The 144,179-nt window shown below is 40.0% G+C and overlaps 3 protein-coding genes across 3 annotated transcripts; 2 read left to right on the forward strand and 1 right to left on the reverse strand.

Annotated features, from left to right (window-relative positions):
- Positions 1-7,912: 7,912 nt before the first annotated feature.
- Positions 7,913-30,775, forward strand: LOC117497912 (protein-glutamine gamma-glutamyltransferase 5-like). Its single transcript, XM_034149945.1, has 15 exons — positions 7,913-8,005; positions 9,961-10,131; positions 13,721-13,969; positions 19,568-19,686; positions 20,045-20,173; positions 20,362-20,539; positions 21,311-21,446; positions 22,080-22,189; positions 24,807-24,922; positions 25,546-25,672; positions 26,259-26,548; positions 28,352-28,526; positions 29,505-29,668; positions 30,074-30,210; positions 30,363-30,775. The coding sequence occupies exons 1-15, from the start codon at positions 7,987-7,989 to the stop codon at positions 30,517-30,519; spliced, it is 2,277 nt and encodes a 758-aa protein (XP_034005836.1). The 5' UTR covers positions 7,913-7,986; the 3' UTR covers positions 30,520-30,775.
- Positions 30,776-37,577: 6,802 nt separating this feature from the next.
- tomm34 (translocase of outer mitochondrial membrane 34) lies at positions 37,578-56,586 on the forward strand. The gene is made up of 8 exons (XM_034149910.1): positions 37,578-37,858; positions 40,796-40,944; positions 41,300-41,399; positions 43,350-43,502; positions 45,489-45,661; positions 51,002-51,149; positions 53,466-53,592; positions 54,855-56,586. The coding sequence occupies exons 2-8, from the start codon at positions 40,815-40,817 to the stop codon at positions 54,951-54,953; spliced, it is 930 nt and encodes a 309-aa protein (XP_034005801.1). The 5' UTR covers positions 37,578-37,858; positions 40,796-40,814; the 3' UTR covers positions 54,954-56,586.
- Positions 56,587-68,247: 11,661 nt separating this feature from the next.
- Positions 68,248-88,087, reverse strand: ywhaba (tyrosine 3-monooxygenase/tryptophan 5-monooxygenase activation protein, beta polypeptide a). The gene is made up of 7 exons (XM_034149911.1): positions 87,933-88,087; positions 80,819-80,979; positions 79,053-79,193; positions 74,798-74,921; positions 73,333-73,496; positions 72,475-72,570; positions 68,248-71,194 (listed from the first exon to the last, which is right to left on the reverse strand). The coding sequence occupies exons 2-7, from the start codon at positions 80,969-80,971 to the stop codon at positions 71,138-71,140; spliced, it is 735 nt and encodes a 244-aa protein (XP_034005802.1). The 5' UTR covers positions 80,972-80,979; positions 87,933-88,087; the 3' UTR covers positions 68,248-71,137.
- Positions 88,088-144,179: the final 56,092 nt, after the last annotated feature.

The raw sequence follows: 144,179 nt of genomic DNA on the forward strand, positions 1-144,179 counted from the left end.
AGAGGTTGGATGGCACATGCAGGTAGACCAGCCAGGAGGGAGTTGCAGTAGTCTAGGCGTGAGATGACGAGAGCCTGGGCCAGAACCTGCATCCCCTTACGCAAAGAAAATATATTTCCCCATATATTAACTGTCAATATATTGCATTATTTTGTTTTCTGATTTACTGGTTAATTGAAAAGATTTAATAAAGGAAATCTTGCTGTTGGCTACACCAAGTGATACTGATTAATAATCAACATGAAAAACATATTTATTCATATCTACAAAATATATTGAAAATATATTGAAGATATATAGAATAATATATTGTGTTAATATATTACAATATATATATATTGAATAATATATTGTGATAATATATTGTAATATATGGGATAATACATCAGTAATTGCCGCTTTCCATATATTGAGTAATATATGTAAATATATATAATATATTGGTTGTGTATATATGTGAACATACATTTACTATATATTAACATTTATATGGGGACATGTACTATATATATTCACAAATATATGGGGACATGTATGTACTATATATTCAGTTTTATATGGGGACATGTATGTAGAATATATTCACAATTATATGGGGACATGTACTATATATATGCACAAATATATGGGGATATGTATGTACTATATATTCAGATTTATATGGGGACATGTATGTAGAATATATTCACAATTATATGGGGACATGTACTATATATATTCACAAATATATGGGGACATGTATGCGCTATATATATTCAGATTTATATGGGGACATGTATGCAGAATATATTCACAATTATATGGGGACATGTATGCAGAATATATTCACAATTATATGGGGACATGTATGCGCTATATATTCACAATTATATGGGGACATGTATGCACTATATATATATTCAGATTTATAAAAGACCATGTACGTACCATATATTCTGAACATGAGTGCAATATATGTTCACAATGAGGAGAAATGCATGTTCTGATAAAAAAAATCTTTCATTTAATTTCAAACCTTTATTTATGCAGGTGAATCCCATTGAGATCATTGATCTCTTTTTCAAGGGTGACCTGCTGCAAGTAGGTTCCACATGAATACATATAAACATAACAGAAAAACAAAAAAGGACATCATACAGCATATTTACAGTGACTACAGTTTACATAGCTAGTAACATTTACAGGTTCCAACAGTTTCCGATTGGATAGCATCTATCCTTGCTTTAAAAACATTTAGTGGAACCAAATTGCTCAGACTGTTCCAAGTTAGCGGAGCTGCGCATCTAAATGCTATCTTCCCTAAGACAGTCCTAGCAGTTGGCACATTTAATAAAACCACAGCATTCGATCTCAGGCAGTAGCCACTTACAATTCGCCGTGAGATCAGGGAGCAGATGTAGGAAGGAAGTTTCCCTAACATGGCTTTGTATATAAAAATGTACCAGTGACTGAGCCTCCGTACAGTTAGTGAAGGCAAACCTGCCCTTGCATACAGGGTACAGTGATGGGTTAATACTTTACAGTTTGTCACAAATCTCAGTGCACTGTGATAGGCGGCATCTAACTTGACCAGGCAATTGGCAGGTGCATTCATATAGATCAGATCACCATAGTCCAGCACAGGTCAAAAGGTCACAGTGACTAGCCTTTTTCTGGCCTCAAGTGAGAAACAGGACTTGTTCCTGGAAAAGAAACCTAGTCTAACCCTCAGTTTTTTAAGCAGGTTATTGACATGAAGTTTAAAAGTGAGACAATCATCAAGCCAGATACCAAGGTATTTGTAACAGGCAACCACTTCAAGTTTTATTCCTTGTGTAATTAAAATATCTAAAACAGGCTCTGGTGTCTTTTTTAGTTTTTGAAAAGAGCATTACCTTGGTTTTATCAACATTTAAAAGAAGCTTAAGCGCTGAGAGCTGAGTCTGAATAATGAGAAGCTTAATTTGTTTTTTTCTATCAATGTGTAACAGTTATCAAAATACTCATTAAAAGAAGGACAAGGAAAGAATAAAAGAAAAGGCCTAAACAACACATTATGTAATGACTCAAGAACATTTTTATGTAATTATGTAATAAAACCCACATTTTGTAATAATCTGCTGCATTCTGTAACAGCCTGAACGCAATATAAAATAAATGTCCCTGCATTTTGTAATAAATTATTACATTTTGCAATGGTTATTACAAAATGCGTGAGTTGCCCTTTTAAAAAACTGTAATATTCATTATGTAACCATAACCAAACTGTAAATATATCCCAAAATTGATGTTGATATACATGTTGGCTAATGAATATGGTAACACTTGATCTAGTTTTGGCCAATGAAAGATATTCTACTGAAATATTTTTAAATTATGATTAAGGATGATTCATGGTTGAATAAATAAATAAACAGTTGTAATGTTATTGTTTGCAACTCATTTTGTAATAACCACAGCAATATGTAATAATATATTTCAAAATGTGGCGACATGTATTACATATTTGCATTGAACTCGTTTACTACATAATGGGCAAATTATTACAAAAGGAGGTGTTATTACATAATGAAGGGAAAATGTATTACATTTTGTATAGGTATAGTTAATAAATGATGCATTGTTATTTCATACAGGGCCAAAAAGAGCAGTCTGTTATCCTATTTAACAATCTTGTTTTTTGTTTCACCTGGTGACAACTTTAAACATGAGCTGATCACTCATTAAAACAAGGTCCGGAACAGGGCCAAAAAAACAGTCTTGTACCCTATTTAATCGTCCATCTTGTTTTTTTCGTGCCTTTACTCACAAATTCTTGTGTTAATGGATGTTCTTATATCTGATGTCTTGGTCCCTGGATGGTGGTTTACTACAGCATCTGTGGAACAGAACAATTACAAATAATTAGAAGTTCACAAAAGACAGCAGGAATTATAACAATATCCATAATATCTATATTAAAGCATGGGCTGGCTTGGTGAATAATGTGGGAATACAAATAGTGGAAGAATAGGCTTTGTACATTTTTGTCTGAGTGTGGCGCTACTGGTTGGTATATTTTATGGAATTTGGACCAAGCATCTGCATCTGTGACAGTTCTGTTTAAAACTTTTTTAAATGTAATTGCATTCATCTTTAAAGGTGGGGTAGGTAAGTTTGAGAAACCGGCTCGAGATACACTTTTTGTTATATTCCATGGAATGCTCTTAACATCCTGATAGCAATGAATATCTGAAGTGCTTTGACAAAAAATCCATAAAAAAATATCATCTGTGGAAGCCGTGGTACTGTAAAAAGCACAACCAATCATTTTAGCCGGCCCGGTTGAAATGACTGGATGGCTTACCTGCCTGTCAGCCTTCCATCTGTGCACAAACTTATCTCGTGCCCTCATTGGTCATGTGCGCGTTCATGTGTGTTGGAGGAGGGGCTCTGTAAGGAAGTGGCACATTTTTTCCGGCTGTGTATTTTCAAATTCTAGCGATCTCGAGCTGGTTTCTCCAAAATTACCTACCCCACCTTTAAAAGACTACTTTTATTGAATGAGAGTTTTACCTAGCACAATGAGCCTGGGGTGGTGGGAAGGGAGAACTGGGCCTCGGCAGGAGTGGTAGTCGCCTATGAGTATTAGAATTTAGATGAACAAAGGCATAGAAAAACCCTGAAATATGTACTGACACAAAGCTACAACCCTTGATTTTGTAAGTAGTAGTAGTAAATACATACGTATATACAATATACAACAATACGCATAATGCAATTAGCAGTACCAGTAATAAAATAACTGAATAAATAGTAGTAGAACCTTTATTTAGCCAGGAAAATCAATTAAGAACAAATTCTTATTACAATGATGACCTGACAGGAGGCAAAAGGCATCCTGAGGGGATGGGGTTTGGGAGGAAAAAAATAAAAAGACAGACTCCAGGCACTACAGAACCCAGGAGACAACACAATGACACAGAGCAGAGATGACAGGCATAGCAGTTAAACATATAAAATCTCTAAAACAATATTGCTGTGGTTCAATCTGTCATTAAAATAATATAGAACATTCATCCATTCAATCCTTCATGGCAAGGATAACTAAGCTGAATAGTGAATAAAGTGATATGTGAAAAGTAAAATAACAGTGAAATTAAATGACAGTGCGTTCCTTACCACTGCGATCTGGCTCCTCTGTCCTCGTATCTTTTGGGTCTGATTCCTCACTACTGATGTCTGCCTCTGCATGGGCCCTCTCTCCTTATTTATTCTGTCTCAGTCACCACTGCTATCTGGCTCCTCTGTCCTCTTGACTTGTGGTTCTGCAGGCTTAGTTCGACCTATGAATTTCAACAATGCTCCTGTAAAATATATAGATATATAGTATTATGGGTCAACATTAAAATAACATACACTGGAGAGCAAAATGTGAAATGCCATTGACTGTAGGCTACATATTATCCACACAATTGTCAGCAGGGGCAATAACAACTAAAATGTGAACTAACTTGAAGCATTAGTCCACAACACATAGCCTAACGTAGAGTAGAGAATGAATGAATGGTTTCTGCAAAATACACAGAAATAGAAATAAGGTTCAAATTACAATAACTAACCAGACGATGGTTATTAATAATAAGCAACAGCAATACTAATTGTTGCTAAAACACATTAGACACGTTGCAAACACACGGCTAATAAAAGCTAAGTTAGCATCTCATCCACACACTATCATAGCTTAACTTAGCTAACTAGCTAGCATTAGCTCAATTCCTGAACAACATAGAAACTAAAAACGGGACATCAAGACTCATTAACACACTGACTGAGCAGGACACTATGCATACAATCTTATAACATTACCAACACTAAAGATCTGCATATATGCTCACATTCTTCACGAACGCATTCTCTCTGTGACGATGGTAATTATGCATGTGACGATGCGCAATAATGTCCTGAACGCACATGTGTAACCAGCTCGAAGACCCGTAGCTGAACTACTTTAGCTGTCCCTAAATGTGCCTGACTAAAACACGAACGATATAATGCAGATCAAGGAGAACAAGGGGAATTTACAAGACATAGACTAACTGTGGTTACATTACTTAACTAGCTCATCATCGTCACCAGTCAGAAAATGTCCGTTAGCCGTGGGGCTAGTTTTCGCTATGTTAAACTCCATTGACTTATGCTAAAATGTTAGCGATCTAAAGGTCCGCTATTTTTGGCTGTTTTGGGTCGACTTCAGTTGACTGTAACATCGAAAATCTTCGAAATTGAATGTTCACAAAGCTGCGGACCGGTTATACACTCATACACGAGGGAACTAACATAGCTAATTTAACTAACGTTAGCTAACGTAGCTGGTGTAGTGCCGAGAGACGGGACATACGGATTAAGCAACTAGACTACTTATAGTGTACATGCAGAATTATTTCAATTTAAAATAGTTTTAAATGCTCACACACATACCTGACTCTGGTGCTGTATTTTCCTCTCGTTTCTTTTTAATTTTCCGTTTCGAAGCACCTGATGAATGCTTTCTCTTTGACACTCAGCGACAGAATCAACAGACAGAGGCAGCAACGCAGATTTGAATCTGCCAATCAGATCAATCTATTGCTGGAGAGGGGGGGGGCTCCCCGAAATCAGCCGGAAGTGGCGCATTCGAATACTGTTTGGGCTGTCTGCCGTGGGTGCGTTCCACTCCAAATAGCCGGTCGGCCGTAATATATGCATAGATATATATGCGTGCATATATTCATATATATATATGAATATATATATGCGTGCATATATGCACGCATATATGAATATATATATGTGTGCATATATGCATATATATATGCGTGCATATATGTGTGTGTCTATATATATTTATAAACTGTATATTATTTTCCATCATTCAATGGACAATTTGTACTTTTTTTATATGTAGGCTACCATCAAACATATCTTCATATATAAAGTGGGTAACTATACAAAACGAAGTGAGATAACTGTTTATGAATATCTGTTCAATTTCATGTAAACTCATGAAAGATAAATGAGTGTTTCAATAAAACTATTACATATAAATGTATAGTGCAGTTTTTGTTTTCATTGCAATATATTTTTTTTATATGTATCAATATATAGCCATACATGGTCCATGCATATATTGCAATATATTTAAAAATATAAGGACTACTTTCCCATATATGGAAATGTATGATCCAATATATTGTATTATATTTAATATATATTATATTACAATATATTTTTGTTTCATAAGGGTCGCTTTCTGGGTCAGATGGGGACGTATCCTCCTGATGTTGTAAAGCGTGTATCTGCAGCAGCGGGTTGCAGCAGCGATGTTTGCAGTGAAGGACAGTTTGTTATCTAGGGTCACACCCAGATTCCTTGCAGTCTGAGTCGGGGAAACAATAGAGGTGCCGATGTTGATTGTTAGGTCAAGAGTGGGACAATCTTTTCTCGGAAGGAAAAGCAGTTCAGTCTTGTCAAGGTTGAGCTTGAGGTGGTGAGCAGACATCCACTGAGAGATGTCTGTTAGACAAGCAGAGATGCGTGCGACGACCTGGGTCTCTGAGCGGGGAAAGGACAGAATTAATTGGGTGTCGTCAGCGTAGCAGTGGTATGAAAAACCATGCGGGCTAATGACAGATCCGAGCGAGTTTGTGTACAAGGAGAAGAGGAGGGGACCAAGAACAGAGCCCTGAGGGACCCCTGTAGTTAATTGACAAGGGTCGGACCCTGTCCAAGTTACCCTGTAGGTGTGGTCTTTGAGGTATGAGGTGAGGAGGGAAAGTGCAGAGCCTGAAACTCCAAGTTCTTGGAGAGTGCGAAGGAGGATCTGATGATTCACCGTGTCGAATGCAGCAGACAGGTCCAAAAGGATGATGACTGAGGAGAGGGAGGCTGCTTTAGCCGTGTGCAGTTCCTCAGAGACAGCGAGGAGGGCAGTTTCTGTGGAGTGACCAGCCTTGAAACCCGACTGATGCGGATCCAGAAGGTTGTTCTGATGGAGATAACAGGAGAGTTGTTTAAAGACAGCGCGTTCAAGTGTTTTAGACAGGAACGGGAGGAGAGAGACAGGCCTGTAGTTTATAACATCAGACGGGTTGAGAGTGGGTTTCTTTAGGAGAGGGTTTACTCTTGCCTCCTTGAGACTGTTTGGAAAGTGACCAAAAGTTAGAACACACACACACACACACACACGCACACGCACACACACACACACACACACACACACACACACACACACACACACACCAACTGGACACATGTATTCATACTCGTAACTCTTTATTTAAAATGAGTCAAAGATGAAAAATCGACTGAATAACACTACATCAAATCTCAGTTTCTATGTTGTTTCCAAGTGGCCGAAAACACAACCTACCAAACTATATAAAATGTGCCTCTTTCCTTTCCTTCTTTGTGAAGTCCATGAGAGATGAAACCAAGAACAAAAGTAACATTATGAACGTTTTTTATAGCACATTTAATTTAATACACAATGGCAATTCAAAGTGCTTTCAATTATTATTAATGCAAATACAAAATGGAAAATAAAACACTACATAAAGGTGAGAGAAGATATATTAAATTTGGGGCGGCAGTAGCTCAGTCTCTAGGGACTCGGCTTGGGAACCGACCGGGTTTAGACCCTGCTGAGACCCAAGTGCTCCGGGTTATCGAACACTGGCAGCCCCTTTCTGTCCCACCTCTCCATTAGAGCACGTATATGGGCACTACGTCTTTGTGGACAAAAGTCAATGAATGGAATAGCAGCATAGTGATATGAAAAAGTAATCTGGGAAACAGGAACTTTTATTTTGATAGGAAGGGTTTAATTCCAGGTTGCGCAACTTGTTGCACGTTCATTAGAAATGGGGTTGGGCTTCTCAAGTATTTAAATCTCCACAAACGAGTTGTGCTTCCAGTGTGCTGCTGACTGCCTGCCAGCGCGCATTTTTCTGTACATCAACGATTCTAGGAAGGAAGCTTTTTGGAAAGATGACAGATTCAGAATCTGGTAAGAACATTAGAGTCTCCTGTTGCTTGCATTTATTAGATTTTTTAATAATGGTGTTGAGTTTGGTTGCAAAACATAGTTTGACAGTCAGCCAACATCTAAAATAGCATCAGCTCATATTAAGAGGAATTATGTATACAATCTTAATATGGACTTCTAACTGTAAATGTAATGATTGAATGAACAACTTAGCTTTGTTTCCCAAAGCTCTTTGAGAAAGAAGATGCTTTTTATACAAAACAAATGAAACTGTTCAGCTATATCTTTTAATGCCTTAGGGAAATTCACTAGCGACTCAATGCTTAATTTGACGATGTTAATCACATATTAAATGTATGCGCTGACAGGATGTATACAGTCTGTTAGTGAAAACATCTGCACACTGCTGTAAATATTCTTATGATGCAGGTTTTCTGAGTGTCTTCAATTCAGGCTTAAAATATTATTGTCTAAAATGTTCCTAAATAAGATTGTATAAGTCTATTGTCTATTATATTAACTAAAAACAAAACAAAAGGGTTCTTTAAAATGAAATGTTTTTTTTGTTGCTTACTATTGTATTGTATAGTGTACATGTTTACACGTTTTTTCCTTCAATATTCTGCAAGTATGACCACAAAATACAAATAATTACTTTAAAGGTGGGGTAGGTAAGTTTGAGAAACCGGCTCGAGATACACTTTTTGTTATATTCCATGGAATGCTCTTAACATCCCGATAGCAATGAATATCTTAAGTGCTTTGACAAAAAATCCATAAAAAAATGTCATCTGTGGAAGCCGTAGTACTGTAAAAAGCACGACCAATCATCTGAGCCGGCCTGGCTAAAATAACTGGATGGCCTACCTGCCTGTCAGCCTTCCATCTGTGCACAAACTTATCTCGTGCCCTCATTGGTCATGTGCGCGTTTGTGTGTGTTGGAGGAGGGGCTCTGTAAGGAAGTGGCAGATTTTTTCCGGCTGTGTATTTTCAAATTCTAGCGCACTTGAGCTGGTTTCTCCAAAATTACCTACCCCACCTTTAAAGACTTGTGTTTTATTTAACTTGTTGAAACTTTTCTTTAAATCTTCCCACTCATAATTATTTTCCAAACATTTAAGAAAGAAAACTGGTACGGTAATAATGTCAGCAATTAAATAACAAGTAAACATGGATTTAATCATTTGCATGTAAAATAAAAACATAAACATCAGTTGAAAAGTAATTTTTTACAGGTGACATCACATGACAGTTCATTTAGCTGACGCTTTTATTCAAAGTGACTCTCAATAAGTAGAATCAAGCATGAGGATACACATTCATGTACAAAAGCTTAAAATAAGAAAACATTTTAAAGTACTACAACTTTCTTTAAATTGTATTGGTAAAGGTGCAGTCCAGACACGATAGATAGATAGGATGGAACTACTTCATTTTCCACCCGAGAGGGAAGTTGTCTTTATACCACTTAAAGAGTTATATCATGCTAATTTTCAGGTTCATATATATATTTAGTGACATGTCTCCATGCTTTAATGTTCAAAAAGCTCTTTATTTTTCTCATACTGCCTGTGCTGCAGCACCTCTTTTCACCCTCTGTCTGAAACCAGAGCCCAGTCTGCTGGAAAAAAACGTTCTTGAAGAGCAAGTCAGAATTTGTTCCCCTGAAACCAGCCAAGTATTAAAATACATTCTACAGAATTTTAAAGAGGGTTGGTAAAGAAAATTAATTTCATGTTCAAGTAAGACCCTCTGTAACTGCCTATAATGTTTGAACCTATAATAATAAATCACATCAATCGTGTGCAAAACGTATTCTAGGTATTTTATGAATTTATTATTTAATACTTTTCCAACATCTTTTGGCACCACTATGAGCAACCATAAAAACTGCACTAATCTTACATTTTTAATCTGAATAAAGACGTTCGCTATTTTTTCAGCTTGTTCATGTTTGTTTTATTTTTCCTCTCAGTTTTTAAGGGAGTGGACCTCCACCCTAAGAACAACAACTTCCTCCACCACACCAGTGAGATCTCTGTGGATCAGCTGATCGTGAGGCGAGGTCAGCCCTTCAAACTGACCCTGAATGTGGCGCAGCCTTTTGGCCCTAAGCTGCACCAGCTGCACATCACTGCAAAGACAGGTTGGGCTTACTTTACATTATTTGTTTTAAATATGTCTGTGCTTAAAGGCCTAAAGCCAAAATGGCACTTTTATTTTGAAAACATGCCTCTTCCTGAGCTTCCAGTACGGATACAGTTACTCTATATGGGCACTTTATTTTGAAGAAACATGACCCATCCTGAGCTTCTTTAATGATACAGTAACTTCATGGGTCCAGTATTTAGAAAGGGTGTGGGGTTGGGGGGATTGAGACAAAATGAGACTCTCGCTATAATACGGGAGGTTATTCCATAACTAGAGAATGCAATTCCTGAAGAAATTTCTCATGGGAATGCTTTATGCTGAAAAGCTGATGCTAAACTGCTATGCTGAAATGTAATGTGTAAGAAGAAAGTGAAGAATTTAGATTGAAATGATACATGAACACTGGGGGCTTGAATGTGTGATGAGAGAAGAAAAGAAAGTAAAAAGGCTTGGAAAAGCAGCAGAATATTTGAACTGCAAACTTTTGAACTAACTTGATGGCGAATGATCTGTCGCCATGCCAACGGCATTTGATGACATCCCATAATACGCTTAGATGCGTTGATGGCTGCATCGTTACCAAACCTGTGAAGTTTTGTGCCGTTTGGAGCATTTTCACTGAAGTTATGAGAAGGGATGCGTACATTACGTAACATCAGATTTGATGTAGAGCTGTGTTAACCATTATCTGAAGTCTGCTGCTCTGAGCATGTCAGTTGGAGTTATGACATCATCGTGTTCCATGACACAGGTGTTTATATTTGAGCTAACGACGTGTCCAGAGATCAAATCAAATCAAATCAAATCAAATCAAATCAAGTTTTATTTGTATAGCACATTTTTAAACGATTTTTGGTCGAGCCAAAGTGCTGTACATATAATAAAAATACCCTACAGTAAAGACACTTTACAGCAAATACAACAGCACAGTTTGTTCAGAATATCAATATGAGAAAAACGACACCCTCTGTCCTTAGACTCTCACATCTTACAAGGAAAAGCTTCCGGAGAAAAACCCACATTTCAAAGGGAAAAATGGGAGAAACCTCGGATCAAAGGTTTCCATGGTGATATAATAATAATAAAGAATTTTGTGCGTAGCATAACAGATAGTTGGAATGCTGTATCAGCATTCCCACTAAATAACCTACAGTACAGTGAACATACTAGAACCAAAACCAGGGATCGACATTAAATATTTAGAAGTTCACATATTTTCTTGTCAAAGACTTGTATTTACATAACATAGAGTGGGAAGCTTCCCCATTATGTAGGAATTATATAAATAATTCAAATAAATGTGGCAAAGGCTCAAATGTGTTGAACAACACATTTGTAACAGGTTTGTTAATTGACCAAAAAATATGAACAGTTGGAAGATTGAAAATGGGATTATTATTAGGATTATTTGTAGGTCATTGAAAAGTAGAATCATTTAGAAAGATGTGAACATTGAAGTTTCTATTTTAGAAAAGCTGACACTGTAGTGCATCGCTGGTTTTAAAAGTGATGTATAAGAGTCATGTTTAAAGATGTGCAATACTTAAAACCTTTATAAAGATCCTCTGAGTGTGTGTCATTAGTTAGCTGATCAAATGTTAGGGATAAATACCTTGACATATTGACTACAAGAGCTTGAATCAAACAAGCAACCTTGTATTTGAAAGATTAACTGACATAGCAACAGTCGCACGTGGTATATAAGTGGTTTGGCTGAGTACTTTAAAGGGTTCATGAATAGAGGGGACTTGAATGTGAAATAAGAACAAGAAAATAAAAGTCTAAATGCATGAAAAAGCAGCAGAATATTTGAACTGAAAACTTTAGAACTAAAAGCATACGTCACCAATAATGTCTAAAATATGTGGAACATGTTGAAGTCAGTATGAAGTCTCCATCAGACGGAAAATAATAGGCTGAGACAGTCTCCAGTGACCACGTCATTAGTCTGCTGCTCTAATTATGTCAATTGGAGTTATTACATCATCGTGTTCCATGACACAGGTGTTTATATTTGAGCTAACGACGTGCCCAGAGATCAAAGGTTTCCATGGTGATTAGTGAGAGGAAAGCATTTTCATTGTTCTGAATGAGATATAAACCTGTTACATGTGAACGTTTTGTTGAAGAACCGTAACAGATATCGGTGAAATTTTAAAATATGAAGCATGTCAAGGAACTTGAGCATCTGAAGTGTACTTTTTGTGTACTTTCGGGTTAATAATGTGGCCTTTTTGGCAGATTAACAAAAGGTGTGCGGCTGCTGTGGTGGGGAAAGATGAGGCTGAACTTACAATGGGGTTTAATGGAGACATGTTGAACGTTTTTGTCACTTCATGCCCTCAAGAGGCATTTTGTTTAATTATTTTGCTTAATTTTTTTTTTATCTTTCAAGCTACGAGATGTTTTCCTACGTTTGTCATGAAAAATTATGTCTCAGGAATGAAGGGTTTGGGAATTATGGCAGGTTTAAAAGAAAATATGAAGGCAAAATTAAATCTGTCCTCCACTCTAGCTGTGTCATCACGCACTCTAAAATCTGAAGAAGGCCTCTTTACCAAGGTCTGAACAATGTTTAATATCTCTAAAAGTACGAATCAGATTTAAAAGTTGTGTTACACGAATAATGTCAGAAAGATGTGTAACATTTTAAAGTTGGAATGAGGTTTCTGAGTGAAAGTATGAAGGAGCAGTTTGCAGTTGAAGAAGGAGCAGTTAGCAGTTGAAGTTGCATGAAGATTGTTGAGTTCTCCATTGACTTCCATGTAAAAAATGGGATGTATTATGGGATGTATCTCTGGAATTATGAAAGTTATGAATGATAAAAGTAATAGCCATAGATTCCCGACCGAGCTGAACGTTTTGATGTTTGAACAGAGTTTCTGCGATGTTCAATGTGGGAGAAGAAGCAGCGCAAAATAACCCGGCGGAATAATAAAGAATTTTGTGCGTAGCATAACAGATAGTGGGAATGCTGTGTCAGCATTCCCACTAAATAAGGGGTGTGATAAGAAAAGGTACTTTGGCCTAACTGTGTGTTTTTGTGTTTGGGTGACTGCACTAATGAGCTAATGTCAATCAGTTGTGTCTGTCTGGCAAGATCTACGGTTTATGGTGACACTGACTGTTGCTGGGGCAAGTCCAATAGATAATGCATTGAGATAAATCTATGAAAATGTGCTCCTCCTTAGTGTGATTTTAGTGTGTGTAGTGTCAAAGATGGCTTTCTGGGCTTCAGAAAAGTCTCGCTAAATTTATAATGTTTTTTTTTAGACAGGTGTACGGAGTTTTAGGGAACTTTTCGGACAGATGTTTTTAATCCAGTTGATATCATGAAGACATCGATGTGATGCCCACACATTTGCCTACTTTTGAAATCTGAAATGATGCATGGAATTGTAAGATTCTTCTTTGTTCAGAAGATTTGGATTCTCCTCTGCACTGTAGCTGATGACACCCCGTCTACTTATTAACAAACAGCGCAAGACCTTCTTTATAAGAATGCCGAATCATATGGCCACAAAATTGGGTATTTTTCATAGCATGTGCACCATTACGTTAACTTCATTGGCTCCTCTCTGCAGGAGAAATTCCAACGGAGAAACAGGGAACGCTTTCACTCTTCGGCGTCCCAGATGTGGTGACCCGCTCCCGTTCAGCGATAGCAGTATGGAAGGCGGATCTGCACAAGGACTCCTCCCTGCAAACTCTGGTCCTCAACCTCACCCCCCCGGCTGTCACCCCTGTGGGGGAGTGGATCCTGACTGTGAAACTCGGGGGGGAGGAGATGCTGCTGGGGAAGCTGGTGGTGCTCTACAACCCCTGGTGTCCCGGTAGGTGCTTCATCTGTCTGGTCAATGGGAAGATACTTTCAAATCTTTAAAAGATACCAGTTTTTAAAAGTAACCAAGTAGACCTATAGTCACACTATAGTTAGTACAATAATACAATACAAACTGAAAATAATTTAATTGATTTAAAAATGATGGTATTGCTTCGGCATTAAAAAATAGTCTGCTCCACTGCGTAACAACTGCTGAAAGGCGGCAACAGCAACCACCTAAAATGACAGCAGCACTGAACAAGGTTTTCTGTGACTGTCCAAGTCTGTTCACAGTTTCTTTTCCACTAACCTAGCTCAGTCCTTAAACACCGCCAGAGCCCATACCGTGTTCCTGTTTACTTCCTGTCTTCCTTCTTCTGCTGTTCACGTTAGTGTTTACTTCCTGTCTATCTTCTTCTGGGTTGCGGTCGAATAGTCCATTTAGCTTAGGAACCTTCCTAACGGAGTGAAATGACCCGGAAGTCCCTCAGTGGCAGCCATGATAAGTGCCGTTCGAATTCTCTAAATGAAAGGAAAGGAGGTTTCAAACTTCCTTTATAACCTCCTTTAGCTTAGGAACCACTGGACCTCCCTAACCAACACACTCTCACTCCCTATGCGTCCAGGAGCGACGCTTGGTCAGGGTCCCGTGGCGTCCAGTTGTGACGCGCCGAGGCTCCTTCAGCTTCATAAACGGACGCAAAGAGCTTTCAACTGTTTGCAATGTATTCCCATCGGCGTCGGTATTTGACGCTTAGGGAAGCACGGCATTCGTTTGTGTCGGAGGCTGTTAAAGGCAATGTGAGCGTCCATTCCCATTGGATAACGGAGAATTGTACACCCGGAAGTAAGTATTCCCCTTACTGTCGATTGATTTGACAGTGATATCTCCACTACTCATCAACTCAAAAACACCAGATTATCCTTGTTAATTAAACGACATTGATAGGTTTTAGTGTGTGTACAATGCTTTTGTCACGTTTTCCCCTTCAATTCTGAGAAACAAGTCGTTTTCTATGAGTTTTGGATGGCCGAAGACATGACATTACCCACAATCCTCTGTAGCAACCATAGACTGTATAAAACAATTACATAATACATTATTCCGAGTGTGCTTGCTTTTCTTTTTGAAAGTCATCACATAACGGCATTGTAATACACGTTTCGGCTGCATTAAATATGACATATCTGCCGTAGTTAACTCTGCCCTGATGACAAGACTTCTAGACAAACAGGAACTGCCGCCAAAACTGAAAACTTGACGTGGATCTTAAATATATCAGCAATTAAACAACATCTTACATTTCTTTTCACACAATACGTCTCCTTGCAGTATCAACACTAATTCGGCTGACTTTTATATTTGATCCAATTGGTAGATAGGCTGTATTTACCCCATAACGGTGCACAGCTGATAGAAAGGGACACCTACTGGTTAAAGCACGTTATTGCATTTTATAATTTTATTATTAGATATTAATAGGAGGATGTGCAAAACAGACAAACTAATAAGGCTTTATTTAAACATTAAAGAATGCTTTAGGTTAAGGTCTTGTTTTGAATAAGAAAAAAGCTTTGGGGGTATAGAAGATGAATATGGAGGGATGAAACCCTCTTTGATGGTCACACATGCAGAGCACACAGCACACACGGTGATATTTGTATCTACAGATAAATATTAAGCCTGACAAAGTACTTAACGTCTAATATATTGCTTTCCTGCCATGTTAACTATGTTTAAGCACTTATTTTAACTGATATTATACATATGTATTATACTCTTATAAGATGTATGTAGATAGTATAAGAAATGTGCAGAATATGACAATGTAATAGTGGAGGTACACACATATTGATAGATGTCTTGTAATGCACTGTTGAGGAACCTGCGACCCAAGTTTTTCATTCATTGCATAACTACACCGTAGTTGTGTATAATATGATATGTCAATAAACCTTAGAAAATCTTGAAATCTTGAAAGGGATGTGCAAAATAGTCATTATATACAGTCTTTAATGTCAATAAACCTTAGAAAATCTTGAAATCTTGAATGGGATGTGCAAAATAGTCATTATATACAGTCTTTAATTAACTATTTGTAGAGAATAACGATGAGTAAAGAATATACTTTATAGGGATCCTATTAATATCTAATAATAAAATTATAAAATGCAATAACGTGCTTTAACCAGTAGGTGTCCCGTTCTATCAGCTGTGCACCGTTATGGCGTAAATACAGCCTCTCTACCAATTGGATCAAATATAAAAGTCAGCCGAATTAGTATTGATACTGCAAGGAGACGTATTGTGTGAAAAGAAATGTAAGATGTTGTTTAATTGCTTATATATTTAAGATCCACGTCAAGTTTTCAGTTTTGGCGGCAGTTCCTGTTTGTCTAGAAGTCTTGTCATCAGGGCAGAGTTAACTACGGCAGATATGTCATATTTAATGCAGCCGAAACGTGTATTACAATGCCGTTATGTGATGACTTTCAAAGAGAAAAGCAAGCACACTCGGAATAATGTATTATTTAATTGTTTTATACAGTCTATGGTTGCTACAGAGGATTGTGGGTAATGTCATGTCTTCGACCATCCAAAACTCATAGAAAACGACTTGTTTCTCAGAATTGAAGGGGAAAACGTGACAAAAGCATTGTCCACACACTAAAACCTATCAATGTCGTTTAATTAACAAGGATAATCTGGTGTTTTTGAGTTGATGAGTAGTGGAGATATCACTGTCAAATCAATCGACAGTAAGGGGAATACTTACTTCCGGGTGTACAATTCTCCGTTATCCAATGGGAATGGACGCTCACATTGCCTTTAACAGCCTCCGACACAAACGAATGCCGTGCTTCCCTAAGCGTCAAATACCGACGCCGATGGGAATACATTGCAATCAGTTGAAAGCTCTTTGCGTCCGTTTATGAAGCTGAAGGAGCCTCGGCGCGTCACAACTGGACGCCACGGGACCCTGACCAAGCGTCGCTCCTGGACGCTTAGGGAGTGAGAGTGTGTTGCCCTAACCTAAAGGAGAGGAGAAAATGCTGCCCCACAATGCCTTGCGGCCGCGGCATTTGCCTTGCCGTCACACAACAGTCGGCCGTTCACGGAAACAACCGATTATGAACGAGAAATGATATCATGAAAGTTACGGTGCTTATTAAGCATTTTAAAACGTATGTGGTAAGTTGCCAAAGTGCTTTGTTTTGAACGTTCATCAGTATTATAATCAAAAAGAGAAATATGAACGTTAGTTTTTACTGAAATGATCAAATAAAGTCAACATTTCACAGTCTTTACTGAGCTGTGTGGGGTTTGTTCAACTTTTAAAAGATGTTTGAATGGTGATATACACAGTGATAGATGTTAAGGACTAACCGTTATAATAAATACATTTGTATTGATTTTAAGATCTTTTCATACAATCATACGTATTGGGATCATTTGTATTAATGTGGACCGGAGGGAGAGGGTGACGAGCATAAGTTTCACTTTCCTTTTTTATTTCAATTCCAACTTTGGTCATGAAGAATATGTTTCTCTGTTGTCCCCGTTCATAAAGCATAAAACAACAGCATCAGAGCACGGTGCAGAGTCTCTAGATGAGTTTACAGTAGTCCCTCGTTCTTATTAAACATCCATGTTGTAGTCCGCTGTATAGAAAACTGTAGTTTCCATAGTTTCCCCACAGCAGCAGACGCACATTTATGACCTCCGCTGGCGCATCATAAACACGTCGGATAGTGAAAGTGCAGTCGGATTCTCTAAAGTACCGCAGTCTCTTCTCCTAAATCCTTTTGAATTCTCCTATCCACTATCCCTTAACCCCGTGACGTTTCACTCCGAGGTCAAGGAATAGACGATAGGGTTAGAACTTAGGAGCTGATTTTTGGACTATTCGACCGCAACCCTGCTGTTCCCTTTAGTGTTTACTTCCTGTCTATCTTTTCTTCTGTATATTTTTCTGACGTTCAAAGCTCTGTCTTTTCTTTTCTCCCTTGAACGGTCATTATTTTGCTTAGCAGCTGTGTGCTATCGAGTATTAACAACCTGTGAAATGTCCAAATGACCAATCAGAATAGAGTAAACAACTAACTTGTGTTATAATACAGTATACAGTAGGCCTATTTAAAAAACAAAAAGTTGAACAATTATTAACAAGCAGCAACATAAAAGTAATTATCAGATATTGCGTATTTATTTATTATTTAGTATTTTTACACTGTGTTACTCAATAGTTCAAATACACTGCAACAGTGTAGAGAATATCTACCCTATGGCAAAAATAATTAAAGTTATTTTGGAGTGTAAAGGAGTTTAAACAGTCTGGTTAAAAAAAATTATATCTATCAATATATATAAATATAAATAAATAATACTATATATAATATACTATATATATAGTATATTATATATAGTATATTTTTATTTTATTTTATAAATTATTACAAATTAACATTTAAATTAACTAAACTAAAGTCACTCAAAACATTTTTATTTTAAATTTAAATAAAAAGGGGGTTGGGGTTGGTCGATGGAATAGTCAAACAAAACATTATTTATTTATTTATCTTTGGTGACAAAAATTGTTTGAAGAAAATAATACTTATCTTAATAATCACTATGCAAGAAAGAATGTACCACCTGTAGGCTAATGTGGAATGTAGTTAAATCCTGCTTTACAAATTGTTTCTCAAGTAAAAGTATATCAGAAGGACTTAAGATAATAAAAGGGGAAAAAAGGGTTTTTACAGTTACATCTGTCCTCTTTTGCCATAAAGTATTTTGAATACAGGACATTTTATCATATAATTTGAATACTTGTAAACCCATACCATCAAATACAAATAAAAAGTATGTCTTCCTGTGTGTCTGTCTGTCTGTGTGTCTGTCTGTCTGTCTGTCTGTCTGTGTGTCTGTCTGTGTGTGTGTCTGTCTGTGTGTCTGTCTGTCTGTCTGTGTGTCTGTGTGTCTGTCTGTCTGTCTGTCTGTGTGTCTGTCTGTCTGTCTGTCTGTCTGTCTGTGTGTCTGTCTGTCTGTCTGTCTGTCTGTGTGTCTGTGTGTCTGTCTGTGTGTCTGTCTGTGTGTCTGTCTGTCTGTCTGTCTGTCTGTCTGTCTGTCTGTCTGTCTGTCTGTCTGTCTGTGTGTGTGTCTGTCTGTGTGTGTGTCTGTCTGTGTGTCTGTCTGTCTGTGTGTCTGTCTGTCTGTCTGTCTGTCTGTCTGTCTGTCTGTCTGTCTGTGTGTCTGTCTGTGTGTGTGTCTGTCTGTGTGTCTGTCTGTGTGTCTGTCTGTCTGTCTGTCTGTGTGTCTGTGTGTCTGTCTGTCTGTCTGTCTGTCTGTGTGTCTGTCTGTCTGTCTGTCTGTCTGTCTGTCTGTGTGTCTGTCTGTGTGTCTGTCTGTCTGTGTGTCTGTCTGTCTGTCTGTCTGTGTGTCTGTCTGTGTGTCTGTCTGTCTGTCTGTCTGTCTGTGTGTCTGTGTGTCTGTCTGTCTGTCTGTCTGTGTGTCTGTGTGTCTGTCTGTCTGTCTGTATGTCTCTCTGTCTGTCTGTGTGTCTGTCTGTCTGTCTGTCTGTCTCTCTGTCTGTCTGTCTGTCTGTAGATGACTGGGTGTATCTGAAGGATGAGAATGAGATAAAGGAGTATGTGATGAATGAACAAGGAGTCATCTACAGAGGCAGTCAAAGACATATCTCCCATGGAGCCTGGGACTTTGGACAGGTACACACACACACACACACACACACACACACACACACACACACACACACACACACACACACACACACACACACACACACACACACACACACACACACACACACACACACACACACACACACACACAGTGTTTTGAAACATTTTTGTATATACTTTTTAGAATTCAAGTACCCAATACTCTTTTTTTAGTATCACAGATGGAAGTTTTAAATTGTAAATCTGACATTTTAGTGGCTGAACTTTAAGTTTGAATTTGAATTATCTACTATAAAGCAAACTGCAAATGATGTATATTTTAAAGTTTAAATAATTCAAATATATTATATATTTCAATTCAAAATTCTCTCCCTTCTTCCAGTTTGAGGACAACATGGTGGCAATTAGTTTATTGATTTTGGACCTTAACCTCAAACACGAGAAAGACCCTGCTGACGATGTTTCCGCTCGCTGTAACCCCATCTACGTCAGCCGCGTGGTCAGCGCCATGGTATGATATATATTTGTATTTCTTACGCACGGCTTCCTAAACCTTTTTATAGCAGCTAAGCCTTTGTTGGCTGACAGTTCAGACTGTTGTGTACCAAAAATCCAGAAATGATGCGAGACATTGATACCACTTAATGCAGAAAGTAAAAACGTTCTATCGCTAAAAAGAGTGTGCTTATTTTCTTTCAGATAAACTCTCAAGATGACCGGGGGGTCCTGCAGGGGAACTGGGGCACTTCATATATTGGGGGGTATTCCCCCTCTCACTGGAGTGGCAGTTACCCCATCCTGCGTCGCTGGTACAACATCGGTGCACACCCCGTCAAATATGGCCAGTGTTGGGTGTTTGCTGGGGTGATGTGCTCAGGTAACAGTTTTAATATTACATTTGAATTATTGAAATGCTCATAAGACAAGTCAACAAGATAGTTTGAATGGAATGGAAGAAGTACTTATATCCTAAGTTAAACAAGGAATACTACATTTGAAAACTAGCAAATAAGTTATAAGGCATAAAAAAAAAAAACAGTGCCAAAAGTAAAAGTATTGGTAATGCCAATAAAAGTATGTCCTGCCCGTCCAGTGTAGCAATACAATGCTGCATTCATCTGGAGTCACATGATCTGAAAGCTATGGAAAATAATTTCGAATTTTCAAATAAGAAAATAATGTATTTCAGCTTTCTTAGAAATTAGGAAAAAAAACAATAATATCCTAAAAAGGTAAAATAATCTATATGTTTATGTTTAATATTGGGGTGAACTTTCCCTTTGAATTAAACTCCCATGCAGATTAGTGTACATTTGAATCTGAGTTTGAAGCCATTTCTCTATGAAATGGCTCCTTAGCAATGACAATAAAGAGACACATTAACAATAATGGCAAAATGTCTCATTCAATACAAACACACACTGAACAAACGCAATGAAGTAAATATATTTTGTCAACAAATTTCCCATAACGGTTTTAGGTTAGTTTAAAGCAATAATATTAAGTTGAACCTGCTAATTTTTATTTAAACTCGACATTATTGCTTTCAACTAACCAAATACAGTTATCTGAAATCTGTTGACATGGGTTTTTTCAGTGCAATAGGGTAACATCTAGTGTTAAATCAAGTCTTTGTTTTTGGTTGCAGTGATGCGCCTGCTGGGCATCCCCTGTCGTGTGGTCACCAACTTCTCGTCAGCCCACGACAACAACGCCAATCTGATCATCGACGAGTACCACGCCGACTACGGAGTCGCACCCAAAGCATCCCATGACAGCATTTGGTGAGAGGATACAAAAACATTTACTTAACATCAACACACTGCACGACACGTTGAAGAAAACGTATCCAGAGTGAACAACAAGGTCCTATGAAAAGTGTATGGCCCCAATAACGTCAAAGCAGCAATCCATGTGTACGTTCCAGGGTTGATGAACGCATTAGTATATGCTTCTTTTTTTTTACCTTTTCTTGATATATGATTTTCGTCAACATAAAGTTGATAACTTACACCTCCACCCTTCAAAGACTGTAATTACAATATTTATAAATACAAATGCATTCTTTTTCTTTCTTCTTTTCTTTAGCATCTATGATCATTTTTTGCATCAATTTACGAACACCCAGTTATATTTAAACTTGTGTAGTTTGTATTATAACATTTTATGGTCTGTAACATTTGTAACTATGTACATTGACATTTAATTTAATGTAATCTCAGTGCTTTACCATGCAGTGCCTTGTCATTGCTGCTACCTCTGCTTTTATCACTGCTTTTATTTATTTGTGTCTAACTCTAGTAAGCGATCCAAACAAAATGTCCTCATACCAAAGTATGATGACAATAAAGAGATTCTGATTTTTATTGTATTTCACTATCGCCTAGCCCTAATATAACTGTTACTTAATGTCTTAGGAACTACCACGTGTGGGTGGAGGCGTGGATGAGGCGCCCTGATCTTTCAGAGGACGGAGCATTTGACGGTTGGCAGGTTGTGGATCCAACACCACAGGAGAAGAGCGATGGTACGGATGTTACACTTTATAAACTACAGTTCATGCTGATTACTTTCTTAGTTACAAAATAATACAGCATTCATCCTTTGGAGTCTATAGTTTTGCTCAGAAGAACTTCCATATTTATTGTGCTCTAGATGAAAGTTTGACTAAAATCATAAAATGATGATTGATCATTTATATTCCCAACAAATCCCTTGTAATTATGGCTAGTCGTTATTTTAATATTTCGCTGTTGAAATATGCAATAGACAGGTAGAAAGACAATCACTATAAAAAATATTATTTTATTATAATGCATGAAAAACAACATTACAGACCAAGTAATAAACTGCACAGGTAACTGCTCATGTATCATGAGAGAAGGTTATTTCATTAATAATAATCCAAACTTTAAAATAAAGTATCATTTAGTTTCCTTCAAACAAATAAATAAATGTCTGAGATAAGGGCCAACTTTCTTACACTCCTTAAAATCTAGAAGGCCTCGCGACCCTAACCCTACTCTATTACTATTTATATTTTACATGTTACACTTGATTCTATGTTTGCACGGTTTATTGCATGTTTTCCTTATTTTAATAGGTTCCAAAAGAGGAGGATCTTTTTATATATTATTAATCCCCCGTTTCTTATTTGAACATTGTTTATATTATTTTATTCATATTTGAGTTATTACTTTTTATTTTAATTTATTTGAAATGGATGTTGGAGCCTCCCGCAGAGAAACACCCTGGAACAATCCCTTTAATAAAGTATTTCTAAACATCATCCAAGGCGTGTCCCATGTCTCACCTGCACCACCTAGCCACCAGCCTGGGTTTTAAACACTTTTAGGGACACTTGGTTGACTTTACTTTAAAATATTTTCCCTCCCCGTGTGCCTACTAACCCGTGTGCATTTTATACTTTACATTTGACATATTTTATATATTTTATACTTTATATATTATATTTTATAGTTCTATATATTATATTTGATATATTGTATATGTTATGTTATCTTGTATTATTTGGGTTGATGTGATTTTTTTACCAGCCCTTTTTTTTAACACTAGAACCGCCAGAGGTCGCTGTATACCTAAAACCGCCAACGGGTCACATTTACCCGCTATTGATTTTCAAGGTACAATGTTCTTTTATTTATCATGTAGAACAGTGAGTTTTGATCGCACAGGGATGAAATTTATACCAATAGAATCTATGAACTCTCAGCTTTTCATATGATATCGTTTGTGCAGATACCATGAAGTATAAAATATCACTACCAGTGCTGATTTAAACGCTTGGTGTTAGACTGTGTTTTGTTTAGGTACAAATCTCTCTGCTCTCTCTCCATAACTATCTATCGATCTATCTCTCTATCTCTCTATCTCTCCCTCTATATCTCTCTCTATCTATCTATCAATCTATCTATCTATCTCTCTCTCAATCTATCTCTCTATCTATAAGGAACCGCAGTAGACAAAAGACGTTGCTATAGCAACACGTTATGTTTACGCTGCATTTTCTATGAGGTAAATATTACCCGCTGGCAGATATAGGTATAAATGGCATTTTTTTGGGCGATTTTTTCAATCTGACTTCATATTGACCATTTTTAACAACAGAGGGTGCTACATAACACACTTTCAGGAAAAGTCAAGGACTGGGAAACTTGAATATTTTATTGAAAAAAAGTGACATACAATCAAAAAACAGCTGCGGGTAAAATTGACCCGTTGGCGGTTCTAGTGTTGCACTGATTTTACAAAGCACTTTTATGTATTTATTTATCATTTACCATTTAATACTAATCTTACCTGCATGCCGATTTTAAACAAAGTCAACCTCGGTCCTTTTAGCCAGATGTTTTTAGCTTACTTACCAGGTCTTTTACCAGATGTTGTGGGACGCAGCCTCGGACACACCACCGGGGGATGAGGTTTTAACCCCGCCGCACACTCTGTGCTTCAGCCGCTGCTCTCTTTTATCCCTTTATTTGCATTTTCTTTATTTTATTTCATTTCATTTTTTAACACAGACCAAACAGGGCTTTTATAAACTTGTATTGGTTTTATTACAGGTTTTTAAACAAAAATACTTACCCGAGAGCCCGTGCACCGTGCTCCCCAAAACCCTAACCCTATCTAGCCCTGTAGATCCAATTAACCTCATTACAATTATGACTTTTTCAGATTTAAGTTAAACTGAAAAAACTGAAACGTTGAATTGAATCATTAATGTATTATGTCAACAGATTTCACCTAACTTTATTAAGTTAGTTGAAAGCCATAATATTAAGTTTAAATATATTAGATTAGGTTCAACTTAATATTATTGCTTTCAACGAACCTAATACAGTTATGTGAACGTTGATGACATATTACGCATAATCAAAGTTAACATTTTTTCAATGTAGGGACAGGTTTAGGAGGACTCACAATTACAGATGTGAGAGTTCTGGCTTTAGGTTTAGGCAAACTTACGGGCCGGCTTTTTAACGTCAAAAATGACCACCAGAAAAATAATACAACCACCACTTGGCATCAAAGTGAGACATTTCAAAATCTTTCAGAAAGCGGTTTTAAGTGACGTAAACACTCCTGGAATGTTTTTTTATTGAATTATTTTTCTCCTCCTGCAGGTATTTTCTGCTGTGGTCCCGCCCCGGTGAAAGCCATCCTAAAAGGAGAGACAGACCTTAAATATGACATCCCATTTGTCTTCGCCGAGGTCAACGCCGACTGCATTGACTGGCTGGTCAGTGAGCCTCACACACACAGTACACAGTGTAGCTGGTATTTCAAAAACCAAAAAAACAGAAAACGAACTCGAAATCAAACTGCCATAGAGGCATCGGGTAGCAGTCCATTGTCCAGGCAAGATTGTAGTGTGTTCGGTTTATTTCCCTTAGGTTTCAAAGATCAAACAATAAGGCAATGGCTTTGAGTGCCTCTATTTCCCTGGTGAAAAACCATATGTACTACTATGGGTAATAACTTAATTAATGACAATAAATAATGATTAATTTGCTATATACAAAACAGCATGAAAATAAATGTTGAACTATTAAATATGACAAATCAGCGTTCACGGGAAAACTGAAACACTGACATTAATTAAATGTATTATGTCAACAAATTGACAACAAAATGGAAAGCAATAATATTAAGTTGAATATTCTCTTAATTTAAACGTAATGTTATTGCTTTCAACTAACCTAATACAGTTATGTGAAATCTGTTGACATAATACATTTACAAGTCAACGTTTCACTATTTTCAGTGCAGACACACACCGCTAAATGGTTTCAAAGACATTTTTTACTGATTTTGTGTAATTCATTGTTTCTTTGTGTTGCTACTGTTTGTGTGTCCTATCAGGTTAAGGCTGATGGCTCCAAATTGAATATTTACTCTGAGACTGCAAGGGTGGGTCACAATATCTCCACCAAGTCTGTCGGCTCCAAGAAGAGGTTGAACATCACCGACAGTTACAAATACAGAGAGGGTGAGTTCGCCTGAAGAACACATAAACAGCCAGGGATGAAGAGTAATTATCTAGAGATACTCAAGTTTTGAGGTACTTGTACTTCACTCCAATATTCCCATCTCCTCCTACTTTATACTTCCAGTTCGCCACAATTCAGAGAAAAATATTATCCTTTTAGGTCCACTAAATGTTTTCATGACTAAAGTTACTTTAACGATTCAGATTAATAATACAAAATATAATCAACACATAATGTTTTATGTGCTAATAAAGGTAAATCTGTTTTGATCCCTGACGGAAATTCACAAGCTACTTGGCAGCATTATAGTAAAAAAAAGAAGCTTATAATAAAAAGCAATATATATGATACCATTATTTTGTATATCTTTTTCTGTAATAGGCCAGTGCAAAAATAACTTTATGTAGCCTTCTTTTGATGCTAATATTTTTATACTTTTAAATAAGGGAATGTTTTTATTGCAGGACTTTAACTCATATTTCTACACTTTGGTGTTACTACTTTTGCTGAAGTAAAAGTACACTATCCCCCTCTGTAAACAGCCGTAGGTATCTCTGGAAATTGATTTTGAAACTCAATTTACAGGAACAGAGAAGGAGAGGAAGGTCTTTGATTACGCCCAATCCAAAATGGATGATGATGAGGAAAAGAATGAGGATGAGGATGAGATTGAGGAGGGCGAGGACGATGATGAGACGGAGGACAATGTGGCTGTGGAAGAGACAGATGACGCTATCCCGAGTGATGAGGAGGAAGATGATGAGAGTGAAGAGGAGGAGGAGAACGAAGCTGGGAATGAGACCTCAGACGGTACAGATGCAGAAACACCGATCTGCATACCTCCACCTCCGCCTGTGACCATGCAGTTTGAAGAGGTGCGTCACAAAAAACCCCTTAAGTTATCCTTCAGAGCTGTTAAACTGGAGGTGTTTTCTTTTGTGCTTGAAATGTGCACTTTACTTTCTGAATTGTTTTATTTGTCATTCATCTTTTTGAGGCATCAAGTAATCACGTTCATTGTGTAGGTTCTGACAGCACTGCGCCTTTGGATATAATTATTTAGGATTAAATGTGTATCGATTGATTGATTGAACTAGTGGGTCTGATCTGGGGCAAGGCATAAACCAGATAGATGAATTTACTTATGAACAGTTACACACATCTGACCAAGTCTATGGGTATATGTGGGTGTTCACAAAATGCACGGAGAATGGATCCACAGTATCATGATATCTTCTGGAAACAAGTGCCGGTGTCGGGCACACACACACACATACACACACAGAGTGGAGCAGAGCAGAGCAGAAACACACATCATGCTAAATTATAATTAATGTTATGCGTGTAGAGGTGTGTGTGGTTATAATTTTGCAGCCTGCCGCTCTTTATCTGATCCAATGAAGGTAAACATAGTGAAGGCTGCGTAAAATCAGCTGTGGACAGCAGAATCACTGACATGAATTCATAGATCAATGCAGACTGGTTTACAGACTCTCCTGCTCTGCCAATTTATGCTGGAGAGTGTTAAAGGTCTCCTATCATGCAAAATGCACTTTTTTTTATACATAAATATGTGTCCCTGGTGTGTCAGGGAACTCACAAAGTGTCAGAAAACAAAACCCTCTCTCTTTTCCTCCGTACCCAAATCTAAAAAAACGGGGGTACAACGGAGCTGATCCAGATTTTCTGCCGATATAACGTAATATCGGAAATCTGGGCTGGCTTTACACCCACGGCCCTATCAGAAACGTCACTATCAGAAACAATGCGCTACGTGTTTTGGAAGTAATATGGTCTTTGTTTACATTAGCAAGCATCGCTAGCACTCAGAGCTAACCTGTACTGGAGAGAGTATGTATTAAAAGCTCCATACTGTTTCAGAAATAATCCTTGATGTGGTTCTGAACATGATATGGCGTTTCATCGCTGCAGCATTTAGCTGAATATCTCAGTAGAATTCTGAGCAGGCACAAGCTCCCCCTCCTCTTTTTTTCCTCCATTTTTTTCTTCTTTTAAATCTACGGACCCAGAATCAGCACTTCTCTAACAGGGCTGAAATAGAGGGGTATGAGGCATGGCTAGAATGGGTGATCTGTTTTGTATTTTGAGCACTTCATACACATGTTTTTATACATTTGTATATATCTGAGACGTACAATATATGCCTACAAATAGTATAATAGGAGACCTTTAATACCTCTCAGGTTTTCTGTGCACACTGTTAAGCCCCCTTAGACAAGTGTACATTGTGATATTGTGCTATATAAATACAATTTCATTGGTTGATCGATTGTGCTTCAATAAGTAGCTCCACACTGCAGGTAAATGTCCTTAAAATTAAGTCCAACTTTGAAATGTAACTAAATTAAAGTCTGTACTGTTATTCCCACACATAAACATAACAGTCTGCAGTGAGCTGGTGGTCTCCTTCTCTCTTAGTGATTTACAACTTAAAGTGATATATCATAAACACAGGATTGTTATTAAAGATGAATGAAAGTGAGGAGACTCAAAACTCTTAAATTACACATGGAAATATGGAATATCTTAACAACAACATAACTAGTTAGGTTAGCATTCAACAGCACAAGTTTGAATATGTAATTACTTTTTCTACATCAACTTCTTCAAGACAAAAACACTTCATTAGCGTATTCAGTCGACTCTGTTTGCTACAGGTGAGCCCACCGAGGAACGGTAAGGATGTGAGGCTGAAGCTGTTGCTGCGCAGTGAGAGCAGCTCCGTCAGGTCGCTCTCCGTCAACATCAGCGTCCAGGCGATGACCTACAACGGCTTCCCGGCCGCGAGCATCCAGACTGAGGTGAAGGACAAGATACTGCGGCCCGGGAAAGGTGATCCTCTGCTGCTCTGATGGGGCTGTTTAGTTTTGGAGGCGGATGTCTAAAAGTCTGGTAACATCTAACTACAGAGACAAATAAAGTAACCTAAGCTAAATGAAACCAAAATCTTAACGTCTAAATAATGCAACTCGACTGAAGGTAATACATATTATAATAACTTAGTTTGGGGATGGAAGTTACATTTGAGGAAAAAAAGTGTTTTCTGTTATTAAAGGGGTACATTTAGGAGAAAACAGCTCTGATATTCCCTGCTTGACGTGTTATATTTACACAAAAATATTCACATTTACAGTGGTTGAACACATTTTCTTTTTTAAATACCACAATGCATAAACACTTCAGTACAAGTACAAGTCCTGGAATCAAAGTTTTTAGTAAAATGTTGTAACTTTGGTTAAAGTATAAGTGTAAGCATCAATATTTTTCAAAGTAGGAAAAGTAAAAGTACCAAAAAATGCAAAGTGTCTCCTTTAAAGGTGGGGTAGGTAAGTTTGAGAAACCGGCTCGAGATACACTTTTTGTTATATTCCATGGAATGCTCTTAACATCCCGAGTGCTTTGACAAAAATGCCGGCCCGGCTAAAATAACTGGATGGCCTACCTGCCTGTCAGCCTTCCATCTGTGCACAAACGTATCTCGTGCCCTCATTGGTCATGTGCACGTTCGTGTGTGTTGGAGGAGGGGCTCTGTAAGGAAGTGGCAGATTTTTTCCGGTTGTGTATTTTCAAATTCTAGCGCACTCGAGCTGGTTTCTCCAAAATTACCTACCCCACCTTTAACTGTGTTATTTTTATAAAATATTATATAATATTACTCTGACATTGTACAATGATACATTCACAAGAAAAACATCTCATAAACTCTTGCACTCCGACCTAACTTACCATGAGGATTGGGTGGGAATATCTGTATCTTTTTGTAGGATTTGCTGTTAACCTATATTAACTCTCCTTTTCTGTCTCCTGGAGATTTGTCTATCCGGATCCGAGTCCCATTCTCGGCCTACCATAAGCCCATGTTGGACTGTGACAGCTTGAAGGTTTCAGCCTTGGTGACGGACAAAGAGAGGCCCGACAACACGTACCTGGCTGTGGACGACGTTGTGCTGATCGACCCCCCCATCTCCCTCAAGGTCAGTAAAAGAGAATTATGTTTGGCCACCAGAAAAAACTAAAACGTTGTCTCTAATTTAATGTATTATTTCAACAGATTTCACATTACTGTATTAAGTAAGTTGAAAGCAATAATATTAAGTTTAAATCAAACATATTAGTTTCAACCAACCTAATACAGTTATGTGAAATCTGTTGACATGATGATACATTTGATCAAAGTCAACGTTTTAGTTTTTTCAGTGCAAATTCCACTCCAGAGCCCGTGGAAAATGTAATCGTCATTGTTTATCTCCCCCTTTCAACACTGTATCTCCAAATATATATTTAAAAAAAGGAATTCTGTCAACGACTGTCATCGTTCTTCTCATACTCAAAATCTTAGATTAAGTTTTGCTAAAATAAATGTGAAATGTGCGTTCAAGATGACCAGTTCTGCCAAAGTGAACCGTGCCACAAGAGGAGAGGTGATCTTCATGAACCCCGTGGTCACAGAGACGCTCACCAACTGCACTCTGACCCTCTCTGGGAGTGGACTGGTGAAGGAAGAGGTGGAAGTCAAGTGAGTGTGTGTGTGTGTGTGTGAGAGAGAGAGAGAGAGAGTATGTGTGTGTGTGTGTGTGTGTGTGTGTGTGTGTGTGACCACGAGTTTCACCCACAAACTGAGCCATTCTGAGTCTTGTTTTCACCTTTTGCTATTTGTGATCCCTGCAGGCTTCCAGACATAAAGCCAAACAACCGTCTTCGTGTCAACTTCTCCTTCGTTCCCTACAAGCGCGGTAAGAGGACTCTGGTGGCCGACTTCGACTGCTCCACCTTCAGAAACATCAAGGCCAGCTGCACCGTCAACGTCCGGCCTTCTAGATTTTAAACTCTTTATGGAGGTGTTTTCGCTTTGGCTTTAGGGATCTTCAAAAGTACAACTATCAACTGTGAATTTACGTTCACATGTTTTCTTGCTACTTTCATGGCGTCATTTACACTGGGGATGCTGGGGACACGTCTCCACCACTTTTGGAAATGGCAGAAATTGTCCCCACCACTTTGCATTAGTACAACTTGTTGAAAATGTTCTGAAAAGAAATAATACAAATTGTAATAATAATACAAATAAAGTGTAGAAAGAATTGTACACTTCGAGAATTTGCACAGAGAACATGTACAATCTGGAGGACTGTTCTCACTTGTTGGGTGTATTTCTGGTAACCCAAGTGGTGCAGTTTCAATCTCAATCTCAATCTTTATTTATTTATATAGCACATTTAAAACAACCTTCAGTTGACCAAAGTGCTGTACAGGCAATACATATTAAATAACACAATGGGAGTACAATAATAAAACAATAATTAAAAACATATTAAAAAAACACATACAAATGTAAAAATGTAATGTTCAACTGTATTAAAAGCCAGTGCAAAGAGGTGAGTTTTTAGCTGATTTAAAAAGTTCAATAGACTCAGCAGTCCGGATATGTACTGGGAGGCTGTTCCACAGTCTGGGAGCTGCAACACTGAAAGCCCTGTCACCTCTGGGTTTTTTCCTGCACCGAGGAACCACCAACATATTTTGCTGAGCTGATCGCAATGCTCTAGCTGGAGCATGGCGGTGCAACAACTCAGACAGGTAATGTGGTGCCAGTCCATGCAATGATTTAAAAACAACAAGTAAGTACTTGAACTGGATCCTGTAACTGACAGGAAGCCAATGAAGGTCTGCCAAAACGGGTGTGATGTGGTCATAACGTCTTTTCCCAGTAAGAAGGCGGGCAGCCGCATTTTGGACCAGCTGCAGGCGACGGATCAAACACTTATCAACACCAATATACAGGGAGTGACAATAGTCTAAACGAGACGTTATAAATAGGTGGATTAGCTGTTCAAATTCCTTACTAGGAAGATAGGCCTTTACCTTCCCCAGAAGCCGCAGCTGGAAGAAGCTTGTCTTGACAACTAAGCTTATTTGTTTGTCGAATTTAAAACAGTTGTCAAAGATGACTCCAAGATTTCTGACAGAGGGACGGCTGTAGGAGGCTAAGGGGCCGAGTACACTATTAAAGCCATCCAGGAGTTCAGACTGTCCAAATATTATAATCTCTGTCTTGTTTTCGTTGAGAGTCAAGAAGTTGATTTCCATCCATGATTTTATGTCTTTCAGACAGCTAAGCAAGGCAATCCTAGATTCCTTATTTGCTTTTATAGGCAGATATACCTGCAGATCATCTGCAAAGCAATGGTAAGAAATGTTATGCTTTTTAAAAATTGACCCCAGAGGTAGTAAATACAGACTGAACAAAATGGGGCCTAGGATAGAACCTTGAGGGACCCCATATGCTAGTGGGGCTGCAGCTGAAGAATACTGGCCAAGATGCACAGAAAAGGTCCTTTCTGACAGATAGGATTGAAACCATTTTAGGACATTACCTTTAATTCCAACACACAGTTCAAGGTGTGATAAAAGAATTTGGTGGTCAATGGTGTCAAAAGCAGCAGACAAATCTAAAAGCACAAGCACAGCAGAATTCCCAGAATCAGCAGTTAAAAGAAGATCATTCAAAACTCTTAGGAGAGCAGTTTCTGTACTGTGGCGTGATTTAAAACCAGACTGAAACTTCTCTGATATGCAGTTTAAAACAAGGTGCGACTGCAGTTGCGCTAACACCACTTTCTCTAGGACTTTAGACAGGAAGGGTAGCTTAGAAATAGGTCTAAAGTTGGAGAGAACAGAATGATCAAGGTTCTGTTTTTTGATAAGAGGCTGCACTACAGCGTGTTTAAAAAAGGTTGGAACGCAGCCTGAGGTGAGAGATATTTATCAAAGTTAAAATATATGACCCAATTGTAGTAAAAACGTCTTTCAGTAGTCTCGGAGGAATAATGTCTAAGGGGTATTGTGAAGGTTTCAATTTTTTAACCACATCAGATAACTCGGGCAGTGAAACCAGGTCAAATTGCTCGAAGACAGCTGAGCACACAGGAGACACTGCTGGGTCTAAGGTGAGAGGAGGAGGTGAAGATCTGATGGCTAAGACTTTATCATTAAAAAATGAAAGGAACTTTTCACATAGAGTAGGTGATGGCACAAGACAGGGAGAGTTACAGGGATTTAAAAGACAATTAAGAGTGGTAAAAAGGAACTGGGGCCTATTTCGGTTTTTGGACACAAGATTTGAAATAAAATGTGTTTTTGCACATTTAACAGCCCTCTGATATTCGCTTAAACCGTCTCGTAGAATCCCCAAGGAGACGTGAAGTTTATCCTTCTTCCATCTCCTCTCTGCTCGTCTACATGCGCGTCTCAGGGCGCGGGTAGAGTCAGCCATCCACGGTTCAGTCACAGGTTTAGGGCGTCTGGCCGTGAATGGAGCGATCAGGTCCAGAATATCCGTGCAAGTAGAATTAAAAAGGCTGAGAATCTCCTCAGCACCGGCGTCACAAGAGTCAATTAATGTGGAAAGCACAGAGTCATTAAAGGCAACGGAAAACTGACGCGGTCAGAGGATTCAGCGCACGTAGGCGGCGCTCCGGAACGCACGAGTCAACTGGAGAGCAAGGCAGCATCAGTAAATAACACAGGCAAATGGTCCGAAATACCAGTGTCACAAATGTCCCTGATACAAACATCTAAACCATGAGACAACACAAGGTCCAGTGTGTCCCTTCTCATGTGTCGGGCCATTAACCGACTGTGTAAATTTAAAAGAGTCAATGAGATTCATAAAATCTTTGACGAGGGGTCGGGAATCACAGCACACATGAATATTAAAATCGCCAATGATTAAAAATCGATCAAAGTTCAAGATAACCCCCGCTACAAAGTCTGAGAATTCCTGAATAAAATCCTTATTGAACTTCGGAGGGCGATAGATCAAAGCACAGAGCACTGGAAGTGTTAAGTGTAGTTCGAAAAGTTGCAGCTCAAAGCTGGAGAAGCTGTTCGACAGAGTTTGACGGCAGTTAAAGCTGGATTTAAAGACCGACGCCAGCCCTCCAGTTTGAACCTACGACATGTTTCATATTAGTTATAATTGAATAGAGAATAGTAAAGCTATTGTTGCTCCCACTTTGCAGCAGTCTAGCAAAGTTACTGCACTAGTTGTCAAAAAAGTATTGTAAGCATTTGTATGTATTTATGGACTTTTTTTAGGCACTGCTACTGGGGGTTTAGGCGAGATGCAGACACAGATTTACACAATCCTGGCTCAAGTCAATTTTTATTCAGTGCTACTAAGATTGAAGCAATTAAAAAATGTTAAGAGTTGTAAAGGTATTGTTTATAATCAGCACATTTGCTCTCTGCAGGGCATAAACAAATATAAAAATGAATTGTCTCAAGGGCCTACAGTATGAGGCTGCAATCTTCAGAGAACAGAATAATACAGCTTAAGGTGGTACAGACACACACATTCTAAAGCGATGTTCGGGTTTAAAACTGCACAGAACTTCACCAGGATGGAGCTGCCATCCATGGAGGACCTTTACTCCCAGCGGCTCAGGAAGAAAGCCCTAAGGATTATAAAAGACCCCCATCACCCCAGCCACAAACTGTTCTGTCTGCTGCCGTCTGGCAGGCGGTACCGCAGCATCAGGACTAACACCACCAGACTCAGGGACAGTTTCATCCCACAGGCAATAAGACTGCTAAACACCTGAACTTTTGAAACAACATCTGTTAAACACCTGAACTGTTGAAACTGTTAAACACCTGAACTGTTGAAAAACAACATCCATAACATTCATCTGGCTGCTACTTAGAAATGATTTATCTAATATATCATATTCCAATAACTTGCATAGACTCTTATTGCACTATTTCACTTTTTAAAACTATTTTTCTTTTTGTATTTACTATTTACTTGCATTATATTTTTCTGTTTATCTGTGTTATTGTGTTGCACTGTTGGAGGAGCCTGTGACCTAAGATTGTCATCGTCATAACTACACTGTAGCTATGTTCGTATGACAAATAAAAAACCTTGAACCTTCATCATTGAAAAGTGTCAAAAAGGTTTCATTTGTGATAGAGAATTAACAGCAGTTCCCTTTGCAAATATATTTTTGTATCGGTCAACAGCACATACTGTAAGACTAAGGTATAATTATTATTATTGTATATTAAACATTAAATAACTGTCAACATAAATCACTACAAGGCTACTAATAATGATAATAATAATAATAATAATAATAATAATAATAACACCTTTCAAAAACAATGGAAATTAAAAGCAATATTAGAATAAAAATCTTAATTAATTATTTTAATCAAGGACATTAAAGTGCAGAAGGATGCATGTTACAAATCAAAGGCAAATTAAACCGAAGTTTCTGCTGAAACATCGCGAGATTTGGTTTTCAACATCAGCTTTCACTCCCCACTTCTCTGAAACCGAACAGCTGCTGCCGCCTGTCTAATGATGCGTTCAAAGTATGTGGAAAAGCAACACACTTCTAAAAATGTACTACTTGCTTCATACCTATGACAGGTGTAAATGTAATTATAAGGGAATATAAATGTGTTTCACTATGAGAATATACAAAACACAATATCATGTAATGTTATTTAATGTTAGGTAATATACAATATAAAGTATTTCAGTTCAGTATTCAAAAATATTGAATGCTTTTACAAGAAAAAGGAGGATATTGTACTAAAAACATTTTAGTTATCAATTTAAGACAAGATGTTGGGTAATTAACAATTGAATATCATATTTTATTTGATAAAACAACTTTTGTTTACCAACCATTAAAGCATATTGGATTAAATTCAATGTGTAATGGCAATTTTAATGTTCCAATGTCCTATATCCTTTTGCCATTACTTCACAGGAGGGCTGGAGTGGAGAGTGATCCAGACGCAGACACAAACAGATGATTTTCCGGTCCTTTGCTGCAGTTTAGAATTATGTTTTTTTTTGCGTTTTACATACCAAGGTTTAATTACAGTCAATAGTTGTGGTGAGCTTCTGCCGGGCTGGTGAATTCGGTATGCTCTCTTCCTCCTGTGTCCTCGTCCTTTCCTGTCACATATGACCCCTTTTATACACCCGGTGCAGCTAAACCCTGCCACCAAGTGTTCAAAATAGTATTGCACTATACATATAAATTAAAGGAGAGGTGTCATGGCCATTTCCACTGATCATAATTCCATTGTTGAGGTATACTAAAATAGATTTATACTGTGCATTTTTCCAAACTCACATTGGTTTCGCATACAGCATCTCTGTAAAGTGTGTGTATTCAGCAGTATTCACTCTCTCCACTAAACGGCTCGTTGTAGCTCCAATAGCTACAGCCCCCACCCTCCCTGTGAGCCCAGTGTGCTCTGATTGGTCGGGACGTTGTGAATCGCGCTGAGCTCCGTGGAGGTGTGGTTTCCTTGTTTATATATAGCGATACACAGCGAAACACAGCCAAACTCATCCTGAGCACACACAAACTCACAACCGAAGTAAAAACAATAAGTGTGGCTTGATATTGAGTAAGAAAAAGGTTGATAAACGCTGTGAGAATGGGTCTGCAGAGAGAATTTCGCCGCGATCCCAACTGTCTGTTATCAGCCTGTAGCCAGGGAGGAGAAATCAGAGCAGAGCTGCCTGCACTGAGTGTGTGTGTGTGAGGAAGTCCGTCAATCAGCGGGGCTTAACGTAACGGCTCCGCGGACGTAACGTAACGGCTCCACGGATTGGTCCATTTGGTTCCGGGTACCGCATGACCGTATCGCGTCATAGCTCTGGGCGTGGCTACTGGGTATCCACACGTCACAATGGCCAGGAAGAACATGAGAAAGTTCCAACGAGGCGTTTTGGGGAGGTCTTTTCTGTGTTAGAGTTTTACTCCCTACAGGGTGTACTTTGAGGGTTTTTGACTCTGCAGACCGTTTACATGCATAAAAACCTTCATAACACACAAGGGGACGGGTAATAACCGGAAAAGCATGACACCTCTCCTTTAAATAAACTGACATGCCAACAACACCCATAAAATGGCTCCTACACAATGTCTATAATATGTTTGACAAATAGCCTACACATACAGTAGTGCAAATATATACATGTTAAATTGGTAATAGTTAAACATTAGTTTGAGATGTTATTGGTTTGAACAGTAAAACAAAACAGCAGGAACACAACAATAATAGAACATTATATTGTTATTTTTCGTATAAGTTATTTTCATCTATGAAATCCCACATCCATGAGAAGAGATAGACTGATTCCTGAGAGACTTGTACTTTACATGAGTATTTACATGTTTTTCTACTTCGTACTTCTACTCCACTACAATTCACAGATAAATCGTGTAACTTTACTCCACTACATGTATTTAATACCTTTAGTTACTTTACAGATTTGTATTAATGATGTGAAATATAATCAAGTCTTAAATCAGATTTGAGTAAATTCACAAGCTACCCTGCAGTATACAAAGTCATTAAAACTAGCTGCACCTTTACCAGCTTTGATAACACTTTAATGATCAATAATTATAAAACATATCATATATATTATCCTGAAATGGACCAATCTGCAGGATGACTACTTTTACTTTTGGTACTTTAACTATATGTTGATGAGAATACAATTGTACTTTTAATTGAATAGTATTTTTGAATGCAGGACTTTTACTTCTAACAGAGTAATCCTACTCTGGTACTTCTACTTTTACACATTAAGTACAATATCTGAGTACTCCTTCCACCTCTGCTGATTCCAAACCGGTAGTTTCGGTTTTGCTGTTTTGTTTATTTTTATTGTTAGTTTGTGCTTGCGGTCTTTGTGCGAACAATTATTTGTGTATTTCATGTTTGATTATATTTATACTGTATTAAACCGTTACAGATGTTACATCCAATGTGGCAACCAGGGGGCGCACTTTGTTATCCAAACTCCTACAATCTCCCTAGCACTTGAACGCAGCATGTAAGGGGAAGTGAAAGCAACACTGCTGCAGCTCATATTCATCCATGCTGTAGCTCAAGAAAAACCGATAAGTAACTACAGCTAACCGGCAAGTTTTATTACCACACCCCGCTTGTAAGCAGAGGAAAACCCCGCTAGGACGAACAACAAGGAGAATAAAAAGTTTAAAGAGTAATGTCAGTATTAATAACGCGTTCAGATAGTTTTGGGTACAGGTAGTCGCTTTTTCTGTCATTTGTGTCGTGAAGAGGAGAACTGTGTCGCTTTTTCTCCGAGGAACCGAGAGCAGGTAAGAAGTGAGCGAGCCTCCTTATGTTAGCATAGTTAGCTTTGGTAGCTTGTGCTAATTTAGCCATCTCAAATGTAGCTTGAATTAGCATAATTTAGCTAGCGCGCTAACTTGGCAGTTAAACAACAAAAGAGTGCTAGCTAAAACAGAAACATATCTTTGGGATACAAATTCGATATGTTTTCTCTTTTAAAGTGAACTTTTAGTGCTAGTTTTATCGAATTGTCATTCTGCGTTTAGCAAATATTAGCAGCTACGTACCAGGCTATAACAACTTATTTTTTAAGCTAACATGTCATGTCATTTTAGGCAAGTGGAATTTCCGGTATGTAGGTAAGCGGGACACCTCACTCGACCAACATGTTGCTAAAGTAATGTTCGGACAAAAAAGCAAACGTTACATATTTGTTAGGCCGACATTGTGTCTATTTTATAGCTACAGTTTGTTGGTTGCACCTAGCTTATACTAACGTCGTTTAACACCCCTGAAATACACAATACTTGTATTTAGTTTTAATTGTTCGATATAAGAAAAATATTAACGTAGCATTACATTTGTTACATTTTTAAAACAGGCCTGACGCACTTTTAATTGGTTTGCTGCAGGTTCCTGTTCTGCAGCACTGCCGAGTCGTATTACCATGGCAAATTAAACCAAAAAAAAACTCGACAGAAAAATTCAAGGAAAACAATGTAAAAAGAGAGACTTGGAATGAGATTTCAATCTGTGGCTGCAAATGTTGATTATATACAAGTTTGTAATATAATTTATATAATGTTTGCTTTAAAGTCATATTAGATTAGATTCAGATTAGAAATACTTAATTGAACCTAATTTGGGAAATTGTTTTTGTTAAAGCAACATGTTAACAAGGCATTGCACGAGTTAAAATATAAAAAATTAAACATAAAAATTAGATGTATATGTATTAACAGTTGAAGGATAAATATCTATAGAGTATCTATAGAATACATAACATAAACGCAGACTAAGCTAGAACACACTCTAATAGACAAACTTACTTCTAACACAATATACATACACATAGGATACTATATAAGTGTGCAAGTTACAGTTTTCTTTTAAAATTATCATTCTAGATTTGAGTGCAATGTGGATTTAATGGGATGGGTTTGAAGTAACATTTTTGTTAAAGCTGCGTTAGAAAGTTCCGATTCATTTTAAATTGTTCAAAAATGACTTGCCAAGCACGGACGTTAACTAGGGATGCTCCGATCGATCGGCCGCCGATCGATATCAGCCGATCGATATCAGCCGATCGATATCAGCCGATCGATCGGTGCTCTCTAAAAATGCCGATCGCGAGAGCTGATCGCATGACGTAAAATTATGACGTAAAATACATGACACTTTTCTCTGTGAGCGGAGCAAAACACACACTAATGGGGCTTTCACACCGTTTTTTTTCCTGTTCACACCGCAGCGGAGCCGCCTCTAAGCTCCGGAATCCGGTTAGTTTCAAGCACCAAAAATTGTTGGTCTAGAAGCAAGAACCGCATACGTCACGCTTACGTCGGAGGGGGGCGAGATTAACCTGAGCTAACGGTTAAAGGCGAGTACGGCAAATAAAAGTTGTAACAAGCAGTAGTGCTGAGCAAAGTGACTAGACCACACACTCGTAAAAAAAAAACACACTTTATAAAGTCAGGCAACACTAACCAGGCTTCGTGTGATTCTGTTTATTTGTACCTTACTTTGACCATCCGTTCGCTGTTATTGATCATTGTGGAGGGGGCAGACTTTTTGTTTTGTATTATAGCAGCTATCGGATGGAATCAATACATGGGCTGCACAGGTTGTCATGTCCGACTATCACAAGTAGAATCATAATGAAAAATATGCCCGGTAAAATGTGCCTGTAGAAAACGGCTTATGCCACAATAGGATAGCTATAGCAAGTAGTCAGTTTAGCTTTGGTTGCTATGCTGACATCACCCATTTTATACCAGAGAGCCTTTCATAACAGCGTTGTGATGCCAAACAGCGTCAATTCAGACTGAAACACATTCACTTATAGGGAATTGGGGATATGTATCAGCTGCTTGTGTGACAGTCAGACATTGAATACTTTACAGCGGCCGCTGCCGTGTGAACTAACCCGGAGCTAACGGGAGAATAAACTCCGGTGGAAGAGCAGCCAGCACTGCAGCGGTCGGTAAATGCCGCTGAAACACATTAATAAACAATGAACCACGGCACTCTGGAAAAAAGTATATGGTTGGAGAAGTCGTTATTTAATTTAATCTGGCTTCGTATATAATTCAAAGCAACACGATCATCGACCCCATTGTTGTTGTAGTGAGCGCCGTAACGCCGTTGGGGAGAAAATCGTAAACAGTGACGTCATGACGCAGCAGCACCAGTCGGGCTCTGGGCGGTGTGAACAAAACAGAAGCTGAAAAGAAAAACCGGTTCCGAACCAGAAAAGCTCTAGCACGGAGCTAGAACGGGAACCGCGTTAGTGTGAAAGGGGCATAAGAGTTAGACCTAACACACTTAACTATTTTATCTACCTCTGGAACAAGCTAAACTAGTTATAAATATATGTATTCTTCACTGTCGGGTCACTCATTACTGGATCAGTGAGCTGCATGAGATACTGACGGGCTGTCAGGGGAGAGAGGAAAAGAGAGCGCTTCCGCTCATTTCTCCCGTGTTATTATCCCAAGTTAATGTAAACTTTAATAATGTACTTCATTTGAATGTAATAATTATGTTGGTTGTTGTTTGTGGAAGCGCCAGTGAATGAGCCCCATTAACTGAGTTTTAAACATCACTTTAAATGGAAGATCCCCATAGGCCCCGCCCACTCGATTGGATCGGCGATCGGTATCGGCCGATACTGATTCCGGCGATCGGCCCCAAAATTGGCGATCGGAGCATCCCTAATGTTAACCAGTGTTTAATCTTTTCAGGTAACGTTTAAAAGCAGAGATGCCTCAGAAACAGAGGTCCAAGTCCTGGACGGAGCTGAAACAAGCTGGAAATGAAAGTTTCAAGACGGGCCAGTATGGAGAGGCCATCAATATCTACAGCCTGGCCATCAAAGAGCTGGAGAAGTGCAGTAAGTGCTGCTTACATATTACCTGTTGGGATACATACAAAATATCAGTAGGAAAATAATTGTTGAATAATAAAAAGAAACCTAAGTGTCAACCGTTTTGAATAAAAAATATTTCCCATCAACATATATTTCACATTGAAAATACTAATAAACATGCCTACTTTGATAACAGATATATTTGAACTGACACTTTTACTAAATCTTATCATAATAACTGTCCATCTCATCACTTGGCATTACGATTCTTTCTCTTTATGTGTCCTCAAAATGGGAATTGCAAAAATGATTATTGACTGAGATTACAAGCCCAGTTTGGCTAAATGCTTCTCCTAAAAACTCTAATTTGTCTCTTCAGATAAAAAGGAGCCAGAGGATTTGGGCATTTTGTACTCAAACCGTGCAGCCAGCTATCTAAAAGATGGCAACTGTGCTGAGTGTGTGAAAGACTGCAATATGTAAGTGTAATCATCTGTGACTTATTACAATGTTTTATGTTGTCTGTAGGGTTGGGTATCGATTGGATTTCACTGGGAACTTTTTTAATTTATGAAAACATTTGATCTAATGAGTATTCTTATTTACAAATCACTCTATACAGTTTTATTATTATTATTGCTGTTCTTGTATAAAAGGATTTAATAATCATCTCTTCATTGTTTTTGTATTCACAAGTTAGTTCTAAGTGGTGCAATATAAGAATTTAAAATTCCCTGGGTCTCCTCTGCTGTTACACTGCAACCTGCCTGTGTGACACAGTGTGTCCAACACATGTCCTGCAATACATATGCTACATAATACTGTCATTGTAAAGTATATAAATCATATTTTCATGATTTGAGAAGAGCGCAGCAAGGGAACAAAGACAGGGAGGCTGGTTTACTTCATCGAGAAAATGGTGGTCAATGTTAACAACAAAGGAGCTAAAACGCTTAATAACCTTCATTACGTGTTAGAGAAAGAACGTACGATGGGTTGATAAATATGAAGGTGTTTAACGGGCAGCGGAAACACTGTGTTCTTTTTTTAAATTAATAATGTGATTATTGATCAGAAGTAGGATTGGGGCGGTATGATAAAACACTTTTATCATGGTAGTTTTCCAAATTAAAATGGTTTTGCGGTATTTATGTATTTTTCCATGATTGGAAATATTCCCACATTATACTTATTGGCCCCACAAACAAACAATTTACGGCTGGTGGCCCTCATGAGTCTTATGTGGTGAAGGATTAAGAATGCATGAAACAACTGCACAATGTATGCCATTTTTCTTATTCTACAAACTTTGCGAAACAAACTACAAACTAGTCCCTTTTCCCTGGAACTGCAAAGTGCACATGCCCCAGCAAGCATTTTAGTGGTGCAGAAGTAAAAGGAGTCCCCTCATAACCTGTTAAGCCGGGGGCTCCCGCAACATCTTGCAAGAAACAGCGTCTGAGGGCTTCTTAACATTTAACAAACTATGAATGTGTCATACCCACTTAACGGGAAGAGACTCGGCTACCTGACGATATGTAAATGTTTTACCGAAACAAAACAAGTCTAACGCCGAGCCACTGAATTAGCACTAAGCAAAAGAGTGCTAATGCACTTAGCACATAACTCACGGTATAAATATGTTATACTTCATCGGATCTGCACAAACTAGATATCATATGAGATTCCACAGATTCCAACGGTATAAGTATCATCACTGAGCGACCAAAACTCGCGGCAGCGAAAGCAAAACCAGACAACACACAACTCCACTTTACGTAGCCAAAACGGCAAATACTTCTTACCTTTGCTGTTTTCTGATCAAACGTTGTGTTCAATGGCATTAAAACTCATATAAACGCTGCTGAAGGTTAATCCAATCTCTCTGTGTCACTTTGAAATGATTACTGATAATCCTTCTTCATATTTATGGCAATAAACCTAGTTTTCAGTTTTCATAGCGTAACATAGCGTTCGGTTTGGGCAAGCTGCGTGCGCATCACTCTCACTCCTCAATGGTAATGTGTAGGTGGATTTAGGAACTTCCCCTCGATTATATTGGCTCTAACGGTTAAAAAGAGGTGTCAATCACCAAAACCAACCAATGGGTTCCAGAGATATGGCAAATGACCCCAGAGGTGGGTTTTTGTTCTGGGCATGTCATTTTCGAGCCTGAAACCTGAAAAACAGGCTCAGGGCTTAACAGGTTAATAGAGGTAAAATTCCAGTATTTGGTATGATATTGTATACCGCCCAGCACTAATCGGAAGCATGTTTGATTTCATGCCAGCAGTAATTTTGTTGGAGTAAGGATGTTTTCTTGTGCATTGTCTCTTGCAGCTTTGACTTTTAGCGGAGATAGAGCCTTTTCTGTTTACTTGCTTATTATGGATCTGACCTGTAAACTGTTGATATTTTTTTTCTCTCAGGTCTCTGGAGCTGTTCCAATTCAATGTGAAGTCCCTGCTCCGTCGTGCTGCTGCCTACGAAGCTTTGGAGCGCTACAGGCTGGCCTACGTCGACTACAAGACGGCTCTGCAGATCGACTGCAACATCGCAGCGGCTCATGACGGCACCAACAGGTACCTGGGCATTTGTTCAACCCGTTCTTCAGGGGATTGTTTGTATCCTTTGAAGTGGGGATGTATGAGGTACATATCTATAGTCAGTGTTTTACCTAGAGTAGATGGTGATTGGCATACCCCTAGTTTGAAGAAATGGACATGGGGACCAGCAGGAACCCTAACCCTGGACGGGGGCAGAGGCAAAACATATTTCAGAAAGAGACCTAAAAGATGGCTCTCATAAAACAATATAAATTAAAGTATAGATTATATTCATAATTTTTTCACTGCTTCACTTGCATTAAGACGTCCCTTTTTCAAATGCTAACTGTAGTTGTTATCTATGCTATCTTAAAAGCCACGCCACTCCATAGAGAAAAACCTCACAGATCCCAGGAGTGACTGGTTTAACTGTTATAGTTTGGATTCCTAAAGCTTTTAGTCTACTATCCCATCATTCAAGGGTGGATTTCACTATAAGTAATGGTTTTCTTTTGGACGGACACTGTCATTTACATTTTTTTACTATGTTCAATCTGAATTTACTTTAAAGGTCCCATGTCATGCTTATCCGGTTATTACCCATCCCCTTGTGTGTTATGAAGGTTTTTCTGCATGTAAACGGTCTGCAGAGTCACAAACCCTCAAAGTACACCCTGTAGCGAGTAAAACTCTAACACATAAAAGACCTGTCTATGCTGCCCCAGAACGCCTCGTTGGAGATTTCTCTTTTTCTTCCTGGGTACAGTGACGTGCCCATACCCAAATGGACCCATTGGTCCAAATGGGCCATTCCGTGGAGCCGTTACGTTACGTCCGCGGAGCCGTTGGGTTAAGTCCGCGGATTGGTCCAAATGGACCAATCCGCGGACTTCCTCACACACACTCGATCTTTTCTCAGCTGCAGCTCCGCCGATTTCTCCTCCCTGAGACGGCGGGACGCGGCGAGGCTGTGAGTCGGTGTGTGAGCACACACACAAACTCCCAGCCAGGCTGCGGGTGTGTGTGTTCGGCCTGGTTTCGCTGTGTCTCGCTGTCTCGCAGACGGCCACTGGGCTCATAGGGAGGGGGGGGCAGGAGATCCAACAAGCCGTTTAGGACAGAGAGTGAATACACATACTATACAGAGATGCTGTATGAGAAACCAATTTGAGTTTGGAAAATTGCACAGTATAAATCTATTTTAGTAGACCTCAACAATGGAATTATGATCAGTAGAAATGGCCATGACATGGGACCTTTAAAATAAAAAAATTCTATATTGATTCTGACTTTTCTACATCCAACTCACAGGTTTATCATTGCTTTGAGAAAAAAGATATTTAATTTACCCCTTTTAGAAGTTAAGATATAGTCATTTGTTCTGGGAATGTCATTTTCGAGCCCGAGGCCTGAAAAACAGGCTCGGGGCTTAACTGGATGAATTCAAACGTTCCTTTTTTAATAACTAAAAAACAACAACAAAACAAGTAACATATTAGCGCAAACTAACAAACCCATCGAGGCAGCGGTATTCTCCTGTGTACTGCAAGGTAAAATGACAATGGAGTCTGGTGGCTTTGAGTAGAGCAGAAAATATCTTCAGTTAATTCTAGAAACAGCCATCTCAGGGCAAAGTTATCAGTTACATTTTTTTAAATATAGTGTAAACTTTAGCTAAACAATGTTTAGCTTGTGCACCGATTTACTGCAGTATATTGTTGGTACTCCTGTCGGTTTCTCCAAAATTGTATCTGCTGTTGGATAAATATGTTTCTTAAGGTTTTTCATTACAGAACAAAAAAAGTTGTATTCACAATGTAGTGTGTTTTGTGCTTTTATATATCTTATTATCTATCTATATTTCAGGTTGTTTTTGTCAACCTGTTGTAGCACATGCTACTTTTTGAACTGCACTTTCTGATGGTGAAAGTAGCCTGGATTGTATCTTTACGCATAAAGAACTAAAAAATATGATTCAGATTATTTTCCCATCCTTTTTACATTTCTTCTTTTATTTGTTAGGATGACGAAGGCGCTCACAGAGGCAGACGGTCTGTCATGGAGGGAAAAGCTTCCTCCCATCCCCGCCGTTCCCATGTCTGTCAGAGAAAAACTTGCTCAGAAAGCCCAAGCCAACGCAGCGCCACCAAACGCTGCACCCACACAGAACGGCACCCAACAAACCAGCAAACCTGGTGAGGACATTTAAGATTTCTGTTGTGTCCTCTCATTCTGCACAATTCAACCAAATCCCAATATGGCAACTACACGTTTATGCAGCTCCTTCTTTATGCCCATGATCACAAATATGATTTGTCTTTTTATGTATCTAAAACAGGGGTGAGGAACCTTTTTCCACCGGAGTACTTTTCCCAGTATAGTTCCGATATCAGATTCAGATTCAACTTTATTGTCATTACGTAGTACATATATTAGTGACGAAATGTAAGTTTAGTCATCTGACCAGGAGTGCAAAATAGCAGTGCAGGAGTCTACATAACATTATGTAGACTCACACACACACACACACACACTGCAGCGATATAGTTCCGAACATTTGCGTTCACACTCAAAAAATCCGGAACTAGAACTTAGTTCATGAGAACCTTTCCACCCCCTTTTCAGTACCTGCTAGAGAGCAGGTACTTTCATGGGAGAAAAATGGCGCGTTTCCACTACAGCGCGGAGCACGGTTTAAGAGGGCTGTGACGTCAGCGGCCCGTTTTTGGTTGCGTTTCCACTTGGCCTAGTACCGGCCGGTGGGTCCTAATTCACAGTTTTTCTGGCCTCATAAAATCGTGGGTCTAGGGCCAGAGACAACGAGGCTGAGTCGGGCTGAGTATGCTAAACTAGAGAGAGAATCGCTGGCAAGGGGGCTACAACTACAACAAGATGGACATATTTGACCGTGATTTAATTGTAATACACGTTTCTAAATGATGCCGAAGTAACAACATACTGATACCGGTTAGTAAAAACCATGAATTAATGCTTTGACGAGTCTGCAGACAGACGGCAGGCGAAAAACCTTTTAAAATGTGTGTTTTCTAAATGGAGATTGGCTAAGCTAACGCAGTATATGCTCCGACCGTCCACACTCACAACGGCCTATACAGACATAAATAAAGCAGCGACTGTATTCGCCATGACACAGGCAGTCTGTGGTGTGTACTTGTTTAACTTTTGTCTAGTTTTTGAACATATATGAGGAGCTGTGAGCTCTGAGGGCTAACAGCTAACGGCTGTGTTGTTTTTCTGGGGTTCTCATTGAAGATGACGTCACGGCTCCGCCTACACTGCGTTACTATAGATACTACCCCAGTTCCTAAACTGTAATGGAAATGTGCCATAAAGTGAGCCAGTCCTAACGAGGCCTAGCCATACCGAGCGAGGCCGTGTAGTGGAAATGCGCCAAAAGGTTCCCATTTCTGATTGGCTGGGCGGATTGCAAACCACGGCCCGTAAAACTCTCAAAACGTTTTTTGAAGCCGCCATTTTATTTGCTCGCATTAGCATTATTAGCATTAGCCCAGTGCACCAACGGAGAGAGACTAACTTATGGCAACACAAAATTAAACGTGGGAGCGGTGGAGATGAGGAGGTGTCGGCGTTCTGGCGATTTACTCGGAAGGCTTCAGTAGAAGCTGCTGGGAGTCCCAGCAGCTTCTACTGAAGCCAGTGCCCAACTCCGGGGACTTCGGGTGGCAGTATACGTCGTGAAGTTGTTTGCGGCCTGCCAGTAAACCCAAAGCAGCAGCAGAAGAAGAAGAAGTGACGTCAGCGGCTTCATTTGCCTAATCCTCCCCCAGGGACTTATTCCAGTGTGAACGCGATCTGCTCTTTAGTTCATCAGAACTAAGTACTGCAAAGTACTTCGTGTGAAAGCGCCTAAGGGCCATTTACATGGCCCCCGGAAAGATCTTTTTTAAATGTTGAAGTTAAAAGCATCAATCTGGTGCACTTTGAGAGCAACATTAAGAGATCTATGGATACTAGGGTTCGACCGATATGGCTTTTTCAAGGCCGATACCGATACCGATTATTAGTAATCAAGGAGACCGATAACCGATATTTGGAACCGATATACATTTGCAGTAAAATCAGAAAATCTTGGTGTCAAAATGTAGAATAACACAAACTCCAACACAACTTCTTTGAAATGCATTTAAGCATATATTATGTTTAATTAACTTTTAAACATCTTACAACTGGTTTTCTCTCTGTGCCCTTTTCTTTAGTGCAGCCATCTGCAATGAGTTGGAGAGAGACGGAGAGTTAAAAGTGGGGCTGCAGGCTGACATGCTTAACTAATAATAATGCTTAATTTATTATATCAAAACAATGCCTGTCTATCTAGCATAAAATCCCAATAAGCTGCTAGCAACGGCAAAACACTAGTGCTAGCTAATGTTTTGCAAAATATTAAAAGTGAGGCTATTACACTCACCTAACCTAACCTAGGTTACCTAACGTTAGTCTAGTAGCCTCACTTCTAATATTTTGCTAAACATTTGCTAGATACATGTTGGCTAGCTAATGAGCTTCACATATCAACCTGAAAAACTGCGAGGCTCCACTCGCAGCCCCCCCCCCCTCCGCACCACAGTTACTCCGCTGCGAGACGCTGCACGCACCCCCAACTCTGACTGACTTCCCGCGTCCCTGTGTAACTGGGAAACTGATAGAATTGGATCATAAGATCGTGGTGTTTTTGCAACTTCAGCATAGGGGATTGGGATGTTTATTGAACTTCGGCTTTCAACTGACTTACCTTCGAAACACATGTATGGCTCTGCCGCTCAGCGCTGCTGCTTGCTTCAGCCTGTGTCTGCGTTCTTTCGCACCTGCCTGTAATCTGAGAAGGTCCCGCCTCTCTGGCTGGCTCCCGCCCGGAAAATCTTCAGTGTTGATTGACACTTCAGTAATAGCCTATCAGATAGCGCTGTGGGCGGGACATTGCTCGTGTACACAGACTAGAGTGGTGACTGCAGCCAGAGAAACGGCCGCATCAGAGCCAAAGTTTTATCGGCAATTTGATCAAAAAAAGGCCGATACCGATAATCGGTCAAATGCGGAATATCGGCCAGGCCGATTATCGGTCAACCCCTAATGGATACATCTCTAAACACCCATATGAAACAGAACTGTAAGCAGATTTTCTTTTTCTTTTTGGATATTTTACAAATCACTCTCCTTTTAAACTGTATTCTTGTTTATTAATAACAACCTTTTTTTACTCTCATATAGTATTTTATACCCGTTTACTTTATTCTCTTATTTTTTTATAATGATCATATAAAGATGTGCCTTTACCTCACTGGTTGTAGAAAAAGCTTCCTATATTCGTTAGCATAGCTAGCTAACCAGATGCTAATAACAACAAAGTTATTGACTGTATGACAGATGAACAGATGCCACTGGGCTTTCAACTAAAGAAACAGCCACGCAGAAACTGCGGCATGTGTACGGCCCCTTATGGATACTGCAAATTGACACTTTTCTCTGTACGCGGCAAAACAAGCTCGCCAAAATGGCTTCACCGGTCTGGCATTATTTTAAGGTGTCCGAAAAAGACAGTAAAATAGCGGTATGCAACGTGTGTGTGAAGCAGAAATCCTGCAGCTCCACCCGCTGTGACGGACCGGTGAGCGGAGCGAAACACACAAGAGTTAGACCTAACACACTTAGCTATTTTATCTACCTCTGGAACAAGCTAAACTAGTTATAAATATGTTTATTCTTCACTGTCGGCCTCACACATTACTGGATCAGCGAGCTGCATGAGACGATACTGACGGGCTGTCAGGAGGGAGAGAGAGAGGAAAAGAGAGCGCTTCCGCTCATTTCTCCCGTGGTATTATCCAAAGTGAATGTAAACTTGAATAATATACATCATTTGAATGTAATAATTAAGTTGATTGTTTGTGGAAGCTCCAGTGAATGAGCCCCATTAACTGAGTTTTAAACATCACTTTAAATGAAAGATTTAAAGTGATGTTTAAATCTTCCATTTAGGCCCCGCCCACTCGATCGGATCGGCGATCGGTATCGGCCAATACTGATTCCGGCGATCGGCCCCAAAATTGGCGATCGGAGCATCCCTAATATGAACCATTTTTACCAAAACAAAACGCAAGTCTCATAAGAAGCGTCTAAATGACCCCTGAGCGAAAAAATTCTAACACACTGCGGCACACAATTCAAGATAAAGATACCCTTATTACTTATCGTAGCTGCACATACAATTAATCCGATTAAAGCTGAGACTCCACAGATTATTTAGGTATAGTATCATCACTGAGCGATCCGAACTTGCGACAGGGGAAGCAAACACAGACATCACAACACGTACCTTTACGGAGCATTTACGGCAGATCGTCTCACCGTAGCTGTCAATTAGGTCAAAAGACGTGTTCAATGGCATTAAAACGAAGAAAAAAAATGCTACAACTGTTGATCCATAGGTTGATAATGTATCTGTGCCTTTGAAAAAATTATTTATAATCCATAATTCCATTTTTATGTAAAAATCGGAGCGGAAAAGTTAGTTGCTAATGGTAGCCACCAGAGTGTATGCAGCTTCCGGTTTTGGTAACGCGTCACTCCTTATTTGTTAACGTTTTGGTGTGTATATAACTTTCCCTCGATTCCATTGGCTCTAGCGGTTATAAAGAGATTTCATTCATCAAAATTGAGCAAGGGGGGCCAGAGATAGGTCAAATCCACCCAAATGACCCCAGAAGTGTTTTTTTTTGGCTAAATCTCTCTATAAAGGTCAAATGTCACTTGTTTTGCATCAATCTTGATACAGGGTACTTATTATATGTTGTACTTTGTATTCCTAAAGCTTTTAGTCTACTAACCCATCATCCAAGGGTAGTTTTCACTATCTGTAAAAAAGAATTTTTGGACGGACACTATAATTTACAGTTTTTTTTACTATGTAAAATCTCAATTTCCTTTAAAATAAAAAAACATCTATATTGATTCTGACTTGTCTACATCCAACTCACAGGTTTATCATTACTTTGAGAAAAAAGATTATTAATTTAACCCTTTTAGAAGGGAAGATATGGTCATTTGTTCTGGGAATGTCATTTTCGAGCCTGAGACCTGAAAAACAGGCTCAGGGCTTAACGGGTTAAAGCCTTTTGTCTTGAGCATTATTTACATGATGTGGAGAAGACGTGTAAATAATTTTTTGAAATTGTGTTAAGTGATAGTTTTTTTAAATTCAAACATGTATACAACATTCTGAGTACAGACCAGCTGCATGTTAGTACATTCTCTGATTTCTATCAACAGCATTTTCTTTTTTTGTTTGTATTCAGATTTAGGAGTAACTTCAGAATTGTTAAAAATTGATTTAGATGTTAATTATATGGCACTTTTTCACATTTGAGCACAATACTGCCACTTTAAAACTGCACAACTCTTCACCTTTAGAATTTAGATAAACTTCACTTATTTTCTGCACAAATTCTGATTTGGATCTTTTTCTGATTTGACCTTTTGTTCTTCCCTCCTGTTGTCAGCTCTCAGTGATAAAGACGTGAAGAAAGCTCAGCTCCTGAAAGAAGAAGGCAACTCTCTGGTGAAGAAAGGCGAACACAAGAAGGCCATCGAGAAGTACAGCCAGAGCCTCAAACTCAATCCCACCGAGCCCACCACCTTCACCAACCGGTGGGTACCCAAAGTTTCCGCTATAATCTTTTTTTGCCGGTCAACATGTCCGTTAAAGTTGAAATCTTCTGGACAAAATGAGAAAAGTGCCGGTCAAAGGTCTTTGTTATTTATTGAGCTTTAAAACAAATTGATATGATTCGATATTAAACAAACTAATTATAGTATATTAACTACATTTTTCAAAAGTTTACAGTAACTTATAATAACACGGGAATAATACGGGAGTGCTCTCTCTCTCCTGACAGCCCGTCAGTATCATGCAGCTCGCGGATCCAGTAAAACTAAACATATTTATAACTAGTTTAGGTAGTTTGAGAGGTAATTAAAATAGCTAAGTGTGATTTTCTAACCTGAAGTGTGTGTTTTGCTCCGCTCACCGCTGCAGGTGATCATTAGGGTTGGGAACCGAAACTCTGTTCCAGATGAGAACCGATAAGAAAATACCGGGTACCCATACAAAATACACAATTTTGGTTCTGCTTAACGGTTCCTCAACGCGGTAGACCCTGTATTCCACCGGGTCCGTCTGCGCCGCGGCGACCCGGTGGAATTCAGCGGCGGACTGGCCATCTGTGTGTTCTGGAGAATCACAGAACGGCCGGTCGTCAGCGGGCCGTTGACGGCCGGCTCGGTACGCTGCCGGCCGTTGACGGCCGGCTCGGTACGCTGCCGGCCGTTGACGGCCGGCTCGGTACGCTGCCGGCCGTTGACGGCCGGCTCGGTACGCTGACGGCCGGCACCGCCCTTCATTTTTTTAAACGGCATCATGTAAGTTGCGCTGACAGGCGACAGAGGTCCACAGTTTCCCCGCAGCGAGGCTCCCCCCGCCCTCCCGTAGACAGTTCAGGAGCTCAGTCACTTCATAACACCAAAGATGGATCGCGGTAAACGCTCTAAAGTGAGGCTCCACTACACTAAAAAAGAAAAAGACTAGGCACAGTGTAATGCCTGTTAATAGCTTGCCACAGGCATAGCTCAGTTAAAATAAAGCACAGCTATTGTGCAATACATTTGTATTGCATGTATATTTTTTATTTGTAAAAATGTCAGTTAAAGCTTAAATGAATAAAGATATTTTTGTTATCTAAACGTTTGACCTCTTTCTTTTACAATTTTGGGATCGAAACGGGGAATCGATAAGAACCGGAATCGATAAGCAGAACCGGAATCGGAATCGATAAATTTCAAACGATACCCATCCCTAGTGATCATGCAGAGCTGCGTGTCGACTCGTCAGCAGCAGCTGATCTCTCTCCCGTCAGATTAGACTTCACTCGCGTTTATGTCCATATCAATCAGTTCTAGCTAGTTCTAGCTAATGATATGACTACCTGCTTATTAAAAGACACCTAAACAATAAGCGTCGCTATGCAACCGGGTGAGGCCGCAAAGTATAGCGCAGCATTATGCATTTGTTTACATGCCCACCGGAACCCCGAGGCATTACCAACAGATCAACGCACAATCAACCCATACATGACATCTCTTTCTCCACATTAAATGTTAGACATTAGAATTGAATATTCTTGTCTGTCACATAAGTGGCGCAACTGATGCGGTATTGCGCTAAGGGGAAATGATTTTGACCGGACATTTTGACCGGAGAGATTTAGATTTGCCGGTCTTCAGCATATTTTACCGGTCAAATTCCGGTAATTACCGGCTGACGGAAACTCTGTGGGTACCGTCCTCATTCATATCTGAAGATTTGAATCACTTTATAATCCTCATAGAGTAGTGTTACTGTTGGCTGGAACTATGGTTGAGATAGCAATGTCACAAAACTACCAATCTATTAGTCTGTACTAATACCTTATTCCATGATTCTCTATACCAATTCGATGCCATAAAACTAGAAAATCAATTTAAAAAATCACAATTAATCCCATGTGCTTAAACATACACTTTTTTTTATCAATGTTTGAATAAAGTTTTTTCATCATTGACTCTATATTCTATATTGCTGTGACAAAAAGATGCAGCATCTTCCAGATCTGTTAATAGTGAGTCAGTCTTGGCTCTTGTGACATCTCTAACGTCCTTAAAATAAATAATATATTTTAACAAATGCCTGCCGAAATTCAGAAATTCCTGTGGATGAAAATGTATTGGGTTAAGGGAGCTTAACACATTTAATAAATAAATAAACAAGACACAGAAATGTTATGACATGACTTTTCATTGCCAATGACAATTTTTAAAACAGGGGAAAAACAATAATAATACGATTTATATCTGTAGTGCCTTCGGACACCATAATTACATACTGCTTCACAGAACAGTTTGAATAAATTAGATTTTGTGTGTGATCAGGGCGCTGTGTTACGTGTCGGTGAAGCAGTACAGAGACGCCATCAGAGACTGTGACGAGGCTCTGATGATGGACAGCAGGAACATCAAGGCGCTCTACAGGAAGTCTCAGGCCTACCTGGGGCTCAAGGTGAGCGCCCAACCTTCACACACATGCACAATAATCACATGTTGGTTTTAAAGGTGCAGGGGACACATTAAAAGCATATTCCCCCTTGATATTTCCTGTAGTTTCTCCTCCAGCAGCTTCTACCCATCAGTATTCAACACTAGGGATACTTGGGGATGGGTATCGTTAAGATTGTAATGGTACTACTACTCTTATCCGTACTGCTTATTCGATCCGGTACTTTAACAGTATTTGAATCGGTACTTTTTGTTATTTTTTAAATGGAAAAACTAAACAAATTAGAACCGAATTATCGTTGCTTTATTTAGATCTCAAATAAATAAAGTCTATTATTATTATTTTGTATTGTACTTCAGTACAATTTCGAGGATCTATACTTGAGTATTTCAAAATGTTGCTACTGTGTATTTCTACTCCACAATAATTCAAAGGTAAATCATGTAAGATAAGATAGTACTTTAGGGTATGTACCTTTGCTCTACCACATAGGCCTGTCGCGATAAGCAATTAATTGACTTATCGTGCGATAAATAAAAATGAACTCGATAACTTTTCTGACCTCGATAAATTGCCGTTTATATGCGTGTTTGTTTACATAAGGATGTGACCAGCATTTTAGCCAGGCGAGCTGTGAGGGGCGGGGCTCACACACAGCCAGGTCAGGAAACTCCGCGTGCAACAGCGTAGCAGCCAAATGAATAATATAGAGACAAGTAGGAGACAACGTGGGACTTACTCGAGGTGAATTTTAAGTTAAATGGAATTGGTTGCAAAACCTAATTCCACATCTCCGGTGTGGGAATATTTTGGATTTAAGCCAAATCAACGAGGCGAACCTACGGACTTAAATGAGCCGGTATGGCTCATTCAAGTCCGGCAGCTAGAGATGGAGAGCCCTCACCTTCCCAACTTTTTGGGAGCATTTTTTACTACTGCATTTTCACAAATGCAATTGCGTGTTTTGGCCACAAGAGAGCTCTGTTTTCCAGCCTGAGTCTATTTAATTTATTGTTTTGGTTGTGTGTGATTTATTTAATAAATGTTTTACAATTGAATTTATTTGTTTTAATTATTATATATAATTTATATATTTAAATATTATATTACTTTTCATTTGCAATGTTGAATGTTCAATAAAAAAGGATGTACTTGAATTATTATTATATATTATCATTGTCAGTGGTCTAAAATGGTCTTACAACGGTGCCCACAATATTATCGTTTCAGTTCCTAACCCTTAATGTCCTGTTGTATTCCTGCAGGACATCCGAGCCTGCGAGGACAGCATCAACGTGCTGCTCCGAGTGGAGCCCAACAACTGTGCTGCCATGAAGCTGCTGGAGGAGGCGCACAGGAAGTGAGGAGCGTCAGGGGGGGGGCGGAGGGGCGGTAAGAGTCGCTCACTGCACTGCGTCCACAACCAAGAGGAAGCAAAGTCACTCTAGTTTCAGAATAAGAGCCCGGAAAACAGCCGTGCAGCGACACGATTCAGCCGCTTTAAGTCAAAGACTCGACCTGCGTTTCCCACAAAGCCTCACTCACATCGAGCACACGTTTGATCTGTTTACTGTCTTTGGAACAAACGCGGTTTCAGTGTCACTGAGTATTTATGGTTATTTAAACGAGCTGGAATGATTGCATTATAATTCTAAATCAGAATAAACCTTTACCGACATGATTTGTTAAAGTGGAGCTCCTGCTTAATGCAGAAACTTAAATGTGAAAAGTCCACTTGTATGACTTCTTACATTTAGGTCACATGATCCCAGTTCCTTTTGCTGATGTCTGAGGCATAAAAATGAGTTAATAAGTTTCCATTAACCGAAAAAGCTTTTTTTGCCAGGACATCAAATGCAGCTGGTTAGGTTCCAGGTAGGAGGGGGTGAGAATAAATACCATCTTATTCTGGTATTTATTACTTTATATATTGTGATGCAGTAAGGGTTAGGACATCCAATGTACAAAGGTGTGAAACAATCACAGAGCCAAAAGTAATGAGACGAAGTAAAAAACACATTGGAAACAGTTGGACCCATTGTCTCTCAGTATAAACACCGGGCTTTTTTCATGAAATAAACTCCATATTGAAGCCCACTTTAGAAAATGTGGTGATCAGTAAAGGTTTACTCTGTTTAAATTCAAAGTTACGAACATCTTTTTCCCACAGAATGTTCTTCACAACGCAGGATGAATAAAGTACCTGAGGCTTGTGAGTGTGTGTTTCTCAGTGGAATGATTGCAGAGATTCTTCATGTTAGGGTTTAAAATACTTTGCCTTGGCATTATAGCATGTTTTATTACCTTTAACACCACACTTCAGCATCCGTTTTTGCTCCTCATGTACTTCTGGATTATTCTGGCAAATTGACTTGAACTCTACTTAATCAAACTGTTAATAACGATAACCTCGATTTCACTTAAAGGCAACATAACATATTTTTTACATGAGTTTTGAAGCTTTGCCATTAAGTTTCATCGGCCCACACCTTATCTCCCGTCTCATTTTAGACTTCCGAGAGTCATCTGAGTCACTCCACTGAGTAATTGTTTGTTTTTTTGTTCAGAGCCTCAGTTTGTTCCTCATTTGAAAGACAACAATGTGAACCAAGTAAAACGGTCCTGAGGGGTCATTTTATAAAAGTACTATCCATATCGTTCCTCCGATTGTTTTATTGTGAAAAATAAAGGTGAAATGTCTCATGGGTGATCCTGCTGTAGCTCGGCAAACTCCATCTTGCCTGAAGTGCCTGTCTCATCCTCCGTCTGCTCTGCGCCACTCTCTGCTGACACGTTAGTAAGAAAGAACACCTCCAGTTAGCGTAGAGAAGGTTTGTGAAACGCATCTAACTTACTTCTGTCTGCAGAGTGACCGCAGCCCCACTCTGTGTGATCTGAGCTCCTTTTGTTTTATCACATTTAGCTGTTTTGGTAAATTGCAATTTCTGTCAGCCTGCTTCTGTTTTAACGTCAAATAAACGTAAGGAATAAACACACCATGTTTTGTTTGCTTATTTGCTTTCTAGTAGACAGAGGTGTAAAGTACCACTGCACTTAAGTACAATTTTGAGGTATTGTACTTTGAGTATTTTAATGTTGCGCTACTTTGTACTTTTACTCCACTACAATTCAGATGTAAAAATCAACCTTTTACTCCACTACATTTACCTAGTACCTTTTAGTTAGTATGCAGATATGGATTAATGATAAAATAAATATAATCAAGTCTTAAATCAGACTTTAGTTCCACCTGGAGTAAATTCACAAGCTACCCTGCAGTATACAAAGTCATTCAAACTAGCTGCACCTTTACCAGCTTTGAGAACACTTTAATGATCAATCATTATAAAACATATCATATATTATTCTGAAATGGACCAATCTGCACAAGGACTACTTTCACTTTTGGTACTTTATATTTAGATGGTAATACTCTTGTACTTGTATGTGAGTAACATTCTGACTAAGGACTTTAACCTGTAACAGAGTATTCCTACTTTTACTTAAGTACAAGATGTGAGTACTCCTCCCAGCTCTGCTAGTAGATAAGATTGAGACTTTTTATATATTTTGCTGATGCAGCATTCCAACTATATGTTATGCTACGGACAAAAAGTGTATTATTCCGCCGACTTATTTTGGCCCTCTTCTCCCACATTCAACATCGCAGAAACTCCGTTCAAACATCAAAACGTTCAGCTCGGTCGGGAATCGCAGGCTATTACTTTTATCATTCATAACTTTCATAATTCCAGAGATACATCCCATAATACGTCACATTTTTAACATTTTAACTTTAACATTGTGCAGCTCGTTAAGGCAGAGTGCGTGATGTCACAGCTAGAGTGGAGCAAATCTTGAAATTTGCCTTCATATATTTTTTTAAAACTGCCATAATTCCCAAACCCTACATTCCTGAGACATAATTTTTCATGACAAACGTAGGAAAACATCTCGTAGCTTGAAAAATGACAAATAATTAAGCAAAATAATTAAACAAAATGCCTCTTGAGGGCATGAAGTGACAAAAACGTTCAACATGCCTCCATTAAAACCCATTGTAATTTCAGGCTGATATTTCCTCACAGCAGCAGCCGCACACTTCAGATACTCAACTTCCTTGACATGCTTCACGTTTTGAAATTTCACAGATATCTGTTATCGTTCTTCCACAAAACGTTCACATGTAAGAGGTTTATCTCTCATTCAGAACAATGCAAACCTTTGATCTCTACAGAGCTCGTTAGCTCAACTATAAACACCTGTGTAATAGAACACGATGATGTCATCACTCCAACTGACATGCTCAGAGCAGCAGACTTCAGATAATGGTTAATGGTCGTGCCCTCAACAGCTCTACGTCAATTATGGGGTGTCATATGCCGTTCAAGAGAAGAGAGAGAGGGCGATCAAGAGTCAGTTCTAACTGTTCGGCCCAATCCCAAACCGCCCCCTACACCCTACCCCTACACACTACCCCTCCGTTTGCGCGTTCGCGAGGAGGGTCCGCCACATTAAGTGCTGTTCCAAACCAACGAGTGTGGAGCGGTGTGGAGGGGGAGTGGGCTATCAAGCCCTCAAACAGCGAGTCTGCATCGGTGCTGACTTCACCTGCTGCCCTACCTGACCGGTCTCAACGCTGTGTGTGTCCGTCAGGAAACACGCTGTTTACAAGTAGTTCCAGCAAACATCCACTGATAAATTGCAATGTTAACAACCTCATGATAACCTCATATTTTTTTAACTTAGGATCATACCTGTGTTTAGTCTAGAAAAAGGTAAATGTGTGCATTTTATTATAAAGTTGTGTATATTTACAGACTGTTGCAAAAACAAAGAAGCTTATAAACATCAGGTTTAAAACTAAAAGAGCTTTACAAAAAAGTAACACAATGAAAGATGTTTGGAGTTTTATTTTAGTTCTTAATTTACATTTGTTGTCTAAGAGATGCTGATTTGAAACCGTTGTTACATACAGTTACGGCATTTCCTGTTTCTGCCGGAGAGAGGGGAGTTTGTCCCAAAGCTTGCCGCTGTATTTACTCCCTCCATCTGACAGGAGGGAGCCTCATTCAGCTGCGAGTGTGGCTACAGACGGAGTTCACTCCGCCACGGAGGGGTAGGGTCGAGGGAGTGGTTTGGGATTGGGCCTTCATTTCATTCTCTCTTCCTCTTCCTCAATATCTTCCTCTATCTTCCTCAATATCTTCCTCTATCTTCCTCAATATCTTCCTCTCTCCATCTTCCTCTTCCTCAATATCTTCCTCTCTCCATCTTCCTCTTCCTCAATATCTTCCTCTCTCCATCTTCCTCTTCCTCAATATCTTCCTCTCTCCATCTTCCTCTTCCTCAATATCTTCCTCTCCATCTTCCTCTTCCTCAATATCTTCCTCTCTCCATCTTCCTCTTCCACAATATCTTCCTCTCTCCATCTTCCTCTTCCTCAATATCTTCCTCTTCCTCAATATCTTTCTCTCTCTCTCTCTCTCTCTCTCTCTCTCTCTCTCTCTCTCTCTCTCTCTCTCTCTGCTGCTTTTCCAACCCTTTTTACTTTCTTTTCTTCACTCATCACACATTCAAGCCCCCAGAGGTCATGTATCATTTCAATCTAAATTCTTCACTTTCTTCTTACACATTACATTTCAGCATAGCAGTTTAGCGTCAGCTTTTCAGCATAAAGCATTCCCACTAGCAATTTCTTCAGGAATTGCATTCTCTAGTTTGGTTCCATGTCCCCATATGAAGCACTATGGCAGACATACCAGGGTGTCTTTCTGCATCTGCTGCATTCTAACATGTTTCCTGTTCTGATCCACAATCTTTTTGCGCAGTAAAAGTTCAAGGTGCAATGTAAGGGTGAAGTAGTCCCAATTGTATCCTAAAGTACATAATTGCATAACAGCATTTTACATTTGACGAGATACTATACTATACTGATTTAATTTATTGTTTTACACATTACACTAACTTTTATTAAATAGTATTACTAATTGAGACACTACATTGACATATGACTTGACAGTTTGATTAAATGCTGTACTACGACTCTTGCATACTTTTTCTTTTACATTTGAGTACATACTGCAGCTGCCCTAAAAGAGTACTGTAGCAGTAAGCATCACTGTGACATACTTCCTCATCCTACCGTCCTGAACTAGGACCCTTCAGTGGCGACTCGTCATTAGGGGCACAGCCCCACTTAGTGTCAGCAGAAAGTGATTAAAATAATAATTCAGACAGGAAAAACAGACAGGAGGGACGTAAAAGCACTAGAAGCGTAGAAGCACTTATAAAGAGGTAAGGCAATGCTGCACTATTAATTGATTCCCAGTAGCCTGTGCAGGTTTAAATGTGTTGTGTGCATTGTTTTACATAACTAGTGTTAATCCACCGGAGATAATGATCATTCTCATCTACTGGTGTGTGTGTGTGTGTGTGTGTGTGTGTGTGTGTGTGTGTGTGTGTGTGTGTGTGTGTGTGTGTGTGTGTGTGTGTGTGTGTGTGTGTGTGTGTGTGTGTGTGTGTGTGTGTGTGTGTGTGTGTGTGTGTGTGTGTGTGTGTGTGTGTGTGTGTGTGTGTGTGTGTGTGTGTGTGTGTGTGTGTGTGTGTGATTTGTTGTTTAAATAGGGGGCCTACAAAACATCACCAGGGCCTGATGGCAGCTTAAGGCAGGCCTGATCCAAGCCCCCAGGAAGTGCGCCGGACTCTGAGTAAAATATTCGTTGTGGCCAAACGGCGGTACTACACTTCCGTTAGGTTGCTGGGCCTGGTGTCAGTACCATGGCCGTTTCTCAATCGCGAGGATGCTGGCTTGGTTGCACAGCCGAGCCGAGCATCTTGCTTCAGAAGCGAGGCAAGAATACTTCCTGGCATTCGGAAAACAAAGAGTGGAACAGGCTAGCAAGTGTGCAGGTGTGCGTCATATGAGAGGCCCCGCCTTACATCTTCCGCCACAGATTTGGGGAAATTGGTCCATGCGCAAAGCATTGTGGGGATTTTAAGGACGCGAAGTCTACCCATGTGCAGCCTCGAAATTTCCCCCAAACCAAGGACGCGGCCTCGGTGGAATTCCAAGTATGCTGGAGATTGGAACAGTCCTTCGGCGGCACTCGATGACGGGCTGTCCCGAATACAATTTTTCGGGCTCCGGATATTCGGTAGTAATCAGCAGCGAATATTCGATTATTCAGCCCGCGTGGGGGGGCGTAATAATCAGCAGCGAACCGCTTCAACACGTGTATTTCGGTGTATTCACGGCATTCATTTTGTTATTCTACAGTATTGTTGTTTTATAGTTATTTGTTAATGTAACCCAATTTGTGTTCTTTGAAATTGAAAAGGATATCACATTGTGTTTGTTACTTTCGTTGCAGTTGTATATGTCTTAAGTGTAATTTGGTTTGGCTTCCTATTTATGGACATGCTTTTATTTTGAAGGAGAGTTAGCGCAGTTGACAGGAAGTTGTTGTTGCTTTGGAAACAACGTGACAGAGATTAACGGAGAAAAGTAATATCTACATATAAAGACGGAGAAAGTAAACGATAACGTTTATGGTTAAGTCTTAGCACCCCCCGATGAGGCACAAGCTCTTACGTTGATATTGGAGATTTCAATAAATTCAATTTGAAAAAAAACGAATATCCGAATAACGAAATTGAAACCCGAATAGTACTCCAACGAACGAATATTCGGGTACAGTAGGGCTGTAGTATTTGGGTACAGTAGGGCTGTAAGCCGCAATATATCTGAGTGCAAGCGTACAGTTTGAGCAGAAGCAAAGCAAATCTAAGCGCAAGGGCAGGGTTTGACTGAAAGAAATACAAAATCTGAACGTGAAATCAATAAATGATGCTCTCAAATTGAAAGAACACGCTCTTGAATAAAGATAGGGAATAACCTCCATACCCTTACTACATAATTATGGGTCAGAATAGATTTTTTTTGTATGACATCCTGTGTTGTTTTTTTAGTGCTTATAGGAGGATTTTTCTACCTGTGGACGGAGCCAATGTGTCTGTTAGCAGTCTATGCTAAGCTACGATAACCAACGTTTATATTATGTAACATTTTTATAAAATCTCTCCAAAGCACATTTAGAAATTCTGACTAGGAAAAGTTCATAGCAACTTTTGCTCCTGGAACATCAAGAAGTGTTAAAAGCAGCACAATGCTAGAGACAATATTCTGGGTGTTTCTCAATGTCCATGACGCCTCCTTGGTAGGACATGTCTTCTGAGTCAGGTCCTTCAGAAGCAAGGCAAGAATCCTTCCGAGCCTCGGAAAACGAAGAATGGTGGAACAGGCTAACAGGTGTGCAGGGGTATTTCTCAATGTCGAGGACGCTTGCTTGGTAGGACATGTCTTTTACATTACATTACATGTCACTTGTTAGACGCTTTTATCCAAAGCGACTTACATACTCAATACTGTGGGCAATCCCCACAGGAGCAATTTGGGGTGAAGTGTCTTGCCCAGGGACACAACGACATGCTGACTGCAGTGGGGTTTGAACCTGTGACCCCCTGATCCGAACACCAACGCACAACCCACTGCACCACATGTCTTCCGAGTCACTTGCTTCAGAAACGAGGCAGGAATCCTTCCTAGCCTCGGAAAACGAAGAATTGTGGAACAGGCTAACAGGTGTGCAGGTGTGCGTCATATGCGAGGCCCCGCCTTAAATGAAGCGAGATTTCTGCCAAAGATTTGGAAATTGGTCCGTGCGCAAAGCATTGTGGGGATTTTAAGACCGCGGAGTCTACACATGTGCAGCCTCGAAATGTCTCGCTACGAAGTACGCCGGCCTCGGTAGAATTCCAAGTATGCTGGACATTGGAACAGTCCTTCGGCGGCACTCGATGACGTAGTATGCTTGAAATAGTGGCTCTGGAGCAGCCTTCCTCGACATTGAGAAACACCCCAGGTGTGCGCCATATGCGAGGCCCCGGCTTAAATGGAGCGCGATTTCCGCCAAAGATTTTGGAAATTGGTCCGTGCGCAAAGCATTGTGGGGATTTTAAGACCGCGGAGGATTATGGGATTAGTTTTGTATCATAAAGATAAAGCAACACTTTCTCAGAATAAAGCAAAACTATGAGTTTAAAAGAAGAAAAAAACTGAGTCAAGCAAAATAAAATACATTTCAAAAATAAAACTATAAGTTGCAAACAAATCATTTGTGTAATCATGTAAACTATAAGTCTTTTTTCTTTGTTTTAACATAGGTTTGTGTTTCTTCTTTCTCAATGATAAGACTGTTGCTCTCGCTGCAGCTTTCTCTTTTGTGCTCCTTCACTTTTTGTTTGAGATTCTGACACAAACCTCCCAGGTGGGCGGGACTTTCAGGGGTGCGTCCCCATTGGCTACTCAGTTTTTGAGTTACAGCCCAGTCCTCCAGCGATTGTACAGTGCAGGCAGCTGCGGTGCGGTAGCTGAGTGTGGATCATATATACAGTCTATGGTGTGGATAGAGGACCCCCAGAAGAACCAGCATTTCAATTATTATAATACTACAAGTGAAAATATATATATATATATATATATAATATAAGTATTGATCATTTGTGTTGTTTGTGCTGTACTATACGGTCTGTTTCTTTATTGTGTTAGTTAAGTGAGAAGTAAAGAAAAGCTGTGTTATGAAAGTTAGCTTTTGCTAACTTCAGATCCATAACAATGCAAGCTAGTAGTCTAATAGCAGGGACAGTTAGCTACAAAGCGAGCAGTGAGTGAGTGAGCGTTCAGACACCGGCGCACACACTCAATCGGACTCGTGTGCCTGACTCTACCAACAGGCTTTCATGATTCTGTTTAGATATGCAAGTATAGAGTGGCGAAGTCACGCCCACTTACTTCCGGGTAATGGGACCTTATTTCGGAAAAATTATGCATTGAAGTCAATGGGGAGAGAAAACTTATCTTTCGATCCCGTTTGAATTGTGCCATGAATTACACATATGATGTTTGTCAATCTTAAAAAATCATTTCCATGTAAAAAAAGTCACAGTTTGTCGTAAAACTGTTGAAATATAAGACTATGAAAAATACGTAACTAGAAAGACTACAAATCCCAGAGTCGCGTAAGTGATGTCACAATTGAGACACTACGATATACGTATAATACCGTATATATACGATCAGCGCCATATAGATAGAATCTATCTATATGGCGCTGGCTAAGATAAGATAAGGTTCACAAGATGCCTGTGTGCTTAGTACCAGGTTGTTATTATACCAGCAATGGGTCTTGCTCGTTCTTTTGCTTCCCGTCTGATGAAAGAGGAGTGTGTGGATCAAGCTAGCTAGTAGCTAGCACGTTAGTTAGCATTACAGCCTTGTCATTTTTATTAGCCTTAACATGAAGTAACATTAAGTAACCCACAATGTTAAACAGTAAGAGTAGTAGTCATATTTCGTGAACCCTTTGAAGAGTACTGTCACCGGTGTGATCATTCTATAATACACAATTTAAGCCCGGGGGAGAAATGCTAACGCTAACGCTAGCGATCTTCTCTACTTCATGCTATCTGCACAAATGGTTGACATTAAACATTAAAACGACCAGGCAGTTCAGAGAGAATCAAAGGAAGGCAGGCAGGCAGCTTTGCATGACATTCTTCAGGACGTGTTTCATTGTGGTGATAGTGAGTAGTCAATAGTGACGGCCATCTTGGTGACGTGTGTTGTTGTGCGAGACCAGAGATGTAGTTCATTGAGCGTTTCACACAAACAAATGTGTTACTTCACAGTTTTACGACACATTGTTTTTTTTTTGACTTGCAAAATTATCTTTTAAATTGACAAACATCATATGTGTAATTCATAGCACAATTCAAACGGGATCGAAAGATAAGTTTTCTCTCCCCATTGACTTCAATGCATAATTTTTCCGAAATAAGGTCCCATGGACCGGAAGTAGATGGGCGTGACTTCGCCACTCGGGAGAAGGGGGTAAGTTGAGCCAGTGGGTAAGTTGAACCACCCCCTGTAACCAGGCAACGCCTTATAGTTGTAATCACGTGACCAGAAATTATGCAAGCTCCTCCCATTTATCATTGCTTGTGAAAGAGAGATGCTCATTGTGGTCTGGTAAGTAAACATTTTTACAAAAATACTTTGTAAATGTTCTAGATGTCAGCTATATCGGCTGTCATGTCAAAAAAAATGTATCCAGGTTTAAACACATATATTGTATATGTTGATGTGTTGGCAGCGTATTAAACCATGAGAGTGATTAAGCTAAAGATGACTCTGAATTTGAATGCTAGGCTATTTTTTCTGAAATGGTGGCTATGGGGTAAAGTGAACCATGGGCCTTGGGGTAAGTTGAACCAGTTTTTCAATGGAGAAATGAATGAAAGTAGGCCAAGTTGATAAGAGCTCATTGTAGGCTACATTTAAAGTTGAATTTACCCTGTGTTTGATTGGTAAGATGTATGAAATTGTATCACCCCCTATTACCCCTAACCCGGGGCAAGTTGAGCCACAAGACCACTTTTTCTTTTAGAAGTAATATTTTCACTGCCCTTGATCAAATATTAATTCTTATCATTGCCATTGATAGGAGACATCCTGAATTATAGGTGTGTGCTTTCATTTTTACTATGTGTAATTTCTCCTTGCTTAGAGGACAGCATAACTAAAAAATGGCTCAACTTACCCCACTCTCCCCTAAGCCATGATAGCTTATTTTATTAACACGCTAATTTGATATGAAAATCAATGGAGGCGGAATTAACTTTGTAGGAAAACCTACCGTCCATGATGCCCCTGAGCTGTGTTTTATTTACTAAAATATAGTACTTCATATTTTTCATTTCCTAAAACATTTATTTTCCTCTCATATTAACAGTATGGATCATTGAGACAGCGTGGTGTCCAGAGGTCTTATCCCGTTTTCCCACTTCCTCTGAGGGGACAGCACGGAGGGGGGGCATGAAGAGAGACCTGCACCATCTTCATCCACGCTGGGCGTTGCTCTTATCACTGGCTCAGTGTCATTTCATTTGACCAAATGTCTTTACATATACATTTAATAGATGTTATTATTATCCACCTTTTTGTTTTATGTCCTTTTATTTAAAACATTCTTTGAGACTTAATCTTCTGGTTCAAATTTCAATAAATTAAAAATGTAATAAAGCAAATCTGCCACTTTTATATTGTAGAATTTGTTCAATTAAAGCAGTCTTTAATTGTTTGTCCTAAACATAGCAATATATGCTTTTGAAATGTAACATGTCTTTGAAAAAAATATAGTATACAGTTTATATTGTGTATCACCTTTAGCTTGAAAATACATAGTGTTTTTTTAATCTATAAAATAAATAGACAGACACTTTATCAATCTCAAATTGGGAAATTATTTAACAGCAGCAGTGTGTTCAGGTATTAAAATATTTCAAGTTGGAATAAAGTATAAACTACACAACACAAGTCTAATGCACAGCAATCCATAAGATAAGTCCGATATTTTCAGGAAAACTCCCCAGGAGGCACCAACAAAAACGTGGCACTGTATGATCTGTGGTGTAGTGGGCTGTCACTCAAAAACTGAGTAGCCAATGGGGACACACCCCTGAAAGTCCCGCCCACCTGGGATGTTTGTGTCAAAATCGAAAACAAAAAATGAGGGAGCACAAACGAGAAAGCTGCAGCGAGAGCAAAAGTCTGATCATTGAGAAAGAAGAAACAAGAACTGCAAACAAAAACCTATGTTAAAACAAAGAAAAAATACTTATAGTGCATAGAGGATACACATGTGCAGCCTCGAAATTTCCCGCATCGAAGGACGCCGGCCTCGGTAGAATTCCAAAGATCCTGGACATTGGAACAGTCCTTCGGCGGGACTCGATGACGTAGCATCCTTGAAATAGTGGCTCTGGAGGAGCCTTCCTCGACATTGAGAAACACCGTCTCTTTCAAGGAATCTTTCTAGGGACGGAGGTTTGTAGAAGGAACTCACAATAGGAAAACATTCACCATTTGTTCTACCAACCCTCCTGTTATCCTTGGGGTCAATTTGACCCCATTCAATGTTTAACGTATCTAAAAAAATGGTTCACATTATTTTTTTTGCTTAGAATTTCATGACTTTTCCTAATTTAGTGAGGACTAATGGCTAAATATAAAATGAACATAAATATTTTTTTTAAATGTCCTGTACGCACTTTGCACGCATCGGTATTCCTTGGGGTCAATTTGACCCCAGGTTGTTTTAGTAGTATAAAACATATAAAAATGTCAACATTTTACACGTGTTGATTGTGTAGGATGATATTGAGGTGACTATTGCATGCAAATGTATCATTGTAAAAAAAAAACTACCCTCTGCTTTAGTTATTGGTCCTTTAACAACATCAAAAAGATCTTTAACATTTTATTTCATCAGTGAGATTTTATGGTGATTTATATATTTTTCGATAGTCACATTCTGGATGTATAAAGGGGTCTGTGGGGGGGAAGGTTGGGGTAATGTTTTATTTAAATGGTTATTTAGGTAGTCAACTAAGATACCTAAAGCACCAGAGACATACATTTTGGTTAAAATTGGAATATGATCATTGTCTTGAGTTTTAAACTACTGGGGTCAAATTGACCCCAGAGGATAAAGGGTGTAAAGTAAATCTGGGGATAACAGGAGGCTTAAACTTTTCACTTTAAATATTTCAACGTTTCCCTCAGGAGAGGTTTGTGTTGGCCGTGAACCAGACATGACTCACAGATCTGCTTCTAACAAAGGGAAGGAGGGAAGCTGCTAGACAACTGTTTAAATAAGGAAGGCACTATTACAGTGTGTCTTCAGTCAGACTGTCTGTGTTCTGATTTAGATTAGTCAGAGGTCTTTAGCATGTCCCTCCCTTCAGTAAAAAAAACAGCCGCTTTGGTTGAAGCATCCGGAATTAAATCCAAATATTACCAAACGAAAAGTTTCTTGTCTTCTCTCACTCCAGATTTCTACTTTGGGAGATGTTTAAAGCAAACAATTGATATCCATTTCTGGAGAGAAAAAAAAATACAACAAAGCAGAGTTTTTCTAACCCTTCAAGGAGAGTGTTTATCTGAATATGAGGGTATCTGCATGTATTCTGCTGAAACCAAATGAGAATAAAAGTTAGCATCTTGCTACATTTGAATACTGCTGATTTGAAAACAGAGATTATCCAGGAGAACTCGGCAGCCTTCCTGTTTTTCTCGGGAAAACCCAAAGCTTAATAAAACTGAGTGAATCCATGGACAGTGATTTAAAGCATTTTCTGTTCCTTCCAGACACACTTCCTGCATGCTGTGCATCTTAGAACCAGTGAACCTCAGCAGAAGTTAAAATACATTATAGTGGTAATAAACAGAGCGGGGCTGATTCGGAACTGATAAAACCTTTATTTCACTTTAAATTGTCTTTTACATTTTGTCCTGTTTATAACATGTAAGGTGAAACTAGAGCTGTTTTTTTTTTAAAAGACATACACAAAACTAGTATTACTTCTATAACCGGGGTGGGGGGGAGGTGTTGAAGGGATTTTTTTTGTGTCATTTTTTTCTTTTGGAGGGTGTCCTTAAGCTAAGTCTAAATGTTCACAACCACGTGCGCGCTAAGCAATAAAACCGTCACAGAAGCAAACTTTTTTTTGTTGTTTTTTTGGGTTATTTTTTTTTTCCTTTTTATTTTAAGCATAATACTGGTCAGTAAAAACAAAATGATTTGAGATACCAGATATACAGACAGGCTCGGTGCCACATTCACTACTGCATGGGATCATTTCTTCCTTAGAAAGCGTAGAATAACTGCCTTTTTGTTCAGCTAACGAGTAAAAGAGCGGCAGGGAGGAATTCTTTTTTAACCTTTTAAACTTCAGTGCATGAAAACATGTCCCCAGCAAAGGAAAATAAAACATTGAGACACATGACTTTTCTACACCTAAAGAGTGGAATGTCGAGATGTTAGTGACAAGGTTATTGTGACACTGAGTGGAGAAAATATAGATTTAAAGAAGAGGGGCTTTTGCTTTTCCAAAATCCGATGTTTCTCAAAGTTCCAATCGCTTTTGAACACGTACAGTATCTCGCCTTTTAAACAAGAGAAACTTTAACAGTTAAATCGACACAATTGTATAAGATCAGATCCAGAATATGTACCGTCAACTGCCGATTGAGCACTTTTCGGAGAGTTTAATCTAAAAAAGGCAACATGGACACATACGCAAGTTTATGACCTCCAGCCTGAAGAGTTTAACCAATCCGACGACAGGCTCTCTCCACTCACAGATGATTGACTGATCGGCTGCTGGGACATGTGGCTCCTTAACAAACATACCTGTGTGAACTCAAACTGCGGCGAGGGAAACCCCCGCTTCCTCATTTTAGTTTTTTAAAGAATCACATTGTTGGATTTGGTTACACCTTTGTCTCTTATTAATCCAACGTCCAGCTCTGAGATTACATTTGGTTTGCCTGTTTATTCAAGCTCAAGAAGGAGTTTTAATAATACAAATGTATGGTATTTATTTTAGCGCTTTTCCAAATTCTTAAAGTGCTTTACATTACATATATTAGACATGTAATACTGGGGGAATACCCACAGGAGCAACACGGCCGCATGCTGACTGCAACGGTCGAGGCGGGATTGAATTGGTGCTTCCCTGGTCTGATGATCGGCACACTCAACCACCGCGCCACAGCCCCCATTAACGCTAGACTAAATTCATGTTTTTAGGCAGTTAGCTGATACTCTAATCTTGATCCCTTTAGAGGAACAATCGCTAACTGCTGCTCATATTTAGGATTCTTAACTGCGCTGAGGGAAAACGCTGTTGCCTCATTGATTTTTATCAGAGGAGTCGTTGCTCTTGATCGGGTTACAGCTTTCGTAGTTAGTAATCCAAGTAGCATTTAGCCATTCTGCTCCATATATCTGGATCAAATAACCCCAAAACTCACCTCTTTTAAGCAAGGCTGAATACTTTTATTTTTGCCGCTGCCTTTTCATAAATCCAACAACTATTCATATCTTGAATTGTAACTACATTTTTAATAACTTTCCTATATTGTTTGAGCTCGTTCAAAATAGAATTATCTTGCCATTTTAATGATAGTTTTATTTTATTTGTCAGGCAGTTAGCTGATGCTCTTATCTTGATCCCTTTAGAGGAACAATACCCAACTGTTATTTCTATTTTGGAAATGAGGAAGCAGGAAATTGTCGATCCACAGACTGTTACACCACACCCCCCCGATGGTTGCGGTACATTTACACGGTGATAAATGACAGCTTGCATCTCGTCGGCGGATCAGACCATTCAGCAGCGAGTGGGAACTGTGTCAGTGACGGATATAAGAAGAGTTTTGGGGTTGAAAAGGAGATATATAAGTACCAAATAAAGTAATGTGGTCAAAAGTGTCCAAAGCAAGCGGCAGCGGACTGAAGTGGCTTCACGTTAACGGACAACATCGACCAACCGCTCTCCAAAAGACAGATTTACAGTTACACTCGAAAAATGTTTTACAATTTTACAGTTCTCAAAAAATGGAAAAGAAGAGTTTGATTTGTTACACACAGGAAGAGGAAGAAAATAGGCAATCAAAAATGAACTTCAGGGATCCACGGGAGCAGGCTTCTCCAACATCCAGGGAATGTTTTTAATACGTTTTCAGATCAGTTTCCGAACAGAATATAAATGGGGTTAGAAAATAATAAAAAATGCTTTACACAGCAGGTTCTGTTTTAGATGCGTCAGTGTCACAATACAGCCTTGTAGGACCCTTCTGTATAAACCTCAGCAGAATGGCACTGCTGCTCAAACACACACCCCCCCCCCACACCCCACAGATGTTTTATCCCCAGGATCTGGTGGCAAAGTGGAGGAAAAACTAAGCATCACAGTGTTTGTTGAAAATAAACAGACAGTTTAATAATTTCTTTTGTTTTGTTTAAAGTGGAATAAAACCAGCCATATGCCGGTAACACTAAGAAAAGCCAAAAGAGAAGGGGGGAGGATGACTACATGAGAGCGTTAACTCACTATAGGAGGGGGAGGAAGAGGGGGTCACTAGAAGTGCGTTAACTCAATAGATTTAGGGGGAAGGGGGGCAGGGTACGACTATATATGTGCATTAACTCACTGGGGGGGGAGAAGAACGGAGGAGGAAGATTAAACGAGGGAGTGGAGGAGGTGGGAGTCTAAGAGATTCATTTATTTCATTGTTTTTGGATAAAAAAAACCTCTGTGCGTGCTATAAGGTTTACCTTGGAGTGATCGGGGGGGGGGGGGGATCGTTGGGAGATGGAGTACTTTCTCTTAGCCCACCACCCCTATTTTTTGGATTTAAATATATATCTGTCTGAAGGTCAGGTGCTATTCATGCTGTTGGTTATACAGAAGGAGGTCGGGAGGCCGGAGCTGAAAGAGGGGGGGAATGAACGGGCTGTATGTGTACGAAGAGAGGAAGAAGAGAAGAAAGAGGGAGAGAGATAAAAGGAGGAGGGAGAGAGTTGGGGGGGGGGGGGGGGGGGGGGGGGGGGGGGGGGGGGGGGTAACAGTGAAGTGCGCTCTAGTTCTCTCCATCCCCGGCGTCGGCGTCGTCTCCCTGGTTTTCTGATGTCCACAGCTGCAGGACAGAGACACATTTGAGCCAATCAGAAAACGCCACGTCATCATTTACTCAGACAATTAAGTTGTACTTTATCTTATTTTCATCAAGATAGGACTCTTTATATCCCATGAGAAGACCAAAACCAACTAACCTGCCATCAAGTAAGTAAGTAAGTGTGTGTGTGTCCATCATGTTATTCCTCTGTGCTGGAGACCTCAATTGTTGATCAAAAACATTTAAACCACATCACTGTTTCACCAGGTGACATGCTCCCTAATACCAATGAACACACACCCTGGGTGTTTCTCAATCGCGAGCATCTTGCTTCAGAAGCGAGTCAAGAATACTTCCTGACATTCAGAAAACGAAGAGTGGAACACGCTAGCAAGTGTGCAGGTGTGCGTCATATGAGACGCCCCGCCTTACATCTTCCGCCACAGGTTTTGGAAATTGGTCCGTGCGCATTGTGGGGATTTTAAGACCGCAGGGTCTACTCATGTGCAGCCTCGATATTTCTCCTAACGGAGTACGCCGGGCTCGGTAGATTTCCAAGTATGCTGGAGATTGGAACAGTACTTCGGCGGCACTCGATGACGTAGTATGCTTGAAATAGTGGCTCTGCAGACACTGCTCTAGCACTATTTGTGCTAGAGCAGTGTCTGCTTTAAACTCAAGTGTCCAGCTGTTTGAAGAATTACTGAGCCCTTTTTAGGATGTGACATATATATATATATATATATATATACTGTTTTACAATGTTCCTACTCAGTCCACTGATTCCCAATGAAGATGTTAATATTAATATATATATATATATATATATATCATCCTAAAAAGGGCTCAGTAATTCTTCAAACAGCTGGACACTTGAGTTTAACTAAAACTAAACACTACTAAAAACTAGAGCGTGTATGAAAGAGGGAAAATGTGGGTTGGTATTGTAGAAAAGAAAGGTTATGTATACTCTATATCTGGTTACCGTGTTATATATGTGGATGTCCACATACTGAAACAGTTACAGGCCACACTGGCTCTTTACACTATCACTACAGCAGAAGGTAAGAGGAATAAGCTTTAATGACAAATATGTACGAGTACTCCTCTCATTGTGTGTTTTGTGATTTGATACACTGCAGTATCTGATCTGTGTGCAGGAAACTGAATCCACCCACAGCTTGATTGAATATTATTTGTACACAACATCCCCTGTATTCTATACTTTAGGATGCAGCACTGTCTTCACTCAGTTCAACACATGTTGTGGGACTGTATTTTGTGTCAGAGTGTGTACTCACAGTGAGGTTGTCCCTTAGTAGCTGCATGATCAGCGTGCTGTCTTTGTACGAGTCCTCGTTCAAGGTGTCGAGCTCAGCGATCGCCTCGTCGAAGGCCTGCAGAGGAACAGAGGCGTTAGAAAAACATAATGCTCATTTCTTTATGTAGTCCATATGGCTGGTTTCATGCTAATGTACCTACAGGATTCTAGCCATTTGTTTCTTTATAGCTCGTCACACTTTTGTATTTTCTTTAGATCAAAGATGAAGCTAAATGTGACTTCAATCCTCTAAACAAATGTACACGGGTTCAATTAGAGTACTGAGACAACAGAAGATGAGCATCTATCCTGGGAAAAGGTGGCAGAGTGGACAGTATATCACTTCTTTTTCAGAAAAATATTAAAATTACATGATTAGGACTAACAATGTAATCCCTTTATAAAAAAAAAATATGTTTTTTTAAATACTAGCAATTCTTTGATTAAGTTGGATTTTTGTATTACCTTTGACCATTTAGTAAGGTAAAAAGCAACAAAAAAAACCGTTGCACTCACTTTTCCATTTATCGGTTTAAGACATCAAATTGAAACAAAGGCACACAGACTCTTATAACTGTTCACATTAGTTACATGTATTCCCCTTACACAGAAATAAGTCCTTAGAGTGAGCCCCGCCTGAGCATTTGAAGGAAACCCTTTTTAAATATTCTCTTTTTAGTGTGGGGCTTTTACAGTCTGACATGTTAGAAATGTCAGACTGCTTTTCTCAGCTGCTGGCGGAACATGGCTCCTCCTTTAAATGCTAGCTGTGCAGGAAGCCCCCCCCCCCCCCTTCAGTACCACAAACATGAAAGCCAGGGGTCTGAGGAGCACCCACCTGCTTGGCCAGAGCGCAGGCCTGCTCGGGCGAGTTGAGGATTTCGTAGTAGAACACGGAGAAGTTGAGGGCCAGGCCCAGCCGGATGGGGTGTGTGGGCTGCATGTCCTTCTTGCTGATGTCGAAGGCGTTCTGGTAGGCCTCCTGAGAGCTGTCCACCGTGTCTGCACAGAACAACACATCAGCTTCACTTTATCATCTCAAGTCATCACAACTGTCCCTACAAAACTCTTTTCTGCAGGAGCGGTAAGAAACTGTAACAGGTTTTATAGTCAAACTTGATATGAATGTAAACAATAGTAAAACAAATAAATAAAAGACGTCTTGGCCGATTTGGAAAATGTTGGAGTGTATTGGGGGTTATTCAGGATGCTGAATCCATTTCTGACCATTCCAGGATCAAAAATGGCAGTATTAACCAGAAAGTGGCCATATATATGTACTCTGTGGGCTGATTTGAAATACAATGACAATTGTTGCGACCATTGGATATAGAGAGCACAAGATGTCTCCTAAATCCACCCAAAACGTATGAAAATCAGCCCACCGAGAGTATAAATATCGGCATTTTCTTTAAAAGACCGATATACTACAGAAATAGACATATTATAGTAGCAGAAACATATATACATATAATCTATAGTGGTTTAAAAAAAAAAAAGGTATCCCAATACAGAGATGACATTATATACTGTGCAACTATAGGCATATGTGCACCATTAGAGATTCTGCAATACTGATTTGAGCAGACATGGAAAAGGACAGAGAAAGATTAAAATCAGTATAATCTGTCCAGTAATTTGTCAGCTTTTTGAAAATAAAATAGGAGAAAGACATACAGTAAAAGTATTTTATTTATTTTGTTAGGGTTTAAAATATAAAATAGTATAAATTAAATATTGCACTTCGTGAAGTCAGGCGAGTATTTATTTATATCTGAACCTGGAACAATTACAATTATTGTTCACCGGCACCATAAAGCTGCCATTTAGAATAAAAACTATTTATAAAAACAAAATAATCAAATGTGATAAGGAAGGGATGGTTATTTTAATCGGAATAACACTTTCTGCACCTCGATATACAGCGTAACCTTATATAAAATGAAAAGTCCTGTGATTTAAGATTACTTTAGGAACATGTTCCAAGTGAAGCATGAGGTTTGATAATAAAAAAAAGGTAATAAAAAGCCACTTTACGGCGAGCAATAAAACTAGTTACCTTGGTTTGTTTATTAAAAAAGGAAATATTTACTTTGAGCAACACAGCAACTGACTTTAGCCATAAAAAAGGACTCTGGTGAGAAATCGTCCTTTAACTGGTTTAAACGTTAACTGTAGCTCAAAGGAGTCTCCTAAATGATAAGTGCTTATCTGCTCGCTCCTATACAACATTGCTTATGTTGCTGACAAAACTAAAGTAATAGAACAATGAGAAAGGCTTTTTATTAGTGTCAAACACTCACTCTTCTTTGAGTCTCCAGAGGCCACCTCTGACAGGTATCTGAAGTAGTCTCCTTTCATTTTGAGGTAGAACACCTTGCTCTCCGCCATAGTTGCATTTGCAATGAGGAATTTTTCGAGCAGATCCTGAAACAGAAGAGAGGAGCAGAAGGGTTTATGAGCAGAAATATAAAGAACAGGGCAGCAGTCACACAGAGCAGCCTGCCAGTGTACCAGTCAATGGGCAACTGGATTAGACGGTGTTACTAATACATGTCAGGCCCTTCCTACAGGTTTAACCATACCCTGACACGTGCACTTTGCATCGGCCAATCGCCTCACAGAGAATGGGGGTCAGGTCAGACCCATGGATGTATAAAGAGAACAGAATACAAAGTTGGAGGCGGGACCCCGTTCATCCTTTGAGAGTCGCTTGGTGGCACATGAAGCCAAAATGGCCTGACTAGCAAAAATACCCTCAGATCATCCGTGGACTTTGGTCCCATGAGCATGTGACTTGTGTTGTCCTCAAGCCCCGCCTCCAATCGCTCTGGGAAATATCAGAAAATAACTCTGGATTCAGATCTTAGTTAATTTTACACCTTTTAGGACGTAATGATTTAAACCAGGGCTTTTAACCCTCTGAGACCCACATAGGACATTTCCGTTTTTGTATATTTTTATGTTTTGCCTTATAAATTGTCATTTCTTTACAGTATAATCAAGTTTTACACATCCCAGAAATCAGCACAACCTCAGCTAATGATATATGTCACTCATTAGAGACTTATATACAATATAATAGGGGATATTTGCCCATAAATAAAAAAATTGAGCTTGCATTTTTTACTTATTTCATTAAAAAGAACTGCGAACCATAACATTGAAAGAAACATTCAATACAGAAAATTGCACACATTTATTATCATTGTATCAGAACTGATTAGAAGATTCTAACTTATTCTGTTCATTAGTTATGCCCATTCTTTTGGGCAGTGTCCATGGGCGTTTTTTTTGCGAGGAATTGTCATTTTTTGTCCTGCGAATTTTGAAGACTACATTTTTTTTCATTTAATCGTTTATTTGGCAGGGACAATGCACAGTAATGAACACTTAAAACATTCAAATGTGTCAAGCGTAACAGTGCCAGATTTAGCTTTGAGCTAATTTCCATCTGCAGTCCCTCACATAAAACATTTAAGAAAATTACATTTTACAAACATAGCAAAAACAAAATACATGATATGCAAAAAGTGCAAAAGAGCACCGGCTGTTGTTATGCCTGCTGTGACGTCAAGTTACTCCGTTCTCCGCTTGTAAATATGCCGTTACAAGCTTCATAGTTGTATTTATCATCTAAATTTGCCGAAACAAGTTTAATATTCTGAAAGCCAAGACTTTGTTTATTTGAAATCAGATGAAAACAAACTGTAACGGACCCTGCCGTGTTATCTATGATTACTATACGCCTTACATTCATAATTTCAGGCGGAGAGAGGGGGGGCGGCGCTCCGGAAGAGCAGATTGCGAGTGAGAGGTGCAAAAATGTATTTATCATGTGATTTTGGAAATAAAAGTTTCATATTCTGAAAGCCAAGACTTTGGTTATTTAAAATCAAACAAAACACCCGAACCCCGAAAAACTAATTTTTTACGCAAATCCACGTTTATTTTGAAATGAGCCGTTGCGACTTCCGGTGAGACTATCCGCATCTTTTAAAACTTTACGCACATTCGTTTCACCAAAATAAGTAAACGCCTCTCAATGAAAAACTTAATAGAGTTGTTTATAGCCGTTTCTGTAGTTTAAGAGGAAACACACGGCATGTCTCTGACTGAAACAGCTGAGAAGTTATGACGCTTTGAACACAACGTGATATTTGGGATCGTATACGGCCCCGTGGGTCTCAGAGGGTTAACGCACTGGGTCCTTGGTTAACCTAAAAAATGTGATTCTATGCTAATTTACAGACGTCTCTTTCCCAATGCAAATCAATAGGAAAATTGTTTTTTTTTGGCCCCAATGATATCACGGAGTGACATGGAAGTTGTAGTACTGCTGTTTGGCCACTACGAACATTTGCATCAATGTCCCAGTTACTTCCTTGGGGCTTGGCTTCACCCAACAGAAACACACCTCTTTGCTAATGAGCTCCCCATTGATATCAGGACAGCAGGAAGTCTACACATCTTGCTTTGCAGACCCACCTCTCCCCACTGCATGTTGGCAAAAAAAAAATCTTTAAATAGTTTGGCTTATCATTTTTGTTTATTTATGCTTTCAAACACTAATTGTAAGACAATTTGTTAAAATTGCAGCTTAATGAAATGTATAAATAAATATTAGTATTTAATAGGCTGAAAACGGCTACTCTACAAATAATTTCTACCCCATTACAAAGCAGAACTCAAATATATTTGGGGAAGAAATCTCATTTTAGCTTTCGGTCCAATCATCTGGTAATATCAACCTTGATCAAGGTGACTGACATTTTTGTGCTGCTGATGAATCAGAGCTTTAAGGACAGCGTGTCTTCCCTCCCTTCATTCCTTCAGCACCACATCACTGCAGAGGCTTCCAGTTTGACCTTGAAGATATTATTAGAAGTTGGCACAGGCGCAAAAAAATGTGTCTGTTTTGACCTTGAGCAATTTCTGTGTGAGGGTTGCTGAGGAAGCTTCAATCTTTTTCAAAAGGCATAAACTGGTCAAAAACCACAGAGAAAACATGTTTTCTGCCAGCATCTTGAGCATAATGAACTATAAGCAGCGGAAGAAGACCTTTAACACGGCCTTACCTCGCATCTTTCAGATCCTTTTACAGTGTGTTAAGGCAACACTGACCATAAACACTGGGTAATTATTGTTTAGAGAAAATTCAGACAAATCATACTTTTGGTTATCATTAAATGTAGAGCTTTTAGTTTACAGAAAACTCTAGTGCTAAACTGGGTGCAGGTAGGAGGTAACTGAATTGTTTAAGATCATCTTTTATTTGGACAAATATAGAATATGGAAGGGAACAGGTCTGCCTTGAAGGAAAAGAGTTTTGTTCTAAATCTAAAAGAGGCCACCTGCTGGTGTAGGGATTAACGTTTTTGCAAACCCTTTTTTTGTTTCTGCAGAATTATAAATTGCTGGAGTGAGTCTTAAAACCTGTTTAAATAAGTCATCATTTGAGCATACAAGGCTTTGGATTTTTATTTCCATTAGATTCTCAAAATAATATCTGTTGCTTAAGAGATTTTTACATTTTGTTTAACGATATCAAAAGCATCAGTACATCCCCGACGGGTTAACATCCAGCCGCTAATCTAACAAATTACACGCCTTTCAGTGTTTCCCACAGATATGAAATGTACTTGTGGTGGTAGCCGGGCACGAGGTGGGTGGCTTTGTGACATGCAACATGTGACAAACGACAAATACGTGTGAACTTTAACAACATTAAAATGAACCTTTCTGTTGGTCGCTTGTTAGCAGACCGTTCACGCGATAGCAGAGCGAACAGGTACAGGAGGCGTAGAGCGAGGGATCATTGTCCACTAGTTAATCGATTGCAGATGGCGTCCTGCTCGCGGACGGATACAAAAATAAAGTCTATGTGTGGGAAACCCTGCCTTTAGTTTAGCGTTGGTGACTTGGAGTCATGCGTGCGTGATGTAGTTTGTTCATAGCCTCAAAAATCTAAAAGTGGAGAATATCCTGCTGAACAAAACATTTAAATATCATAAATATTTGTTGGCCAAAGACCTTATTTTCTGCAATATTGGTAAAATAAAAATTCCCTGTTATCTTTTTGTTAAAGATTACAGGGAGATGCTAACTTTAAACATATGTCATCCCTCGACAACTTTCCAACAGCTGTTTAGGCCTGAGCTCAGAAAGGCCAGACTCACAGGTTCATTTAAGAAAACGTCTTCAGTCTCATGACTTCTGGAACCTTCATATAAGCAGGCAGCCCACAGACACTCACGCCACTTGTGCTGCCTTTCCAGCTAAGCACTCTCCTCCCTCTGCACCAAGTAAAGGCAACAAATATACCCATGTGGGGTGGGAGGACAAGAAAAGAAGAGTGAGAGGGAAAGTAAAGCTTTGTTTGACAGACCTAACAGCTGCCAGTGCTGCTAGCAACGTTATTGCATTCCATGTGACTGTTCTCTCCTCAGCCAGGAGGATTCAGCTCTGGTGTTTTCTTCCGCCATTTTTATACCTTATATTCCACTTCATTTATTTTCCGTCCCCCTCGTTCCCTGCCTCCCCCATCCCTCTCCGTACCAGCACGTCGTTGCAGATTTCTTGGAGTTCAGTCTCGATCTTCATACGGTATTCGCGAGCCATCTGCTGTTTCTTATCGTTCCCGTCCGTCTTCTGCTCGATGCTGGAGATGACGCGCCAGGATGAGCGGCGGGCCCCCACCTGATGGCAACAACAACCAAAAGAACTTCACTAACGGACGACATCTGAGCTGCAAAGATACATATTCAGTAAGAGAGTAACCACCATAATAGGGCACAATTGCTATGTACTTGACAAATAAACAACACAGACATTATTTGAATTGCATTCAATATTTGAAAGAAATGTGGCTGTTTCCCTGTCATTGAAATGTATAAAGACTTAAATAAAAAATAATTAAAACATGTAAATTAAGATAATCTAATCTGACTCCATATACAAAGACTATCTTTCTCATTCTAGCATTAGTATGTGATCATGAGCATCATGTGAGAGGAGTGTGGCTCATGAACTAAACATACTAACAAAGGGACTTGCACCATGCTCATGGTTACAGCTAGGATGTACATGCAACAAGAAAAAGTACATAGTAGTCCTCAATGCTGGCAAACGGACGAAAAAGATCAAGTAAAGCTCAACGATAAAATGAGCAGCAGTGCTGGAAAACCTGAGGCTCCGGTTACGTAATATCTGCTTTAGAGTTTGAAAAAAAATAATCATGAAAAACAAAAAAGATAGAAGTGCAGCAAATGTCAGACTACACATTATTTAAAGAGAGGCTACATTTGAAGATATTAACTCCCTGTAAATGCTAAAAATACATCAGGGGAAGGAATATTTTTTGTAAGCTATAATAGAAATAGGCAAGTCCTGTAGAAAGACTTACTAAACAGTAAGACTTTGCTTAAAAAATTAAAAAATGGCATTTAATCAAGTGATGAGTCAAGATAAGCCACATCGTACAGTGGTTGCCCCAAACCACAGCAGAGTTTTGAGAATAAATCTGCCCTTTTTAAGACAGGACAGAGGCCATGACTTCAGACGCAGCTGTTTCTAGATGCTTTGGGTGTTAAATCAATCTCCTAAAATGCCTCATAGGTGATTATTATTACAATAGATCTTGGCGCAATAGAAAACAATTATACATGTGATGGAGCTAATATAAATGGATTAGTTCTAATTCTTTCAACAGGCTATGTGTGCAGCACAAAGTGTGCGTGGAGAGCGACCGAGTGAACTGCTGTATCACTTTGACCGCTGGCGGGTTTTCTGTCGGTCTTTTAGGCCACGAGCAGTCAATGGTCAATCTGATCTAATGACCAATCTCCTCTAAACCCTGTATACTGCTCTGCTCCTGATTTATGCATACCACTTATAACAGTTATCTACTTTAACCCTTTAACTGGATATGCATGTTGTTGGCTACAGGGAATCTGCATTTCTATTTCCATGGACTTAGTTTGCATTAATTTGTCTCTTAATATAAACACAATTTGTTTTATATTCAAACAGCTAGTTTGATGTTAACTCATTCAACCATGTGAAATTATTATTTTCCTAATAGAGGATATTCATATTTGTTATTCTTTAGCTTAGACTTAGGGAATAATTAACAGTTAAATAAGTTGATTTATGAAATAATTTCAGAAAATGTTATAAGCCCTGTGTAGCAAAACGTTTTTAGACAACCATTAGCTCTATATTGGGAATTAAACCAATCCATGAGCTGACTGTACAGTTATAGTCTGAGCATGGATATAGGGGTAAAGAAAAAATAATTAAGCGCCCTTAGAGGGATGCCATACCACGTTCTTGTAGGCGACAGACAGCAGGTTGCGCTCCTCGTTGCTGAGCTCTGGGACCTGCTCCGTCACCGCCTTCATGGCAGCCGCCATGTCGTCGTAGCGCTCGGCCTGCTCGGCCAGCTTGGCTTTCTGCACCAGGTCGTTCTTATCCATTTTTTAGGCTGCAGGGGGAAAGAGCAAAAGACAGAAAATAGATTTAGCTTTTGGATTTCAGGCGTTAAGGTTCTTATGTTACCAGCGGGAATATGCTAAATAAGGAAGAACGACCAATAGAGGCAATGAGCGAAATGCAAGAGAAAGACCTGGTGTGTAGTATCTGAGGGAACATCATACAGGTAGAACAAGGTGAAAAGGAGTAAAGATTAAGGTTAGGGACACCACAAGTGTGGAATATTGGGCTTGAAGCTGAAAATGGTATGAAGATGCTTAACCATGAGGCAAATACTTAGACAAAAGCTAATTACTCATCTACCACTGATACAATCCTAAGATCACTCACAGAATCGGTTACAAATAAAATGCTCCAGTGAAGGTCTAACTGCACTTGATAAAATGTCAAAAACCTTTTCAGTTCCAGCTCCCAGTTGTTTCATCCTCAAGGGCTTTGTGCTCGCCAGATGAATCTGATGGTCTAAGTAGGCCACAGCCTCGCCTCCATCTCCTTTTTATCTACGCATCTCACAATGAGTCCTCCACTATGGGCTTTTAGCCTCCTCATTTACATATCTAATTTATTGGAAGAACGTGTAAATCCCTTATTTCTACACTTACAACTGCTTGAGTACAAACTCAAACATGGCGAGGTTAACATGTTAATACACCCACAGCTGATTCAGGATTTACTCTCACATCTGGACACGTTCCAGTTTTTAGACGCTTTGCGTAGTAACCACCCCTCCACTAGTGAAATTAACTCACCGCCCTATTGTGTTTAAGTATCTTTCGAGCTTAACTGACCTCTAACCCCCAAGGCAGGGGTTGAGTATTTTGCCTTCCTACACAGGGTAGAAAAGGTTTATTCTATGATAAATACAACAATAAAATATATTTTTTGCGATTTGTTTAGTTTTTGGTATCTATTACATCTTAGTATCAAAGCTAGGGATGGGTATCGAGAACCGGTACTAAGTCAGTACCGGTACCTGATTGGACGGTATTGGTATACCGTTAAGCCGCTGGACAAACGGTGCTGCTATCGGTATATAAATTACGCTACTTCCTTAGTTTAAACAATTCTGGTTGGTTGGGAACCCTCATCCCGTGTGACGTATCCGGCTTGAATACACCACTGATTGGCCACTGTGAATGCCACTCGTCCTCTCTCCTAACAGCGCTCTTATTATTGTGAGACTCCCGGGGGCAGACCATAGGGGCAGACGCAACATCTTGCTAGAAACAGCGTCTCAAGGCTTCTTAACATTTAACAACCTATTAGTGATGCATACCCGCTCAACGGGAAACACTCAGCTAACAGACGATATTAACCATTTTACCTACACGGAACAGAAGTCCAACACCAAGAGTCTAAAACAACACTTAGCAAAATGGGCTAACGGGGCTAACGGCTACTTTAGCACATAACTGGCAAAAGCGATATTTTCTACGTCATATCACATGAAAGCCGATTCCATTGGTGTAAAGGCCCTGACACACCAGGCCGAAATCGGCCGTTTTCGTTAGTCGGACGACGAAGCGTGCCCTGTCGCAGGGCGAACACGGCGACGCAACAGTCGGCGAGTTCTCTGGTGACTGCTTGGTGTGTCAGGGCCTTAAGTCTCATCACTGTACGACCAAAACTCACTGAACTAGCAGCCAGGAAAGAGCAAGAAAACATCTTCACTTTACGTAGCCATGATGATAGTTATGTCTTACCTTTGCTGTTTTGTGATCAAAAGTTGTGTTTAAGGGCATAAAAACAGTTACTCCAATGTCTCTGTGTAACTTTAAAATGATTACCGAGTGATACTCCATCATTACAATTATAAATAATAAACGCAATAATGGTTAGCCGACCGGAGCTTCCGGTTTAGGAGGTGCGCACGCAGCGTCTCGTTTTAACTGAATAATGGTCATGTTTACATGGATTTATGAACTGCCCCTAATTACCGCCCCCCTTCCTGAGACACACTGTCAAACACACTCATACCTGCTTGGTATGACATTGAAAAAGTTACATTAAATAATAAATACAAATAAATTACAATAAAATGACTTGTTTAATCTTCACATCTTGTAATCATGTCTATAATTATGAGCACCAAATTATTGAAAAGTATAAAAAAATACCGGTATCGATAAGCAGTATCGGTATCGATAGAATCCTAACGATACCCATCCCTAATCAAAGCTCTTCAAGTATTTGCATATTTTTTTTTATATAACATATTCTTCAGTTTTGGAGTAATCTTAAACTGCCATGGATACCAAGTCCTAATTTTATGTAATATAATCCTCTGAAAGTGAAAAGAAAACCCAGCCAAATAAAAGCATTATTTTCAAGTAATATGAAAAAGAATGAGTAGCCTGTGGTCTGACTTCTATGTTAAAATGTGCAATCATGTGTAGGGAAACTGCAAAAGAGCATAAGATACAATGTCAACATAATTATCCATCATCAAATCCTTTTGTACAAGAATGAATGATTGATGCTAATTTTGTGACTACTAAATCTTAATTTGGGTAAAACAATTGCAAAAGGTATTCAACCTCTTGAGTTATCAAAAGTATAATCTTCAAATTGTGTTAGGGTTGGGCGCTATAGAGGAAATGAAATATCAGCACATTGATTCAAGAATGCACTGTTGGGCAAAATGACTAAGTGGGAAAAGGCAAAGAATAGAAGAGTCAAGTTCAGAAATTCATATTTTTTACGGCAATGCTGCTTTTAAAACCAGGAAATGAAACTCGTAAATTATATTATATTACGATTGAGGATTTCTAAAAGTTATGAATATATCTAGTTTCATACTAGGATAGTGATATATTGCACAGCCCTAGATTCTGTAATTGGAGATGTTCATAACACCTTTTCAAATGGGAACACTGCTATTTTCCTGCCTATTGTTCTTTGCAAGAGGGCTGAATCTATTTTGTTTCAAGGGGACTGTGGGAACCAGCAACTTTCAAATCCTGCCACAAACTCTTGATTGGACCGAGGTATAATATAACCACTCCAGGACATTTTTAGTTTTAAGCCTTTCCTTTATGAATTTGTGCTGGAAAAATAAATCCCCTAAGTCACAGTTCTCTAAAAAGACAGCAGGGACCTTTACTATTGCATTCATATCAAGGTGTCTGCCTTCACACACAGCTTCCCCACAGCCTGGCAGGCCACCAGCAGGTGCCATGCTGATGTGCAGGGCACGACTCAAGCACAATGCTCAAAAAGCCACACTTTTCATGATCACTTTATAGATCCTTTGAAAAATTCGGAAGATCGACCACCATTTCTTGCAGACACCAAGTATAACAAAGATATTGTAAAAAATGTTTTTGCCAGAAGTAGCTTTTTCTTTAAAGTATTAAAGCACCCATCAATATTGCACTCGTCTAAACCTGTCTCTAAGAGCCGAGTTAGCGTCTTCTGCTAGTACTCTCCAAACACGAAAAAAGTATTTTGTGGGAATATTCACAGCTGTGCCATATACATTTCCATTTCTTACTGATCCTAAAAGGAAAAAAAGGCTATTTGGGGATATTTATTTGTTATTTTAAATCACTTGAAATTGTTTATTTGATATCTTTAGTAATATTTCTGTTTTGGATAACAGTGATTATATTAGGCCTGTCAAGTGTACATTGTCAGGTTTACGTCAAAGCCACTAGATGGCACAGAGGCTTCCGTGGCGATTATTACGCTTTCCATATTCAAATAGTTGTACTCGTACGGCTTCTATTAGTTATCTTATGTTTAATTAATGGTGTTAAATAAGTGTGCATATTTTGTTCACTACATGTCAAAATATTGCTCGGTCAATCTTTTTGCTCATGCTTGTCAGCTACTTGTAATTGTCAATAAATCACTCATTGGCCCGGAGCTATTTAAAAAGCACTTGCCACTCTAGGGTTGAACAATATTTACTATTGCTCAATATTGTCAATCAGCACAGACTTAGTCATACTATTTATACAGTGGCATTCCTTTAATATGTCTGGTTGTAGCCAATGGGACATTTTGTAAACCAAGCAGGAATTATTTACTGACTATTTTTTATAAATGTTTCATCAATGTAATTATTTTTGATATTCAATTTGCTTGATTAACTAAATAGATACATTCAACAAGAGTGCAGACTTTGCGACTGATTGAACCAGCAAATGTTAAAAAAAGAACAAAAAAGTGTTCACACATTTGAACGTGCTGCCACTCTATTGCACTTCCTGTGGTGTGCAGGGTCATTATTAGCCTCTCAGCTGGGAGCGTGCCAGTGGCACAGTTCTAGTGCTGATTCAAGGGGTGAATCGTAAAATCAATTTTCTGCTGATATTGAGTAGTCCCATTTGTTCACCAAAAAACAAAATGGTGAGACCATTAGTGTATGGGACCATTATAAATCCCCAGCATAATGTTGACTAGGTGGTCTGGATCTGATGGTTTTAATATAGCGGCTTTACATTACTTTCGAGGGAATGAAAAAACTATTTGTTTGTCATTAAAATCATCCAGATAAAGCAATAAACACAGCATTTTTAAAAGCACCACACCAGTTAAAATCATGGTTCAGTGAAAACTTGTTTTACAACAAATGTTTAAAATGAACTGTGCTAAATGGCTCTATTTTCTAGAAATATTAATATAACAATCATTAAGACCCATTTAAGCTCAAATGCTAAACACTTGATAATTTGCTCACTTATCATGACAGAAATAATAATAAACCAAATGCATGGATATTAACTTTAGCCGAGAAAGGCGAGGCAAATTCAGCAGCACCTTTCCAATACACATTATTTTATGAGGTATTGGTGCAAAATGGTTCACTTGCTGCAGCAAAAATCAAACCAACATGTTAAGTGTGTCGTTAAAAGTTACAATATGCATGACAACATGATAGTCAAACAACCAGACAACATGGCGTTTTATTCTGTATGGAGTCATGAAAACACTGTAATGATAAATAATAATGGAAAGCATGTAGGACGCTTTAAAGATTAACAGGGCGCAATTTGAATCACTTGACCTGTTCATGTTCTCTAGTCTTTTGGCAGTCTCAGGTTAACTTACTTAATTCCTATAAAAAAATGTCAGTGTACATGATTCTATATGTTGTCATTGATTTAAAAGTCTCCCAATAGTATAATGAAAGTGACAGAAATAAGCAAAGTGTTAATACCAGGGAAACAGGTTATTCAACAGTGTTGAATAGGAAGTGAATCTTCAGCATGCTTCAGGCTGCATGTGACATTCATGCTGTGCTCTCATTTACACCACCGTGATTTACTACACATCATGGTATACTATAATAGTAAAACACCTTATAACATTTATCATATACAATCATAATTCAACAAAGTATGTTAATGTGACATTGACTATATATATATATTTATTAATAGAGTACCATTAATAATATAATTATACGTTATCCTAGTGTACACTGTATACATACACTACTGCTGCTATACATCACATCACCGTCGTTTGATCATGTTATTCGTCCAAAAATTCATTTTATAGCTTCCAACTTTTATTCTATTCCTAATGTAGTATTATTTCACTAATATGTTAAATTTCTGCTACAGTCCATTTTGTAATTATTTCTCCATTGAATTGCCTTTACACCCGTATTTCCCCGCTGTGGATCAATAAAGATCCATCCTTTAGTATGCGTTAGAGGCTAATCCGTTTCATTTTAGCATCCTGAAGTTAGCATTTAGCATCGTGTATAATGCCGCGTATTGCAGTCAGAAGTAATGAAGGGTTAGTTGACAGACGCATCAATCCGCACAACGGTTAGAATTTATCCAAATTAGTCTCTTTGGTGAGCTAAAATCATCTGGCACGACACCAACATTATTCTCTGAATTACCACTGATGTTATACAGCCATCTAACGTGAGCTAACGGCTAAGGTTAACAGGCTTATGCGCAACGAAAAAAATGGGGTTCACCATCTTTAATAGACCCGAGATACACTGAACAGCCTAAAAACCAACCCCCCGGTTAACATTTTCCCAATAAGCGTTTAAAGCCCTCAAGGGGGTGGATATTCTGGTTTGTAATAGCGTTTAGTCGGCCTGCCAACAGCTACGCCCTCCTTGTCGCATTCCCCTGCGGAATTTTAAGATGGAGAGATAGATTACCGCTAGCTGGCAACTAGCATGCTAACGGAACGTCACAGTACGGCCGCTGGCTTGAATCGTTAGCTTAGCTGACCCCGTTACATTATGTGCCGACGCCAAGATATTGGCTTAAATAGCTGGATGGTTAAATACGGCATGTTCTACGTCGTCACCGCTTTAATCTGTCGGCAAAATGATATCGAGCGAATTTAAAATGGTAGCCGCATTTGAGGGGGAAACTCCCGGGAAATAGGGAGGGTGTGTTAGCTTCACTACGCCATAACGGACCCGAGCTAGAGCCATCGTTATTAATCACGCTGCTGTTCGAATAACGGGACCCGATGCGTCGATTCCCCGGGGTATAGACACATTACATTACAAGACTCTTGTTAAACATCGTGTTCTGAACTCGCTGTACTTTAGCATTTTAAGCTAAAAATGCTTCTTTCACGACGGCCTGGACACGGCCGCCTCTAAGCTGTCAAAATGGCCAAACTTGGGTGCCGCTTGCTTCTCCCTCCCTACACGGTCACCGCGCACCATCATGCATGGCATCGACCGGAGTCTGGGCCTTTACACATCTACAATTCCCGTCACATTATGCAACACAAAGAGCTCTGGCGGCGCAACGCCAGGTGTTCTGTGTGTTATTTCTCGCTATTTTATCCAGTGGTCTCGGCCTAAATCCTCGCACCCAGCCCCTAACCACAATAGGTACCTTACGCCGCAGAGGCAGGGGAATGGGGCCACCGCTGGGTCTGCTGCTCCCCTCTAAAAGAGTGTCGTTACCCTGTACACAAAACAATAATCGAGTGATATGCAAGTGAACTCACATTTCGAGCGTGCAAGGAATCCCGATTTTATTCTCTAAACGATGGGAGTTTATCAAGCCGTCCTCCGCTCGCTGCTCAGGGTATTCAGGGCAGTACCACTTCCGCCTGCTCTGACACTTCCGCTTCCTCTAAACTCCACCCCTCCCCCCGCCAGTATCCATGGCAACCGAGCCAGGGGGTTTCCTGAGCATCTTTCAAGGGGCTTTGACGTCAGGAGGACCATGGCAACCGCTACAGGATGACGTGCGCCCCGGTCTCCGTGGCAACTGTCTCCATGAGGCCCGCTGCTGCTGTCGTATCTGAGTTCACCATCGAGTCAGCTGACACAGCCTTGTGTGGGTTACACTGATTTCATTTTTCTTCATATATTCCAACAAGCAGGTATTTTTCTCCCACTGCACCACCTACACAACCACTGCAAACCCTGCAACACCATCAACCATCCTACATTCATCTTTACATTTCTATTTGTGATTTCTACATGGTTGTAAGGTTCATTTATTCACCCTTTACAATAATGGTTGCACAATTATACGTAATTGGTTGCCCCTTCAAGCTACAAGCCTGTAAAACATATAGCCTATACAAATATTACAATTGTAATAGCCATCATGCAAAGACTTTGCTTTGACTCATTATTCTGAACTACACATTGATTGCACAATTTATGGCTGTGTTATATTGACACCATAATTGTTTAGATTGAGCCCACATCAGCCTTGCTTTCATTCTTGCATTGCTGCCTGCAACCGTGAATGATTCCCCAGGAAAATGAAGGCTCTATTTAATAATTCAAATCCTATTTCTTCATTCGGAAAAATGTGGGAATTTTACAAGGTTCATTCATCTATCAAGGATTCAAGGAGTCAAGGCTTGTATTGTCATGTGCACAGTAGAGTGTAGATATGCCAATTAAAAACTTAAGTCCCACGCTCCTCCAACAGTGCAACAACATGAATCATTTTACAACTCAGGTTTGCACAATGAAATGTAATGGGTAGCCTATTCACGCTTCATGTATATCAAACATATAGTCTAATATTTAAATGATCATACCCATATCATAATTAAAAGCAATACAAATATAAAAAGACAGCTTGTTTTTTCTTTAACTTATCTTTATAATGATGATTGCACAACATCCTTTCACACTACCCCATCATAAAACATATAGCCTGTACAAATATGTAGCCATATCAGAATTAATGATGTCACAAATCATGTGTTGGGTAGACATCATATAAATGCTTTTTGTTTAGGGTCTCGTCCCTTGTTCTACAGCATTGGATAGCTTTTTTGGATGGCCATTTTACATATTTCAATTCTGTCTTATGACTGTAGTTGTATGATGCTGATTGCACCATGTAGGGGTGATCAAATAATCACATCATTATTGTTTATTGTTATTAGCATTCTAGTGGTTCAATGTCTCTCTGTCGTGGTTTGTTGTTTCTTTTTATACACGTTGTATGTCTCAATTATGAGTTTCGTGTGTCTTTGTAGTCTTTTTGTTCGTTTTTTGGTTGTTTTTCCGTATTTTTGGTCATTTGGTGTGTCCTATTAGTATTTATTATATTAGGATATATTCATTTAAGAAGGGACAATGCACATTCATAATAATGAAGACATCCCATTATGTCACAGTGCCAGATTTAACCATAAAGACTCATTTCCATCTGCAGTCCCTGGCAGGATTTTGTCATCAAAAGAAAACATACAAGATATGTAAGCACAATTAAAACACATAAGCACATTTGAAACACAATTACAGCACCTATTATATGGTTTTTCATCAATATATTATAGGTCTCAGATATATACAAAACATATCTCTGAAGTGTTTGTCTCCAAATACCAAACAGATCATTGCAGCATCCCATAATCCCCTCTGTTTCAGCCCTGTTTCAAAAGTGCTGATTCTCTATCTGTTACTTTAGATGAAAATAAGGAGCCACTCCCCACGCCCCTCTGAGAGATATTCGGTTAAAAAGAACACAATAGGCGCGTTCACACCGGAGTACTTTTACCCGTACTTTTCCCGTTTAGTTCCGATAGTGCCTGGAATCTTGCGTTCACACCAAAAAGAGTACTTAGTTCCGAGAACTTTTACCCCCATTTTTAGTGCCTGCTAGAGAGGTGGTACTGGGAGAAAAAAGTACCAATTTCGATTGGCTGGGCGAATTGCAAACCACGCCCCGTAAAACTCTGAAAACTTTTTTGAAGCCGCCATTGTATTTGCTGGCTTTAGCATTATTAGCATTAGCAGGGACTGGCTTCAGTAGAAGCACCTGGGAGTCCCAGCAGCTTCTACTGAAGCCAGTTACGTCATCTTCCCTCAGGGACTTATTCCGGTGTGAACGCGATCTGTACTTATGCGGCTTTCACACCAGCGCTTTTCCCTTTCTAGCTCCTAGCGAGAGCTTTTCTGGTTCAGCTCCGGTTTCCCTTTTCAGCTCCCGCTCTGTTCACACCGCCCAGAGCTGCCGAGAGATTTTCTCCCACAACAACAACGGGCCGGGGACTGCGTCGGGTCGACGATCGTGTTGCTTTTAATCATACGAAGCCAGATTAAATTAAATAACGACTTCTCCAACCTTATACTTTTCTCCAGAGTGCCGTGGTTCATTGTTTATTAATGTGTTTCAGCGGCATTTACTGACCGCTACAGTGCTGGCTGCTCTTCCACGGGAGTTTATTCTCCCGTTAGCTCACACGGCTCTAAAGTATTCACTGTCTGACTGTCACACAAGCAGCTGATACATATCCCCAGTTCCCCTTAAGTGAATGTGTGTCAGTCTGAATTGACGCTGTTTGGCATCACAACGCTGTTATGAAAGTTTCTCTGGTATAACATGGGTGATGTTAGCATAGCAACCGAAGCTAAACTGACTACTTGCTAAGCCGTTTTCTACAGGCACATTTTACCGGCGTATTTTTCATTATGATTCTACTTGTGATAGTCGGACATGACAACCTGTGCAGCCCATGTATTGATTCCATCCGATAGCTGCTATAATAACAAACAAAACGTCTGCCTGCTCTCCACAATGATCAATAACAGCGAACGGATGGTCAAAGTAAGGTTTCCTGCACGCCTCGACGTAAGCGACGCCGCGTCATAGCTCCAAAGCTCTTGCCTCTGGACCGACAACTTTTTGGAGCTGGAAGTGAACCGCATTCCGGAGCTATGACGCGCCGCCGCTGCGGTGTGAACAGGGAAAACCGGCGCTTTTCAGGCTCTAGCTCCCAGCAGGAGCTGGAAAAGCGCCGGTGTGAAAGGGGCATCAGTTCCATGGGGTACTAAGTGCTGGGCACTAAGTACGGCAAAGTACTTGGTGTGAAAGCGGCTAATGGTGCTCTAGGAGGAGATTCAGGTGATAAGGTGTGTGGGGGGGGGGGGGGTTACCTTGGTTGCTAATGGTTACACAAGCCAAAAAATCTTTATGACATCATAAAGTGGCCAAAATCGGATCAGCTCATTTTCAGACAGGTTTTTATATAAATGGATCAGGACAAAAAGAGAGAGAATCTTTGTTCCTGAAACTTTCAGAATGTCTGCATGTTTATGTATAAAAGACATGAAAAATTGGATTTTGCATAATAAGTGACCTTTAAAGCACATATACACAATTAAAAGCACATCAATACATGCATAAATACATAAAAGCAAGTACAGCTCTGGAAGACCACTCCAAATTGTGCTTGAATCTCAAATTCTACATGTATGGCAGCCGTTCCATTCCAGTGTCTGATTAATTCAACACAGACAAATGTTGTCAGTAGTTTATAGAATACAATTTAAAAAATGTCATTTTACTCAAACACACATACCTATAAATAGGAGAACCAGAGATCCTGATAATGCTGCAGTGGTCTCTTCATTTTTTCTAGAGCTTTATACATAAGCACAGATACAAGCTTATTGTGTGTTTTTGGGGTCATTTTAGCATCTTTTTGTGGTCGTTTTAAGTGTCCTTGTAGCTGTTTAGTGTCTCTATGTTGTGCTATATAAATATAGTAAATAAGTTGCGAGACCAAGGTCTTTGTGAAGTATACCTGTTGGTACGGAAGGCAATCATTTTGAGCTCAAATTGTCTACCTGCTGGTGCTGCCAGATGTGAAGTCTTAAGGATTCATTGGAGATCATCAGTGTATGCACAATTCCATTTACCATAACATGTATCAGTGTGATTACGTAATGCCTGAAATTGGGTGACTTTAAAAAATAAAATAAGAAAGATCAAATTATAACAATAATCAAAGAGGTTAAACTGAAGGAGTTAGACAATTAGAATGATTTTTGCCAATTTGTAAATGATCATAAATTAGTATTTTTTTTGTGTTTCTATTCTCATGGATGGTTTACTAAAATGGCCTATAACAGGGAAAGACCAGAAGCCTCTGTTTGAGTAAGACCACTCCACTACAAAGAGCCATAATATTACTACAAAGCCATGTGAAACGATGATGAAAACATGAGACACACAAAAGACTACAAAAAGATAAAAGGTAACTGCGAATAAATGCAACATGACAACCAAGACAAAAAAAAGGTGACTTAAAGACTGCAGAGAGAACCAACATGAAGACAAATTGATGCAAGATAACTAAGAAACACAAAAATTTATTTAAATCATGCAAATAACTACAAAGAGAGCATCATGACTACAGACCCCAGACAAGATCAAACACAACTAAAAAGAGGCGTAAAAAAGACTCAAAGGAGATGCTAAACAGCGACATTTAGACGCAAAAAGATGATGATTAGACTCAAAAGGACTAAACAGACACACAAAAAGACTGAACAGCCAACCAAAATGACTACAAAAAAGGCAAAAAGATATGCATAGCAGTTCTCCCACAGTTCACGTATTTGTTTGACCTTCTTTGTAACACCTCTCACAATAAAGAGGTACCATTTTGGAATAACACTTCTATAAATCCTAGGTTTCATTTTAAGAAGGTGGCAGTTAAAATATGTTTTGCTTTGTTCACCCTGCTCTTGTTCAAACATGGTATGTATGTTAATTTATTAAAGATTGTTTTTTGACTTTATGTGTAAAAATGTGTCACAGGTCACTGACTCCCATGACCCTGAACATCATGAGGAAAAGATACATTTAAACATTCAAAGGCTTTATTGTCACTAAGCACAATGGCTCAGTGTAGCTGTTGGCAATTACATTCACAAGGGTCCACTGACAATGCAACTTTCAATATTCTCAAGACATTAAAAAAAGGGACATCAAATAAGATAAGATTAGATAAACCTTTACTGATCTCCGTAGGGAAATACAGGAGCAACAGGAAGACGATTGAAACACAGGATAGGATAGGTACACAAGCCAAAGTAAGAATGTAAAAAAAGAATGTAAATAACAGTTTATAATAAAATATCAACAATGTGTTCACATCTTGCAAAATATGAAATATGAATATGTTACAATATATATAAATGTCTGTGTGCAAGTGCAAGTCAAAAGTAGAACAAAAACATACATACAGTAGGGTGCAAATAATAATCCCTACAGTTCAGGTTTGCACATTTTAAATATTGAAGTCTCCCCTCCACCACCTCCTCTAGGTTCTGTAGCTATTAAATAGTCCCATGTGAGAAAAGGGTGCATCTAAAATGCAGCAATACATAAAATGTAAAATATGATCAAATAAAATACTGTCGAGTGGAATAATATGCTGCTTATAGTAATACACATATAAACATGCTGACTGAAACAGATGTTTTTGCCATAAAGTGAAATAGAATTAAGAGAATGTCATAAATAATCAAAATAAGAAAAACAAGTGAAAGTCAAACAGATATTTGACAAAACTGTTAAACATTTTTTAAGTCTGAAAGCTGTGCCTCCCTGCAGCGGCCGCTAGATGGCAGTAACGGCTAGCGCTAGTTTACATGAGGTTTAGTAGCTTATTATAGAGTGAGTCAATTTACACGAGCCATCTATCTTTTGTATAATATTGTTAAACTCAGTCCAGGCTTTATTATTCAGATTTATATATATATATATATATATATATATTGTAATTGTGTTTTTGATCCATTGATAAAATAATGATATGATAAATGTACTGCATTTTATGTTAATAGGATAAATGTTGTCCTTTATAAACAGGGAAAACTTTCTTAAAAGAAAGAAAAATAAAATGATTTTGATTATTTTTAATATCATTTTGCCATATTTCCATGTCAAAATCTGGAATATATTATACATTTTTTAGACATTACTTTTTTTCAAGTCTTACATGTGCATCTTCCCCCTTTAATATGTGGTTTATATGCACTCGTGTAATCTGAAAATACAGCTCCATGGTGGTTGATCAAAATACATTTGTAACCACAGACCTTTAAGAGGAATCAAAGACTGTAAACAACACAAATACGTGATCCTGGAGGGTTTCTCTGGATGTGTGACCTCCAGGTGAGGGGCTGAGATGTGAGGGTCCACTCCGTGCAGTCTTCAATCAATCTGAAGGACTTTTAATCAATATATTATGAAGTCCTATAACTCAAGTCCAGCAGTCCGGTTCCAAGAAGGAGAAAGATATACTAAAAAATCAATGCAGCCACAGTTACCCTACACAGGTGACAGCTTTGGAAAACCTCAAGAAGAGAGAACTACTTACACATTCTGCAAATATAACAAAAAAACATGTAGTGGCTATATCATGTGGCGCGTTCACACCGGAGTACTTTTCCCACAATAGTTCATCAGAACTACGATATATTTGCGTTCACACCAAAAAGCCCCAGGAACTAAATGAGTTAATCAGAACAATTTTTACCCGCTTTTCAGTCCCTGCTAGAGAGCAGGGACTTTCGTGGGAGAAAAAGGTTCATATGTCTGATTGGCTGGGCGGAATGCAAACCACGCCCCGTAAATCTCTGAAAAACTTTTGGGAGCCGCCATTGTATTTGCTCGCATTAAAAACTTAGCGCAGCGCACCAACGAAGAGATTACTTTTGTGAAAGCAGTTATTATGGCAACACTAAATAAATCATCGGAGCGGTGGAGTGATGAGGATGTGTCGGCGCTTCTGGCGATTTACTCGGAGGACGTGATCCAGAAGCTTCTACTGAAGGCAGTTTCCGTTGTTCAGCAAAGTTAGCCGACCTGGGAACCATCCACAGCGCAAAGTCATGCCGGGACGACTAGACGACGAAGGTAAAATAACCTCTGTTGACAACCTACTAGGCGATTAAACTGATCTTGTGTCTTGCTTATTTCTCCTCTTAGGAAAGCGGGCACGGGATGACAGCTTCCTTGACACCATCATGGCGATGGAGGACCGCCGTGCCATGGTCAGCAAGGAGAATGAGGACTTGCGTGCCAAGGAGATGCACGACGAACGGCTCCTGCATTCACACAAGGCCCAGGAATCGGACGACCAGCTGCTCATGGTGATGCCGCGCCATGCTGACTCGGTGGCGTGCCAGGCTGCGCGCCAGGTGGAGGTGTCGGCGCGCCAGGTGGAGCAACAAAATATCTTTCAGGCTGGGCTTCTGGCAGTGCTAAGCGAGCTGATTAAATCCAACAGGCCTTCAATAAAAAAAAATAAAAACTTGTCGTTGTTGATAAACTGTACAATGACTTGTTGGGAGGCGTGTGGCGCAGTGGGTGAGTGCGTTGGTGTTCGGATCAGGGGAGCGCAGGTTCAAACCCCACTGCAGTCAGCATGTCGTTGTGTCCCTGGGCAAGACACTTCACCCCAAATTGCCTACACCTGGGACAATTAATTTTGTATTATTGTGATTATATATATATGCCACTGTTATTAATACTGACACTTCACTTTGCACTAAGGTGTGTCTGCTGCTGAGCCTACCTATTATTGTTATTATTTATATATATATATATATATATATATATATATATATATATATATATATATTGTTTTGATACTACTGACACTTTCTTTTATATTGAAAATGTTAACTTCTATTTACATTAAAACTTTTAACTTGTATTTACATGCATACGACACACCTGAGACAGCGTGATGCCGTTATTGATATTGTCTTGAGTGTGCAATAAAAGAGAACCTACATGGCGATTAAACAGATCCTGTATCTTGCTTATTTCTCCTGACACTTTATCTTTACAGTGACCTGTGTAGCATCCTATACATCACATGTAAGTGATTATTCTGATACCATCATGTTTCATCGGTTATAAACTGGCGAAGCTTTATTTATTGTGTCCCACCCCAAATATGTGGCTTTGAAAAAGATAATTTCATTGTATTTCAAAATTGCGTCCATCAACACAAGCACTATTTATAGAAAGAGAAATGGTTAAGTTTGTAATTACCAGTGTTGTGAGTTCAATATTTTAATTAATTATAGTAAGGGAACATCTTAGGAGTTAGTGTAGTGAGTTTCAGAGCAGTGTAATAATTATTTGACCGACAACTAAATGTTTTTATGAATGTCCTCTGAGGAGGACATGGGGATTTGCTAACTTTTTATTTCCCCCATTTTACACAACACAAAATGGAGGCCACTCTCTCTCAGGAGGATATATAATAAAGGTGTGTTAACTGCTGAGCCTATTTACTGTGCATACGACACACCTGGCACAGTTTATTAATTTCACACATGTTACGCAATCCATAGCGCGTGCATGTCGTCGTCCAATCCTTTTGTCAATCCTTCTTAACCGCCTTCACTTCCGAATCAGCATTGCTATTGCATTTGACTGGTCGACGATCTGTATTTGTGTTTGCTTAAATAACTCAGACGAAGCTCATGTCTGAGGTCGGAAGGTAAACAGACGCCTCATATACAGTAGAGATGGGCGAGTCCTGATTCATCCGGATCATTAACCCGGATCCTAGAAATGAGCTGGTCGTGACGAGTCTCCCCTCTCCATTAACCCGAGTCCTTTGAGTCCCACACTTGGTGTGACGTACAAATTAAAACTATAAATTGCGTCACTCGCTACTCTCTTTATAACATGTAAAATCACATTACAACGTACCCCAGTCCATCTGCCTACCCTTTAGCAAGTATACAGTCACAGGATAGCTGCCAGAAGTTATCGTTTGGCTCAGGGGAGGGGACGCGGATCAGTGAAACTTCCTGCAGACTCGTGGGGACTCAGAGGAGCCGACGGCTCCTAACCGTAATAGCATAGCAGATCCAGAGATCCATACTCGTCATGTGCACGAGCATAGCCCCTCCTCCAGCACCCGGCTCCCGCGGCTATGCACGAGTCAACAGCAGACTCGCAGATTCGCAGATTCGCAAATCCTGACTCGCTGTGCAAAACATAGCAGACTCGTGCGGACTCAGAGCCGTAACCGTATAGCAGCCGATCCAGAGATCCAGCAGACTCGTCATCATGCACGATTCAACAGCAGACTCAGATTCGCTAAATCGCAAAATGACCTTTTTTTTGTGATCAATATGTTTTATTAAAGCAAAAGACACCACTTTACACACATTTAACACATACAAACACCAGTATTGCAATGATTACGCAGTCCATGAGAAAATATGGGGGGCATATGATTAGATATAATTATATGTTTAATAATAATAATTGTATAATTAAGACATTTTATATATTCTAACTGTTTTGCAATTTTCTATCATTTGTCATTGTTTGTTTCTTTTTCTGTGCTATGTTCAAAATAAACATTTTGCCAAGTAAGATCCTTATTGGAAATGCAGCTATTACACGCAGGAGACTGTTGCACAACATGACAATTTTGTTAGAAGTCTAGACTGAAACTTCATTTAGAGCCGGAAACATAATGGACTTAATCAAAATCGCGGGATCCGTGAATCCAGGTCAATGATCGAGAGAGACCAGTAACCTACGAGTTAGTCAGCGGAACTTCACAGACTCAGATTCGCAAATCCTGACTCACTGTGCAAAACACAGCAGACTCGTGCGGACTCAGAGCCGTAGCCATATAGCAGCAGATCCAGAGATCCAGCAGACTCGTCCTCATGCACGAGTCAACAGCAGACTCAGATTTGCCAAATCGCAAAATAACCCTTTTTTTTGTGATCAACATTTTTTATTAAAGCAAAATACACTGTGTAGCGGAGGTTAATATAACGTCAGTTTAATATGCTCGTGAAATGCAACAACTTTTCGGTTTCACCGATAGGATTTCTACGGTCTTGGTGATGCTGACTCATATGACTCAAATGACTCGTATGATCCGGATGTCTTCAATGACTGACTCAGAAGACCCTGAGTCCGTAAAAGGATCCGGATTTGCCATCTCTAATATACAGAAGGTGGGCGTGGCAGTATACGCGGGAGGTTTTTCTTCTTCTTCTTCTCTCAGTTTTTTGGCGGATTGCAACTTTAAGGTGCATACCGCCACCTACTGTACTCGCCGTGAAGTTGTTTGCGGCCTGCCAGTAAACCCAAAGCAGAAGAAGAAGAAGTGACGTCAGCGGCTTCATTTGCCTAATCCACCCCCAGGAACTCATTTCGGTGTGAATGCGATCTGCTTTAGTTCATCAGAACTAAAAGAGTTCTCATGAACTATTGTGGGAAAAGTACTTGGTGTGAACGCGCCTATGGCCTTGCCTTGCCTTGCCTTGCCTTGCCTTACTTTACTTGAGTATTCCATTTTATGCTACTTTATATTTCTACTCCACTATATTTAAAGTATAACAATAAAAGTTATCATTGTGCAGAAACATTGCCTTTATGTGTGTTATTAATTATATTTTAATATGTGACATTGCTAGATAATACTGTTGCATCAAGTAGAATTGTACTGTTGCATTTTGTTCAAAGTAGCTAAAGCTGTTCAATAAATGTAATGGAATTACATTATTTCCCTTTTAAAGGTAGGGTAGGTAAGAATGGAGAAACCACAGCATTATGGGTACCAGTGCCCTGCTCACTGGCATGTCAACAGTAATTGACTGTTCCGGGACTTGAACCAGCATCCCTTCAGTTCCCAAACTAAGACCCAACTCATTGAGCTACTGCCGCCCGTAGAATACAGAAAGAAAAGCAGACACATCAACAGCAGCATGCACGGGAAGAAAGCAGGCAAAGAAGAATCAGAAAGGAATACTGATAGAGACCAAAGACTTAAAAAAGCACTATTATCTAGATTTGAAAACAGGGTTTGTAGACATGTATCAGAACATGTAGTGCACATGTTAGCTAATGTTCCTCGTCTCTGTGCTGCAGATTTAATCTCAATCTCATGTTGAACAAATCCCAGGAGAGCGCAGGTTCAATTCTTCATTGCCTGCTTTTGTCTCCACCATCCGTCACTCTGACAGAGAGAGAGGCCTATGTTCTACCATGGAAGTGTGTGTTCTGTGTAGCTGTGTCCAAATTGTGTGTATTTAACTGTGTGTGAGAGGAAGACCACTAAAGGTGAGTCAGTCTCCTCATTCAGTATGCATCAAACTATATTTGAGCATGCTGTTGATGTACACAATGAGTAAAGTTTCTGTACATCTGCTTACAAACCATGTCACATTAGTGGAGCCATTATTACAATACATTATTCATATTACATTGTTATTATTATTATCAGAGGAGTTTTTTAACAGAGGAGCCCCAATTCAAGCACCATGCTTGAATGGGCGCTGACCAGAGAGTAATTGTTTGGTCAGAGATCAAGTTTGGCTGACCGCACTGAAGCTGCTGTCACATGAGATGTTGCACCACGTATCAAGAGAGGCCAGATAAGGGTAAACGCTCCAGGGTTGAGTTCGACCAGATTAAAAAACAATACTGGGATCCTCCATATGAAAAAGTTGTAAAACACATTTTGGAAAGTTGTTATTTTGAAATGTAAAATCTACAAAAGATACATGAGTTTGAGTTTTTAATGTTGAGAATGTATTTAATTTGGTCAGGATATTTGACAAAAACATTTTCTGAATGACACTCGCCCAATCTACAATATACTGTTAGAGAGGATGGATTAGCCAATAACATTGATATACTGTTCATATGCGCAAAAACATAACTTTATGCTCCAAAAACCTGCACCCACTGAGGATATTAAACATTTAAGGAGTACAGGAAGTGAGGCAGGAACTGTCCTCTGAGCAGCCAGTGTCTGTTTTATGGCTCCTGCTGCTTCCCCAGATTAACAAGAAAGGACCGGTTATTTATAGAGCATGGAGAACAGGGGATTATTGCTAATCCTGTTGTGTTTTGGATGCTTCTTTATGATTCAAGGTGTAGAAGTGTGTATTCACATTCTGTAGATCTACCTGCATATACATCCTCTCCTCTTCTTCTATGTTTTCAGAATGCATTGTTTGTACATACGATCTATTGTATCTGTATGTGTGTTTGTTTAAACTACATGTCCATCTGTTCCTTGTATAATACAAAATAGTGCTGTTTTCTTTCATCATTAAACTTTATTTACTGCTGGATGAGTCAAACATTCAGCAGGTTCCTGTTTATTTTGGGACTTGCTGTTCACAGAAAAAGGAGAGGATATAAAAAGAAAAAAGCAGGTTGAGGTGAAGGTGTGTGCGTAAAGCGACACATTTATTCTTAAAATAACTCAGATGTAATAAGAGAGACTGATATCATTGGGCAGAATTCACAATGATCTACATAGCAACACATGCAGCTTAAAACAGGTTCACAGAGATGTTGCTCAAAGGAAAGCACTGCCAGTTCTTCGTGGAATATGTTTTTTGTTACAAAGACTCTATTTTGTTAAAAGCACAAGACCAGGTGGTTGTTGAACAGAAGCACAATGTGTGAAGCTGATAGACGAATCCTGGCTGTAAAGGTGGAAGTAAACATGCCAGCATCACAGCGGTTAAAAAAACACTGTTTTGCTACTGTCCTCATTTTTCAGGGCACGTCCTGCAATATATGTCAATTCCCGCTCCATACATGCACACGCGACAATTAAATAAACATTGATATGAACAGCTGGTTGAAGGTCTGGAGTTTATGGACCCACAGATCCACCTCGGACTCTATCACACTTAATTACCTTGTACAAAAAGATATAAATAGATTTAGTTGGAAACACACACTTCACAGTGCATTACCTTTCTTAGGTAGAGCTATAAACAGTGTATGCCTGATTGACATTGTATAGACTGAGGAACTAAGATAATCAATTATTTCAAAGAATAAAAAAACAATGTGCAGTCATGAATCGTACCCATTTAAGAGACATAGACATAAGATTGGAAGAGAGAGAAAGTCATGAAACGAGTCGCAGATTTCTAAAGACAATGTGTTTCATCATTTTTGTAATAAATTTATAATTCCTCTCTGAGTAAAGGAAGCGATAATCTCCCTGGTTGTGAGCATGTCCCCCCGTCTCCCTGAAGACAGCAGGGGTCCCAGGGTGGAGCTTCTTAGGCTGGTGCCCCACGGGAACGAAAACGGGTTGTATCCGCATATTTCTCTTGCGTATAGCCCTTTTTGCCACACGACGCCGTAACGAAACGATAGAAACGGACCCCGCAAACGACAACGGGTCCAAAGGTGGATAGATCTGGGAACGGAGCGCTCTGGGGGGTCCAACGGCTCCGTGTGATCGCCTCTATACGATCATTTTCTGATAATGACGACGCAATAGCCCCGCCTCTCCCCACCTCTGCTGCTCACCCCCGCAAAAGTACACTGCACACTGAATTCAGATTATTTATCTTTATCTCGATATGGACATAAACGCGAGTGAAGTCTAATCTGACAGGACGGAGACACGCAGCTCCTCCCGCTGTGATGCAGCGGGAGCAAAACACACACTTCAAGTCAGATCATTACCCTTAGCTATTTTAATTACCTCTCAAACTACCTAAACTAGTTATAAATATGTTTATTTTTACTGCCGGGTCACTCATTACTGGATCAGCTGCTGCATGAGACAGACACTGACGCTGTCAGAAGAGAGGAAAAAGAGAGGACAGGCTCTGTGTATTTTATTATTATATAGAGTCGTTATTCATTTGTTTTAAAGCTTAATAAATAACAAAGAAGACCTTTGACCGGCACTTTTATAATTTTGTCCTGAAGATTTAAACTTTTACACACGTTGACCGGCGAAAAACTCTGCCCGGTTCCCTCGGCCCCCACCTCGGTGAATAAACAGAAGGGCAACCATGACAACCATTCTTCTTCGCTGCTTTTGTGGAGGAAGTTACAGCGCCACGTACAGGCTCGGCATATGTACTGCAGCTTTTTCCAGCGGTTGGAGCTAAAGGGAGCTGTCTCGTGTGGGGAGACACTATCCGGTGTATATTGCGTGTGGACGGAAGCTTTTTTGCGATTGCGATTGCGTTAATCCTATGCATTTTGCCGTATGCGTTCCCATGGGGCACCAGCCTTAATCTCAGGACGGTGTCAGCGGCCTTCTGGGAAATCTTGTGGGACGAGCGATGGCACAATGCAGGGCTGACGTCCTGCTGACTCAGCACAATGAGCTCCTGCAGAGGAGGAGCAGATGGAAGGGAGGGACAAGCATCTGACAACTGAGAGTGTGTGTGTGTGTGTGTGTGTGTGTGTGTGTGTGTGTGTGTGTGTGTGTGTGTGTGTGTGTGTGTGTGTGTGTGTGTGTGCGTGTGTGTGTGTGTGTGTGTGTGTGTGTGTGTGTGTGTGTGTGTGTGTGTGTGTGTGTGTGTGTGTGTGTGTGTGTGAGTGTGTGTATGAGTGTGTGTGCATCTTGGCCTGCTATCAAGAATCGGTAATAATAGAGACATCCACTTAAAATGCACCAAAAATACAATGTAACATGCATGTCAGTAAAATAAAATGTATTTGATAGATGCTTTACACAAGAAATGGAGGTTCAGGTTCAGAAAATAACATTTTTTATTTTATTGTCACACAAATATGCATCCTTCCATTGTCTCATATATTTTATCATATCTTTTTAGAGCCTAATGTGGCACAAATCTTTTACTTTTCCTTTTTTTCTTTTTCTGTGTTGCATCATTTGTTAAATACAGTTTATTTAAAAAACAAAAACCGGTAAGCTACATTGCTGCATTACCATCTAAAGGAGGAAAAAACAAGAAGAATTAATACTGTTGTTACTTCGCTTAATCTTTCTTAAACATTCATTATTTCTTCATGCACAAACTGTTTGTAAATTTACCATGTTTTATTCTTAGTGCTGTGTTAAAGGTCTCCTATCATGCTAAATAATTTTTTTTTACGTCTTTTATACATAAATATGTGTCCCCGGTGTGTCAGGGAACTCACAAAGTGATAAATAAAACCCTCTCTCTTTTCCTCCGTACCCACATCTCTAAAAACGGGGGTACAATGGAGCTGATACAGATTTGCTGCGGATATGACGTAATATCGGAAATGTGGGCTGGCTTTACGCCCACAGAAACGTTGCTGTATCAGAAACAATGCATAACGTGGTTTGGAAGTAATATGGGCTTTGTTTACATTAGCACGCATCGCTAACCCTCAGAGCTAACGCTGTACTGGAGAGAGTTCTAGTTCTAGTTATAAAAATGATGAATATATATAAATGTATAAGTAGGCACATACGGTGCAGGTTCAGGTTACGTTTCCAAGTGGGGGTCAAGCAATGGTTGTGAAGCCTGATGACTACACTTACGTTTCCAAGGACGTATAAGAACAGACAGATATGGTGAATAGGGAGGATGGGCTGAAGAATTGATCAGCGAGGTGGGATGAAGGGAAAGAATAAAGAGTTGATAATTGAGTCTGAGCTCCAGTTTGTAGTTTCTATATAAACTGTATGAGGCCGCGCTCCACTTTCTCTACAAACTAGGCTGAAATGTCCTTAAAAGAAATTGCCTGCTGCACTTCAGTCGGAAAGAGCCCAGTGTTTGAGGTTTGTTAGTCTGACACACACACACACACACACACACACACACACACACACACACACACACACACACTTGTACTTCTATACTTAAAACGCCATTCAAAAGCCTGGTCATTTCACATTTATGGTGATGCATTTTTTGCTTTGCAAAGGCAATTATTTTAACCCAAACCACCATCTTTTCCAGAAAATGTGTTCAAATTCCTAACTGTTACTGTGCGTCCATAAGTGAAGATTTGGGAAATGCGAATTCCGTTAAATGAGTCACAAAAAGCTTAAAATGGGTGACTTGAAACACAAAATGTATTTATGTGCAAGTTATACGCCTTCCCATGGATCATGTTGAAATCAAGGTTAAAACTTAAATCTTCATCTTTGTTGGAAACAAAGTCCTTTTTGAGAGACGCCAGTTAGCAGGCCACCTCTGAGAGGAGCCGCCTGCAGGCAGACAGGATTTTAATGGGACAGAGCTGCTTGTCCAAAATTAGAAAAACCTCATGATCAAAATACCAAACTGCACTTCCAGACTGCAGCCTCCTCTGGATTTTAGTACATGATTGAAAGTTTTAGTTATTTAAACAGGCACATCTCGCGGAGGGGGCCTCATCTTGCGGAGGGAGCCACACCTCGCGGAGGGAGCCTCATCTGAAGGGCAAATGCTGCGCAATTAAGCGCGCAATAGTTTCGCCGCTGCAAGGCTCCGGCGCTCACAGTTCACACGCAAAACGTGGAAATATAATATATTATGCTAAATTAAACATTTGATTTTTTTGTTGAGGTAATTATTTGAAGCTTTTCGAGATACAATAAGCAACATATTATATTTATAAAAAGAGACAAAAGCAACAGTCGGACATTTTGTTCTGAGAAAGCATTCTAATACATTCCAACCTGACACATAATAACATAACTGCTGTAAAAGCCCAAAATGATCTGCTCCAAAGTCTGTAGTACATGATGTTCAAAACAGCAATGTGAAGAGATGAAGAGCGGGATCAGGGAGAAGTAATGCAGCCACCATTTTAAACAAATATTCACAGCAGCTCTATTTCCAGGCCAAGTGTGGACATACAGAGTCGTGATTTCACGAGGTCTCATCCGAAGAATCAGATCTCACCAATCACATCGAAATAACAAGCGTAGCTGCGGGCGATGAAACAGAACAGCGGTGTGCAACAGGCCTCAGCTATGAGAGGAATGCATCCTGCAACATCTAACCTTTACCGTGAAAATGTCACACCAGCAAATGACGAAGGCCTGCAAGCTATTTATGGTGCGGAGCCGGAGCCACCTGCATTGTTTCAGCCTCCCAGGAGGAGATATTTATAAATTCAAAAAGAAAAACTGATATTTGGGAGCTGAAGAGACAACAGAATCATCTACAGTAAGAAGAAGAATGTGGTGTTTCATTTTGTGAACTTTGGTCAAGTAAGTGTGGTTTGATATGGTGCTAATAATGGGCCCAGTGCTTTAAATACATCTATTTCCCTACTATTTGAAGGATTATGTGAGATGGGCAGAAACAGGCAGCAACAGCATGATAGCATGATGACATGATGAGTTTGCTCTTTCTGATATATTGCACCATATTTGTGACCTGCTCCATCGAAATCAGTCGCATTGACCCGAAGACACATTTTGAGTTGTATACACTGTTGGAAAGAGGAGATTCCGAGCTTTCTAATGATATCAGGATTGTTTTTGTACTCCAAATATTAAGCAAAATATGTCACATTATATAATGACTGTCACTGAGTCATCATTTTGAGAAAAAGGCCTTTAAAGTTTCCTCTTCTCTGGAATCCATCGATCTGATGTATTATTAGTAGGGCTGTCAGTCAATTAAAATATTTAATCGCGATTAATCGCATGATTGTCCATAGTTAATCGCGATTAATCGCAAATGAATCGCACATTTTTTATCTGTTCTAAATGTACCTTAGAGGGATATTTTTCAAGTTTTTAATACCCTTATCAACATACGAGTGGACAAATATTCTTTATGCAAATGTTTGTTTATTATCATTTGAACAATGACAAAGGAATATTAAACACAACAACCTCTGAACATTACAAATATTCGCCTCAATTCAACCTGGAACCTCTCTCATACAATACAATAATACAATACAAAGTGTGTGTGTGTGTGTGTGTGTGTGTGTGTGTGTGTGTGTGTGTGTGTGTGTGTGTGTGTGTGTGTGTGTGTGTGGAGAGACACTGTGATGGATCGTTGGAGCTATGTGCAGCTAAAGGCATATATGCTCGAACGGGAGCTGCCTGGACGCTGCAATCATGTTGCGCGCACTATCCGTGCTGAGTGTGTTGACTTTTCGTACAATGTCCCACTGTCTGGCTACCTGCATAAAGTCAAGTGCTCGGCGCAGTTGTCGGCGCAGTTGTCGGCGAAATGTCGCTCCTCTGTTTTCATTGAAACAGCTCCTTATATCCGTTAGCGCAGCTAGCTAGCACCATATGCTAACAACAACAATACACGTAAGGTGTGCGCATTCTCTCTCTCTCGCTCGCGCCACACATACACACACCCTCCCGGTCCTCCCGATGGCCAGTCCGGGCCTGCCGGTGAGCGTGGAAGTGTGGTCTGCCGCATGCGGGCGGCAGGAGCGGGGCTGTCAGCATCAGCTTGTAGATGGTATTTTAATCTTGATGCGCTCTGAAACTACGGGGCGGCCGAGGACAAAAAATACACATGCGCTAATCGCGTTAAAATAATTAGTGGCGTTAATTATTATTTTTGCGTTAACGCGTTATTATTAGCGGAGCAAATGATCAAAATACTACGGAGGGAAGATATTTTCGCGAGTGTGTGTGTATACGTGTGTGTGTGTTTGTGTAATTGTGCGTTTCTGTGTATTGTTTGTTTCCCGGGGAAAACACTCACGAGAAACACCGGCTGTATTTATCATCTGAATTTGCCGAAACAAGTTTAATATTCTGAAAGCCAAGACTTTGTTTAATTGAAATCAGATGAAAACAAACTGTAACGGACCCTGCCGTGTTATCTATGATTACTATACGCCTTACATTCATAATTTCAGCCGGAGGGAGGGGAAGCAGCGCTGCGGAACAGCAGAGTGGCGAGGGAGAGCTGTCATCTTCCCTTTACAAGCTTCACAAATGTATTTATCGTGTGATTTTGGAAATAAAAGTTTCATATTCTGAAAGCCAAGACTTTGTTTATTTAAAATCAAACAAAACACCCGAACCCCGAAAAACTATTTTTTTAGGCAAATCCACGTTTATTTTGAAATGAGCCGTTGCGACTTCCGACTGATTTCGATAGAGCGGGTCACATTTATTTTGATGAGTCATTTGTCCTTTGTTATGGTACCTTTTTGTATATGTCTATTTCTTTAAACAATTTCCTCTTTCTGTAGCGTTTTTTATTTAATTTAATTGTTTATTTAGCAGGGACAATGCACATCAATGAACACTTAAAACAATAAAATGTGTCAAGCGTAAATATGCCAGATTTAGCTTTGAGCTAATTTCCGTCCGCAGTCCCTCACATAAAACATTTAAGAAAATGACATTTTACAAACATAGCAAAAACAAATACATGATATGCAAAAAGTGCAAAAGAGCAAGAGCAGCATATACAAGTATTTATCACATGGTAATACAATTTGCAGCAACAACATATTAAGTGCAAGAGAAGATACACATGTATTAAAGTGCATTTAGCGGTGATTGCACGTCTGGTTGTTTCTCAACCATTCTTTGAGTTGACCTTTAAAACTATTGAGAGTGGAACAATCCCGTATCTCAGTTGGGAGGCTATTCCAGAATGAGCTGCCTTTAATGGAGAGTACATTTTGTCCAAAAGTGGTCTGTCTGCAGTAGACTTCACAGTCTCCTCTGGTTTCTGACCTAGTGCAGCGTCCAGTGTGTTTTTTGTGGATGCATTCCCCTAAGGGAGGGGGGGCCAGTCCATGTAAACATTTATAAATAAAGCACATACTTTTAAAAGACTTAAAATTGTCAGAACTCAAGAAATTGTGTTTTTCAAGGATGGTACAGTGGTGATATGAATATGGCTTTCTGTCAAACACCTGGATAGCTCTCTAGTACAGCTGTTCTATTGGTGTAAGGTTTGTGGCACAAGCAAACAACCAGTTTGTAAAACAGTATTCAATATGGGATAGAATCATACAGTGGAGGTATGACTTTGCAGCATTGACAGTTAAGAAGGGTCTAATTTGTTTAAAATGTTGCAAGTTGAATTTCATTTGATACTTTCTTAATGTGTCTCTTAAAAGTCAAGTTCGGGTCCAATATGACTCCAAGATACTTGAACTGGGAGACTAGTTCTAATTCTGCTCCGTTTAAAAACACGTTGGATCTTTCGATTTTGACTGGTCGTTTACTGAACATCATGCATACTGTTTTTTTTGCATTTAACTGTAAGCAAATGTTGTTCAGCCAGTGTTGAACCTTGTCCAAAGCATTTGAGAGACATGATGTGATTATTTCAGTATTTTTCCCGTGTACAAAGATGACCGCATCATCGGCAAACATTTGTACATTCAACTCAGGACATACATTAGGCAAGTCTTTTATGTACAGTGAAAAAAGTAACGGTCCAAGAATGGAACCTTGTGGAACCCCAACAGGGTTGACAAGGTAGGGGGATTTGGCACCGTTGACCAAAACACACTGTTTTCTGTTCGATAAGTAAGACTTAAACCAACGTATCGAAACTGCCGAAAAATTGAAATGAGTCAGCTTTGTAAGGAGCACTTGGTGGTCAACTGTGTCAAATGCCTTCCTGAGATCAAGGAGCAGCGCCTACATATGGTCTCGTGTCCAACATACATTTAACCTTTTCCACAAAGACACAGTTAGCTGTCTCAGTGAGTGGTGAGCACGAAAACCAAACTGCATTGGGTGGAGTGGAGCAAATATCTAAATGTTTGGTGATTAGTTTTGACACCCATTTCTCAGCTATCTTAGAGACACAGGGGAGGATGCTGATAGGTCTATAATTGGACATCATTGCCTTATCCCCAGATTTAAAGATCGGTGTCACCGTGGCCACCTTCCAGGATGATGGAACTTCCCTCGTGCTGATAGATTGATTCACTAGCATAGTAATTGGTTTTATTAGACCGTCGATATGTGTCTTTATAAAATTGGTGTCGAAATCATATTCATCCCTAGCCTTAGAACCTCTTAATCCTGAGATTATATTTTTTATAATCTCCTCCAGGTGATTTCCTCCAGGTCAAAAACGGGGTGTGTATCCACAGTCGGGCTAGGTGAGACCTCAGATGGCGGGGAGAGCTTTGTAATGTCCAAAGCACTATTTATGAAATACTCATTGAGAGAGCTGGCCAACACTGCAGGGTCTTTTATCAGGGAATCATTGATTTTAAATTCTAGAACCTTATTTTCCTGTTTGGTATGTTTACCTAATACTTTATTTAAGATTTGCCAAACGTTTTTACCGTTACCTTTCGCACCTTCAATTCTATTGATGAAAAAGTTAGCTGTGGCCTGTCTTATTGTTTGTGTTACCTTGTTACGAGCATGAGTGAATTTCTGTCTATCAGTGGATAGTCCGGATTTCAAGCTCTGCTTCAGGGGCGGCGCCAGGGGGTAGCTTGGAGTTGCTATAGCAACTCCAACAATTGGCCTAGCAACGGCTTAGCAACCCCATTGTTTTGTTATGAAAATGTATCTATATATATTTATTAGGGCTGTCAAGTTAACGCGTTAATAACGCGTTAACGCAAAAAAAAATTAACGCCACTAATTATTTTAACGCGATTGACGCATGTGTATTTTTTGTCCTCGGCCGCCGTAGTTTCAGAGCGCATCGAGTTTAAAATACCATCTACAAGCTGATGCTGACAGCCCCGCTCCTGCTGCCCGCTTGTGGCAGACCACACTTCCACGCTCACCGGCAGGCCCGGACTGGCCATCGGGAGGACCGGGAGGGTGTGTGTATGTGTGGCGCGAGCGAAGCACAACTTACGTGTTGTTGTTAGCATCTGGTGCTAGCTAGCTGAGCTAACGGATATAAGGAGCTGTTTCAATGAAAACAGAGGAGCGACATTTCGCCGACAACTGCGCCGAGCACTTGACTTTATGCAGGTAGCCAGACAGCACACTCAGCACGGATAGTGCCGCAACACAGCTCATACACACAGGCATATATGCCTTGAGCTGCACATAGCTCCAACACACACACACACACACACACACACACACACACACACACACACACACACACACACACACACACACACACACAGTATTGTATTATTGTATGAGAGGTTCTAGGTTGAATTGAGGCGAATATTTGTAATGTTCAGAGGTTGTTGTGTTTAATATTCATGAGAATATTTGTCATTGTTCAAATGATAATAAACAAACATATAAAGCATAGTTGTCCACTCATATGTTGATAAGAGTATTAAAAACTTGAAAAATATCCCTCTAAGGTACATTTAGAACAGATAAAAAATGTGCGATTAATTTGCGATTAATCGCGATTAACTATGGACAATCATGCGATTAATCGCGATTAAATATTTTAATCGACTGACAGCCCTAATATTTATACACATTCTCGCGAGATCTATCAGGGGTCATTGTAAGTTAAAGCGTGAACTGTTACTTGGCTAATGTTGTTATAATTCTCAGTATGTGAACACAGATCGAAAATGGAAAGATTTCTCACAAGTCAGCGTAAACGGCCGCGATCTCCAACGGAGCCGGTGTGTGTTTGTGTGTGTGTGTGTGTGTGTGTGTGTGTGTGTGTGTGTGTGTGTGTGTGTGTCTGTTTGCGGTGTGGTGATGAGGTTAAATGCCACAGCATGCCAGTTGAAACAGTGAACGATCGCTATTGTGTACGCTTAGGGTGTAATGTTAGCTTACGACCTCCATGAGTGATTTTTCAAAAATGTGCTCCGCAATTAAGTATCATATTGGATAGGGGCTGAAGTTTTCCTGGATTGGAATTTTTCCAATCATTCCCCTAGGAGGAGTTTGCAAGAATGTGCTTAAAATGCATGAAAAACGCACATTTTTAAAAATGTCCGACTTCCTGGGGGGCGGGGCTAATGGAAGGCAATTTGAAATATGTGTGCAATCATAATAACAATGTGTATACAGCGTTTCGTGAATATCGGAAGAAGTATATGCGAGCAGTTTGGAGCAATTTGCGACATGTAAATCGTGAAAAATGGTGTATTCGCTTGTTAGCTTACGACCTCCACGAGTGATTTTTCAAAAATGTGCTCCGCAATTAAGTATCATATTGGATAGGGGCTGAACTTGTCCTGGACTGGAATTTTTCCGATCATTCCCCTAGGAGGAGTTCGCAAGAATGTGCTTAAAATGCATGAAAAACGCACATTTTTCAAAATGGCTGACATCGTGGCTAATGGAAGCTATATACAAATATGTCCGCAATTCCATGAGGAATGTCTGTGTAAAAATTCGTGAAGTTCTGAGAAACTATATTTGACTACCACACAATAGTGGGCGCTAGTGAGCAGTTTTTTTGAAAAATTACGTTTTTTTTTTACATTCTCGAAAAGGTCGTGGGCTCTGACGTGTGTCCCAAGTTTTGCGTCCGAAGCTGAGTTAATGCTATCGCAATTTAAAAAAAATGTATAGGCCACGCCCACATTCTGAATTTGTTGCCACACTTTCAATCTGAGTTCGTAGTCACCCCCAGAGTATGTGTAAAAAAAAATAATAATAATTTGTCCATCCGTTCTTGAGTTATAAATTGGTGGTGTTTTTGGCGCCCCCTATAGTCCAAAATGAAAATGCTTTGGTGTGCCTATTCCCCAAGACAGACTGAACCTATCCACAAAAATCTGTGATATATGGATACATTGTTGATGAGTTATGAGCATTTTTTTCTAAGCCCCGCCTTTTTGCGAGTACGTTTTGATTGACAGCGGCAATATTTATCGTCCTAACATGCTCATTTTATACAGTAATGTGTCTGACCCTCCACCGATGCTGTATACGAAGTTTGGTGTTGAAAAACTGAAAATTGAAATTTAAGTGAATATTTCACTGTTTTGAACATTATGCTAATTTAAATTAAAAAGAATGTAGGCGGAGCTTACGGTTCCAAGAGGATTATTTGTAGAGCAGGTCCACCCGGATATATGTGCAAAATGTCAGGTCATTGGGAGTTACGGTGCGACTTTGTACATTTATTCCGAAATGGGATTTTGATAGATGGCGCTAGTGAGCAGGTTGGAATATTTAACCCATTGACTCCAGAATATTGTAGTTTTCACCAGTCCTGGCGTCCGTGCAAAATTATACAACTTTGTAAGTGTCTTAAAGGCCTCAAAAACAGGAAACGCCAGCAGAAAAATAAGAATTCCTCCAATAACAATAGGTTCCTCGCACGCTCTGTGCTCGGGCCCTAATAATTGTGTAGCAGAGTTTCCGTTAGCAGGTAATTACCGGACTATGACCAGATATGCCGATGTTTAAAACTCAGTTAATGGGAGTCATTTTTATATTGCTTCAGTTTATAATCCTAACAGATCGAAAAGTTCAGATTCATTTTTCAATAAATGGATGCGCTTCCACAAACAACAAACAACATCATTATTACATTCAAACAAACTACTTATAGTAGATAAAGTACACTATTCAAAAGTTTACATTAAAGGGCCCATGTCATGGCCATTTCTACTGATCATAATTCCATTGTTGAGGTATACTAAAATAGATTTATACTGTGCAATTTTCCAAACTGACATTGGTTTCTCATACAGCATCTCTGTAAAGTATGTGTATTCACCGGTATTCACTAGGCTTGTTTGAGACAAGCGAGACCTGCGCAGACCTGCGCAATTGCGATCAACGTCTTGCTAGTGCGTTGCATGATGGTTAGTCATTTTGTCCGACTTGCTCTGGAGGCTCGCCTACATGAGACGTTGAAATCTCGCGGGACAAAGACGCCCGCAGACTTGAGAGCGAGGCGGCGCAGTTTCTCTCCACGGGCTGCGGAAGCGAAATGCTTGATGGGAAACGACTCGCTGGTATCTCGAGCTGAGCGCTCATTGGTGGTTTTTACCCCGTGCTGGTGATGAAACTCTCCATTGGCTCGGCAAAAGTGTGTTGTTGTTTTGTGTCAGTTTTACGTCGCCACTTCCATTCACATTTTTCATCATTGTTCCACAATGTTTATTATCATTAAATGAATATCTATATATTTTATACTATACTTGCACTGCTTACCGTTGTCATACTTTATATATCTTAGCATATTCATACAACACACTGTTCATACTGTTCTGCTCATAGGCTACTGTGTATATCAAGTGTATTCATACCCCTCACTGTTTATTCATCATTCAATTCATTCTATATTTTATGCTGTAGATTGTGTACATTACTTTTCACTTTACTGCTTGTTGCACTCCTGGTTAGAAGCTAAACTGCATTTTGTTGTCTCAGTACCTGTAATCTGTGCAATAACAATAAAGTTGAATCTAATCTTGAGCAGGAACAAATGTATTTACTTAGTACATATCTGACATTAACGATTAAACACATTTGTGCATTCTTTATAAATGCAAACCGAGTCAAGCCGACTCCGGAGGTGGCGGTATGCACCTTAAAGTTGTTTGCAATCCGCCAAAAAACCGAGAGAAGAAGAAGAAGAGGAAGAAGCCGACTCCAAGCTGTCCGACTTCAGGCGAGCTTTTTGAGACCTTCCCCGGCTGCGATCAGCTATTCTCGTCTACTTTCGAGGCGAGCCGCAGCTCGTCTCAAACAAGCCTACTCTCTGTCCTAAACGGCTTGTTGGAGCTCCTGCCCCCCCCCCCCCCCCTCCCTGTGAGCCCAGTGTGCTCTAACGGCCCGTCCACACGGCGGCGTGCGTTGAAGCTTCAACGCTTCTGCCCATTCACTTTGAATGGGGTGACGTCACACTTTGCCGAACTGCATTGTGGGAGCGTCGCTTCGCTTTGCTCACGTTGCTCGCTTCAAAAGTTGAGCAATGTTCAACTTTTGAAGCTTCGACGGAAGCGTCAGCCAATCAAATCATATGCCAGTACAAGCTCTAGCCAATCAAACCGCGTGCTTGTGTGTCCGGGGCGGGAGATTCATGTGATTGGTTGTTGGTCGAGCTTCAGACACGCCCGCCGGCAAGCTTCAACGCACGCCGCCGTGTGGACGCTGCGTGATTGATCGGGACGCTGAGAGGCTCGTTGCTGCTCGCCGCTGCTGTGAGCTGCTGCGAGGAGCGGACAGGCTTCCGGGTCGGTGATACAGCGAGAACAAGCGAAACTCATCCTGAGCACACAAAAACACTCACAGCCGAAGTAAAAACAATAAGTGTGGCTTGATATTGAGTAAGAAAAAGGTTTATAACGCTGTGAGAATGGGTCTGCGGAGAGCATTTCTCCGCGATCCCAACTTAGCACTCTTCCAGACTTGGACTATAGGGGGCGCCAAAAACATGACAAATGTATAACTCAAGAACTGATGAACGAAATCATTTTATTATTATTAATTTATTTGTTAGACATACTCTGGGGGTGAGTATGAACTTATATTTAAAGTGTTGCAACGAATGACAAATGTGGGCGTGGCCTGTACTTTTTTTTTTATGACGATGTGCTAAAATGTGCTTCGGAATGCAAAACTTGGGACACACGTCAAAGCCCACGACCTTTTCGAGAATGTAAAAAAAAACGTACTTTTTCAAAAAAACTGCTCACTAGCGCCCCTATTGTGTGGTAGTCACATATAGTTTCTCAGAACTTCACCAATTTTGGCACACACATTCCTCATGGAATTGCGGACATATTACTAATTTGCTTCCATTAGCCCCGCCCCCGAGAAAGTCTGCCATTTTCAAAAATGTGCATTTTTCATGCATTTTAAGCACATTCTTGCGAACTCCTCCTAGGGGAATGATCGGAAAAATTCCAGTCCAGGACAAGTTCAGCCCCTATCCAATATGATACTTAATTGCGGAGCACATTTTTGAAAAATCACTCGTGGAGGTCGTAAGCTAACAGCGAATACACAATTTTTGACGATTTACATGTCGCAAATTGCTCCAAACTGCTCGCATATAGTTTTTCCGATATTCACGAAACGCTGTATACACATTGCTATTATGATTGCACACATATTTCAAATTGCCTTCCATTAGCCCCGCCCCCCAGGAAGTCGGCCATTTTCAAAAATGTGCATTTTTCATGCATTTTAAGCACATTCTTGCAAACTCCTCCTAGGGGAATGATCGGAAAATTCCAATCCAGGACAAGTTTAGCCCCTATCCAATATGATACTTAATTGCGGAGCACATTTTTGAAAAATCACTCGTGGAGGTCGTAAGCTAACACCGAATACACCATTTTTTACCATTTACATGTCGCAAATTACTCCAAACTACTCGGATATAGTTTTCCCTTTTAATCTGCATTTGGGTCCTACCTTTTGCCGAACCTTAACAGAGTTAGAATCTGACGTCACTGTCGAGACGGCAGTGGCCGAATCCTATGGGTGACGTCACGGACACTACGTCCATTTATATATACAGTCTATGGTAGTGGTCAACCTTTTTAAGCCCGAGATCCCCGACCTCGGCCTTGGTGAAAGGCGAGATCTACCTATTGCAGAATTGAGTGAAAAAGACGGCCCAGACAGTGCTTCCAATTTGAGGCTAATTGCATCTGAATTACATCAAATCATTTGGTGCAACTTCCAATTTGATTAAACCAAGAAAACAACATAACTAACATGTCAAAAAGGATAAATATATATATTTACATCATAGGCCTACCTATCATTTTAAGTTTCATTCATTCCTTCATTACAACCCTAAATATAAATGTATGTAGCTTATTTTCCATTTGTTTGAGTGAATGAGTAAATTATTTTGTTGACAGCAACAACAACAAAGACAAAAATAACATCTTGCAGTGAGCAGATAACATCAATTGCCATTTTAACTGTGAGGCTTATCCACTGAAGCTTCATGCAAGTGCAACATTCAACATCAACATTAAAACTAGTTATTTTAACACAATTCTTACAAATTCAAAATTCTAACAACATTCTTTATCCATGCTTAGACCATTGGTGCGTTCACACCGGGCGCGATGCGACTTTTGTGGACGGCGCGATTACATGTAAAGTCAATGCAAAGACGCAGACAGACGCGGTGATGCGAATGACGCGTTCACGCGGTAGCCAATCAGCGGTGAGGATCTCAGCCTGCCCTGCCGTCACTGACGTTGAATCAGAAAACCAAAACATCAGCTGTTAGCTGTTAGCACACAGCTCCTCATATCTGTTCAGAAACTGGACAAAAGTTAAACATGTACAAACCACAGACTGTCTGTGTCATGGTGAATACAGTCGCTGCTTTATTTCTGTCTGTAGGCTGTTGTTGTTTGTTTGGACGGAGCAGATACAACGTTAGTTTAGCCTGATCGATCCGATCTCCATTCAGAAAACACGCATTTTAAAAGGTTTTTCGCCTGCCGTCTTGTCTACACACTTGTCAAAGCATTAATTCATGGTTTTTACTAACCGGTATCAGTATGTAGTTATTCCGGCATAATTTTGAAACGTGTATTACAATTAAATCACGGTAAAATATGTTCATTTTGTTGTAGTTGGTTTCTACCATAAGTGCAGTGAGTTCCAAAATATGCAGCATCACTTTAAGTCAGTCTATTATTTTCGGGAGTGACAGGGAATGTCTCAAAGATACGTCAATCAAGTGGCACATGCTAACGGGGTGGTGGATGATAGGCTTACATCTAAAAACGTTAAGAAAGAAAAAACATAATTTTTTTTTTTTACTTTTGTTTCTTTTGTTTCTTTTCTTTTTTTAACAGTGCCACACCACACTCGATCGCGATGGACTGGTTGGTGACCACTGGTCTATGGCATAGACTTGGTGTGTGTGATTGACCACATGGAATTTCCCACATTGAGTATTGTCTTGCTTTGCTCAGCCAACACTGATCACAAATGAATTACAAAGTTTACAAAGTATTGGTACTGAGATAGAAATGGACGTCTGTTGTCTGCGAGTGGTCAGTGATAGCCAACTCAATAAACCCCTATAGAATGCAACGGTGAGTAGGGACTTTAAGTGATGATAATAAAATATATGTATATGGCTGCTACTGTCTTTCATAGAAATGTCTAATTTATCTAGAACATTTTGTATTTAGTATTCTCTGAGGTTGGTATGTATACTTGCTGCTGTTTATTGTTTTCATTTTATTACGTTTATACCGTTTTTCCAACTTGAACTTTTTTTTTTATGCTTCAACACACTGCTGCTACTGTAACTAAATAATTTCCCAATTTGGGATCAATAAATTATCTACTGTATCTATCTATCCATCCGTCCGTCTGTCTAGCTAGCGGCAATCTTCACTTGGGGAGTGGTGAGAGCACAACAGCCTCTGAGAGCAAATATAGAAAACTCTACACAGTTGGAATTTAAACAGTGCTTAAGTGTTCATGAAAGTGTACTAAGGGAAGTATCCAACATTGAGACACATCATCTGTAAAATGGAGGAGGCTGCATGCATTGAAGAATGATGGGCAGCAACAGAGAGCTGCTGCTGGACAGGCAGAAAATCACGCTGTCATTGAGATGTTGCAGCGTCCTCGGCTTTGCTGTCGCTCACATCCATTACCTGGATCTCACATCACAACACACTGTGGGTCTGAGCCTCAGTAAGCTCCCAGGGATCATCATTCATCTGCTGCCCAGCCTGCACACTCTTCACACAGACTCAGCCTGCAGCACTGTGTGTGTGTGTGTGTGTGTGTGTGTGTGTGTGTGTGTGTGTGTGTGTGTGTGTGTGTGTGTGTGTGTGTGTGTGTGTGTGTGTGTGTGTGTGTGTGTGTGTGGAAGGGAAATACATTTAGCTGAATCCAATACTGTAGATTTATATAGTCTTAGGGACACTACATCAGAGTAATGCTGCTTACACACACACAAATCGTTGCGGGTCTTTCTCCGCTTTCTCCCCTCGGTTTATTTCTTATTCGTCCTCTCAAGCTTTCCTCGCTCCATACCATGTCAGTTCAATTCACTTGAACACTATATTAGTGTGAATACATTTAAGTTTATTCAACTAATAAGGACAACAATAATGATTGATAGTGATGCTTAAAATATTGAGTTGCACATAAGTTGTGAACAGTTCATCCAAAGTAACCTTCTCTTCTCAGATTTTTCAATTTCTATAATTCTTAAAGGCCTAAAGAGTTGAAAATGTACCAAAAATGTATTTTTAGACCAAATGTGTTGGTAAATCTGTAATAATTACTGTATGGATATGGTAAAAGCATTATCAGCCTGACATGAGTAATAATAGCATTGGTACCAATACCAAGTTTGTAGCATTGGTAGTTAAAAAGTAAATCTGTGGTGAGGATTGAGACCACTGTTAGAGTTAAACTGGTGACTTTCATGGTTGCTTTAGGAAACTAACATTAATGTTTGGCCAGATAATAAACACAGTTATCATGAAAGTAAAATCAAAGCCTTTGTTGGTGTTTTCAACTGCAGCCGTCATAGTAAACACAATCACTCACTGTAAGCACAGTTTAGTGTTTTTGTTTCATTCTGACAATGAAGCATTTACTGCGAAGAAATACGAAGTTTCAGGAAGTATGCGTCCTTTTAGGTTTTGATTATAGAATTATATAATAGTTGTAATGCATCAGAGAATGGGCCCTATCAGGCTACATCAGGAAAAGCCAGAGAAAAAGATTTGTCGAAAAAGAATCTTATTTAGGCATGTGTTTTGGGGCACTTGCAAAATTGAGTGATGCTCTCATTTTTCTTGGAAGGAAATTCTCTGATTAACCTGTTAAGCCTTGAGCCTGTTTTTCAGGTCTCGAAAATGACATTCCCAGAACAAATGACTATATCTTTACTTCTAAAAGGGGTAAATTAATAATCTTTTTTCTCAAAGCAATGATAAACCTGTGAGTTGGATGTAGAAAAGTCAGAATCAATATAGATTTATTTTTATTTTAAAGTAAATTCAGATTGAACATAGTAAAACAAATTAAATTGTAGTGTCCGTCCAAAACAAAAACATTACTTATAGTGAAAACCACCCTTGAATGATGGGATAGTAGACTAAAAGCTTTAGGAATCCAAACTATAACATATAATAAGTATCCTGTATCAAGATTGATGCAAAACAAGTTACCTTTTTAGATAGGTTTAGAAAAAAAAAACCACCTCTGGGGTCATTTGGGTGGCTCTTTTGAACCGTTAGAGCCAATAGAATCGAAGGGGAAGTTCCTAAAGCCACCTACACGTTACCATTAGGAGTGAGAGTGATGCGCACGCAGTTTGCCCAAACCGAAAGCTATGTTACGCTCTGAAAACTGAAAACTAGGCTTATTGATGATGGATTATCAGTAATCATTTAAAAGTGACACAGACACATTGGATTAACCTATGGATTAACCTTCAGCAGCATTTCTATCGTTTTAATGCCATTGAAGACAACTTTTGATCAGAAAGATAGCAAAGGTAAGACTATTTGCAGTTTTTTGCTCCGTAAAGCTACGTCGTGTGTTGTCTTGGTTTGCCTGAGCTGCCGCGAGTTTTGGTCGCACAGTTATGATACTTATACCTCTAGAATCTTTGGAATCTCAGCTTTAATCTGATATCTTGTTTGTGCAGATCCGATAAGTAATAAAATATTTTGACCGTGAGTTCTGTGCTAAGTGCGTCATTTAGACGCTTCTTGTGAGACTTGTGTTTTGTTTCGGTAAAAATGGTTCATATCGTCAGTTAGCTGAGTTTCTTCCCGTTAAGTGGGTATGACACATTAATAGGTTGTTAAATGGAAAAAAGAGCCTGCAGCCCATGCGGGGTTAACCGTATGTGAAAGTTATGAAACATCTTGAATCACAAAATGTAGTCTATTTTGTCTCTAACTTTTCTAAATGTCGCGATGAAAGCGTCCTATCCTCTGATGCATTACTACGTGTTTTCGAAATTTATTTTTAAATGCATGCCCACCCTAATGTCTGAAGACCTGCAGTGAGTGAAGAAAAAACTAAATGACCTGCAGACAACTCTCCCCATCTTGCTCCATCATTAAGGTCTTGCATTTCCTCTTGTTTCCCTGTGTCTCCTAGGTCTCCTATTTACCTCAGCTCCATCAATCTCTCCTTCTTCATCCAATAACCCGCCTCTCTCGCACTCTCATTATCTCTCGCATCTTTGATCTCACTTGTGTGATCTTGTTATCGGCTCCTGCTTTAAATTTCTCTCTCGCCTTCTCTCTTTCTTTCTTTGTTCCAGAGAGTGGTCGGTAAACACACAAGCTGAAATCCATGAGGTAAATTGAAAAACAGCAATGCGCTTGCATGTGCTTCAGGATTTCCCTTATCTGCTAATTACTATTCTTTAAACTGGAAATATCCATTTAAAGGTTGTTGGAGCAGAACACCTATTGTGGTGGCTGATAGCCACCCCCTCTGCTACGCGCCGTTCGTTGGATGAGGCTGAAATCTCTATTAAATAAAGAAAGGAATTGAAAACACCGGAATCAAAAGTTATAACAATTATCTGAGTTTACTGGTAGGAAACCAAACACATATACAAGTTATACAGAGTACTCCGGACTTCAGGTTTGTGATGCGATGCGGATAAAGGTGTCGGGACCCGCCAACTCATCAAACAAAAAGAAATTGACTTCAGGTTTGTGATGCGATGCGGACACAGATATCAGGACCAGCCAACTCACCAAACCAAAAAGCATTTTACATTAAAAAACAACAGTATTCATAATAATATTTTGGGGCGGAGATGTGTTGACTTTTCCCTTCCCCTTTTACTCCAAAGCAAATGAGAGAGTCCGTGAGGAGGAGCTGTATGAGCTGCTCACATCCCCCAGGTGTTTTTACTGGTTGGATTCACTCCTGGTCGGGTTCAATACAGCGAATCAGAGTTCTGACCAGAACGTGAGATTCCAAAGTTTCACAAGGTCAAAAGTCAATCTTTATCTCTGCACCGGTATTCACTCCCTTACTTTTCCATGGGAGTTTTTCACATGAATTATTCTTTCTCATACAATTAAACCTTTGTGCACATATATGGATGTTCTTAACGACCTTAAAACGAACATCTGTGTGTAGGGGTGAAAAGGAGCGGTGTGTGTGTGAAACAGAATCTCTGGGTCAGTGAGTTGTAAGAGAGAATATCATTTCTATATATGTGATTACTTAAAACCGTTGTGATTACTTAAAACAGTTCAAACAATACATGTTCACTAAAATACAATTCAAAATAATACATGTTTACTTCAATACAGTGTAGAATCATATCTTTTTACTTCAAGGTGGGGTAGGTAAGTTTGAGAAACCGGCTCGAGATACACTTTTTGTTATACTCCATGGAATGCTCTCAACATCCCGATAGCAATGAATATCTTAAAGGGGACCTATCATGCAAAATGCACTTTGTGATGTGTTTTATACATAAATATGTGTCCCCGGTGCGTCGGGGAACTCACGCAGCGTCAGAAAATAAAACCCTCTCTCTTTTCCTCCGTACCCAAATCTTTTAAAAACGGGTGTACAACGAGCGGATACAGATTCCATCCGATCTGACGTCAAATCGGCGGCGGACCCACAGAAAGTTGCTATCAGAAACAATGCCTGACGTGTTTTGGATGTCTTTGTTTACATTAACAAGCCTCGCTAACACTCAGAGCTAACCTGTATTGAAGAGCACATGTGTTTAAAAAGCAGGAAATAAAAAAAGAACTCACCTTGTGATAAACCTGCAAGAGAAAAAGCATTTGAGCTCCATACTATTTCAGAAATAATCCTTGACGTGGTTTAAACAGGATGGCGAAATATCACAACCGAATTTAACTTTATCTCCGGTAGAATTCTGATCAGGCATTAGCTCCGCCTCCTCTTATTTATTTATTTTCAAGCTAAGGACCCAAAATCTGCATTTCTCTAACAGGGCTTCAAAAGAGGGGTTTGAGCAATATGAGGCATGGCTACAATGGGTGATCTGTTTGGTATTTTGAAAAAAAAACTTCACAGACATGTTTTATATAGGTATGGCCCTACAATATATTTTTAAAATATAGCATGATAGGTCCACTTTAAGTGCTTTGACAAAAAATCCATAAACATTTTTAATCTGTTGAAGCCGTAGTACTGTAAAAAGCACGACCAATCATTTTAGCCGGCCCGGCTAAAATAACTGGATGGCCTACCTGCCTGTCAGCCTTCCATCTGTGCACAAACTTATCTCGTGCTCTCATTGGTCATGTGCGCGTCCGTGTGTGTTGGAGGAGGGGCTCTGTAAGGAAGTGGCAGATTTGTTCCGGTTGTGTATTTTCAAATTCTAGCGCACTCGAGCTGGTTTCTCAAACTTACCTACCCCACCTTTAAGTACAGCATATTTAAATCTTTCCGGTGAAAATAATTCCTGTTTAGCATGAAACCTAATTGAGAATGCAGTTAAGTTATAAGGGAAAGTCATTTTGTGTGGCAGAAACACACAAACGTACACGTTAGTGACCACCATCGCTCAAAAGAGTATACCATGTAGAAAAATATATATTTAAAGCGTCTCTTATAATGTTTTACCAACTGTTGTAGAGTAAATCTGTTTGGATCCTTTCCCAGCTGCAGGATCAAGAAAATTAGACAATGCATCAAAATCTGCCAAAGTACCATGGCTGCTTGCTTTTACGCATTGTATCTATCTTTGTATGAGAGACTCTACAAGCACAGTGTATTTATTTTAAACTATATATCATGAAAAAAAAATACCTGGGAAGAAGAGTAATCCAAAAAAACCCGTTATATGGTTTTCCAGTATTCAAATCAATATATCAAGCAGACTGCTGAAAAGGTGTAGCAAAAAGTAAACATCTTTAGTTTAGTTTTTCATTCAGCAAAGCAGATAGTGCTGAAATAGTGACGTGCCAGTGGTACTTGACACTCGAAATATGTAATATATCATCAGGGTTGGGAGGGTTACTTTGTAAATGTAATCAGTTACTGATTACTGAATACATGGCTCTGAAAGTAATCCGAATACAGTTACAGTTACGTGTCTTAAAAAAGTAACGTATTCAGATTACTTTTAGATAACTTTTGGATTACTTTCTTTTTCCATCACAGATGGGTATGTTTTGGTGTACAGGAGACACAAAAAGCAAAAGGAAACTGAACGTGTTTTTACTGTTTTAATGGCTTATCAAGAGCACAACTGAAACATAACATCTGAAACGATGTAACAACATAATAAACTTTTTGGGCATGCAGCTTGGGATGTGAGGAGTGACGGCCCGTCCACACGGCGGCATGTGTTGAAGCTTCAACGCTTCTGCCCATTCATTTTTAATGGGGTGACGTCACGTTTCGCCGAACTGCATTGTGGGAGCGAAGCGTAGCTTCAGAAGCGTTGCTCGCTGCAAAAGTTGAGCAATGTTCAACTTTTGAAGCTTCGGCGGAAGCGTCAGCCAATCGAATCATATGCCAGTACAAGCTCTAGCCAATCAAACCGCGTGCTTGTGTGTCCGGGGCGGGAGATTCATGTGATTGGTTGTTGGTCAGTGTTGGCAAACGCCAACACTGGCGTTAGCAAGGTTGGCGAGGCTGAGTTAACCCTCCCGCTGCCTCCTGGTGCTGCAGAGATTTCATGAAGTGAAAGAGGTTTTCCTGTGGTGTCGATATCGCCACGATTTAAACGCAGACTTTTGTTCCTCCATGTTTCGTTGTTATTGTTTCACTGAGCGGACCCGCACATTTTTTTCAAACGCTCCCTTTTTTGGTCCATCTGCGGCGGTAATAGGTTTTGTGCGCTGTGATGATTCGGCTGTACCTTTAGTAATGAATATTAAATGTTGTGAGGAAATCTTTCCGCCAATAATTCCAATAAGTAATCCAAAATGTATACACTTCAGGTTTACTAAAGTAACTGTAATCAGATTACTCGTTTTTCAAATGTAACGCGAGCTGAATACAGTTACTTGATTTTTGTATTCTGATTACGTAACGCTGTTACATGTATTCCGTTACAACCCAACCCTGTATACAGATGTAGCACCTAATTTAGGACAGTTTGAAACGCGAGGGCCGTGGTCGGCACGGGGTCTGCCCTCGATCAAGGGACAACCTCCAGCTTGACTTGAGACCGCCCCCGTGATAAATAAATGTAATTATAATGAAGCCAGCTGCAATGGATCATTGATCCACCAGGGTGTGCAGTGGGGTTCCACACTGGAGCTCATGTGAAATCAACTCTGGTACAGTACGCTGGATGTACAGTATGTCTGGTACTACTGTATAGCGGATCTTTGTTAAGATCCATATGTCACGGATAGGATCATACTCTGTGCTAAATAAGAGACATGTAATCATTTACAAAACATCACCATGTTGTTATTTAACAAAATAATGTTGTTTAGTCGAAAAAAACGAACGAGAGGAAATGCAGGCCGGCTCTCGATTTTTAATCCTAATTTAATCATCATCTTCACCACCAGGGGCGTCGCCTGGACCTGAAAACATTCGGGGCTTAGCCCACAGTGGCGGCGACACTACAGTGGCATTTTTCACTGCAACACTCCCCACACGCACACACACAATACACCCGCGACTGTTACAATGAAAGCTCGATAATCAGCTCACGGCATATAGGCAGGGGTAAAGTGGTATTTTTTATGAGTGGGGGGCTCACCTCCTCTAGGGGGGTCCGGGGGGATGCTCCCCCGGGAAGATTTTTTTTTAAATATTGAAGTTAAATGCATCAATCTGGTGCACTTTGAGAGCAAAATGAAGAGATCTATGGATACCTCTCTCAACATATGAAGCAGAACTGTAAACAGATGTACTTTTTCTTTATGGATATTTTACTAATCACTCCCCTTTTAAACTCTATTCTTGTTTTACTGCCATATAGTATTTCATAACTGTTTTTCCTTTATTCTCTTATTTTTTTTATAACTATAATGATCATATGAAGGTGTGCCGCGGAAATAATCTTTTGAATAATTTGTGACCAAACCGTTTGAGACCCACTGAGATAACGTAGACTAAAGTTATGTATCTAAACACTCAGAGAGTCCTTTAGCTCACCTGAGTCTCTCAGTCTGAGAGGAGAGGACTCTCCTCCAGCTTCTTGTGGAACATCTCTCTATCACACTAAATGCGCTATTGCCACACACACACAGAGCCGAGCTTGAATGACACAAGCACACGTTTATTTCCATGCAACTCTCTGATTGGTCTGGTGTCATGCCTCTGTTGCATTCACTGAACACGGGAAATTACAGTGCTGCCGTCCTCTCTTGTGTCATGATGAGGTTCACGTAAAGCACGGTTAATGTATTATATTATTGAGGGAGAATTGTCCGGGGCTACAGAAAAAACATTCGGGGCTAAAGCCCCGGATGCCCAGGCCAGGCGACGCCACTGATCACCACGATCATTTATGTTTATGTTTGCCGAATTGACATGAAATCACTGACAAATATGAATATACTGTATTCAACTTCATTAAAGCGTTATTAACGTGCCTAAACTCAGTAATTCACTAAAAATATTTATATTTGAATGGAGCCTCGTCAGGCAGATCAGGATCCCGACGGGTGTTATTTTCCCCATAATGATCAAGTCGCTGCAAATTATCCCGCTTATTACATGGCCACATTCTCAACAAAGTAACGACATGACTCCCAATATTAATTGAAATGCTTTTATGGATTTAGAAAATGTTTTTATTGATTTAAAAAATAGTTGTATGTATTGATTTAAATTGACATGCATCCGCTAAGAAAAATAGTCACTAGACACTTGACACAGTGGCTTTTGGCAAAGCAGAAAAAGAACACTCAAACCGAGAGATGAGTTATTGTTATTACAACGTGACTTCACTATTATTTAACAACTCTTTTTATTGGGTTCTTTTATTTGGGGTTAAGTAGGGTGAATTGCCCTAATGTGGGAAATGTTTTGCATTTCAGACTTCTGGAATATATTGCGATATGAAGCCAATAGAATAAATCAACACCCAGTACCATTCTGAAATCCCCAGGATGTGTCCTAATCAAACCAAAAGAGAAAATGCAGATATTACACTCATAAAAGAAATGGTAGACATATCAGTACTCTTAGTGCCAAGTTGTCTCATGCCCCTTTCACACCGGCGCTTTTTCAGCTCGGAGCTGAAGCCTGAAAAGTACCGGTTTTTCCTGTTCACACTGCAGCGGCGCCGCCTCTTAGCTCCGGAATGCGGTTCACTTCCAGCTCCAAAACATTGTCGGTCTAGAGGCAAGAGCTTCGGAGCTAGAGGCGGCGTCGCTTACGTCTCTCTTACGTCGAGGCGTGCAGGAAACTAAACCCACCTCCCCTGAACATGGGTCGACTGAAGAGTCTCGTCATGCCTGCCTACAAGCAGTAGCGCTGAGCAAAGTGACTAGAAGGCAACCACACACTTATAAAAAAAAACACACTTTATAAAGTCAGGCAACACTAACCAGGCTTCGTGTGATTCTGTTTATTTGTACCTTACTTTGACCATCCGTTCGCTGTTATTGATCATTGTGGAGAGCAGGCAGACGTTTTGTTTGTTATTCTAGCAGCTATCGGATGGAATCAATACATGGGCTGCACAGGTTGTCATGTCCGACTATCACAAGTAGAATCATAATGAAAAATACGCCGGTAAAATGTGCCTGTAGAAAACGGCTTAGCAAGTAGTCAGTTTAGCTTCGGTTGCTATGCTAACATCACCCATGTTATACCAGAGAAACTTTCATAACAGCGTTGTGATGCCAAACAGCGTCAATTCAGATTGACACACATTCACTTAAGGGGAACTGGGGATATGTATCAGCTGCTTGTGTGACAGTCAGACAGTGAATACTTTAGAGCCGTGTGAGCTAACCCGGAGCTAACGGGAGAATAAACTCCCGTGGAAGAGCAGCCAGCACTGCAGCGGTCGGTAAATGCCGCTGAAACACATTAATAAACAATGAACCACGGCACTCTGGAGAAAAGTATAAGGTTGGAGAAGTCGTTATTTAATTTAATCTGGCTTCGTATGATTAAAAGCAACACGATCATCGACCCGACGCAGTCCCCCCCCCCCCGTTGTTGTTGTTGTTGTGAGCTCCGTTGGGGAGAAAATCAGCGATGTAAACGGTGACGTCATGACGCAGCAGCGGCAGCTCTGGGCGGTGTGAACAGAGCGGGAGCTGAAAAGGGAAACCGGAGCTGAACCAGAAAAGCTCTAGCTAGGAGCTAGAAAGGGAAAAGCGCTGGTGTGAAAGCCGCATCAGACAATCTGCTTTTCCTAATGTGGGACAGTTCTGTGCAAAATGTGGGACACTGACATTTTGAAAAGCCCGGGTCACCTTAATTCATGTAATAAAAACATCTCAGGTCAGTAACACTCAAAGCTAAATGTGCAATACCATGTTCAGCTATTTTACTATTTATAATGTTATTGTTGTTACAACATTTAGGCTTATAGGTGTGGATGTTACATGGAGAATCAAACATCATCAAACAATAGATTCTAATAGTTTTCAAAAATCATTGAAATGTATTTCACAGGAACACATACAACTGCAGGTGTATTTGAAGGCAACATATCAAACATTGAGGCAACACATAAAACCTAAACCTGCATACAACTTGGCACTAAGAGTACTGATATGTCTACCATTTATTTTATGAGTGTAATATCTGCATTTTCTCTTTTGGTTTGATTAGGACACATCCTGGGGATTGTGTTTACAAACATTGACCATACCGTTCACCATCCCCCACCCCCCTATGTTGACTATACTGTATGTGATTTTTGACTTTGTTTAGAGCAGTGAATTGTCTTCCTCTCTGCAGCAGAGAGCTAAGCGCTGTCAGACCGGACCTAACCCTAACCCTGAAAAGTATTATCATCTGAAATTAATCATTATGTTATTAGTATTAAATACATACAGATGTAGCAGCTTATTTTGGACAGTTTGAAACGCGAGGGCCGTGGTCGGCCCGTGATCGGCTCGTGATCTGCCCGCGATAAGAGACAGCCTCCAGTCTGACTTGAGACCGCCCCCGTGATAAATAAATGTAATTATTGTGAAGCCAGCTGCAATGGATCATTGATCCACCAGGGGGTGCAGTGGGGTTCCACACTGGAGCTCATGTGAAATCAACTTCGATACAGTACGCTGGATGTACAGTATGTCTGGTACTACTGTATAGCGGATCTTTGTTAAGATCCATATGTCATGGATAGGATCATAGTCTGTGCTAAATAAGAGACATGTAATCATTTACAAAACATCACCATGTTGTTATTTAACAAAATAATGTTGTTTAGTCGAAAAAAACGAACGAAAGGAAATGCAGCCGGCTTTCGATTTTTAATCCTAATTTAATCATCATCTTCACCACGATCATTTATGTTTATGTTCGCCGAATTGACATGAAATCACTGACAAATATGAATATACTGTATTCAACTTCATTAAAACGTTATTAACGTGCCTAAACTCAGTAATTCACTACAAATATTTATATTTTAATGGAGCCTTGTCAGGCAGGTCAGGATCCCGACGAGTATCCCTGGGTGTTATTTTTCCCCATAATGACCAAGTCGCTGCAAATTATCCCGCTTATTACATGGCCACATTCTCAACAAAGTAACGACATGACTCCCAATATTAATTGAAATGCTTTTATGGATTTAGAAAATGTTTTTATTGATTTAAAAAATAGTTGTATGTATTGATTTAAATTGACATGCATCCGCTAAGAAAAATAGTCCGTTGTTACCGTTTTTTAAACAGTCTGAATGCTGTGTGTTTACACAACTAATGGCCCATCAGCCACAGCTCTCTCCCCCCCCTGATCTTTCTTCTCCAGCAGTTAAGTTAACTGTAGGTTACTCTGAGTGACAAGCTTACAGTTAGTGAAGTAACACTTTTCTTTTGTGAGTTGTGACGACCCCTGCTTTAAGGTCTCCTGTGGTGTGTGTGTGTAGGGCCCTTTAATGTTCCTCCTCTGCTTGTGTCCGTCTGATTGAGGACACCTGACGCCCTGATTGAGGACACCTGACGGCTGGCGGAGGATTAAGAGGCCTGGGCCAGAATCTCGATCTCTCTCTCCCGCAGAGGACCTGACCGCGGAGCAGCCACGTCGCTTAGCCTTTTTGTTTTCCCTTTGTGCTAGTTTTTTGTGGTTTACGTTAAACTTTTGTTAATAAATATATTTTTCATATATGTTCTTGTCCTTCCCACGCTTTTTGTTATGGCCAAGAGCCAGGCCATGACAGATGGGGGCTCGTCCACTTCTTTTATCTGTGATACAGCAACGGATAGGTAAGATTTGTGTTGGGAGTTGGTGCGCGTGTATAAAGTTTGTTGGGAGCGCGTTTGCAGTGCGGCCGGTTTCTTTGTTTCGGCTCGTTGTGGGAAGGACATTTCAGATCGTTGTTTGGGGACATATTTGATTACTTTGTGAGGCTTTGATTTGTTTGGTATTCTATTTCGGGAGAGTGGTTGCTAGTTGTTCTTAGCCGTGGTCAGCTGTTTGTTTTGTTTTGTTTTTCTCTTTTTTCTCTCGTTGGGGTTTGTTGGTGCGTTGCAGGTGGAGCGGTGCGGAGCGGTGCAGAGTTTTCCCTGGCAGGTTAAGCGACGGTTCCCTTGGGATTGTTGAGCGGGGTGTGTAGTGTTGCGGAGAAAGTGGTTGAAGCTTCGGCTTGGGAGCATGGCCGTGGTCACAGTAGTGTTGCTAGCTTGCTAGTCGCTTTGCTGGGCCAGCGGTCTCCGGTGCATAAATACCCACCACAAGTAACTGCATGAAGACTAGGGAGGAGATTAGTCAGTGGGATGGTGAGTTAGTGGGGAAACTCCAATCAGAACATTAGTGTTGTTCCACTTTGGACGCATCACGCATAATAAGCGTGGTGGTATCTGTCCGGTTTGTTTTTGTGTTGTTTTTTTTTCTCATCTCTCGGTTTAAAGGTCCGGTTTTGTGTTCCGGTGAGGGGTCGTTGGAAGTTAATATGGCTGACGTAGAGGCATTTGTTGAAGCTCCGTCTCAGGAGTTGCTTAGCACTTTTTCAAGAGAGCAGCTGCTCTTAATTGCTGAGCATTTCTCTGTGTCTATTGTCGGGGATAGAAGGGTGAAAGACAACATAAAAGACGTTGGGGCAGGTGATTTTTGTCTTTTTGGGGACAGGAATGATGGTAGAGTGTTTAAGACGTTAAGGGAGACGGGAGTTTTTGCTGCAAAGGAAGAGGGGGTTTTGTTAAAACCTCGTTTTCAGGCAAGTGCACTTTCTTTTGAGCAGCAGAGGGAATTGTTGTTGTTGCAGCTGGAACATGACAAAAGGAAGTATGAGTTGGGAATTGAAAAGGAAATCACAGTGGAGCGGATGCGACAAGAATCTGAGAAAGCCAAGATAGAGTTGGAGGGACATCGTCTGGCTATTCTCAGAGATGGCGCGTTGTCCGGTGAGGGGCTGGGTGAACAGGTGACCAGGTCTCCTCATCGCTTTGATATTGGTAACCTGCGCTTGCTGCCTCACTTTAATGAAAGTGATCCTGACACGTTTTTCTTATTATTTGAACGTGTAGCTAGGGCTAGAGATTGGCCTGATGCAGACTGCGCTCTGATGCTTCAGTGTGTTCTCACAGGAAGAGCACAGTCTGCATATTCCTCCTTATGTCTGGAAGATAGCTCTAGCTATAGTAAAGTAAAATCGGCGGTGCTTAGAGCATATGAACTGGTGCCAGAGGCCTATCGACAGCGTTTTAGGTCCTTTGAGCAAAAACAAGATCAGACATATGTGGACATGGCGAGGGATTTGTCTGTTCATTTTGACCTGTTAAGCACCGAGCCTGTTTTTCATGTTTCAGGCTCGAAAATGACATGCCCAAAACAAATGACTACAACTTAACTTCTAAAAGGGTTATATGAATAATTTCTTTTATCAAAGCAAGGTTACATCTGTGAGTTGGATGTAGAAGTGTCAGAATCAATATAAATGTTTTTTATTTTAAAGAAAATTCAGATTTTACATGGTAAAAAACTGTAAATTATAGTGTCCGTCCAAAAATTATTTTTTACAGATAGTGAAAACTACCCTTGGATGATGGGTTAGTAGACTAAAAGCTTTAGGAATCCAAAGTACAACATATAATAAGTACCCTGTATCAAGATTGATGCAAGACAAGTGAAATGTGACCTTTTCAGAGAGATTTAGCCAAAAACCCCCCTTCTGGGGTCATTTGGGTGGATTTGACCTATCTCTGGCCCCTCTTACTCGATTGGGATCGTTGACACACCTTTATGACCGTTAGAGCCAATAGAATCGAAGGGGGAGGCCCACACACACACTCATTGTAAAGAGAAAAGGTGAGGGCTGAGCGTTTACAACTGAAACTAGTTTTGCAGATTTTCTCCTTCTGGAGTTTGGAAATTAAAAAGCCGTTTTATTGCTTATGGATTATCAGAAATAATTTCAAAGAAGGCACAGATACATAGGATGAACCTATGGATTAACTGCAGTATCGTTTTTTTATCGTTTAAATGCCATTGAAGACCAGTTTTGACCAAGGTAAGCCATGTTAGCGTTTCTAGCTACTTAGCTCCACATGTTATGATGTACGCTTTCGTTTATAGCGTCGCGAATGTTTATCACTGAGTGTTGAGGAGGGCACCGTTAGATTCAGTGTCTCCAGGACACCAAAAACGAGTGGTTGGTTGTGCATATAGGATAAGTAATAAGGGAGTTATTGTGAGTTTAGGTGCCGCTTTACGTTACATGTTTTCGCTCGTGGCTAATTCAGAGGCTGAGTGCTAGCATTGTGGGTTTTTTTGGAAAAAAAAAAATTAAAGAGATCAGTTAGCTGAGTTTCTTCCCGTTACATGGATATAACACATTCATAGTTTTATTCAATATTAAGATTCCTTAGACGTTGTTTCCTGCAAATGACGCGTTTATCCGCCCGGTACCGGGCGGAAGGTGCGTAACAGGTTAACTGCTCTTGAAATCGCTTCTTTTGACGATTTGTGTGAACTCATGATTTTGGAACAGTTCAAAAATATTCTTCCTGATCGTATTGCAACATATGTCACTGAACGAAAGGTCACTTCTGCGGCTGAAGCTGCTGTGGCAGGTGATGAGTTTGTGTTACTTCATAAGAGCAGGTTCGGAGGGCGCTCTGGGGCCCTAACCGTTTTTGAAGGAAGTAGAAAGGCTGTTGATGTTGGTTCATTTGGGATGGATCCAAGGAAATTGGGTTTGGTAAAAACTGATGTGGACAACATGGTTAACATTGATAATTGCCACTACTGTCGTGAAAAAGGCCATTGGAAGGCAGAATGTCCTGCGCTTAGAGCAAAATCTGAGGGAGGAAGATGTTTTGTTGGGCCTGTTGCGTTGGCTGTGCCTGTGAAAAGCTGCTGTGTTGCCGATGTGCTTAAATCCCACTTATGTGGATCTGAGGTTTTGGCATCTTATACTCCGTTTATACGAGACGGCTTGGTGTCATTGGTAGGTAGTGATGTCAGAGTTCCAATCAAAATCTTATGGGACACAGGGGCTTTTGACTCCTATATTGTTGACTCTGTTTTGCCGTTGTCTGGTGAAAGTGACACTGGTGACACAGTTCTGAGTTGGGGGATGGGATTGAAAGTTCTTCCTGTTCCTGTTCATAAGGTGTATATTGACTGTGACCTTGTTAAAGGTGAAGTAGCTGTTGGTGTACGTTCAGCTTTGCCAATCGAGGGGATACATTTTTATTCTGGGCAACGGTTTGGCAGGTGGCAGAATCTGGACTGATGTTCCCCCTGCGCCTTTAGTGACTGGTGGTCTGATTGAGTCTGGGTTTGAGGAGAGCTCTACAGTGGTGCCAGAGGTCACGTCCTCCTGCGTGATCCCGCGTGCTTTGGCCAAAGCTATGCTGTGTAGAAGCCAGAAGGCCAGGCATTACTCCACTGGTCAGGGTGGTCAGGGTGGTCGTGGTGGCGGCGGCTTTGATGGTGGTCGTGGTGGCAGCGGATTTGATGGTGGTCGTAGCGGCAGCGGCAGCAGGGGTCGAGGACGTGGCAAGGAGATGTTCTGTTATCGGTGTGGAGATCAAGGACATTTGGCCAGGGACTGTGACCAAACGGAGGATGTGTGCTACAACTGCAACAAGCCAGGCCACATGGCTCGTGACTGTGGGCATGCCAACGACCGGAGGTGCTACTCCTGCGGGGGGTTTGGTCACATCCAGAGACGTTGTGAGAAGGTGGTATATTGTAATTAGGGTTTGTTGAGACGGGGTGCCAGATGTATGTTTTGTTTTCTATGACTTTTTGTTTTTGTTTGGGATGGGGTTGGTTCGTTGTGCCGGTGGTCTGGGGGACACCGACTTTAAGGGGGGGGGGTGTGACGACCCCTGCTTTAAGGTCTCCTGTGGTGTGTGTGTGTGTGTAGGGCCCTTTAATGTTCCTCCTCTGCTTGTGTCCGTCTGATTGAGGACACCTGACGCCCTGATTGAGGACACCTGACGGCTGGCGGAGGATTAAGAGGCCTGGGCCAGACTCTCGATCTCTCTCTCCCGCAGAGGACCTGACCGCGGAGCAGCCTCGTCGCTTAGCCTTTTTGTTTTCCCTTTGTGCTAGTTTTTTGTGGTTTACGTTAAACTTTTGTTAATAAATATATTTTTCATATATGTTCTTGTCCTTCCCACGCTTTTTGTTATGGCCAAGAGCCAGGCCATGACAGAGTCACGACCTGGCTGTTTCATTCAAACATAACGCTCCAAATGCTACTGTTTCCACTCGGACTTCAATACAGCTACACCATTGTTTGGTTTCCATGGTAGCGCGTCTCTTTAGTAGCGCGCACTCCTTTCCTGTAAATTACAGGTCCAGCCAGGCAAAACAGTGCACTTCTCTTTCCCGCACTACTGTGACAGACCATGGGGCTGGGTCAGTCACTAACATATTCATATTGCTCTTCTCAAAAAGAGAAATATGAATGTTAGTTTTTAACTGAAATAATCAAATAAAGTCAAAATGTCACAGTGTTTACAAACATTGACCATACCGTTCACCAGCCCCCACCCCCCTGCCTACTGTAGGCCTATGTTGAGTATACTCTTTGTTCAAAACTAATTGGCCATCGGAATATGTGTGTCCCAACCCCCCCCCTGTGATATCTCTTCTCCAGCAGTCTGTAGGTTTGTGTTCGCATATTTATGCTATCGCAGTTCCTAAATGACACGTTTACACCTTAAAACGATGTTTAAAACGAAAAGTAAACGTTCAGGGTTTTTATTAATGGTAATTTTCAGAATGTGAGTTGTTTAGTGGTAGCTCATATAGTCTTGATTCTTGTGGTTAAACTTTTCGCTCCGTATTTGATGGTAGTGGTGTCATTCGTCACTTCCTTTTCAGTTTTTGTTTTTTTTAATCTTTTTTTTTTGTTGTTACGTCCTGTCTGTATACACGTGCTTTAAAATGTATTGTTTAATTCTACATATTTGTCATATAATAATCAAAATATATGTTTACATAGTCTTTGTCAGCATATTTTTGCCACGTTATGCACCCCTTGCTATCTTACATAATAAAAGTGTCACATTCATGAAACTTGCTCCATTCATTGGTACTAGTCCTACAACTATACCCTAAAATATGCTTGAGGGTGGGATTAATACAAACATCTTTTTGGATGGGGTGCATTTTATGACAGGCCTGGTTATCACAATATGCCCCCCCCCTTGCTATCTTACTAAATAAAAGTGTCACAGATTGATGCATTTAACTTCAATATAAAGAAAAACATCTTCTGTTGTAACAACAATAACATTATAAATAGTAACATAGCTGAACATGGTATTGCACATTTAAAAATTAGGCAGGTCTTAGGCAGGAAGCTGTAAGCTGGAGTCCTATCTGGAGTGCTACATCTGTATCATGTACCTTAAAGGTAGGGTAGGTAAGAATGGAGAAACCAGCTCGAGTGCGCTAGAATTTGAAACTACGCAGCCGAAAAAAATCTGCCCCTTCCTTCAGACTTCCTTACAGAGCCCCTCCTCCAACACACACGAACGCACACATGACCAATGAGGGCACGAGATAAGTTTGTGCACGAGATGGAAGGCTGACAGGCAGGTAGGCCATCCAGTTATTTTAGCCGGGCCGGCTAAAATAATTGGTCGTGCTTTTTACAGCGCCACGGCTTCCACAGATGACATTTTTTTATGTATTTATTGTCAAAGCATTTAATGTATTCATTGCTATCGGGATGTTAAGAGCATTCCATGGAATATAACAAAAAGTGTTTCTGAAGTGAATTACCTACCCCACCTTTAATATCTTAGGAATTGCTTTCCAAATATACTAGGTCGTAATATAAGGACAACCCATCTGCCATGGTAGCAGGTGGCCTGAACAACATCTACAAAGTATTTGACTGGTAACAGATGCTCACTTTATTTCCTGTGTTTAGAGCTAATCAACACCTGTTCCTAAGGTAAGGTAAGGTGAGGAAAGTTTATTTATATAGCGGATTTCAGACACAAAGGCAATTCAAAGTGCTTTAAAAAAGCATTCACACACAAACAAATGAAAAGATAAAAGTAGAGTAGATCTTGAAAGTGGTGCAGAAGTATAATAATATATCTTAAGCTTATCTATCTGTCTATCCTGGTCCGCATGTGCATGTTTTTCTATTTGAAACTAGTATATTATAAAAACAAAAGTGTGAATAAATTATATTTATTTCACTAAAACTCACTGTGTGTCCACCAGTGTGTTCCCAGCTGATATCTTGGAAAAATAAAATATTTCAGATAAGCAAAAACCAATAATCATGCATGTGTAAAACAATACGTTTTACAATAAACATAAAGACAAGTGAGCTTAAAATAATAGAATAAAGCAAAAATGATTAGCCGGCAACCATACTACTGAAAGGCATAGCTAAAATGTTTTGTTTTAGCATTGGTGGGCCTGTAGACATATGTTCCTAAATCCCTTACTCTTTTAATTTGGGAACTGTTTAAAAAGGAAATATTTCCTGATATATCAGCCATGGTGGCAGGCGGCCTGAATCTCTACCTTCCACAGCCAACAACTGTATTTGGCAGATAGCAGGTGCTAACTTCATTCCCTGTATTTAGTGCTGATTAGCAAATATTAGTATGTTAAAACACTAAACATATATCTAAACATAGTTAAGATTATACCTGGGTAGCATTAGCATTGTCATAACCTGGGCATCAGGTAACGTCCTCCTCTTCGTCCCCGTCGCGCTGCCTGTTGGCTGAATCTGTAGCTCTGAGCTCTGTTGGTGTGTAATGTCTGCCAACAAAAAAAGGCTTCTGGCAGCACATGCAAACAAACAAACAAACACTCTGCTCCATCTGTGCCTGCACCTCTCCCTCTGGACTGAAAAGAGACCACTTACTATTTTGGTCTCTTTGAAAATCTCCCACAAAAACAGCCATGATCGTACATTTTGAGACAATGATGGCGTCAAAATGATGGAGTAAATGTAATGTGTGGGATGTGACAGGATGCTATATGAGGGTGTCATGTTAGTGTGCTGTTTATTTGTCCCTTTTTGATTTCAGTGTCTAAATCTCAGGCCATGGTTCTCAGCAGGAAACCGAATCAAGATTCAAGATTCAAAGTTTTTAATAATGCACATAATCGTGTAGATTATGCAAATGATGATGAATGAATAATGAAAATCTTATGTCCCAAGCTCCTCCAACAATGCAACATAGTTAGATAAGACATAAACAATAAAAAAAATGGTGCGAGTTTATATACACGTAAATAGCACAGCCCCACCTAGTGTCAGCAGAAAGTATTAAAATAATAATTCCAAAGAAATGCAAAAAAAATACATCTTAAAATATATTTTAAGATCATGTTTAATCATCTGATTCGTCTGTACATTGCTGTTTTAGTCTGTGTTCTTCTAATTAGTGTCTACAGTGTGTGCCTATTGAGCCGTTTTGAGCCATGTGGGGCAAGCCCCGATCTGTGTGATTGGTTGTTGGTCGAGTTTCAGCCCCCCCCGCCGGCAAGCTTCAACGCACGCCGCTGTGTGGACGGGCCGTTAGTCTCGGAGAGAAGCTGGAGGTAAAGCGCCTCGGTGCCCACCATCCACCGGGTTTCCGAATGGTCCAGACTGCGGGCAAAGTTAACCGCAGGTTTAATGCTGAGTGGTTTGCTAAAAAGAAATGGCTAACGGCGAGCATCCAGAATAATTCCCTCTTTTGCTTTCCTTGCCTGCTTTTTGGTGAAGATGGTACTTGGTCGAGGACAGGTTACAAGGACGTAAAGCATCTTTCGAAGAGGATAATGAAGCATGAGAGCAGCAACAGTCACTTGGAAAATGCCGTAAAGTTGGGATTACTCGGAAGGGTGAACATTGCAGCTCAGATTGACAGCGCCTACAGACGCGGCATTGATGATCATAATAGGAAGGTGGAAGAAAATAGGTACGTGTTGGGTCGGATCATCACCTGTATTAAACTGTGTGGGAAATGTGAGACAGCACTGCGGGGCCACGACGAGTCGGCGGACTCTCTGAATCCAGGGATATTCAGATCAATTTTCGAGACAATGTGTGAGGGCGATTCCAGGCTTCGACGGCACTACGAAGCTCAGCCCGTTTTCAAAGGGACATCAAGCACCATACAGAATGAACTCTTAGACTGCATGTATGATGTGTACAGGGAGGAAATAGCCAAGCAAGTGGACAACACATCATCGCCCGTAATGAGCGGGAACGTGCGCGGGGTACAGACGGTGATGAAAGAGACATACCCAAACGCTCAGTTTGTTCACTGCTACGCCCACCAACTGAACCTGACCCTGCAGCAACTGTGTTCAGCAAGGATGAGCATCCTGAAGGTGTTTTTTGCATATCTAACCGCTTTTTCCACTTTTTTCTCCGGTGCTCCAAAACGTGTTGCAGCTCTTGCAGAGGCAACACAGAGACGCATACCACGGCCACCGGCTGTGCGATGGAACTTTAAAAGAAGAACTGTGAACGCGGTTTGGGAGACCCGAGAAGCACAGCTTCAGTGTATGGAGCATATACCTACACAACCAGGATGGGATGCGGTTACCATAAGTGAGGCATACGGCCTGTCAAAGAAACTGCGGGACCGAGCCTTTATGCAGCTCTTGGAGTTTTTTTCTTTGCTCATGCCAGAAGTGGATGTTTTATACAACACTGCAAAAACGAAGCATCGATGCACCTGGGATCAACAGCGCGCTCTGCCGCTTCAAGGAAAATGTCCAGAAAATGAGGCAGCAAACTGATGCATTGGCCGCCACCACTCATGATGGAACAGACGAGCGAGGCCGACGAGTCAGCAGCACAGCGCCGGTGATGAAGGAAGCATGTGACACAGTCATCTCACAGGTGGAACAGAGGTTCTCACAGAGTGACCATTTGATTGCTGCAAAGCTTGTTGACAGCTCATTCTTCCCACAGCATGTCCTGTCATTTCCTACACCTGAGCTTGACTGCGCCGTGAAACTGTGGCCTGCTTTGGGAAACAAGGAGAAGTTTAAGTCTGAGCTGACCACGCTCTACCGCCACAGTGAGCTTCACACTGGAACCACTGCCCTGTCTCTGTTCAAATCCATTCATGAGAATAACTTAGAGGATACGTTTGCTGAGACTGTTATTCTGGTAAAAATAATAGTAACAACTCCGATGACGACATCCGATTCAGAGAGGAACTTTTCCACCCTCAAAAGGATAGAGACTTTCACTTGCAACACCATGGGACAGCCGCGACTTAACGCATTGGCCATGCTTTCAATTGAAAACCAGTTGATCCAGCAACTACAGGACTTCATCCCCAAAGTGACAGACACATTCTGTCAGAGGAAGAACCGCCGTGCTGCTTTTCTTTTCAAGTGAGCCTTCAGCTTTGGTAAGTTCATTTATGTCATATATTTTGTTGATCTTCTGTGTTTTGCCTTTGCTGGATCGATTGATATTGTGACCTCGATGATGAGTGTCTGTGTTTTCCTTATTTACAGTCTATGGTGTTTTAATGCTGAAGCATTACGGTTGTTGTTATTGTTAAGAATTGCTTTGTGATGGTGCCCTTTACTGCATGTATTAAGGTGCATTACAATAAGACATCCCCACGCTGTGTACGTAAATGTATGCGCTCACAGTGTTGCTCCGTGTTCTTCATTCACGGCTTCTGACAGTATGTCATTTGACACCCCCCCCCCCGTCTCTCTCTCTCTCTCCCACCTCTCTCTATCGGAACCATGGATAGTAGGGATGTTAAGATTCACCGATTCGCATTGGTGCACCGGCATAAACGTTCAAGATGCGAGTGCACCGGTTGAAAGAGTGCACATCGGCTACAGTTTGGGTTGAACTCGCGATGCTTCGATTGTAGCGTCTTTGCATCGGTAAAAAAACGATTCATTCATATAATATCCTCTCACCCTGTCAGCACTCAGCAGAGACGATCTTTGATCTTTGCTTCGCCACTACGGAGGCCGAGAGTCTCAGTTATCAACACACATGGAAGTCGAGGAGAAAGAGAAACACAGCGCACCGAAAAATACCTACAAATCAAACGTTTGGCAACACTTCGAATTTTTCAAGAAAGACGGACAACTTGAAAAATCGCTCGCAAATTGTAAACGATGCCGTGCGGCTTTAAAGTACACAAGTAGTACGAGGAACTTAGCGACGCACATAGAGGCAACATGGGGTCTGCGGCTGAAAAGAGAAACCTGAAAGTTAGACATATGAGTTCAATCACTCGGTGAGGTGTTCTGTCAGTGAGAGTGGTGTTTAGTTTACAACAGCCTGTGACTGCCAATAATAGTTTAAATGTCTTCCTTACAATTGTAAGCAGTTATGAAATACCTGTTTGTGAAAGGTTATTTTCTTTATTGTTCATATAGAAACCACTGCTTTCTGCTCACTGGTGAGTTAGCCTATGAATGAGTGTTAAGCACATCAGGCTGGCAGTTGTATGGGCATTGCACTATGGTAGTTGTTATTTGCACATTGTTAATCCTGGGCATCCTTAAATTGTTTAACTGTGAGGTGTTATAAAATTGCACTGTACTCTGGAGACAGAGAACACTACTACACTTGTGAAAAGGCCAGTTTGTGAAAGGTCCAAGTGTTTTGTTTTTTTAAGGTAAAAAAGAAACAGCATGATGGGATGTGCAGTACTAGTAGAGAGAAGCAAATATGTGAAGCACTTTTTTGTTAATGTATGATTTGCTGCATATAAGGAATAAAACAAAATCCTCTGTCGTACCATATTGAATTGTATCATTATTTTGCATCGTGTTGAATCACATCGTATCGCCCCGTATCGCATAATGTTGAATCAAATCGTATCGCCCCGTATCGCATAATGTTGAATCAAATCGTATCGAACTGTATCGCAACAGGGGTGAATCGTATCGTATCGCATCGCCTGGTGTTTCAAAGGTATCGTTAATGTATCGTATCGTTGGTAGCGTATCGAGATGCGCATCGTATCGGCCTCAGTGATGGAGATGCACATCCCTAATGGATAGCCTACAGCTATTAGTTTACGTGTTTAAAACTGCACCAGAAGCTTATATATAAACATCTAAGTTGTTCGTGCCCCACCAGTTTAAACACCACTGTAAATAATTATGGATGTTCTTTACAGAGTTCAGGTGTTTAATAGTCTTATGGCCTGTGGGATGAATCTGACAGAACAGTTTGTTGCTAGGTTGAAGGAGGTCTTTTATAATCCTGTGGGCTTTCTTCCTGAGCCGCAGGGAGTAGAGGTCCTCCATGGATAGCAGCTCCGTCCTGGTGATGTGCTGTGTAGTTTTCACCACCCTCTGTTGAGTCTTACGGTTGAGGGCGTTGCAACTGCCGTACCAGGCCGTGATGCAGCCAGTCAGGATGCTCTCTATGGTGCACCTGTAGAAGGTCAGTATGCTCTCTATGGTGCACCTGTAGAAGGTCAGGATGCTCTCTATGGTGCACCTGTAGAAGGTCAGGATGCTCTCTGGTGCACCTGTAGAAGGTCAGGATCCTCTCTATGGTGCACCTGTAGAAGGTCAGTATGCTCTCTATGGTGCACCTGTAGAAGGTCAGGATGCTCTCTATGGTGCACCTGTAGAAGGTCAGGATGCTCTCTATGGTGCACCTGTAGAAGGTCAGGATGCTCTCTATGGTGCACCTGTAGAAGGTCAGGATGCTCTCTATGGTGCACCTGTAGAAGGTCAGGATCCTCTCTATGGTGCACCTGTAGAAGGTCAGGATCCTCTCTATGGTGCACCTGTGGAAGGTCAGGATCCTCTTTCAGGGTTCCTGCAGGTTTCGCTAACTCAAATGTAAGACTTTTTAAGACCTTTTTAAGACCACTTTGAATAGAATTTAAGACCTATTTCACGGCAAGAAAGTATGAAGGAAAATTGCTATGAAAGAAGAAATACGTCCCATAATTACTTACAAAGTAAATGTATTCATGTTCAACATAAGAACTATGACTGAACATAACAGCATAACAGTCCAGAACTGTGTTAGCGTGTTAGACAAAAAGTGTGTGTGTGTGTGTGTGTGTGTGTGTGTGTGTGTGTGTGTGTGTGTGTTAGGGCTGTGCAATTAATCGTATTTTAATCGCAATTACGATTTTGGCCTGCCACAATTACGAAAACAACATAATCGAAAAAAACGATTATTTTGCTTTGCTAGGTTGTCACTAGAACATATTTGATCTAATTAATTTTAGTCTAATTTATTTATCATATTTATATATGTTTAGTAGCTTGTGGAAGTGCGCTCCAAAATATTTGTTGATCTTGTTTATTGGTATTTATTATTTTGATATTATTTATTTAAATCTATCATTTATGTTTGTATTGGTTTTTCAGTTGAATTATACGTTCAGGGTAATCACCAGTTAAAAAGATACTGTTCAAATTATTATTTGTTTTAAAGTTCAATTAATGGATGTTTTCAAAGTCAATGAATAATCGTATTTAATAATCGTGATATCAATTATTGACCAAAATAATTATTTTTGCCATAATCGAGCAGCCCTAGTGTGTGTGTGTGTGTGTGTGTGTGTGTGTGTGTGTGTGTGTGTGTGTGTGTGTGTGTGTGTGTGTGTGTGTGTGTGTGTGTGTGTGTGAGAGTGTGAGAGTTACAAGAGCTATATTCAGAGCTCTGCTGCCTTGGCTACAATCTTTCATCGTTGCTGTTGTATGATTGGTGTTTAACTACGGTATTTAGCATCTACAGCACCTCCACTTTTAGGGTTGACGTAGACCCAAACGTCGCCCGGAGGTCCCCCGGTGTTGTTGCGGGAGCTGCTGCACTAGCTAACGCTGCAGTAGCTGACGCTACATTAGCAAAACAAATGCACATTTATTTTGCAAAAGGTGCAGCGGGCTTCAAACACGTTCCCTCCACTGGTTTCAACCACTAAATTAGAGGTTTTCCAACCAAATACGGTTGAACTTACACTTCCCCATATTTATTTGTAAGTAGATTTGAAGATACATGAGTTTCTGACTGCCGCTAGCTGAAGCTTGGTTGCTAGGTTACTAGCTGGGTGTTCTCCAATAAGGGCCCGGGGGAAACAAAGTTAGTGATTACTGGTTCCATGTTGATTTATTTCAATACAGATTGTTGGGGGGAACTGAAAGGCTCTTACCGTATTGGTTACTTTGCAGCCCGGACATTTCCCCCAAAACACATTTAGACGCGATCGCAACACAGAAGTACCTTTCAAATCCCATCATTTTTAAGACCTTCTAAATCATATTTAAGACCTTTCTTATTTTTTTGGTCATATTTAAGACCTTTTTAAGGCCTTAAATTCAGATTATCAAATTTAAGACTTTGTAAGACTTTTTAAGACCCCGCGGGAACCCTGTCTTTATGGTGCACCTGTAGAAGGTCAGGATGCTCTCTATGGTGCACCTGTAGAAGGTCAGGATGCTCTCTATGGTGCACCTGTAGAAGGTCAGGATACTCTCTATGGTGCACCTGTAGAAGGTCAGGATGCTCTCTATGGTGCACCTGTAGAAGGTCAGGATACTCTCTATGGTGCACCTGTAGAAGGTCAGGATCCTCTCTATGGTGCACCTGTAGAAGGTCAGGATGCTCTCTATGGTGCACCTGTTGAAGGTCAGGATCCTCTCTATGGTGCACCTGCAGAAGGTCAGGATGCTCTCTATGGAGCACCTGTAGAAGGTCAGGATCCTCTCTATGGTGCACTTGTATAAAACTGGGGATAAACACCATTACACAAATTACAGGCCTGTTTCTTTGCTCTCCCAGTTTTCCAAGATCCTTGAAAAGGTTTTTACAAAAAGACTTGACAATTTCATGGAAACACATCAGCTTTTGGACGACAGTCAATATGGATTCAGGAAAGACAGATCAACATCTATGGCACTAATGGAATTAAGTGAGGAAATAGCAAACTGCTTGGACAATAAAAAACAAGCAGTGGGAATATTTATAGACCTACAAAAAGCATTTGACACCATAGATCACAATATTTTACAGACAAAACTGGAACGGTATGGCATCAGAGGGGTGGGATTAGACTGGGTGAGAGATTATTTAAGCAACAGACAACAATTTGTTGAAATAGATGAACATACATCAGAATAAATGAACATAACTTGTGGAGTACCTCAGGGGTCTGTGTTGGGTCCAAAGCTGTTCATAATATACATCAACGATATTTGCATAGTATCAAATATATTGACATTTATTTTATTTGCAGATGATACTAATATTTTTTGTTCTGGTGACAATTTGAAACAGCTAATGGAGGTAATAACAGCAGAAATGATTAAAGTAAAACATTGGTTTGATAAGAACAAATTATCATTAAATATAAGCAAAACAAAGATTATGCTATTTGGAAAACATAAAACATATCCTCAGGTGCAATTAATACTAGACAATATAAACATAGAAAGAGTATATGTAAATAAGTTCCTTGGTGTGGTTTTAGACCACAAAATGAGCTGGAAACCTCATATCAATCATGTAAAAGCAAAACTGGCTAAGACTATCGCAATATTGGGAAAAGCCAGACACATTCTGGACCACAAATCATTATATACTCTGTATCAGGGGTTTTCAAAGTGTGGGAAGGTGAGCCTCCCCTCAGAGAACATAAGAACAGCCGCGCCCCCCCTCCTAATTATTATTGCTATTATTATTATTATTATTATTGTTGTTGTTGCTATAATGCAGGGGCATTCAATTGCATTTCAAAGAGGTCCAGTAAGAGAAAATGTCATTAAATCCTCTGTTTTCGCTGTCTACCTTTCTCTTTTTTGAGCACGCCATTTGAAATGACTCCGACTGTTTCTCTCTTCTTGTCTCGTCTCAGTGTGTGTGTTTGAATCTATCGTGCTGAGTCC

This window comes from Trematomus bernacchii, unplaced genomic scaffold, assembly GCF_902827165.1.
Source record: "Trematomus bernacchii unplaced genomic scaffold, fTreBer1.1, whole genome shotgun sequence".
In the NCBI taxonomy this organism is placed as follows: domain Eukaryota; kingdom Metazoa; phylum Chordata; class Actinopteri; order Perciformes; family Nototheniidae; genus Trematomus; species Trematomus bernacchii.

Bases quoted from the DNA above. Each gene is read 5' to 3' on its own strand.
- LOC117497912 (XM_034149945.1), top strand. The intron at 24,923-25,545 runs GTCAGTGAGCCT...GTGTCCTATCAG, and splicing joins CCGACTGCATTGACTGGCTG to GTTAAGGCTGATGGCTCCAA. The intron at 25,673-26,258 runs GTGAGTTCGCCT...CTCAATTTACAG, and splicing joins CAGTTACAAATACAGAGAGG to GAACAGAGAAGGAGAGGAAG.
- tomm34 (XM_034149910.1), top strand. From the start codon at position 40,815: ATGCCTCAGAAACAGAGGTCCAAGTCCTGGACGGAGCTGAAACAAGCT. The intron at 41,400-43,349 runs GTAAGTGTAATC...TTTTTCTCTCAG, and splicing joins TGTGTGAAAGACTGCAATAT to GTCTCTGGAGCTGTTCCAAT. The intron at 53,593-54,854 runs GTGAGCGCCCAA...GTATTCCTGCAG, and splicing joins AGGCCTACCTGGGGCTCAAG to GACATCCGAGCCTGCGAGGA.
- ywhaba (XM_034149911.1), bottom strand. From the start codon at position 80,971: ATGGATAAGAACGACCTGGTGCAGAAAGCCAAGCTGGCCGAGCAGGCC. The intron at 72,571-73,332 runs GTGGGTGCTCCT...GTTCCTCTGCAG, and splicing joins CCTGCGCTCTGGCCAAGCAG to GCCTTCGACGAGGCGATCGC. The intron at 71,195-72,474 runs GTGAGTACACAC...TCTGTCCTGCAG, and splicing joins TACTAAGGGACAACCTCACT to CTGTGGACATCAGAAAACCA.